General features: G+C 45.5%; 2 protein-coding genes across 8 annotated transcripts; one reads left to right on the plus strand and one right to left on the minus strand.

Annotated features, from left to right (window-relative positions):
• The first annotated feature begins 61,837 nt into the window (after positions 1–61,837).
• MXI1 (MAX interactor 1, dimerization protein) lies at positions 61,838–101,728 on the plus strand. 4 transcript variants are annotated; one of them, XM_075611836.1, is made up of 7 exons: positions 61,838–62,159; positions 74,349–74,463; positions 75,231–75,302; positions 81,587–81,616; positions 91,358–91,472; positions 95,788–95,959; positions 96,957–101,728. In XM_075611836.1, exons 1-7 carry the CDS (start codon positions 61,958–61,960, stop codon positions 97,118–97,120), a joined length of 870 nt encoding a protein of 289 aa, XP_075467951.1. In that variant the 5' UTR covers positions 61,838–61,957; the 3' UTR covers positions 97,121–101,728. The 4 variants fall into 4 exon arrangements, with proteins under 4 accessions (XP_075467951.1, XP_075467952.1, XP_075467949.1 ...); XM_075611834.1 differs by lacking the exon at positions 61,838–62,159 and adding an exon at positions 72,624–73,201; XM_075611837.1 differs by lacking the exon at positions 75,231–75,302.
• Positions 101,729–108,021: 6,293 nt separating this feature from the next.
• Positions 108,022–119,784, minus strand: SMNDC1 (survival motor neuron domain containing 1). Of its 4 annotated transcripts, none has more exons than XM_075611838.1 (7): positions 119,634–119,782; positions 118,140–118,206; positions 117,517–117,636; positions 114,042–114,184; positions 113,228–113,389; positions 112,669–112,822; positions 108,022–110,848 (listed from the first exon to the last, which is right to left on the minus strand). In XM_075611838.1, exons 2-7 carry the CDS (start codon positions 118,140–118,142, stop codon positions 110,711–110,713), a joined length of 720 nt encoding a protein of 239 aa, XP_075467953.1. In that variant the 5' UTR covers positions 118,143–118,206; positions 119,634–119,782; the 3' UTR covers positions 108,022–110,710. The 4 variants fall into 4 exon arrangements, with proteins under 4 accessions (XP_075467953.1, XP_075467954.1, XP_075467955.1 ...); XM_075611839.1 differs by having other exon boundaries at positions 119,647–119,763; XM_075611840.1 differs by lacking the exon at positions 118,140–118,206 and having other exon boundaries at positions 119,634–119,784.
• Between the last annotated feature and the right edge of the window lie 24,395 nt (positions 119,785–144,179).

Below are 144,179 nucleotides of genomic sequence, written 5' to 3' on the forward strand. Positions count from 1 at the left end.
GGGATGGTGATGCTGCTTATGCAGTACTGCACAGTCTGCTGCCTGGCGAAGATAGTGTTGCTGGCTTGGCGGTATTCTTTATATTTATGTGATGCCAGAAGCAGTGGCTTCCTACTCCTTCTACTGGAGGTGGTTTGCGGTGCTGATTAATAAAGTAAAATGTAGTTGCTGGTGTAGGGGTGACTACCTACTCCTCCTTATGGAGGTGGTATGTAAGTGACTTCTCTCCCGGGTGCCCGATTCAAAGAAAGAAAGGGCCAGACCGGTGAGTAGGTGAAGATAAGTTTATTAAATGCATACAACAGCAAATAGGAAAAAAACACTTACAGTACAGCTTGGGCAGCAGCTCAGCTTCAGCTTAGACGTCCGATGGCGCTCCTCCGACCGGTGTATCCCCCGTGACCGCGTCCGATGGCGGGAACCGGAAGGGGAGGGCTTACCGGATGTCAGCAGGCTGGCTGGGTCCTTCAGGTAATGGGCTCCGGCAGGGAACTACGCGTTTCGCAATGATGCTTCGTCAGGTTCCTGCCGGATGCCCTGGGTCTTCCCTTTTTATAGGTTAAAAAAGCTGGTTGATTGATTGATTGCAATCACTTAATGCTCTATACAATTTTTGTATTAAAACAGCTTATACATCAATCGGTGGTCTTGTTTATTTTATACATTGGCTAGAATGGACTAATGGGGGAAAAAAGGTGAATGGAATGTGGATACAAAGTTTACATAGTCTTTAGAATGAGACAGATAGTTAATTTATTTTGTGCACACGTGGTTCCACTCCTTCTAATTGGATTGCCTGGTGATTGATTCTTCCACATGTGGGTGTGCTCTTTAGTACTCAGGAAAAATACATACTTTGTTATACAAGTTTCTTAAAATGGGTACTATAACAGAGTTATGTTGTACTAGAGCCTTGTACTTGAATCCCCATGTAGATATGCATATCTATATACTTATGCAGAAGATGGTTAAAGGGATGTTTGGTATAAATTATATATGATCTATAATCTAATACAGAATTTTGTCAGAGTCCATGTGTGGTGATTAGGTCACTTTATACGTCCCTTATTGATGTTTTGAACTAAAAATGCTTTATAGCGTTATAAAAGATATGGAATAGTAAAATATAAAAAATATGAATACTGATAAGAATCTATATTTAGAAATGTGTATATTTAAAAATGACAAAAATGTATAAAAATGTATAAAAATTAAATTATGTGTTTTCCGTGTTTCAAAAGCAAATGCGGATTTCACTTGTATCTTTATGGTGTATGATTTTGGGTCATTACAGACTCTGAATACCTTAGTGCTCTTTTGTGTGTTGTATCGGGGATTCGATTCCAGGGTCATAGTTCTTAGTCATTCTATATCTGTGCGTCTAGTGGGTTAGGCTATACAGATGCTAGGATTTAAATGCATGCTTTGTGGTACATTGAGAGGTAAATTGTCACAAATAATGGTGGATCTTCACAGTTGCGCCGGTACTAGTAGAAGGGGAGGGAGAAAAGAGAGGGGATTAGGTTGAAGATAGAAAGAGAGAAGAGAAATAAGATATGGAAGATAGATGGGAAAAGGGAGCGGGGAAAGAGGGGAAGGCGGAGAGGGAGGGGAGAAAAGAAAAGAAACATGATTAGTATAGTGTATCTTGGATGGGACGCAGTCTTTACTCTAGGAATGCCCCAATATCTATATCAATGTTGAGTCCTAGGGGTGCTAGCGTTTTTAATTTGTAAATCCATAGAGTTTCCTTCTTAGCTAGTTTGGTTAGTCTATCGCCTCCTCGCCAAAGGGGTGGGATCTGTTCTATGGCTCTATAGGTGAGGCCGGAGGGGTCTCCTTGGTGTTTTATTGAAAAATGTTTAGACACGCTATGGGTCATTAGCTGCCGTCGAATGTTCCCAATATGCTCTAATATGCGAACCTTTAGAGGTCGGCTGGTACGGCCGACATACTGTAGACCGCAGGGGCAGTTTAATAGATAAACTACGTGATCGCTCTTGCAGTTGATGAACTGTGTAGTTTTAAATTGTTCGCCTGTTACATTAGATGAGAAATTTATTTTATCGCTGCAGCCCTGTTTGCAAGCTTTGCAGGTGCTGCACTTAAAAAAACCTTTTGCTGTTGATAGCCAATTGCTCTCCTTCTTTGAGTTGTCTGTTCTGAACAGACTTGGTGCTAGCTTTGTTTTTATATTGTCAGCTCTTTTAAAGATGACCCTTGGTCTTTCCGGAAGGTGATTTTTAAGAGTGTCATCCCCTAGTAAAAGATGCCAGTGTTTGTTAAGTATTTGTTGAATTTTGCCCGAATCCTGGCTGTATTGGGTTAAGAATGGAGCATTGAAATCTTCTCTTTGTAGCTTGTTGGATGGTTTGAGAATGTCAGTTCTTTGCAGGAGGCCTGCCTTATTAATTGATTCTTCTAACGCGTTTTTATTGTACCCTTTATTGATAAACCTATCCCTTAGGATACCTGCTTGCTCTCTAAAGACATTATTGTCACTGCAATTGCGCCTAATTCTGCGGAATTGGCCTGGAGGTATGTTGGATAGCCACTTTCTGTGGTGGCAGCTTGTTTTTAGTAAATAGTTATTGCAATCTACTTTTTTGAAAAATGTTTTGGTTTTGAGTGTGTTATTCTCAACGTAAATAGTGAGGTCTAAGAAGTCTATTGAGATTTTGTTTGTGCAAGCTGTGAATTTTAGATTTAGTTCATTGGTGTTTATATATTCCAGAAAGCGTTTCAGATCTGCTTCGCTTCCTTTCCAGATGAAGAGGATGTCATCAATATATCTCCGCCATAGCGTTAGATCTGCGCTGAATTCGTGTGGGGACCAAATAGTGTCTTGTTCCCAGATATCCATAAAAAGATTCGCGTAGCTGGGTGCAAATTTTGTACCCATTGCTGTGCCGCATTTTTGGAGGAAATGTTTCCCGTCGAAGTTAAAAAGGTTATGTTTTAAAATAAAGGTAATGCTTTCTAAGATAAATGTTTTTTGTTCTGTGTGTATGTTTGGGTCATTGCTAAGTGTCCTATCTATAGCTGAGATGCCGTCTTCGTGATTGATTGATGTGTATAAGGATGTCACATCACATGTGCAAAGTATAAAATCTGGGCTCCATGTTACCTGTTCTATCAAATTGATAGTTTGTGTTGTGTCTCTAAGGTATGACTTCATCTCCACAACGTAAGGTTGTAAGGAGATGTCTATGTATTCCGAAAGTTTTGAAGTGAGGGAGCCTATCCCCGAGATGATTGGTCTCCCTGGGGGCGCTGTCAGGCTTTTGTGTATTTTAGGTAGGAAGTAAAAGATTGGCATCACGGGGAATTTCACATTTAGATATTGGTATTCTTTTTGATTGATAACCCCTATTGTTTTACCCTTATCGATGTGATTTAAGTATTCTGTGCAGAAGTCTTTGTGGGGATTTGTTTTTAGACTCTCATATGTTGCAGTGTCCGCGAGGATCCTGTCTGCTTCTTGTCTGTAGTTAGTGGTGTCCATAATGACTACTCCCCCCCCTTTGTCTGCCTGTTTAATCGTTATTGATTTGTCATCTTCTAGTTGTTTAAGCGCAGTTTTCTCTTTGAGTGTTAGATTGTGTTTGATTTTACTTCTGTTATCTTTAGTCAGTTTGTCAAAGTCTTCCTGTATTTTTTGATGAAACGTCTCTATATTATGGCTTTTGGCCCAGCTTGGGTAGAACTTGGATTTTTCTTTGAGGGATGTGTGTTTGAAAGTATCCTCTTCTGATATCGAGGGTAAACTGTTGTTTACGATTTCCCTACTCGGTGCATCTTTAGATAAGAAGAATTTTTTTAGTGTGAGTTGTCGTATGAATTTGTGTGCGTCTATGTAGAGGTTGAAACCACTAGCTGCAGCCGCAGGTGCGAAATTGAGGCCCTTTTTAATGAGACTACACTGCTCGGCATTTAGACTCTTTTTGCTCAGGTTAAATATATTGCTGTTGTCTATTGTGTCGCTGGTCTTTTTCTGCTGACTTCTTCCTCCCCGTTTTCCTCGTGTGGTCTTTTTCTGGCCCTTGTGTTTGGGGAGTCTTGTTCTCTCTGTCCTTCTAGGACTGATTACTCTAAATCGAGCACTAAAAACGGGAATACAAAGTATGTAAAATTTAGACACGATGAAAAACAAGCCCCCTCCAGGGAATGGGTACCAAGAGAACAAGAACACCGTAGAGAGACACACACACACCATGACAGAGACAACAAGCATCCTGACATACATGGCAAGGATGACGATAGAAAACAATACAGACAGGGACACCAACACGACGACCAATGGAAACAAAAACCACACACTTCAAAGCACAGCAACTACCATGACTATCATCACAGGGCCAGATCACCCCCCGACAACCACAGAACACGATCCCCAATAGAACATAGAGAAAATAGATACGAAAGGGAACGTAGCCCAAGGAGAGAACAAAGGTCACCACCCACACACTCTAGACATTCGGGGCCTTTTTTAGAGAACGCCCCAGGGAGGAAAGCACCCCCCCTAACAACACAGAACAGATACCAACTCCTAGAAGGACAGAGAGAACAAGACTCCCCAAACACAAGGGCCAGAAAAAGACCACACGAGGAAAACGGGGAGGAAGAAGTCAGCAGAAAAAGACCAGCGACACAATAGACAACAGCAATATATTTAACCTGAGCAAAAAGAGTCTAAATGCCGAGCAGTGTAGTCTCATTAAAAAGGGCCTCAATTTCGCACCTGCGGCTGCAGCTAGTGGTTTCAACCTCTACATAGACGCACACAAATTCATACGACAACTCACACTAAAAAAATTCTTCTTATCTAAAGATGCACCGAGTAGGGAAATCGTAAACAACAGTTTACCCTCGATATCAGAAGAGGATACTTTCAAACACACATCCCTCAAAGAAAAATCCAAGTTCTACCCAAGCTGGGCCAAAAGCCATAATATAGAGACGTTTCATCAAAAAATACAGGAAGACTTTGACAAACTGACTAAAGATAACAGAAGTAAAATCAAACACAATCTAACACTCAAAGAGAAAACTGCGCTTAAACAACTAGAAGATGACAAATCAATAACGATTAAACAGGCAGACAAAGGGGGGGGAGTAGTCATTATGGACACCACTAACTACAGACAAGAAGCAGACAGGATCCTCGCGGACACTGCAACATATGAGAGTCTAAAAACAAATCCCCACAAAGACTTCTGCACAGAATACTTAAATCACATCGATAAGGGTAAAACAATAGGGGTTATCAATCAAAAAGAATACCAATATCTAAATGTGAAATTCCCCGTGATGCCAATCTTTTACTTCCTACCTAAAATACACAAAAGCCTGACAGCGCCCCCAGGGAGACCAATCATCTCGGGGATAGGCTCCCTCACTTCAAAACTTTCGGAATACATAGACATCTCCTTACAACCTTACGTTGTGGAGATGAAGTCATACCTTAGAGACACAACACAAACTATCAATTTGATAGAACAGGTAACATGGAGCCCAGATTTTATACTTTGCACATGTGATGTGACATCCTTATACACATCAATCAATCACGAAGACGGCATCTCAGCTATAGATAGGACACTTAGCAATGACCCAAACATACACACAGAACAAAAAACATTTATCTTAGAAAGCATTACCTTTATTTTAAAACATAACCTTTTTAACTTCGACGGGAAACATTTCCTCCAAAAATGCGGCACAGCAATGGGTACAAAATTTGCACCCAGCTACGCGAATCTTTTTATGGATATCTGGGAACAAGACACTATTTGGTCCCCACACGAATTCAGCGCAGATCTAACGCTATGGCGGAGATATATTGATGACATCCTCTTCATCTGGAAAGGAAGCGAAGCAGATCTGAAACGCTTTCTGGAATATATAAACACCAATGAACTAAATCTAAAATTCACAGCTTGCACAAACAAAATCTCAATAGACTTCTTAGACCTCACTATTTATGTTGAGAATAACACACTCAAAACCAAAACATTTTTCAAAAAAGTAGATTGCAATAACTATTTACTAAAAACAAGCTGCCACCACAGAAAGTGGCTATCCAACATACCTCCAGGCCAATTCCGCAGAATTAGGCGCAATTGCAGTGACAATAATGTCTTTAGAGAGCAAGCAGGTATCCTAAGGGATAGGTTTATCAATAAAGGGTACAATAAAAACGCGTTAGAAGAATCAATTAATAAGGCAGGCCTCCTGCAAAGAACTGACATTCTCAAACCATCCAACAAGCTACAAAGAGAAGATTTCAATGCTCCATTCTTAACCCAATACAGCCAGGATTCGGGCAAAATTCAACAAATACTTAACAAACACTGGCATCTTTTACTAGGGGATGACACTCTTAAAAATCACCTTCCGGAAAGACCAAGGGTCATCTTTAAAAGAGCTGACAATATAAAAACAAAGCTAGCACCAAGTCTGTTCAGAACAGACAACTCAAAGAAGGAGAGCAATTGGCTATCAACAGCAAAAGGTTTTTTTAAGTGCAGCACCTGCAAAGCTTGCAAACAGGGCTGCAGCGATAAAATAAATTTCTCATCTAATGTAACAGGCGAACAATTTAAAACTACACAGTTCATCAACTGCAAGAGCGATCACGTAGTTTATCTATTAAACTGCCCCTGCGGTCTACAGTATGTCGGCCGTACCAGCCGACCTCTAAAGGTTCGCATATTAGAGCATATTGGGAACATTCGACGGCAGCTAATGACCCATAGCGTGTCTAAACATTTTTCAATAAAACACCAAGGAGACCCCTCCGGCCTCACCTATAGAGCCATAGAACAGATCCCACCCCTTTGGCGAGGAGGCGATAGACTAACCAAACTAGCTAAGAAGGAAACTCTATGGATTTACAAATTAAAAACGCTAGCACCCCTAGGACTCAACATTGATATAGATATTGGGGCATTCCTAGAGTAAAGACTGCGTCCCATCCAAGATACACTATACTAATCATGTTTCTTTTCTTTTCTCCCCTCCCTCTCCGCCTTCCCCTCTTTCCCCGCTCCCTTTTCCCATCTATCTTCCATATCTTATTTCTCTTCTCTCTTTCTATCTTCAACCTAATCCCCTCTCTTTTCTCCCTCCCCTTCTACTAGTACCGGCGCAACTGTGAAGATCCACCATTATTTGTGACAATTTACCTCTCAATGTACCACAAAGCATGCATTTAAATCCTAGCATCTGTATAGCCTAACCCACTAGACGCACAGATATAGAATGACTAAGAACTATGACCCTGGAATCGAATCCCCGATACAACACACAAAAGAGCACTAAGGTATTCAGAGTCTGTAATGACCCAAAATCATACACCATAAAGATACAAGTGAAATCCGCATTTGCTTTTGAAACACGGAAAACACATAATTTAATTTTTATACATTTTTATACATTTTTGTCATTTTTAAATATACACATTTCTAAATATAGATTCTTATCAGTATTCATATTTTTTATATTTTACTATTCCATATCTTTTATAACGCTATAAAGCATTTTTAGTTCAAAACATCAATAAGGGACGTATAAAGTGACCTAATCACCACACATGGACTCTGACAAAATTCTGTATTAGATTATAGATCATATATAATTTATACCAAACATCCCTTTAACCATCTTCTGCATAAGTATATAGATATGCATATCTACATGGGGATTCAAGTACAAGGCTCTAGTACAACATAACTCTGTTATAGTACCCATTTTAAGAAACTTGTATAACAAAGTATGTATTTTTCCTGAGTACTAAAGAGCACACCCACATGTGGAAGAATCAATCACCAGGCAATCCAATTAGAAGGAGTGGAACCACGTGTGCACAAAATAAATTAACTATCTGTCTCATTCTAAAGACTATGTAAACTTTGTATCCACATTCCATTCACCTTTTTTCCCCCATTAGTCCATTCTAGCCAATGTATAAAATAAACAAGACCACCGATTGATGTATAAGCTGTTTTAATACAAAAATTGTATAGAGCATTAAGTGATTGCAATCAATCAATCAACCAGCTTTTTAACCTATAAAAAGGGAAGACCCAGGGCATCCGGCAGGAACCTGACGAAGCATCATTGCGAAACGCGTAGTTCCCTGCCGGAGCCCATTACCTGAAGGACCCAGCCAGCCTGCTGACATCCGGTAAGCCCTCCCCTTCCGGTTCCCGCCATCGGACGCGGTCACGGGGGATACACCGGTCGGAGGAGCGCCATCGGACGTCTAAGCTGAAGCTGAGCTGCTGCCCAAGCTGTACTGTAAGTGTTTTTTTCCTATTTGCTGTTGTATGCATTTAATAAACTTATCTTCACCTACTCACCGGTCTGGCCCTTTCTTTCTTTGAATCGGGCACCCGGGAGAGAAGTCACTTACATACCACCTCCATAAGGAGGAGTAGGTAGTCACCCCTACACCAGCAACTACATTTTACTTTATTAATCAGCACCGCAAACCACCTCCAGTAGAAGGAGTAGGAAGCCACTGCTTCTGGCATCACATAAATATAAAGAATACCGCCAAGCCAGCAACACTATCTTCGCCAGGCAGCAGACTGTGCAGTACTGCATAAGCAGCATCACCATCCCTGCTTTACAGCAGGCTGCGCAAGAGCGCGCTAATCACCCACCCCCCCATTTTCTTTTTTTATTTTACATCCTTCAGCCCACCAACCACCACAGAATTTCACTTCTAAGAATTTTTATGAAGTAGTTTTTATTTTATTTTACTTTAGGCGGTTCCAAGCCCCAAATCCAGAATTTAAAAAATTTTATTGGAGCATTTTTTACAATTTTTACAACTTTTACCATTTTAGACAACCACAATGTTTTGTCTAGTTTAACACTAATCACGTGTCCCTCATTTTTCTCTTTTCATCCTGTGAGCAAAAGAACCCGTGCGCTGACCAACCCACCGATTCTACTGTCATTTCAAGAAGATTCCGGGCTTTATCTTCTTTCCAGGTTCAGCTGCAGAAAACAACAAGGGCAAGTATACACTACCCCTTATTTGGTTACACATTGCAAAACAGGCCAGACCACAAGCCTAATAAACAAGGGAGCGCCCCAGCCTCTATTTCTTTTTGTCACTACCTCAAGGCGACTAGAACAGCAATAGCCCCCGGCTCCAGACTCACTAACCCCTAACGGATCCCAAGGCGTCTTTGCGGCATGCAGCTCCAGCATCTCCCTGACTACCCCTGGCTCCGTCCCACGCAGCACAAAGTGGCAGCAGACACTCTCCCTGTTTCCTAGCGTGTGCCTAGCAAAAGCCTGTCCTGTTGACAGGTATCTCAGCAGCGCCTCCAATTGTAACGGCTGGACCCCCCTTGTCTGACCCACCCAATCTCATATTGGCCCGTGTGGTCTAACCGGTCCCCATTACAAGGTCGTGTGTGGTGGTGCACCTGCAAGTAACAGGACTCCTGAGTCTCCCGCTTGGTGTTATAGAGGATGGCAGCAGGACAGGCATCTGAGGTAGTGGTTACGAGTCCAACTTACTTCATGTGCAGCGCCTCCACCTCATCAGGATCTATGCTTCCGCAGGGAGATGATCCTGGTGAGGAACTCCTTCTCGGTGGTGACTGCCACTGCAGAGTAATCTCACACTCACACAGTGGGGGTGTCTTTGAACTTGGCATCTTTATTGTAGAATGGGATGTAGCAGACTGCCCCATGCAGCTGCCGGCTCTAGCCGCACATCTCTCCGTGCTGTCCCTTTGCCAGGTACGCCCTCCCGTATTGAAGTGGGATTCCCATTCTCCTAGGGAGATCACCACTGCGCCAGGTCCCTGGACACAGCGTGGCTTAGACAGACTTGATTGGTCACTCTGCTACCGCTAGTTACAGCACTAGGGTCACAAAAGTATTCCTCCAATCCCTTATGCAGGAGCATACATTTTACCAGCTGCTTCACAGAACTGCTGGCTAACACAACACTAACTGACAGTGCTGTGCCCTTTATACCTCAGAGGGCAGGCGCATCTCTGATGTCACTATCCAGGGACTCAAAGCATACAGCCACTCCCTTCCTTACACAGGGCACCACACCAGGGTCTGAGGGAAAACCTCCATAACTACTGTTGGCAGGCCTCTACTTACCAGGACTTACTGCCAACAGGGAAGATGTACGCAGTCATTATTATGCATGGCTACACTTAGATATATGGGACAAAACAAGATTAAAATATAAGTTGTCTCCGCTCCTCTCTCAGTTTATTCCCATTGCCCCCCTATATCACCTCAATTTATTCTTGTGTACTGTGCTTTTTTTGTTGTTTTTTTGTTACGTTTCCCTTTGTTTTCCCTCCTTCCCTCCTCTCCATTCATTGTTTGCTTGTTCCATGAGATGTACTCTCCTTGCCTGTGCTGGGATTGACTTTGTAGCTGCTTTATTCACGAATATATCATTAGATTCTATTTTTGACAAGTTTGTGTGCTGTGGGCCTTTTGTATATATTGTCAGTTTATTCCCATGTTTAACAATCCGAATTTACACCAGGATGCAACACAAATGCTTTTGAACAATACAGAAACAAACATATCAAAATACAGTAATGGGAGATATTCTTCAGAAAGGGAAATTATTGAAAATTCAGATCTATGTACTAAATATAATCAGAACACAGAGAACACTGTATGATGTAGAGACACAGAGCATACAGATAAGGCCCTATTAATGCACTCAAAATCTGAGGGGTAAGCTACCCTAGTAAAAAAGCAACAACACAGGAATAATCTGAACCAAACCTGTAAATAGTGTTTGAGTATACTTTATTAATGTTGGTTAAAAATGGTACCAGATTAAATGGTGAATAGAATGAACCGAATACAAATGGTGCTATTAGGGCAAATTGCCAAATAGTTGATCCAAAATAGTTGGAAAACTAAACATAAGCACTATAAATTACAGATAGCACAATGTCAATGCCTATGGTGTAAGGCAGTGAGGGCTAACTGAAATGGATGACGTCACTGGAGCACTATATAAATATATACATCCACTAGAGGCAGACCCTGACCCTCAGACCTAGTGGGTTACACGATCCTGCAGTATTGTTCTCTCCTCACAGGGTTAACATATATTGGTGTGTAGGGTACCCCTTTCCCTCATTCTATCCCTATGTATAGTTACTAACTAGCAGGGACAGGTTTTGTGGGACTCACACCACCATTGTTCCAACGATCTATGCAGGTCAGCTGTACTAATACCAATGTGTGTTACTAATGATCACCATTGCCACTGATTCACCTTCTACCCCATCATTGATGTATGGTTTACAGTGAGCTAGAGATTACACACATTGAATTTCCTCTAGTGGATGTATATATTTATATAGTGCTCCAGTGACGTCATCCATTTCAGTTAGCCCTCACTGCCTTACACCATAGGCATTGATTGTGTGCTACCTGTAATTTATAGTGCTTATGTTTAGTTTTCCAACTATTTTGGATCAACTATTTGGCAATTTGCCCTAATAGCACCATTTGTATTCGGTTCATTCTATTCACCATTTAATCTGGTACCATTTTTAACCAACATTAATAAAGTATACTCAAACACTATTTACAGGTTTGGTTCAGATTATTCCTGTGTTGTTGCTTTTTTACTAGGGTAGCTTACCCCTCAGATTTTGAGTGCATTAATAGGGCCTTATCTGTATGCTCTGTGTCTCTACATCATACAGTGTTCTCTGTGTTCTGATTAGTCTCCTTGCCCTATTGCACCAGTCTGATTCAGTGATCCTAGCGGTCACACTAGGTTGAGCGGGTGCAACCCCCCTCTATTGCCCTACTAAATATAATGCTCCGGATCTGAACTTATTCAAATATTTACAAATTAGGCACTATCTTCAAAAATGATCAAGAAATCTAGAATTCCCAGAAATGACTCATTTTGAACTTTTATGTAAAAAGGGGCGTTGTCAAAAGGGATTTATAACAAAAATATATCGAGATTAAGATTGAGCTGGAGATATGCCTGAACATGGGTATATCAGGAAGTGGGCTAGAGATTTGAACCTGGATATAGAGACGATTGGGAGGATATATGGGACAATTCTTCAAAAACATCTATATGTACGGCTAGGGAAAATCTATATAAAATCATGTTCCAGTGATATCTTACCCCCAAAAGACTAAAATAAATCTCCCCCAAAGAATCAGAATTTTGTTGGAGGGGATGTGGGCAAATCAGGGACATGGTACATATATGGTGGAATTGCCCAGCAAATAAAAAATACTGGTCCCTAATCCAAAGAATTATTGAAGAAACGATAGAAATTAAAATCCCTCTTGATCCTCTAATATATTTGCTAGCGAAACCAGCTGAGAATATTAACCACTACAAAACGTCTGATATCATATTCTAACAGCTGCCAGATGTGCAATTACGGCGGCCTGGAAGAGCCATCTGACTCCATCCAGAAGTATAGTTGAATGCAGAATAAATGAGGTGCTGTTTATGGAAAAACTTGCATCCACACAACTAAACAATTCTATAGGAGCTGGGACCCATGGTTAGGAAAATAAAGATACAAATGATGTGAAAGGTGTCCTTTCCCTGTTATCTATTTGTATATCTCGGGTTTGGGTATAATGTATGTAACACATATCCCCCCCCCCTGGGAGAAGGACTGAATTACTCTCTTAGTGTGGTGCTGAGGCATACCTACTAGTACAGAAGAGATGAGTAGCCGCAGTGGTAAGGGGCAACAGGACAGGCTTTTGGGTGGTCTCTGGGTTCTTGCTCATTGGATCAGCGCCTCCAGCTGTGATGGGATCCTAGGATGTTGGATGTCAGCTCCCTCACAGCACTTCCTACCCCTCCTGCCCAGGAACTGACACCCAGGCAGAGGTATGGTGAACAAGTAGGTTTATTGGACATGCTGCAGCAGCTCTTCATACAGCATAGTTCTTAAAGTCCAACGTCCCAGGACTTCAGGATGGTGCTTGCCCGATAGTATGGGGCCTTGAGTCTTGGTGGTCCTCAGGCCTGAGGTGGGCCAGCTCATCCACGCAATGGGAGAGGCTGACAGCCCATGCTCTCACATTGGAAGGCAGAGCAAGACTGCTCTAACTTTGCAACACCCACTCACAAGCTTCAGGAAGGGGCGGGCTCATGGATTGTACCTATCATTGATAGCCTTACACAGGCCACGAGTCACTACCTTACTTCCATCACTTACAAGTAGGCGAAAAGGGGAGTCAATGGCCCATAGATTAACCCTTGAAGGCCCTGAACTTACTAGGGACTTGCATCACAGATACACTGTGGGGGAAAGAGAGGTATTTATGGACATACCATGTTACATGTATATTATAAAGATACTGAAGAATTTTGGTACCAACCCCTTCCCTCTGCCCTCCCATCCCCCTTTTTTTGTTTTCTGTACCCCAGTTCCCCTTTTATCCATCTAACCCAAGATGTCCCCATACTCATAATGTACAATGTTGTACTATATTGTATTCATAATGTACAATGTTGTACTATATTGTATGATATGTTTATTTTCCACTGTTTTGTTTCTCTTAGTTAAAAATCTCAATACAAAATAAGTTTTATTTATATATATATATATATATATATATATATATATATATATATTTTTTTTTTTAAAACACACACACATGTAGGATATTGCGTGGTCTGCAGCTTCAAGGAGGAGGGGCCGTTCTGGAATTTGAGGTTCCAAGAGGACATGAGGAGAGGAGTGGGGGGGATAGCCTGACACTACCTGTAACTACTAGGACTTACGTGACAGGAGGCAGAAAATATAGCCCTGGACCAGCCATGGCTACATATTGTTTATACTTTAACATTTAGCAAACATTCTACATGATATTGGTATAATATTCTCTTGGTCCTTCTTGAGCCGGCCCTTTGGAACAGCCTAATGCATGGTGTGCACAGCTGCCTATAATGGTTTGTCAGCAGTACATGGAAATGGCCACAGGTCGGCGCTCCAAAACATCATGAAAAAAACCTACTACAGTACAGTACCTTCATACTTACATGTCACTAACCGCACCTGGATTTCACATGTCCTCACTGAACTTTTTTTTTTTTGGTGGTGGGCTTAATAACAAGTCATTGCAAGGAAATGTGCCTACGCCAGGAAGTGAACCCTGGTTAGAACTTTACAAGACTGATCTCCTCACCACTGCACCACTGAGTCACTATAGCAGATCGCCTACAGAACAATGGAACATATAGTTACCCTGCGCTCGGAGTGGGGGTGTATATTACGCGCTGTTTTCATTAACGCATAGAGTGCTGCAGTTATTCCAGTGCCGCAGTGATCAGGGCTTAAGGAACAATCCTCCGTAGCAGTGAATGGTTTGTTTGGGCTTTCTGACATTTTAAGAGCAGGGTTTTGAGGGGGACAGTTGATGGGGGCGCCTTCCAAACATGGGATGTCCGAGAAACCGCGCAGCATCCAATCAGGATTAGAATCACAGACTTAGGACGGATATTTTCCCTCTATCCTAAGGTCGCCTCGTTTTACACAAAGCTGAGACAGGACCACACTCCGGGAACAATGTGACAGAGAACGATCCCGCTATTGTATGTATAAAGTACAATTACTTAGGGGCGTCCTGGCTTCTGCCAGGGCTGGGTTTGGAATTTAAGATGGAAAACTCTGCACTGTTTAGTTGGATGTTTCAGCTCATATTAAATCAATACTCATCAAAAACAACAACATTAAATGAGCAGTTTCTTCTAATGTTCTTTTTGCTGCTATTATACCCCCGTTTTCTTTACAGTGTGGGGTCCAGGGGTTCTGTTGAACCTAAAACCACTATTTGTAGATCTTGAAACTCCCTGGTACCTAAGATACTTATTGGGGGAATTACTTGGTTTAAAACTCCCAAAGGGGGGAAAAAATGGCTGCCAAATCTCATAGCCCAATATGACACTTCAACATCATTGGTTGTGATTTCCTATTGGACGGTCATTTAAATCCCCTTAAAAAACAGGAAGTAACACCCGTAACTTCACCAGTAATTATCTCGTGAACCGGGCGAGCTGAAAATAGTGCTTATTTATTCTGCACAGCGCAGCTATTTCTCCTTAATCCCTTGCTCTAGCTATAAATGTAAATCTGTGTGACACCGGTGCAATCAGGCCGCGCCCCGCCGCGTTCACGTACAGGAGAGGGGGGGTTCAGGGCGATTCGGGTATAGTGTTAAAGGATCACCCAGCATCATACAATGTGGTGCTTCTGTGACCCGGGCTGGAAAAGCTGTGTAATGCGGCAGGCATACTTTTGTAGGGATCCATGTTACAGTGAATAAGAAGCAAAAAGTGACACACACTAGAGCCATTTGCATGTAATTACCCAGAATCCCTGGCTGCAGTGGGCGCATCGTATGCCGTGTGATAATGGGGTCAGCCAAAAAAAAAAACACATCTGTTTCAAAACAATTGAAATATCTGACCACCTTGTAATTCCAAGGCCCTGCGTCGTCGTGCGGCTTTTAATTTCGCCTCTTACAATTCTTCCTGACATCTCTCTGATGCTGAGGTCTCTCCTGGAAAAGGGCTCTGTGAGGCGGTATGTTCTAAGTACCTGAACAGGGGTCCCCTGGGGTTCTCAGGTTATTAAAGTTAGCAGCCACTGAATACAGTATACCAGCCGGGCGTCGCCCCCACTCTGAAGGCCAATAAAAACTTTCGACATCAGCACGGATGAATCCTGTTTTTGTTGGGTGGCTGGCGGCCATATTTGTTGTTTTTCAATTTAGTGGCAATATCTCCGAAACCAAAGGGTTCGCGGTGTATAATCTCCAGCGCCTCCCGCCGGACGCACTGATTTTGGGGATGGATTGCTGCTTTAAGTTTTCAGAAGAAAAGGCGTTAAAGACGCAAGACTTATTATTTGTTAATACCACATATATTCGCAAACCTTTCTTCACCGTGTAACTCCTACATTTCGTTATGTTGCTCTCTGGGTATCTGCTGGTGCATTTTATATTTAGAGAGGGGAAAAAACTTATGTTTCTTTCAAATGAAATTATGGTTTTTGGTTGACGCATTTACAATATGAGTCTAAGTTTAAATAAATAAAGTGTTGATTTATTTTCAGTCGTTTCAGCGCTGAAATAGATTTCTTTGAAAAAAATCCACAAAGGGGGAAATCCTAATATGGGCTGAGAACACTAATAGTCCTAATCTGGTGAGAGTCAGGGTCCTTAGGCTGAGATAACATGGGGAGAGATCAGTGTCTCTCAGCTCTGTTTGCAGAGGTTCCTGGTCCTTCTTGCTGCAGGAGGGCAGATCTGTCTCTCTCTGTCTCTCTCTGTCTCTCTCTGTCTCTCTCTGTCTCTCTCTGTCTCTCTCTGTCTCTCTCTGTCTGTCTCTCTCTCACACACACTAATTGACCGTTGGTAAACAGTCTGGAGGACTTTGGGGTTGTGTGTAATTGGGGTTTGGTCTCAGAGGGAGCAGATGGCACCCTGCCATGTTCTGTATGGCTAGCTCTGCTGTCTGCTTTAACCTTGCAGAAAAGTGCATCCTTTGTGCTCAGACAAAGCTGTGTGAATATGAAAGGAGACAGAGACTCAGGACCAGAGCTTACTGACAGCCAGATGCAGGTGAAGACAGCTGTGCCTTCTCTAATTAGTAAGGCAAGGAAGCCTCATTAACCAATACACTGCCACATACATGTTTTATTATCCACACTGAAAAGCAGTTTATTTATTGATTTCTTTTTAAAGGAAAGCAGCAAAAAATAAGAAGAAAATACTGATTTACAAACAACCACATAATAATAATATTAATAAAATAATAATAATAATACACATGCTATGGCAGGGGTGGCAACTCCAGTCCTCAAGAGCCACTAACTGGTCATGTTTGAAGAATATCCCTGCTTCAGCATAGGTGGCTCAATCATAGGCTCAGTCTTTGACTGCGCCACCTGTGCTGAAGCAGGGATATCCTGAAAACCTGACCTGTTTGGGGGTCTTGAAGGCTGGAGTCGCCCACCCCTGTTCTATAGGCATCCTCCCGGTGTGTCGCAGTTTGTCCTAGTAACTGTGGGTGTGGATGGGATGGGAGTGTGAATTCCTCCCGAGATTGTTCACCGAGTTAGAAACAAGTGTTTCATTCCGGGCAACGAGACAGGAACGTCAAACATGTCCACCTAAGTCTCTCTAAGCTGCACGGCGGCCATATGGCAACCAGAGACCCCGGTTGATCCGTCTCGGGCTTCAGTTCTCGTGTTACTCTTCCGGGGAGACGTCTCCAGTAACCTCGACTGTCGGCTTTTCCTCGTGAAACGTGACCTGACCTAAAAAGCCGTTACATATCCCACGGCCGTAAACATTATATTTCTTATTCCTTACGCTACCTTTATCTGCCTCTCGTCCGCAGAAGCCCAAGGGCAAAGCAACGTGCGGAAGCGAAGGGGTTAAGGCCTCGGACATGGTCAAAAACACCGTGCTGAGGTGCGCTGGGAGGGGGAACATTATCCCTATCAGCGCGGCTTTAGACGGCGCTTCCGCAGGCGTGCGGAGGCGTGTGGAATTTCAGCCAACCGATCAATTTTACTCTTCCCGCTGAGGGAAGCGCAGGACCGGTCACATGACTGCCAGAAGCCAATGGCAACGCCCTAGCCCCGCCTCACGTCCGCCTCCCACCCGGCACACAAGCGCGCTCGCTGACGCTCGTGCAGGGACACGGAAAAGGAGAGCATGAGCGTCAGCGCTGCCCAGCGCTCTTCATATCACCATGTCCCAGGCCTAATGCGCGATCTCCACACTTCATCTTGCTACTATATGCCCTGGTTTATTTGGGACAGGTCTGGAAAAAGGTCATGAATAACTGTACACCTCTAAAAAAAATCACCCAAACTTTACTTTTTAAATAATGATTGTGGCACATATTTACAAAGCAACTTTCAGCAATAAGCTGTGAGGGGTCTTCCTGCCCCGGAAGGGGTCTGATGGCAGCAGCCTGCCTAGTAAATATTGCCCCTCCTATATCTCCCTTATATTCCTGGCTCATGGGAACATGGCTTCATTTTTTGGGCGGTACCGGTACCGACACCAAGATATTTTAACTCTGTGTAACAATGGCCCAGAGCCTTATTTATTTATTTATTTATTTTAGAAAGGTTTCTACAATATTCATGCTCTGAAAACAGGAACGAGGGAAAGACTTCTCACAATGGGACAACAGAAGTGCCAAGTGTATATATGTAAGGAGTGGTGCCGGGCCTGTGGAGTTGTAAATAAGAAAAGTGATACCTGAGATTAGAAAAAAATATGACCCAGCGTTATGGGAAAAGATCAAAAGAGACTTGGATCAGTGGGCAGGTTACCAGATCTCATGGATCGGGAGAATGATTTCTTTAAAAATGAACATACTCCCAAGATTACTATATTTTTTCCAAACACTCCCGGTCCATGTCCCTGGCACTGATCTAAAAAACATTCAAAATAGGCTGTATCACTTTATTTGGCAGGGTAAAAGACCCAGAATCGCGAGATCGATCTTGTTAGCATCACGATCCAGAGGGGGCATGGGGGTACCGGATATATATGTAGCCCTTTTTCTGAACACCTTCCTAAGGGACTACTGGTCGCTGTATAACACCTGTGGCTCCAGGAGATCTGAGCCTCCTCTAGCTGGGAGCCTGGGGTAATATTCACACATTTACATAGCGCAGCGCCTCCACTTACCCAGGATCCCCGTGACGTGAGATTCCCCTGGGCAAGAAATACAACAACACACATGCACCGTATATATATTAACTAATACTTTACTTAAGAACATACACACATAACACAACATATATCAACAATAGCATAACAGGTGTCCCTCTACAGAGGAGACACTAATAACCAAGGCGTCTCACCAAACGCTTCCCCCAACACCGAGCGTCCCCCCCAGTGTCCTTAGGATCCCCACCCAATGTCCCGCACTCTTGCAGAGATCGTGGGTGACTGCGCAGTCACAGTTAAGCTAAGGGCCCGGTGGTGCACTTAGGAATATGTGATACCTGCCGAGCACTCCGGTGCTCGGGTCAGCAACTCTTCGCAAAGGGTCAGTTGTAGGATGACGTCCTCTGATCCCCAACCGAACTCCGGCACGTGGACCGTCAGGGCGGTCCCACTCTGGAGTAGTCTCTGCGGACCCCAACGTGGGTCCGAACCGCTTCCCAGGAACAGCAGCAGCCGCTGTGTCCCTATCTATCTAAGTGGCACTAATGTGACAGGAACCCTAACCTAGGGCCTGTCCCTGTAGTACAGCAACCTGTGGTGGCTTGGGGAACTTCTATGGGCCTGCAGGGGTTATGACCTGTCCTACTCCCCTAACTCTCCAAGTCCCCTAAGCCTCACTAACAATTAACTAGCTAACAGCGCCTGCAGCAGACACACTGCACACACAGTCAACCTGCAGACCGCAACTCACGCTGCACACACTGTACTCGGTACATGCAGCAACAACATGCAGCAACAATACATGGCACACACTGTGCTTACTTGTCAGCGCTCACAGCACTACCAGCGTGACACTGACAAGCATGCACCCTCTCACTCCTAAGGGCAGCCTCCCTAACTCGGGCCGTCCCTTATCAATTACCCCCTACCCTAATAGGGATTGGGGCCTGCCTGGGACTTGGGAATCCTTACCTGGTGCAGGAGCCACTCGCTCCCTGCACCCTTCCTTCCCCTTCCTGCTCCCAGCTCCTCTGCCTAGCGTGGTCGCTGCCCCCACGCTTCCTGTTCCTGTCTCCAAAATCCCAGCCCTCTCATTGGCTCTTAGCGTCAGGTGATTGCCCCAGAGCTCGCGGGAGTTGCCGTCCATATAGAGCCTTTCCTTATTGGTCCCGCGTTCGCGCGCTCCCCTTACGCAGGCGCGACCTTACGACCTTATCAGTGTCCTTAGCGATATTGCGCAACAACATGGCGGCACCCTGTATACCGTGCCGTCGCGGAACCTGCCATACACACGCAACGGGTTTTTTAGCACACCCTTACATAAATAAATATTATCAAGCCGCCCAACTAAAACAGGCAGTAATGTGGAACACAGACCCAGCCCTTTGTTGCTGGGTTCAAATAGAGTCCTATTATGCCAGAATGCCCTCCTTATCAGCCTGCCTCTGGAGCCTGGACAGAGGAGATAAACAATCCCATAATCTCAAACTAAAGGCTACGATACATACGATACATACGATACATACGTGGGAAGTCTCGTCTAAGTGTAAGACTAGATACGGCCTGTCCTCCTCTAGCTCCCAATTGACGCCCATCCTAAATAACCCAATATTTCCACCAGGATGCGGATCCAAGCTGTTCGACCAACTAAGTGTGAGAGGAATTGGGGCGATTGCTGACCTGTTAAGCCTGGGGAAGCTTCTGAGCTATCAAGATTTAAGGGCCAAATATAACATTAAAGAATTAGACACATTTAAGTACCTCCAAATCAGACATTTTATTCAAAAAATATGCCCACTCCCGGAATTCCCTTCTCTCACAAAGTTTGAATATCTCTGTAAAACTAAGACCCATCAAAAAGGTCTAATTTCGGAATTATACAGTGAGCTGGAGAGGTCGTCGACCCCTCCAATACATGACTATATGGTCAAATGGGCGGCAGATCTGAATATCGATATAGAAAGAGTGACGTGGGAAGAAATCTGGAAGGCAGCCTCAGAAACTTCTATATGCACCACAACAAAAGAGAATATTTATAAAATCATGTTCTTCTGGTATCTTACCCCAGCACGATTAAACCAAATCTACCCCCTGGCATCAGATCTATGTTGGAGAGGTTGTGGTAATAGAGGGGACATGGCCCACATCTGGTGGACATGTCCGGAAATTGGTCCAAGGTCCAAATTTTGATAAAAGAGGTCACTGACCTGGAACTGCCTATTGAACCACTAACCTTCCTATTGGCTAGGCCGATGCCCGGAATCGACCGGCCAACTAGGAAATTAATCTCCTTTATTCTCACTGCGGCTAGATGCGAGATTGCGGCCTCGTGGAAGAGAATAACCACACCCGCTCTAGGGACGATAAAAAAGAGAATCAGTGAGGTGATGCTCATGGAGAAGCTAACGGCTACCCTTAGACAAAACCTATTCGCATTTTAGAAGATCTGGGAGCCTTGGATTCTACTAACTAGATGAAGCTCACCGGGGTCAATCAGACAGAAACGCTGTCCCCCCAGACAGATAGAATAGAGATGTAGAAAACCATATCTCTAAAACTAGTCAATAGGAGCCCCAGCCTGCCAGGGTGGGGTACCCACCCCTCACACACACCCCCCTTTTTCTTCCACCCCCTCCCCTTATATATCACCCCCCCACCCCCCACCTTCCTTCTTTGAAGGCTCCCCCCTACTATGACAATTTAGGTTGTGTATTCTTTCCCCCCCAAAAAAAATGTAAAACTGTTCACGAATTAGGCTATGTTGATTGTATGCTGACCAATGTTGTATCAATGCCTAATAAAACTATTTGAAACAAAAAAACAAAATATGACAGTCGGAGCACAGCGGCGGCCATCGCCAGTCCTCAAGGGCCACCAACAGGTCAGGTTTTAAGGATATCCCTGCTTCAGTACAGGTGGATCAGTTAAAATGACAGCCACTGATTGAGCCACCTGTGCTGAAGCAGGGATATCCTGAAAACCTGACCTGTTAGTAGCCCTACAGGACTGGTGTTGCCTTTCCCTGATCTGTATGAATGAACTAACAGTTACTACATTAGGTGATAAAAATGAGAGAAGAATCCCACGAGTCTATTAAATAATAATTCACAGGGCACTTGTTGAATGAGGGATTTGAGGCAGTGACATGGGCTCTGTGCCTTATAATAGGGGTGCGGACAGCCGGCCGGACACAATGCTGGCCTGGGAGAAAGGGCTTTTTTTGGCTGGCAGGTTCCTGAGACAGAACAATAGGAGTTTGGAGAAGGAGGATCACTTTATAATCTGCATGAGAATTGTTCGGTCTGAGCTGTGTCGCGACCTTCTGCCCAGCGCCTCTGAATGGTGGGGGGGGGGGTGGGATCCCCCAGACGGTGCTGCTCCCACTTTCTGCATTTTTGGGCTCCGGCCATCTGCACTCACTGGGGGGTCAGTTATATGGGGTCAAAGGGTGGTTTTTTATTTATTTATAAAAATGTTTTACCAGGAAGTAATACATTGAGAGTTACCTCTCCTTTCCAAGTATGTCTTGGGAACAGAGTTATAAAAATACATGGTTACATTGATGGAAATCCAGCTATCTTATCTCCAGCAGTGAAGGGGTTACGTACTTCTCCGTAATGTCTGCGTAACCCTTTTGTGTTGTTGTTAATATTCCCCTTGATCCCTCGCCAGAGTATTCTGCAGTAACACAAAGCTCTAAGGCCTCGGCCATGTTTGCTGCTTGCTGGCGGAAGCGCGCTGACGCGCGCTCCCGCTCAACACTGAGCCCCTACAGCCGCAATTAGAGCGGCTTTCGTAGGGGCTCACCTGCGCTTCCGCGCGCTTGTGGAAGCGCAGGTCTTAGGGGAATTTAAAATTCCCCCGCTTGCCGGCGAGACAGGCCGGTTACGTGAGCGGTTCGCCCAATGAGGGCGAACCAGCTCCGTGACGTCATTGGCCCGCCCCCGGCCAGTGACACGCCCGCCCCCGGACCGCCCCCTGACGGCTGCTGAGAGCGCTTGCGGTAAGCAACCGCAAGGCCAGGGAAAGTACCCGCTTTCCCTGCGCCTCAGCGCGCCTCAGCACGCCAGCAGGGAACATGGACTCGGCCTAACATTAACACACACTGCTTCAGTAGGACTGTGAGTGCACTGAACCTAGGAGCTAACAATCTAAAAGGAAGGGAGATTTCAATAATATGATATAGTGGGGGAAGGAGATTGGCGTGTTTCTAAGTACTTGCTGTGTGTTATAGATCAGTTTGTATGATGTATACAGCGACTCTCAACTTTCTTTATACTGTATTATGTACAGATATTTGCTTGTAGTTATTAGACTTTCAGTGTGGGGGAGAATAAAAATGGCTGCTATTCCCATAGGAAACAATGGTTTTACTACCTCAACCTAATATTTGAATGTGTGTAATTTTAGATCTAATGGGTAAATGTAAACAAGTACAAATCAGAGTTCTGACTATATTTAGGCCTAGGGCTTGCAGTGCGTGGTAGAAGGGTAAAGAGATTGTACTATAGCTTAATAGTAAATGTTGAAGGCTATTATAACATTAGTGCTTCTGTGTCCAATTTTAGGAGAGCGTAATTCTCTTATATAAAGGTGAAGAAGTCTCCCCCAGAAGCCCATAAGACGTTAGTATTCTGCCTCCTGAGCTTGTCCTTTTCTTTATAATGTTTTTTTACTGTTAAAAAAAAAAAATCATGATTTTCTTAAGACCCTGCCCGGGGAGAGTCTGAGGTTACCCTGCCCCCCGACCCCAACCCCCCGGTGAGAGTCTGAGTTTACCCTGCCCCCCGGGGAGAGTCTGAGGTTAACCTGCCCCCCCCATCCCGGTGAGAGTCTGAGGTTACCCTGCCCCCCCCCCCCCTGGTGAGAGTCTGAGGTTACCCTGCCCCCCCCCCCCCCCGGTGAGAGTCTGAGTTTACCCTGCCCCCCGGCCCCAGGGAGAGTCTGAGGTTACCTTGCCCCCCCCATCGCCCCCCCGGGGAGAGTCTGAGGTAACCCTGCCCCCCCCCGGGGAGAGTCTGAGGTTACCCTGCCCCCCGGGGAGAGTCTGAGGTCACCCTGCCCCCCGGGGAGAGTCTGAGGTCACCCTGCCCCCCGGGGAGAGTCTGAGGTTACCCTGCCCCCCGGGGAGAGTCTGAGGTTACCCTGACCCCCGGGGAGAGTCTGAGGTCACCCTGCCCCCTGGGCAGGGCCGCCAGCAGAAATCATGGGGCTCAGGACAAATTAAAGGAGCAGGGCCCCGCCCAACCCATAGCGCAACTAGCACGGAAAAACACATTTTAGCGTGCAACTTTACTTAACCCCCAATACATATAAAAATACACCCCCAACCCCCAATACATATAAAAATACACCCCCAACCCCCCAATACATATACAAATACACCCCCAACCCCCAATACATATAAAAATACACCCCCAACCCCCAATACATATAAAAATACACCCCCAACCCCCAATACATATAAAAATACACCCCCAACCCCCAATACATATAAAAATACACCCCAACCCCCCAATACATATAAAAATACACCCCCAACCCCCCAATACATATAAAAATACACCCCCAACCCCCAATACATATAAAAATACACCCCCAACCCCCCAATACATATACAAATAAACCCCAACCCCCAATACATATAAAAATACACCCCAACCCCCCCAATACATATAAAATACACCCCAACTCCCCCAATATATATATAAAACTAGATGAGAGACCCGGCGTTGCCCGGGATGTAAATGCGTAATAGGTAGTATTATTTATAAATGGTGGAACAATAGGTGACTATTTGGTGGAAAGGTTGGATAATAATGTTGAAAAGAAAGATGGAAGAAAATGTAATACGATGTTGTATAAAAATGGTTTATTGTAAACACACCACAGTACAATGTATATTTTGGTGACATAAGTGATGTGAAAATGTGAGGCGTGTGTCCTGCTAGGGTGTGAGCGTGTGTGAGGCGGCAGGTGGGTGTTCAGTACGGGTGGCGCATGGGTAGTGAGTGCTGGCTGTGGGTCGGGGTCCTGCTAGGGTGTGAGGCGGCGGGTGTGTGGCGAGTGCGGGTGACAGCTGGTCAGTGATATTGTTGCGTAGGGGCAGGATGCGGCAGGTGTGTGTCGAGTGTGTGGGGTGGGTGAGAGGCGGCGGTTGTGTGTCGAGTGGCGGGTGTCTGTTGAGTGCGTGCGGCGGCTGTGTGGCGCAGGGGTGCGAGCGGTGGGCGGGTGAAAGGCAGAAGTGCGGGTGGGCGAAAGGCAGAGGCAGGAGGGCGGACGAAAGGCATTGAAGGAGGGGAGGTGAGGTCGAAGGGGTGGTGGGGGTGGTGAGGGGAGGTGAAGGGGGGCGGAGGGGAGGTGAGGAGGATGGGTGTGAGGGGGGGGATGGTGAGGGGAGGTGAAAGGGGGGCGAAGGGGAGGTGAAGGGGGGGCGGAGGGGAGGTGAAGGGGGGGCGGAGGGGAGGTGAAGGGGGGGCGGAGGGGAGGTGAAGGGGGGTCGGAGGGGGTAGGTGGGAAGGGTGGAGGTGGGGGGCTGAGGGGGAGGGGGAGGTGAAGGGGGGGTGAGGGTAGATGAAGGGGGGGTGAAGGGGGGTGGTAAGGGGTGGGGGTGGTGGGAATGGGGGGAGGTGGTGGGTAGGTGGGAAGGGGGGGGAGGTGGGAAGGGGGGGAGGTGGTGGGAAGGTGGGAAGGGGGGGAGGTGGTGGGAAGGGGGGGGAGGTGGTGGGAAGGGGGGGGAGGTGGTGGGAAGGGGGGGAGGTGGTGGTAAGGTGGGAAGGGGGGGGGAGGTGGTGGGGAGGTGGGAAGGTGGGAGGTTGTAAGGGGGGAGTGAAGGTGGGGGTGAAGGGGGGTGGGGGTGGAGGTGGGGGTGGAGGGGGCGGTGAATGTGGGGGTGGGGGTGAAGGTGGGGGTGGAGGTGAAGGTAGGGGTGGAGGGGAGGTGAACCGGGGGTGGAGGGGAGGTGAAGCGGGGGTGGAGGGGAGGTGAAGGGGGGGGGGTGGAGGAGGGGAGGTGAAGGGGGGGTGCAGGGGGGGTGAAGGGTGGGTGAAGGGGGGTGGAGGGGAGGTGAAGGGGAGGGGTGGAGGGTGGGTGAAGGGGGGTGGAGGGGAGGTGAAGGGGGGGTGGAGGGGGGGGGGGTGGAGGGGAGGTGAAGGGGGGGGGTGGAGGGGAGGTGAAGGGGGGAGGTGGAGGGGAGGTGAAGGGGGGGGGTGGAGGGGAGGGTGGAGGGAAGGTGAAGGGGGGGGGTGGAGGGGAGGTGAAGGGGGGGGGGTGGAGGGGAGGTGAAGGGGGGGGGGTGGAGGGGAGGTGAAGGGGGGGGGGTGGAGGGGAGGTGAAGGTGGGGTGGAGGGGAGGTAAGGGGGGGGGTGGAGGGGAGGTTAAGGGGGGGGGGGTGGAGGGGAGGTTAAGGGGGGGGGTGGAGGGGAGGTTAAGGGGGGGGGTGGAGGGGAGGGTGGAGGGAGGGGAGGTGGAAGGGAGGGGAAGTGGAGTGAGGGGTGGGTGAGGGGAGGTGAAGGCCGCTCACTCACCTGTCCGGCAGCTCCCACGTGGATCTGAGGCGGGAGGCATCGTGTTGTGCCCGCTCCCCCGCTGTGTCCCTGGCGCGCGCTCGCTCACTCCGCTCCCCCGCCGACTGTAGCGGCGCCGGGGGGGGGGGGGGGGGGTGGAGGGGAAGTGAGTGAGGGAAGGTGGGTGAGGGGAGGTGAAGGCCGCTCACTCACCCGTCCGGCAGCTCCCACGTGGAGGGGGGGGGGGGTGAAAGCGCGGGAAACAGGGAGAGGCGGAGCCTCCGGGACCGGTGGGGAAGAGAGCGGGAGATGTGCTGCTAACACTGTGAGCCCCGCTAATGTATGTAACACCGTGTGTGTGGGGGGGTTGTGTGTGTTTAGTGATGTGTGTGTGTGTGTGTGTGTGTGTGTGTGTGTGTGTGTGTGTGTGTGTGTGTGTGTGTGTGTGTGTGTGTGTGTGTGTAGTGATGTGTGTGTGTGTGTGTGTGTGTATAGTGATGTGTGTGTGTGTATAGTGATGTGTGTGTGTGTGTGTGTGTGTGTGTGTGTATAGTGATGTGTGTGTGTACAGTGATGTGTGTGTGTGTGTGTATAGTGATGTGTGTGTATAGTGATGTGTGTGTGTATAGTGATGTGTGTGTGTGTATAGTGATGTGTGTGTGTGTATAGTGATGTGTGTGTGTGTGTGTGTGTGTGTGTGTGTGTGTGTACAGTGATGTGTGTGTGTGTGTGTGTGTGTGTGTATAGTGGTGTGTGTGTGTGTGTGTGTGTGTGTGTGTGTGTGTGTGTGTGTGTGTGTGTGTGTGTGTGTGTGTGTGTGTGTATATAGTGATGTGTGTGTGTGTGTGTGTGTGTGTGTGTGTGTGTGTATAGTGATGTGTGTGTGTACAGTGATGTGTGTGTACAGTGATGTGTGTGTGTGTGTGTGTGTGTGTGTGTATAGTGATGTGTGTGTGTGTGTGTGTGTGTGTGTGTGTGTGTGTGTGTGTATAGTGATGTGTGTGTGTACAGTGATGTGTGTGTGTGTGTGTGTGTATAGTGATGTGTGTGTATAGTGATGTGTGTGTGTGTGTATAGTGATGTGTGTGTGTGTATAGTGATGTGTGTGTGTATAGTGATGTGTGTGTGTATAGTGATGTGTGTGTGTGTGTGTGTGTATAGTGATGTGTGTGTGTGTATAGTGATGTGTGTGTGTGTGTGTGTGTGTGTGTGTGTGTGTGTGTGTGTGTGTGTGTGTGTGTGTGTGTGTGTGTGTGTGTGTGTGTGTGTGTGTGTGTGTGCGCGCCCTTCACTCCGCCTCAGGCCAATGAGAGGTGTGCGGGGGCGGGCGGCCCAAGGGAGCAATCTCATTGGCCTGGCCCAAGGTCCAATGAGATTGCCGCAAGGGACACGGGGAAGGGCACAGGGAGACACATACAGACCCGGACAGATAGAACACTTTCAGAAATATATAGTAGATACACCCCCAATACATATATAAAATACACCCCAAATACATATAAAAATAAGACTTACCTTGGGGATGATCTCAGGTCAGGCCGGTGGCTGCAGAGGGGGGGGGCGGAGCTGCGGGAGGCTGTGACTGTGGGGGCTGGCGGTGCTGCTGGGGGGGGGGGTGGCGGGGGCCTGGCAGTGCTGCGGAGAGGGGCGGTGGCCCGGCCGCTGTTGGTGCTGTGGAAGGGGGGCGGTGGCGGGGGGCTGGCGGCTGGCAGTGCTGCAGGGGGGGGGGGCGGTGTCTGACAGTGCACTCAGGCATTTAACACCTTGTCAGACATCCAACACGTGTTATCTAGCTCAATACATTAATAAAGGGATTTTTTTAGCGCACGTTACAGTTTGAAAAAGGACTTGAGAAGCATCCATATGTTGACAGACGCATAAGAAGTGATCACAAAAATTATTTTATTTATTTATAAAATGTTTTACCTGGAAGTAATACATTGAGAGTTACCTCTCGTTGAAGTGAGCAGGGTATACATTATATACAAGACATTGCAAGCACAGTTAGAGATAATATATATTATAGGCGTATATAACAGTTACAGACCAGATTAAAATGTGAGACAGCTTTAGTTTTGAAAGAGCTTAGACTGGTGGCGGCTGTGGGAGTCTCCGGTAGATTGTTCCAGTTTTAGGCCATAGATTTGGGCATTAGAATCCGTTCTCTCCCAGACAGGAGTTACAATTCCCCCGGGCTCTTTTTTAGTTGTGTGTGTGTGTGCGTGTGTGTGTGTGTGTGTGTGTGTGTGTGTGTGTGTGTGTGTGTGCGTGCGTGTGCGTGTGCGTGTGTGTGTCAATCATTGCGCAACAAAAAAATATATATTTATGAAACTTTTTTATTTTCTTTAAAAAATCTTGCTTAGGTCTTCCTTTCACTCACACAACCCATGCACACGCATATACACACACATACACACACATACACAGCTCCCTGCTCTATAAACATGAAAAGCATGCGGCAGGTGCATGCACGTTCGCATAGGCACGCACGGCAGCACGCTGTATATAACAGCCCTTAGATTCCAGCTCGCTTTGTTATACTCGTTACCTTGTTAAATGGAAGCCTGTCTTATTCAATCAGAAAACCTCTTGAGTTGCAATCATGTGAAAGGAGTCGGCCTTGTAACAACTTTACTAGCATTTCTAGCAGTGCCCCGTGAGACCTTGTTTAGTTTTGCATATGTACATAATCTTTAACATTCGCTTGTGTATAAATTCATGAGTGTATATAAAGGGAAATCAGACAGGAAGCTTCAAGAATTGGTGGCCTGACACCTAGCTGTGTGTTACACAAAGGGGAAAAGGTTCAACAAAGATTGCGGAAATAGAAAAGTTCTATTAAGTAACCTTGTTTTTTTTTATTAGAATATTCTCATTTTTACTTCCAGCAAATAACGATGAATGTTTCTCTGAAAGAGAAAATACAGTTAGATTGTAAGGCAATACAATGAGAATCAGGACACACTTGGCTGGACTGTTATGTCTGTATTTCTGTTCTCTAGGTGGGAGTGTGCTCAGCCCTTTTAATTACATTTCAGAATCCTAGAGAGTTCCCTGGGTAGAGAAAGCACTTTCTAATGCCATGAAAACAAAGCCAGGCTGATAAATAGGTGTAAGATGTTATCCCCCCGCTGGAAGAAGCCCAGTGCTGAGTATGCAGTTTTCTCCTGACCTGGGGCATTGCAAAGTGTCTTTCTCCTATTCACCTGTACGTGGATAAGGGGGATTTCCCACCGCCAGATAACCTTTCTGTGACTCGATGCCAGGCGGCTTCTCCAAAAATACTGGACACAATGGTGAAAGGTGCAATGCACTCGAGACACACCCACAAACCTCTCTCCGCTCCTTGCTGTTTCCTCCTCTCATTGGCCCCACCTGCAGGCTCCTATCACCTCCTCCTGATTGGCTGCATTACCCAGCAGCAGCCAATCAGGGTGGAGGAAGCTACCCAGCCCCCAAGCAACAGCCCTGCACTCTTCCTGCTCGGGGAAATCCTGCGGCTCCCCAAGCCGGTCAGGTCACTATGTCCAGAGAGGTAATGCCCGTATACATATACATGTCCAGTATTACCTCTCATTTTTTACTGGACAGAGTGTCCAAATACAGGACAGTCCGGTTGTATACTGGACACCTGGGAACCCTGTTTACTCCTAGTGACAAATCCATGATGTTTCTTACAGGACTGCTGTGGACATTAGAAATTAGGACCAAGCAGAATTGTGGCCTACATTCTAGGCCAGGGTTGGCCAACTCCAGTCCTCAAGGGCCACCAACAGGCCAGGTATTAGGGATATCCCTGCTTCAGCACAGGTGGCTCAATCAGTGGCACAGTCAGAATGTTGGTGGGCCTTGAGGACTGGAGTTGGCCACTCCTGTTCTAGGCCATATTTACTAAGCAGTGTTATTCCATAGGACAACTTGCAGAGGTGGATGCCACCAGAGCCATCCCTCGTGGCTTCTTATTAGCTCACGTAAAACGGGGGGTTTAAACCGCCATGAAGTACCGGCGGCACCTTCTCCGGTACGTATCTCGGGGAGCAGGGGGTCTCCGGAGCTGAAATGAATGTGTTTCAGCTCCGGAGACCCTTAATTTAATGTAAATTAATTGTCCCTAATTCAATGTAAATAAATACGTTTAGTAGAAAGTGTCAGGCGCTGGACTAAGAGAAATGAAGCATTAACCCAATCTAAAAGGAAACATATACTAACATTGGAAATTACTATAGAAAATATACCTAATTAACTTAGCAACAGAAATAGGTATATACACACATATTTTACTAGAATTATAGTTAGACAATATAATAGAAGTAGGGTAAAGGTGAAGATTTGAGCTATGCTTCTGAAAAACACCTTGCGTAATCACCCAGATGGGACATTTACTTCATAAACAAATGACCACAATGATACAGCAAGCTAAATATATGCAATGTGCCCAAAAAAACACTCCTACATGGAAAACGTCGAGCATATGATCTGTACATAGCTGAGATGTGGTTTATCAGAACAGATGTACAATTGTACCAGAGAAAAAGGCTGAATCTTCTTTTTATTAAATATAAGAAAGGTGGGAGGGGGGTGGTCACAAAGTGAGATGTCCTCGTCCCCCCACCACAGCCAGTCCTGTTTGGAATGTCTGTGGTGTTCTCCTCAACTGTATTTGGCAGAATTAAGCTGTTTGGTCTTCGTAAGATGCCTCTTATTGGGGAGTCTGGGGAGAGCGGGGTGTTCACTTTCTGTCAGAAACAACCTCTTGTTAATGCTTCGTAGAGATCAGGGATCCACAAGGGCTCTCCTCATTTGCATAAATCCTGTGTGTGAGATCCACCTATAATCACATGACAGGAAGTTGACGCTTACCCGGTTAGAATTTCTATGCTATATATGTAACCCTTTTTGTGAACCGGCTGACCCACCCAATCTCACATTGGCCCCTCGTGGTCTAACCGGTCCCTTTCCCCGCAACACACCTGCTCCTAAAGGGTTACTGGTACTGAAACACACCTGCGGCTCCAGGAGATCTGAGCCTCCGCTAGCTGGGAGCCTGGGGAAACCCTTACCATTACCTGGTACAGCGCCTCCACTTACCCAGGATCCCCCGTTAGGAAAGATAGCCCTGAGTAAGAAATACCATAACACACGTAGATATAAAACAATAGCTAACACTTTACTTAATAACACATAACACAGTACATAACATCATAACATAACCGGATGCTCTATCCGCATCACCTCAGCCCAATGTCTGGTATTCCCCACCCAGTGTCCTGTGATCACCCCACACCCAATGTCCCGCAATCCTGCGAAAGGTCGTGGGTGACTGCGCAGTCACTATGTTAAGCTAGGGCCCAGTTGGTGCACTTTATAATATTGAAGATACCTTCCGAGCACTCCGATGCTCGGGACCGCAACTCTCTTCTAAAAGGGTCAGACGTCCGTCTGATCCTTTCCAGGTACTCTGCCGGTGGACCCCAACGAGGGTCCCACCGCTCCACGGGAACTGCAACCGATCACGGCAACACCAACCGCATGGGGACAGCAACCGCCGCTATCCCTATCACTGACTACTGCTAGAGTGACAGCAACCCTAACCTAGGGCCTGTCCCTGAAGAACCGCAACCTGGGATGGCTTGGGGAAAACTCCTAGGGCCTGTGGACAATAACCTGCCCCCCTTCCCCCAGCTACCCAGTCCTAACTGTAACTAACAACTAGCTATTAACTAGCTACTCCCAAAGCACCTGCAGCTGACACACCGCTCACACTGTCAGCCTGCAGGGATCCACACTTCACACACGCTGCACGCACTGCGCCCAGCACATACAGCGACACTACTCACAGGCAGCTGCAATCACACACAGCCCCTGGATCCCGCAGCAAACACACTGCTAGCACACTGTGCCTCTTTGACAGTGCCCTCAGCTCTCTCCGCTGCGACACTGCCAAACCAGCACCTTCCACACTCAAGGGTCACCTCCCTAGTTAAGGCGTCCCTCTCCAGTTACCCCCTGCCCTTTACCCGGGAATTGGGGCCTGCCTGGGAATCTAGGGAGGACCCTTACCTGATGCAGGAGCCACGCGCTCCCTGCACCCTTCCTACTCCTTCCTCTGCTCGGCCCTGACTGCTGTTGCAAAGCCCGGGAAATGTATCTCTTTTCCCGGGCTGAGCTTCCTTCAGCCCTATTGGCCACTAGGGAGCACCTGACCTCTGCCTCCCTAAGCCTCCTGGGAATTGTAGTTCCCAGGGGCTGCCTAATGCATTGGGGCCGCGTGCGCGCTTCCCTCGCGCAGGCGCGAGCCCCTAATGGCCGCCTCAACCTTCCTATCCTCTTCCCTACTCTCGCGCGATCTCTCCCTAGCCCTGGAGTCCTATCGCGCGCTGCCCGCCTCCTGCGCATGCGCGAACCTACGCGCAATGGCGGCGCACTCTCTCCTAGCCGCCGAGCCGGTGGCAACGCGATCGCGGCCCTAGCGACGGCCCGATCGCGTCCCCGGCAACCGCAGCTCCGATCTGCTACCTGCTCTGGCCCCCACCCTCGCGAAGTGCCGGCGGGTCCGTCAAGGCCTCCGGCGGCACCCGCTACCGCACGGCACTCGCGGAGGGGGGCCAGAAAGAGAAAATTTACCTCGGGGCTACATTTATAAATGTTGGTTGGGACCTTTTATTGCAATATGCACTTATGCAATTAAAATATCATTCCCAACAAACCAATGAATTAAAAAAAAAATGTTTTTGGGCAAGCTGTTGAATGAGACCTTTTTCCATCTTAAGGATTTTATTCATTCATGCTGCGTTTAACCCTTTGGATGCTGTTTGGCAAAGCTACTGCGTCATGCGGTCTGGAACTCCAGTAGTCATACTCTACCTGCTAGTTTGTGTACGGGAGATGGAGTGTAGAACGCGATCTTACTGGGAGTGGAACTGAAGGAGGAGGTCTCATTCTCTTCTGTTCTGTAATCCGTATTTGCAAGTGCCGGAGTGGTTGTTGCATTCACAGGGTTAATCATATCTCCCACTCGGTGTCATTCAGATGAAACTGTATGTGACTGACCCAGCTGTTCCCAGCAGACTGCAATGTCCGCGGGGTGGGAGATATTTACTTGCATATTTGCTTCATGTTGTTGCCAAGTACACCATATTCCCCTAACATCGTCCAGTCTTCCCCCCCCCTCCCGCCTACACCATGTTCCCCTCACATCGTCCAGTCTCCCCCCCCCACCTACACCATGTTCCCCTCGCATCGTCCAGTCTCCCCCGTCTACACCATGTTCCCCTCACATCGTCCAGTCTCCCCCATCTACACCATGTTCCCCTCACATCGTCCAGTCTCCCCGTCTACACCATGTTCCTCTTGCATCGTCCAGTCTCCCCGCCTACACCAAGATCCCCTCACATCGTCCAGTCTCCCCCATCTACACCATGTTCCCCTCACATCGTCCAGTCTCCCCGTCTACACCATATTCCTCTTGCATCGTCCAGTCTCCCCGCCTACACCAAGATCCCCTCACATCGTCCAGTCTCCCCGCCTACACCATGTTCCCCTCACATCGTCCAGTCTCCCCGTCTACACCATGTTCCCCTCACATCGTCCAGTCTCCCCCCATCTACACCATGTTCCCCTCACATCGTCCAGTCTCCCCATCTACACAAAGATCCCCTCACTTCGTCCAGTCTCCCCCCGTCTACACCATGTTCCCCTCACATCGTCCAGTCTCCCCCCATCTACACCATGTTCCCCTCACATCGTCCAGTCTCCCCCATCTACACCATGTTCCCCTCACATCGTCCAGTCTCCCCGTCTACACCATGTTCCTCTTGCATCGTCCAGTCTCCCCGCCTACACCAAGATCCCCTCACATCGTCCAGTCTCCCCCATCTACACCATGTTCCCCTCACATCGTCCAGTCTCCCCGTCTACACCATGTTCCTCTTGCATCGTCCAGTCTCCCCGCCTACACCAAGATCCCCTCACATCGTCCAGTCTCCCCGCCTACACCATGTTCCCCTCACATCGTCCAGTCTCCCCGTCTACACCATGTTCCCCTCACATCGTCCAGTCTCCCCCCATCTACACCATGTTCCCCTCACATCGTCCAGTCTCCCCATCTACACAAAGATCCCCTCACTTCGTCCAGTCTCCCCCCGTCTACACCATGTTCCCCTCACATCGTCCAGTCTCCCCCCATCTACACCATGTTCCCCTCACATCGTCCAGTCTCCCCCCGTCTACACCAAGATCCCCTCACATCGTCCAGTCTCCCCCATCTACACCATGTTCCCCTTGGAATGTCCAGTCTCCCCCGTCTACACCAAGATCCCCTCACATCGTCCAGTCTCCCCGTCTACACCATGTTTCCCTCACATCGTCCAGTCTCCCCCCATCTACACCATGTTCCCCTCATATCGTCCAGTCTCCCCCCATCTACACCATGTTTCCCTCACATCGTCCAGTCTCCCCCGTCTACACCATGTTCCCCTCACATCGTCCAGTCTCCCCCCGTCTACACCATGTTCCCCTCACATCGTCCAGTCTCCCCCCGTCTACACCATGTTCCCCTCGCATCGTCCAGTCTCCCCCCGTCTACACCATGTTCCCCTCACATCGTCCAGTCTCCCCCCATCTACACCATGTTCCCCTCACATCGTCCAGTCTCCCCCCATCTACACCATGTTCCCCTCACATCGTCCAGTCTCCTCGTCTACACCATGTTCCCCTCACATCGTCCAGTCTCCCCCCATCTACACCATGTTCCCCTCACATCGTCCAGTCTCCCCGTCTACACCATGTTCCCCTCACATCGTCCAGTCTCCCCATCTACACCATGTTCCCCTCACATCGTCCAGTCTCCCCGCCTACACCATGTTCCCCTCACATCGTCCAGTCTCCCCCCGTCTACACCATGTTCCCCTCACATCGTCCAGTCTCCCCCCGTCTACACCATGTTCCCCTCACATCGTCCAGTCTCCCTCCGTCTACACCATGTTCCCCTAGCATCGTCCAGTCTCCCCCCATCTACACCATGTTCCCCTCACATCGTCCAGTCTCCCCCCGTCTACACCATGATCCCCTCACATCGTCCAGTCTCCCCCCATCTACACCATGTTCCCCTCACATCGTCCAGTCTCCCCCCGTCTACACCATGTTCCCCTCACATCGTCCAGTCTCCCCCCATCTACACCAAGATCCCCTCACATCGTCCAGTCTCCCCGTCTACACCAAGATCCCCTCACATCGTCCAGTCTCCCCCCGTCTACACCATGTTTCCCTCACATCGTCCAGTCTCCCCCCCCCCATCACCACCATGTTCCCCTCGCATCGTCCAGTCTCCCCGTCTACACCAAGATCCCCTCACATCGTCCAGTCTCCCCCGTCTACACCAAGATCCCCTCACATCGTCCAGTCTCCCCCGTCTACACCATGTTTCCCTCACATCGTCCAGTCTCCCCCCATCTACATCATGTTCCCCTTGCATCGTCCAGTCTCCCCATCTACACCAAGATCCCCTCACATCGTCCAGTCTCCCCCGTCTACACCATGTTCCCCTCACATCGTCCAGTCTCCCCCCATCTACACCAAGATCCCCTCACATCGTCCAGTCTCCCCGTCTACACCAAGATCCCCTCACATCGTCCAGTCTCCCCCCGTCTACACCATGTTTCCCTCACATCGTCCAGTCTCCCCCCCATCTACATCATGTTCCCCTTGCATCGTCCAGTCTCCCCATCTACACCAAGATCCCCTCACATCGTCCAGTCTCCCCCGTCTACACCATGTTCCCCTCGCATCGTCCAGTCTCCCCCCGTCTACACCAAGTTCCCCTCACATCGTCCAGTCTCCCCCCGTCTACACCATGTTCCCCTCGCATCGTCCAGTCTCCCCGTCAGGGATATCCTGAAAACCTTGAGGACTGGAGTTAAGAACCCCTGCCTTATGGTGCCGTTTCTGTGGTGTCTCGGTGCTTGACACAATGTGTCACTCCTGCACACTGCTGGATTTGAGTACGTTACTAGAATTCTCTCACGTTATTTTGCATGTTTGGTTTCCGGTTTTGAAGTGGAACAAGACGGAACGAATATGTTTCGGGTTCTGATGCTGTCTTAGTATTGCTATTCTTACTGTTTTCTTGGTGTCAATAAACATCGGAGTATCCTGGACAAATACTTTCCTTTTGCATTATTTTGTACGTTTTATTTAGGAGTGATAATAATAATAATATTATTATTATTATTTGCATTATTTTGTACATTTTATTTAGGAGTGATAATAATTATAATATTATTATTATTTGCATTATTTTGTACATTTCATTTAGGTGTTATCTAAGGAAATACTTTCTTTTTTCTCTTGTATGGAGCCATTCAGGACTTTTCCTCGTTATTAAATAGCATTTAATACGCGGCAATTCAAGCTCTTTTTTTTAACCCAGGATTGAAGCAGGGGGTCTCCGGAGCTGAACACCATTAATTTCACCTCTATCTGCACCCTGCAGCCAAACATGTGCTGAGATTCCCATCATGCTTGTCTTTTATGTTCCCAAAGGGAATATGCAAAGATGTGAGTCACGCTGCCCTACGCCACTCATGGGAAAATAGTTGTTGGGTATAAAACTTTCTAAGGACCCTGCATCATGGGCCACACATGGGAATTAATTCCTGTACCGTTCCCTTTGTATTAATGTGTCAAGGATGTTTTGTGTCAACTTTGCCCCGCAGGGATCCGTGAGCTATTTTAGAGAGTGGTTATAGGAGCAGTTAGGGGAGGGGTTATAGGAGCAGGTAGGGGAGGAGTTATAGGAGCAGGTAGAGGAGAAGTTATAGGAGCAGGAAGGGGAGGAGTTATATGAGCAGGTAAGGGAGGAGTTATAGGAGCAGGTAAGGGAGGAGTTATAGGGAGCAGGTGGGGGAGGAGTTATAGGAGCAGGTAGGGAAGGAGTTATAGGACCAGGTAGGGGAGGAGTAATAGGAACAGGTACGGGAGGAGTTATAGGGAGCAGTTTTATTGGAGCAGGTAGGGGTGGAGTTATAGGGAGCAGGTAGGGGAGGAGTTATAGGAGCAAGTAGGGGAGGAGTTATAGGAGCAGGTAGGGAAGGAGTTATAGGAGCAGGTAGGGGAGGGGTTATAGGAGCAGGTAGGGAAGGAATTATAGGAATAGGTGGGGGAGGAGTTATACAAGCAGGTAGGGGAGGAGTTATAGGAGCAGGTAGGGGAGGAGTTATAGGAGCAGGTGGGGGAGGAGATATAGGAGCAGGTGGGGGAGGAGTTATTCGAGCAGGTGGGGGAGGAATTATACGAGCAGGTAGGGGAGGAGTTATAGGAGCAGGTAGGGGAGGAGTTATAGGAGCAGGTGGGGGAGGAGTTATACGAGCAGGTAGGGGAGGAGTTATACGATCAGGTAGGGGAGGAGTTATAGGAGCCGGTAGGGGAGGAGTTATACGATCAGGTAGGGGAGGAGTTATAGGAGCTGGTAGGGGAGGAGTTATAGGAGCAGATAGGGAAGGAGTTATAGGAGCAGGTGGGGGAGGAGTTATAGGAGCAGGTGGGGGAGGAGTTATAGGAGCAGGTGGGGAGGAGTTATACGAGCAGGTAGGGGAGGAGTTATAGGAGCAGGTAGGGGAGGAGTTATAGGAGCAGGTAGGGGAGGAGTTATAGGAGCAGGTAGGGGAGGAGTTATAGGAGCGGGTAGGGGAGGAGTTATAGGAGCAGGTAAGGGAGGAGTTATAGGAGCAGGTAGGGGAGGAGTTATAGGAGCAGGTAGGGGAGGAGTTATAGGAGCAGGTAGGGGAGGAGTTATAGGAGCGGGTAGGGGAGGAGTTATAGGAGCAGGTAGGGGAGGAGTTATAGGAGCGGGTAGGGGAGGAGTTATAGGAGCAGGTAGGGGAGGAGTTATAGGGAGGAGTTTTACACGAGCTAAGGAATGTTAATGGTCTGTATGAAAGCCTGTATTTCTTTGCATCACTTACACATGCTGAGTTTGAGATGACATTTATCTCTCTCAGAAGATTAGTAACAGAAGAAACTCAAACATGTTTCACACATTTTCCAATGGCAGAAATTGATGTAAAACCTCATTTTTCACAGTGCAAGAGAAAAATGGCACTGTCTTGAGATTTGCAGCTGTTTTGTTGGTGCTGTGAGAATGTTTCTGTTCTGAGCTCTGCTCCAGCTAAAAGCGCAGTCTCATTATAGACATTACTCGCCAAACTTTAACCCGTTGGCTGCCAGAGCTGCTTGCAATACTTTATAGAGCAAAGAAACATTGAACCAGACAGCAGATAAGAACCACGTAGCCCCCCTAGTCAGTCCGTCCCTGCCACGTAGCCCCACAGTCGGCCCACCCCTGCCACATGGCCCGCTCCTGCCACGTAGCCCCCTAGTTGGCCCGTCCCTGCCACGTAGCTTCCCAGCCGGCCCACCCCAGCCACGTAGCCCCCCTAGTCAGACCGTCCCTGCCACGTAGCCCCCTAGTTGGCCTGTCCCTACCACGTAGTCCCCCCCCTAGTCTGCTGTGAGTCCTCAGTCTCTATCAGATCTCTTCTTTCATCTTGAGCATACTGTACTCTCTTAGTGCATTAGCCTCTACCACCTCTGTTGGGCGACTATACCATGCATCCACAACCCTTTCTGTAAAGAAGTACTCCCTCACATTTACCCTGAGCCTCCCACGCTCCAGTTTCAACGCTGAGCCTCTTTTAGCATTTCTTTTTCTGCACAAATATACTTTGCTTACCGTGTTGAAACATTGAAAGTACAGGCCGTCCAGTATCGTAGTCTCCCATGAAAGATGTATTATTGTAGTGCAACACAGGTTATGTTGGGTAAACACTGACCTGCACCGTACAAAGTGGGAAACACACACATAGTATCACGGCTCCACCGTGCAAGACTGCAAGGAAAGCTGCTAATCACGTTTTTGTACATTAGAGGCAGATTTCATATAGCGCATGTATATTCTATCTACAGATGTAGTAATGGTGATTGCACCCGCTGATAATGCAGATTAGCGCAGGATTCAATGGCAGCGATAACTCGGAATATCACGGAATATCTCACCGTAACGCGCCAGCAGGGACAATCATCTTAGCTCCAGCTGCATTTACACGTATGTACAAAGTGTAGGGTGACCAGATCTGCAGGAGTAGAAACCTGAACACATTCAAAAATTATTTATAAAACAAATGATAAATCACTTAGAAATAAATATTAGAATGGTGCTTTCCGAACAGCGCCCCCCATTTCTGCTGCATTACTGATTTATTTCAGTTTCCTAACATAACGCAAACACTCGAGTGTAAGAGCTTTAAGTCCACACAGGGAAAATGTAGATTGGGACATTTTAACGATTTTAAGAAAATTGGCGGGACACGGGAACATTTCATGAAAATCCTCGTCCTAACAAAGTGTATACATTGTGCAATGTTTTTGATGTAAAAGCTTTTATGTCTGGATTCTGAAACCACAAGCGAGATCAAACGAAAGAACAAATGCTCCCGGATTACTTTTGCATGTCTTTTTTTCTTTCTTGTCTCTCTCTCTCTCGAGTAGATTTCAGGGTTCACCCTGAACCCCTCTCTCGTGTTGGATGACACGTCGGAATTCAGCCATGTCCTCTGACCTACATTTGGCCAGGGGCAGCGATGCATTGTAATAGTGTGTGATACAGGCAGTGTTGAGGGGATGTAACCCCTTCAGTGTCTGAGGAGTCTGCAATGGATTGAGTTTCCATGCAGTATAAGGGCAGCACTGCATCGCTCTTAACGCCTTCACTGCCAGGGGCTTTTGGAATGACCTGTTTGTGTTGCAGGTCCTGTTTCGGCTTTAAGTGTATTGATATTGGAATAGATGGCACGAAATACTCAAGCAGCCGAACACTGGGCAGAAGCTCTTTGCACATTATATTTGTTTTACATTATTACACTGTATGTAGGGATTAAAGGCCCCAAAAATTGATTCTTTTTTCAAACCGAACAATTTTATTTAAAGCAGCAATTACCTCAAAATCCTATGTGAATCGGGGAGTTCCCCAGAGCTCGTGCGTGGTCCCCTAACATCTGGAGGCACCCAAGTTCCCCCGATATTTCCAAACTTTTGGTACCGGCTTTGACACAAAAACCACAAATAAGACCGTCGGACTACAAACATGGCTGCCTGGCCTGGACCCTGCCGCCATTTTGTGTTCAGTTGGCACATATTTTGGCTGGAGCGGGGAGACTAGGGTGCTCCGGCCTCTTGAGATCACGGAGGACCCTCCGGTTCAGGTAAAATGAAAGAGTAAGAGAAACGAGCTCCGTGAAGCTGTAAGATTGTAAATGAAACAGCGATCGTACCCCTGAATGTGCGATGGACACGTTGTTAACAGTCTGTTTGACAAACAGCACAAGCTCCCGTCGTTTCTATTTATTGTGGTGATCTTGTCCACACCCCAATACTGTTCCTTTATGTCACTGTGTGTACCATACTCCATCAGGGTGACCCAGAATGTCAGAGGTCCCCTTGTAACAAGGACAGCTTTTCTTTCACCCCCTTGTTCTAAGTCCCCTGTTGACATTGCGGTATGTGTGGGGAGCAGTGTAAACGTGTCACAATGTATTCTGTAAACACAGCTTGCATTCTTCTACCCAGCGATACACAGTGACCAGCAACAGCACTGCATGTGGCACAGCAGGGTCAAGGGTCAGCATCTCTTAGATCCCCACGATTCATGGGGTCAAAACAGTATTACTTGTTCTGAACAGTGGCCGAAAATTAATCTTTTTAATGCCAGCAATATAAATGATGTTTTTATACTGACCACTACTGTATCCTGACCACTATTGTATACTGACGACTACTGTGTACTGACCTTTACTGTATAGTGACCACTGCTGTTTACTGACCACTACTGTATACTGACCTTTACTGTATACTGACCACTACTGTATACTGACCTTTACTGTATACTGACCACTTACTGGATACTGACCTTTACTGTATACTGACCACTTACTGGATACTGACCACTTATTGGATACTGACCACTTATTGGATACTGACCACTTACTGGATACTGACCACTTGCTGGATACTGATCTTTACTGTATACTGACCACTTAGGTTATACTGACCATTACTGGATACTGACCAGCATGTGACAGATGTTTTTTTTTTTTTTTTTAACCATCTTCTCTTGCAGTGGTGTAAGGGAACTTTATTAGGGAGAAAATAGGAAAATGGTACATTTGCAAGCTTAGGGAAAGGGAGTCTCACAAACAAAAAAGGGAGATTTGGCCAACATAATGTCAGGATATAAAATAATAGAGGACGGAGCGCCATGGTGTTTCACTGACAGACACCACGATCATTTCACCCAGAAAAAGGTTTGTCCAATGTAAGTCAATAGATAGGAGTTTTCCAATGGTTCCCAAGTCATACCGGTCCCTATTTACTAAGCAGTGCTATGCTATAAGACACTTTATAGCTTATTTAGTTGAATGGGCCATAAAATGTCTTTCAGTACAGGAAGCTGTTTTCCAGATTACCACTGTTGTGTATTATATGTGGCCCTCAATATCTACTGGATTGTTACATGTATTATATACTGGGTGTATCACCTTGTCCAGCATGCCAATGTTTCCCATTCTAAACAGCACGCCAGTAATTTCCAGGAGATATATTCCCACATACATGCATGCTCATCCCTCTGGCAGCAAAAGGTTAAACACATTACCCCAGACACATTGGCCAGACATACCACAGAGCGGTAACATTGTGTTAAGAAGCTGTTCCAATGCCATATATTTGTTTCGTGTTTTTATTCTAATGGCACAGTTTCGGGATGACATGTACTGCCTTTAGGACTGTAAATCCGACAGCCAGGGGATGTAGTGGGCGGGTCACAATGTCCTCAGCTGGAACAAGAAGTTCTGATTAGTACGTCAGGATGTGGGGATGTGGACAGCTCAGTGTCCCCCTTCCTGAGTCCTCTCTCTTTGAAGTTTCAGATGCAGAATTCAATGCTTTAAAGCCCCATCTCCATGTATAGACATTTATCTTTATGCTTCTTTTCTTTAACCCCTATTGTACTGCACTGCAGAACACGTTGGCACATAAATACAAATAATAATAATAATATAGTATGCTGTGAAAAAAATATATTATCTGCTAACTATATTCTAGCTGATAATGATTGAGGCCGGTCTGTGTTCACCTATTACTGTACCCTCGTTCTGTACCTATTCTACAACTTGAGCAGGTACTGTATTTATTTTGTACATATTTAGCAGGTACTGTACCTATTGTACGTATTTAGCAGGTACTGTACCTATTGTACGTATTGAGCAGGTACTGTACCTATTGTACGTATTGAGCAGGTACTGTACCTTTTGTACGTATTGTGCAGGTACTGTACCTATTGTACGTATTGAGCAGGTACTGTACCTATTGTATGTATTTAGCCGGTGCTGTACCTATTGTACGTGTTTCTGTTCCTGTGTGAGCCACTGAGAGATGTCTGTCTCCCATTATATGAATCACTGAACCTTCTGCTAATTACAGCAGCTTGAAGATCAATGACTGATACGTTCAATGATCGGCGTGTTATAGAAAATGTATCACCGCCTCTATTTTATGTATATATTATTATATATGTAGCCAGATCCCCTGTTGGTGCGGGGGCGTACGCGAGCCGAGCGCCTCTCTCTTGTATGCGTCCGGTTGCCGGGGACGCGAGCGGGCCGGTTGCTGGGGACACGATCGGGCCGTTGCTAGGGCCGCGGACCAGTGCGCCGCCATTGCCAGGAGCGTTGCGCATGCGCAGGAGCCAGATTGCGCGGGAGGCCCACAGAGAGCTCGCGCATGCGCAGTGCAGGCCTGTCAGCCCCCAGGGTGCACAGGGGCCGAGCCACATGACCCCAGGGAGCCAATAGGGCTTCAGCATCTCCCTGCAGAGGGATTGATACAATTTCGCGGGCTTGCAGCACGTTTGGCAGTTGGTGACCGGAGCAGCTAGGGGAAGGAGGTAGGGTGCAGGAGTCAGTGACTCCCTGCACTAGGCCAGCAGTCCCCTAGGCCCCAGATAGCCCTGAGTCACTGTAGCCGAGTGTTGTAGGGACAGGCCCTAGGTTAGGGACCCTGCCCCATTAGGTATTTGTTCGTTAGGGACACAGCGGACGCTGCGTTTCCTGCTGAGAGACTTGGGTTCAAGTCTCTGTCATTAAAGAGATCTGGACTATCTTCAGGGTGGGATTGGCCATGACGGATCACCACGCGGGAGTATCCAGGATATCGTGTAGGAGCTCGTCTGATCCTTTGCGAAGCCCGTTGCAGGCCTGAGCACTGGAGTGCTCGGCAGGTAATCCTTAACATCAAGTGCACCAACAAATCCTATTACCAGACATAGTGGCTGCGCAGTCACACACATGTATATGACATTGTGTGGGGTTACGGGACACGGGGTGGGATCATCCGGTGGAAGGTTTGGGTGAAGTGTTAGCGTCCGCTGTGGCGCGTGAATTGTTGACGTCCGCCGTGATGCAAGATAGTGTTAGCGTCCTGCGAGACGCCGTAGTTAGTGTCTCCTCTAGGGAGGGACACCTATGGATGTTATATGCACGTACGTTTCTATGCTCACAAGTAAAGTCATTGATTGTTTACATACGTTGTGCTGGTTATTTATATGTGTCCTGCGAGGACCAATTCCTGCTCTGCTAGGAACCATCGCAGGTGGAGGCGCTGCATCGAGTACAGGGTTACTCTTAATATAATTGCCCCAGATTCCCTGTGGCGGAAGCTCAGCCCTCCTGTGAGCCTAAGGCCTCGGTCCCGCTGCGCTCGGTGGCGCGGGCGGCCACACGCGAGTTCCCCACCAGCAGGGGAATCCTGCGGAGCCGGTCCCGGTCCCCCCTGGCTGCACAGCTTACTACACGCTGTGGCGCGTCAGCCGCTATGGGATACAAGAGAATGGTGTTCCCTAGCGTTGACGCGTCACCAGGTGTGGCTGTGAGCCAATGGGGAGGGGAGGCTTCGGGAGGAGGAGAGGCTTCAGGAGCGGGGAGGAGTGTGGGGGGAAAGCAGCGTGAGTGCCTGTCTGTGTGTGTGTCTGAGTGCGTGAGTGCCTGTCTGTGTGTGTGTATGTGTGTGTGTGTGTGTGCCTGTCTGTGTGTCTGAGTGCGTGCGTGCCTGTCTGTGTGTGTATGTGTGTGCGTGAGTGCCTGCCTCTGTCTGTGTGTGTGTGTTGCTTTACTTACCCGAGCCTTGGAGGGAGGGGGGGAGAGTAGCGGGTCCCTCCGCTCAAGCCACGCCCCCCCCTCCCGCTCAAACTTCCCACTCCCGCCCACCTCCCGCTCCCTACAGACCGCATATCGCGGTCTGTGTATGTCAGCGCCCCGCCTGTCTGCAGTGAGGGCGCGCTGACTCTGGGAGCGGGGCCTTAGCCTAACAGGTAAAGCACCACACCTGGTAACACTGTATGTTCTCCGCACCCCCATTATAGGCGATTGGGTGGGGTGGAATACCCGTTACATATACAAATACATCCAAACATACAAGTGTTTCCATGCTACAGGATCTTTGCAAATAATACATTGCGTGTTCATAGGACCGGCTCAGTCGCTTGTAAACTCTTCTACAGTATCCCGCACGGGAAGAGGAAAACAAGAGGGTAACCTATTTTTCGTGTGCCTAATTTTGAAGGCTCTGTATTGTGAAAATGTTGCTAACTGCCCTGAAATTAGGAGTACAAAGCAGAGCCAGAGTTATATAAAATAGTAGTGTAAAGAGATATATTGTGTTGTCTTAACCCTGTGCACTGTGATGAGATGAACATTCCAGGCTACAGGACCATGTGATTGCATAGTGATCGATCACATGACCCCAGATCTGCCCCTGTCTGTGGGAGTGGGTGAGAAAGTTTCCCTCTTCAATTCCTAGTGTGATTTCCCCAGGACATGCGTGAAAACGAGAGGTAACTCCCAATGTATTACTTCCTGGTAAAACATTTTATAAATACATTTCCCCTGGGCACGAGCAAAAAAAACATGACATTGGGCTTAGGAACATCATAAAGCCATCATAGTGATGGGACGTGAAACTTTCCCTAAATGTTACACATGGGGGAGGGGGAAGTAGTTTGATACATTTTAATTGAACAAACAAATAGTTGATATGTTACAAGTATTCAAACATCTCAGGGTTGTTCATCAGGTATGGCCAGGTATGGATAGGTATAGCCAGGTATGGATAGTTATGGACAGGTATGGATAGTTATGGACAGGTATGGATAGTTATGGCCAGATATGGATAGTTATGGACAGGTATTGATAGTTATGGACAGGTATGGATAGGTATGGATAGTTATGGATAGTTATGGCCAGGTATGGATAGTTATGGACAGGTATTGATAGTTATGGACAGGTATGGATAGGTATAGCCAGTTATGGATAGTTATGGCCAGGTATGGATAGTTATGGACAGGTATGGATAGTTATGGACAGGTATGGATAGTTATGGACAGGTATGCCCAGTTATGGACAGGTATGGATAGTTATGGACAGGTATGGACAAGTAAGGATAGCTATGGCCACACCTGATGAAGAACCCTAAGAGGCTTGAAAGCTTGTAATATATCAACTATTTGTTGGTCCAATAAAAGGTATCACCACCTACTCACTCTCCCGTCTTTGTTATTTGATTACATGGAAGAAAGAACCAACACGATTACCCACCATTCTTTGCCTCAATGCCAGAAGGCACTTAAGGGGTTAAAGGACACATCCCACATAGCAGGTAAAACAATGTTTTAAGGATCTTATTAATGTAAAGATTCAATCACCACTAAACTATCTATTCTTACTTATTTGTACCTTGTGTTAAATTAATATGTTTCCCCGGGGTCTGCTGAATTCAAACCTATCCTTTGACTAATGACAGCTTCCTATTTACTTTGCAAACAAAGAGCAAAATGAATAGATCATTTATCTGTGGCTATGAAAATCTCGAGCACTGTCTCATCACCCAAAGACTTTAGAAAAAATTGTAATGAATGTTTACCGTGAAAAGCTTAGGAAAGAATTTCAAAATACTTATACTTGTCTGAAAACAATGTGCCAATCAGCTCCAGTAAACCTATCCACTTTGGTCCCAGAAGGTTCTGCTCCTTTAAATGTAACTCTCCAAAGCTTGCTTTATAATTAATATATCCCTCTGGCAGGGAAGGGGTTATCCTCCTTTTACGTTCTGCCCCTTTATTCGAGAACTTGCTCGGGGGGGGAAACCCATCCCTTCTCTTGAAAATGTTTTCTTTCCATGTAGTGAATCCACGCTGCTTTGTGCAGACAGTAGTGTTTTCAGTGTATGATTCTGGAGTTGATGGCTGAGACAATAGGATGCACTGTTTGCTGACATGAGGTCAGAGCACACCCCGCGCTTCAGGTTTATAATATAATAATTGTTTGTTCTTGTGTAGCGCTGCTAGTTTTATGTAGCACTTTACAGAGACATTTTGCAGACACAGTCCCTGCCCCGTGGCGGTTACAATCTATGTTTTTGGTGCCTGAGGCACAGGGAGATAGAGTGACTTGCCCAAGGAGCCGCAGGAATTGAACCAGGTTCCCCTGCTTCAAACTCAGTGTCAGTCAGTGTCTTTACTCTGAGCCGCTCCTTGTCTCTTTCAATGTTCATGTAATAACAAAGCAGGGAGAGGGTGGTATGTATGATTTACAAAGAGGGTATGATACCTTTTATTGGATCAACACGTAGTTGAAATGTTACAAGTTTTCCAACCTCTCAGGGTAGGACCCGATGCAGGTGCCCGAGAGGTTGGAAAGCCTGTAACATATCAACTACTTGTTGATCCAATAAAAGGTATCATCCCCCTAATCCCTCTCCCTCCTCTGTTACTACATGGAAGAAAGGACCAACACAGCGAGCCACCGTTTTTGCTGTCAATGCTCAATATAGTGATTCCCAACCTGGTGCTCCTTGATGCAGTCTCAGGGGTTCCTCCTATGGACCACAGACACCCCCCTCCCCCACCCCCTGGTGGTGGGTTTTTTTGGTATGTATTTTGTACGGTGGATTGAGTGGGGTAATTGATAGAAGGTAGGGGCGAGTGAGAGAAGGGAGGGGGGCGGGAGTGAGTGAGGAAAAGTGGGAGTAAGAGTGAGACTCAGGGGATATATAATGTGAGGTGGGAGGGGGGAGAGTTAGTGAGACGGATGGGAGAGAAATACATGGGTAGAGGGTGGGAAATAGAGGTGGCTCGTGAGGTGTGACATTTTGTGACTGACCCCTGTCAAACCTATTATGTGTCAGCCAGATAGGGGTTCCCCGAGATTTTTCCAAATACTTCAAGGGTTCCTCCAAACAAAAAGGTTGGAAATCACTGGCTCAATAAGTGAATGTGCATATTGATGATTTGAGACGATTCCGAGATGGGGAACAGGTATACACAGACCAATGCAGGCTTTTCCAAACTGACTTATCCACAGAGGCCATTTGTGAAATAAGAAACATGAATGGCAGGGAGTACAATAAACAGCAGAATTGTTCTCTTCTGTGGGTGTTTACTGTATTTTTGTAGTATTTCTACCTTACCCTGAGGCTTGTTTGCCTTGTGAAAAAGGTTCCTCTCCCCTCCTGGGCTCATCCCCTAAAGGTTTCAGGCTTCAGCCAATAAAAGGAGACGAATAACACTGGGACCTTCAGCTGCACAGAAAATATACACCGAGAGCCGGAAGAAAATGAACGATGAAACTCTCTTGATGGTGGGCTTTATTGCAGTATTTTTTCATTGTTGTTGCATAGATGAGGCATTTATCCAGAAAAATGCAACTACATTTATCAATCGTTAAGGGCCATTAGTTTAGTTATGGATAATGGCTATCGTGCTTCCAGCAACAGGCCCCTCAGAGCACCTTTGTCTTTCTCCTGTCCCAGTTGGCTCAGAGCTTCCCAACGTGTCAGCTGAGGAGGAGGAGGAGCAGGAGGACAGAGGGGGCTATTTACTGAGTGAATTCTTGAGCAGAGAACTAGTGTTTGATCCAATTTCCATAAGATGTAAGAAACATCTGGTGCAGATTGTGAGAAGCCAAACTTTACACCAGCTGCGAAAGGGTTAACTTTGAGATTAGAGGGTGAAGAAGTGACACAGTATGATACATCTCATGATGGCCCATATTTACTGCACCCCCCTGCCGGCTGCCTCCTTCTCTGCGCGCCCCCCCCTCTTACCTCGGTTCCGGCGTCATGGCGTCACGTTGCCATGGCATATGACAGGCTCGCCAACAATTGCTACATACAAATGGACACATTTCAATTGCTGCAATCTGTCAATGTTTGGTAGGGGAACCTCACGGCAAGTGACCCTTCCAAAGGAGGCACAATAATAACACGTACAATTTACTACATGCCAAGATCATATCAATAAAATATGTGTATTTGGGGGTTTATTTGTATATACTTATTTACACACACAATAGAATTGGTATTAAATCCCCCATAACAGCTGATCATTAGCAGATAAATCGTCAATGTCAGCTGCTTTAATTAGTTGAAGCTTCAGCCACTGGCAGAAATAGGTACAATAGGGAGAAGGAGCGGCTCAGTGAGTAAAGACACAGACACTCAACCTGGTTCAATTCCCGGTGTCAGCTCCTTGTGACCTTCAGCAAATCACTTTATCTCCCTGTGCCTCAGGCACCAAAAACATAGATTGTAAGATAATTTCAGGTACTGTCTGTAACAATCCCATGTGCTGTGTGCTATACTGTAATTGTGATGTGTTTTGAGCCCCATTAGGAGAAAAGTTATATGTTATGAAATAAAGTTAATATTATGAATAGGTCCAGCTGAATTTAATAGTTACGCTTGGAAGGTATGGAGTTAGGCCTTGCTAAAGTGTGGCATGTAAACACCTCCCTAACCCCTACTGTATTCACTCCCCAAATGACAAGATACCCCGCATAGGGCAACATTTAAAACATACGAGATGAAATTTATGCTATGCACATTTTGCTCATAGCCGCACTTTAAAATGGATTCAAAGCTGGACCACTGTCCCTCAATACTGCAATTAGTAGAATGACGATTATCTGAGGGGCCTCAGGAGATGGTTAAACCATTTCACCAATGTGGTCCATCGCGTTCTGATACAGGTCGGCCTTTAAGAGGTATAAAACCACAGAAAAGATTGTAGATGTTATATGTTATATATATACTCATACAGTGCTATTCACTGTATGAGTATATATATATATATATATATATATATATATATATATATATATATATATATGTATATTGAACACCTTTCTTGTCACCTTCCCTGCATTATACGCTTCAAAAAAATACACATTTGTTTTGCGGGGGAAATACCCGGACTACAAGCTACACGTTTGTAAATTATTTAGTTGGTGGACTTTTATTCCATCGTCATTTCCCCATAAAATCTGCCCGGCTTTAAATATTTCTCCTCGTTTTCCTGGGTGAATGTGCTAGAAATCCCGGGCAGACAGATGGCAGGCACAATTATCAGCAGCAGAACAGGTTTGGTCTTCAAATAGGGCAGGGGTAGGAGTGACAGCAGGTGAAATGTGGGAAAGGGGGATTATGATTGGCTTATCCTGGGAAGAAAAGGAACAGGTGCAACAAGGGCTTGTGGTTCAAAGAAATACATTTCCCTGATAACTATAGATCCTGAAATGAACACATTAACCCCCTCCGTGCCAGAGGTGGTAAAGCATCAACTTATGTACTGGGGAAGGGACTTACCATACCGACTGTGTGGCTGGACCAATCACCACCCTATGTGACATTCCCCCCCAAAACCTTAATGGAAAGCGCTTTCTGGGCCATATTCCAACCTGAGGCATACTCCATCCTGATGTATACTCCATCCTACAATGAGCAGCCACCTTACCTTTTTGTTTCAACATTGTCTCTCATTCCCTCTCGAGTGTAAGCTCTCAGGATCAGGGCCTCATTACCTTCTGTGCATGTTTGTCCTCACCTGTATGTAACTGTTTGTGTAATATACATACCTCTGTACCTCCCATTGTACTGCGCAGCGGAATATGCTGGCGCTTTACAAAGAAACGGTAATAATAATACTGGTTAAGACGTCGGTCTTTACACCCGACTGGACCCATATGAGGAGGGCGGATTGACCCAGTTCTAGTATTCTTTGCCTCTTATCCAAACCCTTCTGGATGATGTAGCGCTTTCATTCTATTGTATAAAGAGATCTGGAAAAAACTGAACTGGATCTACCTGTCCCGCTGGCTGCGGGTTTACTTGGCAAACCTACGGCAGGATTATTCCTATACAAGTAGAAATGCTGACTTGATTTGAAATACAGGATATAAATCACATACCACTTCAAAGGCTAGTACTTTAACCACAAGACAACTCCTGGTTACCGTGTTTGATACACAGCACACGGTGTGCCTGCACGCAGTACTCCATGTTCCCTAAGAGAAGTTATTGTACACGGCATGATTTCAAGTTATCGCAAACCCATTAAAGCCCTGCTCTCATTTTATAAAGGCTTCCACAATATTTATGCTCTAATACAGCTCTAATAAAGGGGGGCTGAACTCCAGTCCTCAAGACCACCCCCCCCAAAAGGTCAGGTTTTTAGGATATCCCTACTTCAGGACAGGTGGCTCAATCAGCCCCTGCTTCAGCACCTGTGGCTCAATCAGTCCCTGCTTCAGCACAGGTGGCTCAATCAGAGGCTCAGTCTTCCATTGAGCCACCTGTGCTGAAGCTGAGATATCCTTAAAACCTGACCTGGTGGCGGTACTTGAGTACTGGAGTCGAGCCCCCCTCCCCTAAAACACAAAGGACACGTTTAGGAATAAAAAGTAGTGGTACTGGGTTTTTAAATAAAAAAGGTAACGCTTATTATGATCACTCGTTGGAGCCCATAATCATTATCATACTCAGGTATCATTATGTTTGAATTTCCACGAAGGAAACCTCTTGGAAAATGTTTGTGCAACGTTGTAGTTCTAACAAGGAAAGGATTCCTAGAAACGCGTCGTACTTTTTAATCAACTCCTCACTAGTTATCCCAGCCTCAGCACGCTTAACCCCCCCCCCCCCCCCCACGTGGCACAGCTCTGCATACTGTATATATATCAACAAGTTTGCTTTCATAAACTGCCATCTTTTATTTATTTCCATACCCAAATATCTAAAAATGGGAAGCCAGTGCGGCTGAAGTTCTGCATCACAATGAGAAAGGCGGGTGTCACTGTGCAAAGTGTAGCCCAAAAAAGAGTGAAATGTCACAATACTAAATTCATGTCTTTTTCAAAAGAGAGTAGGGGAAATGATGACATCACCCGTCGCCGCTGGCGAAAGTTGTAATTTGCTTTCCGGCGACGTCGCGGGCGACCAGGTCTTTGATTGGTTCACATGTGGCGACAGCCTCTGAAAAATCAAATTTGACCGGCTTCAGAAATTCACGCCGCCGGCGTTGCTCCCGTCGCATCGCGCTTACTATAAGCGCATGCGACGGCGGCAATACATTTGTTTTGCCGCGACGTTGCGTTGCCGGCACTATAAGCGCAGCTGACATTTCTTTGGTCTTGTGCCAAATGTTTAACCTATTTGCTGCCAAAATTTATTATTTCATTTATATCGTGCCAACAGTGTACGTAGCGCTCTGCAAAATTACAACACGGTAAATACAGTGCAAATACTAAGCATAAGCGCGATAGATAAATGACAACATAAGGCAAAGGGGGACCCTGTCCCAAAGAGCTTGCAATTTAAGTGTGATGTTGGCTATCTTACAGACACATTAGGAGTAAAAGTGCAATCAGGACGGTCAAACGCATCAATGCATCGCTGAACCGTCTGGTAGCTCAGGGGTTAATGTGACATATCCATGTAACATATTGTAACTCCCTGATTCTAATATCTGTTCTTTAAAATGAATATACAGCATCTTAATATTGTATTTATACATACATACTCCTGATACAGCGGTTTAAAGTCAAAGTTCCCCCCTGTATCATGTCCTAATCCCTCCCGCGCTATTACTGGCTAACTATTACACACGTCCCCAGGATGTTTGCACCACCTCTCTGCAGGGGACACAAACAAGCATTATTAAAATGATTCTGCATACTCATAGTGATATTCACACCCTGAATTGTGCAGTCTTTGCAACACATGTTGGAGTTGCAAATTGAATAAAAGCATTTTAACATACCTAGTGCCAGCAGCTACAGGGATCTCTGCCAGCAAAGATGTCACTTATTGTTATTTGAGAATGGTTCATCTGGACTTTTGTAACTGAAAGCAGAGTTTAGACTCTTTAAAGTTTCACCCTGCCCCAAAAATAAATTCCTAAATAAAAATATTGATATATTTCCCCCCCCCCCTCCCTACAAACTGCCTTCAACTTGCTTGTTTGATCCTATTTTAATACCTCCTTGTGAGTAACTTTCTCTTGTAAAGGACATATAAATGTAATTTTGTAGAAATTGCAGCATCCGTCAATGGTGATCACTGCGATTTTAGATGTAAGCCGTAACTCAACTTATACCGCAGCGTGTGTATATACCCACGTATTCTGGGATAATGCAATGTTCTATACTAGCTTGCCAACTGGGCCTAAATTTGGCATGAATTATATTATGAAACAAATGTTACAAATGATAGAGAATATGTTACACATGATTGAGGCTTTTACAGAGAAATATCTTTCATAGAGACACTGGATTTTAAATCTGAAGCTGCTATTTGGGAGAGACTCTGTTTAGTGATCAGAACTAAGTCCCACCGCAGAACACACAGTAACTACTACTTCTTCAAACCACACAACACCCGTGGCAACTAATAATAGGTACACTTTAGTTCCTCTGTCAAAGTGTGATATAGGAATTTACAGCAAGTGAACGCCCTTTTGAAGGTACCAAACCATGCAGTATATATAATATGCAAAAATCAGTTTACACTTGTATTACTGGATTTATTTGTATGCACTAATATACACTATGTTCAGAACAAAACGGGACGTTTTATTTTTCGTCATATCTTGCAGAAAAATAACACATTTTTATGAAAATGTGAGCAATTATAGGTCTCACAGGAAATTATTACCTTTAAGAATTATTCGATAATCTAATAACTATTCTTTGGAATTGGTGACGCGTGATGACCTCATCAAGTGCATAGTTACAACATGGTGTTTAGCGACGAAGATAAGCGCATTATAAAGTGCTGGAGACAGAGCAAGAATTATGGTCCAAAGCGCTTAGATAAAATGTTTCCTGATAAAGGATGTCGCTAGGAGGACTGAAAAACCTCATTCGTAAAACAATGTATTTTTCAAGAGTGGGAGCAACTGGATCAGCGCGATATCGATGCAATCAGACAGTGGCGTCCTCGTCTTCGGGCGCGCATTTCAGCAGAAGGAGGACATTTTGGACACTTTGCAATCAAACTTTTTAGTAATCTTAGTGTTTCCGATTAGATTACAACAAATTCAACACATTTACGAGCAACGAAGGAAAAACTCCTATTTCTCGTTTAATGAACACGAACCTCCCGCAGTGTATCTGGTACTTGTTAACATAATATAGTGACATCAATTTGGTTAACATCAGTTGATTATCTACATTGTGCTTCTTATACACTGTAGTGTTAAGCTACATAACAGACCTCCAATTGTGCACATTTTCATGGGGATTGAGCGAGTGTGTATATAAAATATATGATGATAATATTCCTACAACACACATCATTTATCAGTCATTGATCTTCAAGATGCTATAACAGGGTCTTAAACTTTAATAAGGGGCAGGCAGAGGGAGCGCTCATAGATAGGCAGAGGGAGCGCTCATAGATGGGCAGAAATAGGTACAACTGGTACATCTGGTTTTAATAGGTACAGGACATAAAAAATAGGTACAGTACCTGCCAAATAGGTACAGTTGGTTAGTATGGTTCTTTACACAGACCTTATTCATGCTGCGTGCTTGTAATTTAGATCCTTACAGATTTTACGTGTGGGTCAAAATAAACAGAATGTATTTTCAGAAAGGGATTTCGAGCTTATGGAAATAAAGTCTGGGTCCCACGCATTGCAAGGGGATAAGGTGGGAGGGCTGTTTATAAGTGTAACCATGCTGTAAAATGGTTGCAGTCATCTCTCCTGCTGACAGTAAGGCCTGGTAAGTTATGGGCATGCCAGCAGTAATCATGGAGGTTTGCCCTCACACCCTGGTGAGGTGCCCTATGTATGGATGGGAGTGGTCACAGGCTCTGACTCCCTGGTTGGTGATGTCAGAATTGTGTCAGCCCCCAGAGGATACATAAGGCACAGCACTGATCAAAAGTTAGTTGTTAGCGGAGGAGTTGCCAAGCGATTAGGAGGAGAAGGAGTAGTTTGCAAAGTGGTTATGTTATAGTAGCTGAATAAGGAGACTGTGACCAGGGACCTGGCACAGAATAGATATCCCTGTGGGGATAGGGAATCCCTAATCAAGGAGGACAATACCTTTCAAAGGGAAGTACGGTGAACAATGGAGGGCTAAATACACCCCATTGTGGAGGGCAGCTGGCCCACCGTACCAATAAAGATGACTCTGATAAAAGAAACCCTCGTGTGTAAGTGTGGAGTGATTACACAGGGGGCTGCACCACAGAGGAGTTCCTCACCAGGACCATCCACAAGCTCACGCTGGGATCCTGATGAGGTGGAGGCGCTGCCTCAGCTGCCTGTCTGGGTTGGCAACTCCCCACACACCATCATGCGGGGGACTCAGGAGTCCTGTAGCCAACAGGTGCACCACCAGACACTACACCGTAATGGGGACTGGTTAGACCACAGGGGCCAATATGAGATTGGGTGGGTCAGGCCAGGTCAGAAAACCCGTTACATTTTGGAGGCGCTGCTGAGATATGTCGATCTGTCAACAGGACAGGCTTTTGCTAGGCACACTGGGAAACAGGGAGAAGTGTCTGCTGCCACTTTGTGCTGCGTTGGGACGGACCTAGGGGCAACCGGGGGGCTGATGGCGTATGTCAGTTCACAGGAACGACCTAGGGGCCTGAAAGGAGTTGGGGGTTTGGAGCCAGGCTATAGCTGTCCTAGTCACTGTGAGGTAGTGCTAGTTGGTAGGATGCCAGAAGGGATAGCCTGTTAACATGGTCAGGAATCCTGGAGAGGGTCTGCGCTAGGCTAACCAAGACAGGTAGACGCCCCAGTACTGCATGGAAGCCCCAGAGTACTCTAGCCCATTCCAGACCTCCTACCGTAGGGAGCACAGACTGGGAGGAAGGAGATACAGCAGACACCGAGAGAGTGAGCCTAGCCTGAGGTAGTGCATACATGAGTCCAGCCTACATTAGGTACACATGGTGGTGCATCAGAGAAATCTTTATTGTACCGGTGTGGTGGCTGCCCCGCAGAGAGGAGCCCCATGTACGATAACTGCTACGAGAGAATGTCGACCGCAAGAATGGAGGATCCGCGCGGTGCGGATAGTCCAAAATGGCGACCGGAGGTTGATGGGGAAAGCACACGTGGCGTGCGCCCCACTGAAGAGCAAGCTGTTGCTGACCTGTCTTTTACAAGCCTGCTCTGGAGTGGAGTGAAAGCTGTGGCCGCACCGTTTTGGTCCTGTCTAGGACAACGAGGCGCCACCCTGGAGGATTGTGTTGAGGACATTGCAATTGTGGCTGATGGAAAGGACTTACAAAATGGCGGCTCCCGCTTCCCTGGGAGACCGCGTGGGCCGATGTCGGACTATTCTGCAAATACACCAGTTGCAAAGAATTGGCCCGAAGTGGCGCCAACAGGAGAACCCAGCCCGCAAGGGGGGTATGGCGCGAAAGCTGCGGACGCGCCTTCATGGACAGTGACTCACCCAGCCCCTGTGCTGAGTCAACCACTTAGTCTGTGGGACCCTCCCCTAATATCAACCAGGGGGAGTGGTTTCCAACTATGCCCCGTGGGTATGAATCCCGCGGGCCCAGGAGCTGGTGCGCTGATGGCCCCATTACCAGAAGTAGTTCCGGCAGCTGAAATTGTGTGCAAGAAAGAAGGATACTTTGCACGCAAAGCAGCTGAAAGGAAGCGATTGGAGTTGGCAGCAAAAGAGGAACCCCACCCTGTTGGGGAAAAGCGCGCAAGATCCGTGACCGCGCCCTCTAGGACTGAAAGAGATGCGGCCTTAATTCAAGGACATCCTATCCCATTGTGGGACCCGCCCATAATCGCTACCACTGGGGGCGGATTCCAATTGTGTCAGATGAGGGCGGAGCTAAACCAAGGAGTGGCTGATCACCCAACCCCTGTTGGTCACTCACACGGAACCAGCTTCCAGGACAGACCAGTGTTACGAGTGGCTCCCACTAAGACCATGGCCTGCTCCCCAGAAGTAAACCGGATGGTTTCGACTCAGCCCTACGCAGTACCCTGCGGGGTACTGGTGATCCGTGTTGGGGGCGCGGAGACAGTAGTGGGCCTCTGCCTGCAATGCCGACTGCCCGGCGGCGCCATGGGCACGGCGGCGCGCTGTCCCCAGTGTGGCACCCAATATCTGTGGCCAATGCCCACTTTCGTGCCCATTCAGAACAATGACCCAGGGGGGAATACGGCTATGCTGTCCGCCGAGTCCCCCGGTGCACTATGGACCAAGGGTGCGGATCTCGAGGAATGTGACGTGGTCGGACCAGCAACCGACAGAGAGAAAAGAAGGCGGTCGCCGCGCTCGGCGACCCCGAGTACCCTAAGTGCGGATCCCTCGGACGAGGGACCCAAAGAACCAACAAGTACCCTGGTCTGGCCGGTGGCGGTGTCCGGTGGAGGGAATGGGAACAAAAGGCCACTTACCGGAAGTGACAGTGGACGGAGTCGGGTGTCCCCGGTAGAGCCGAAACCGGAGAGGCGGAGCCCAGCTGTTCTCGGGACCGGCGGGTCCAGTGGCAACGGGCGATCCACGCCCAACCTGCGGACTGGTAAGGATAGCCCTTGTCCTGGCCAGGCTCCGATGCCATCGCTCGAGGAGGAGAGGCCGTGCCAGGCCAGAACGGCGCACGTGGGCGTAGAGGGACTTCCGGACCTGATTGTGGAGGAAGAGATCCCGCATGGGGGTCCATCCCAAGATGGCGACGCTTCCGACTCCAGTGATGACGTCGTTTCCGGTAGAGGCGGCGGAACCAGCGGAAGCAGAGGACACGCGTCTCAGCGATCGGGTGGCTCCCGATCGATTAAGAAGAACCGGAGTACGCGGAGACCGGAGAAGGGTGAGACGCAGTCGGCGATACCACTGTCCAGTGGTATGGGACAATCCAAGGAAGGCGAACGGGTCGGAACCCCGCGGCTTCCGACTGCCTATCCCTATGCCCAACCCCACGCCCTAGCTAATGCCCCTGTCCCAGTCACCTGTTCCCGGGGATCATCATCCAGTTTGGGGGTGTCGGAAGGATCTTTGGGGGTTGGTGAGAACTGGACTGGGGAAAGACTGAGCAGCTTTGATTCCGGGGAGGGCTCCAGGGGAGGAGGACAATTGGGACAGGTATCTAAGTCCCGGTGGGTGCCTAAAGAGGCGGATATACCTTCTGGGGAGGCCCCAAAGCATGAGAGGTGGTCCAGGCCCCGTTCTGTAGGGACTTCCGGGGTATGCTCCTGGGGAGGTACAGAAGAAGGAGACTCTCAAGAGTGGGACGAGAAGCCTAGGGAGACCCTTGGTGGGCGCCCTTATTTGAGGGGTACGTGGGCTGGATGGACCGCATGCGGTTTTTGTTACAAAAAGATGACATTGTAGATTACTGGTGGGCTAGAGGGGAGTTCACGCCCGCCGAGAGGAAAAAGGAGATGCAATATCGGTGGCTCATGATAGACAGAAATGAAATAGAACCCATGGGCCCTGGCATATTGTCCGACCCCGTAGATCCGGATGAGCCCCTATCATGGGTATTACCAGGGAGAGCAGGGAGCGCCAACCTAACTAGGAGTAGTAGGGCTGAAAGGGCGATCATCGCAAAATACAAGTACTCCCATGGGTTGGAGTACCCGTATGTTCCTGAACCCCTCATGGAGGAGATTGAGGAGAATAGGGATAGGTGGTTAAGGGAGACCATAGAGGAGTACATGGTCAACAAAGGGGGTGCCATTACTGGTAGTAAGGCAGAAGAAAGGATCGAGCACCTGATAAGGGTTTGGAGTATTGGGAGAAGTGTATACAAACACAGGGTAGTATACAGGCCTGAGAGGGGGTTGCCGCGTAGCTACCATGTAACTGTTCTGGACATGGGGGGTCGGGAGGTAAAGAAACCTGATCCACGGCACTACTATTAGGAGGTACTGAGTAGCATTACGCGGGCTCGTGGCTGCTGGTTAGGGCGTGCTTGGCGCGATGTGAACTGTTTTGTTATAATTACGAATCTCATGTATGATGTTTTGATAATTATGTGTGTTCAATTTTACAGTGCTTCCTGACGAAAGGTACTGCAAATTTAGGTCCCAGCCGGGGACGGTGGGATTCACCAGGGGGAGAATGTAACCATGCTGTAAAATGGTTGCAGTCATCTCTCCTGCTGACAGTAAGGCCTGGTAAGTTATGGGCATGCCAGCAGTAATCATGGAGGTTTGCCCTCACACCCTGGTGAGGTGCCCTATGTATGGATGGGAGTGGTCACAGGCTTTGACTCCCTGGTTGGTGATGTCAGAATTGTGTCAGCCCCCAGAGGATACATAAGGCACAGCACTGATCAAAAGTTAGTTGTTAGCGGAGGAGTTGCCAAGTGATTAGGAGGAGAAGGAGTAGTTTGCAAAGTGGTTATGTTATAGTAGCTGAATAAGGAGACTGTGACCAGGGACCTGGCACAGAATAGATATCCCTGTGGGGATAGGGAATCCCTAATCAAGGAGGACAATATCTTTCAAAGGGAAGTACGGTGAACAATGGAGGGCTAAATACACCCCATTGTGGAGGGCAGCTGGCCCACCGTACCAATAAAGATGACTCTGATAAAAGAAACCCTCGTGTGTAAGTGTGGAGTGATTACACAGGGGACTGCACCACAGAGGAGTTCCTCACCAGGACCATCCACAAGCTCACGCTGGGATCCTGATGAGGTGGAGGCGCTGCACTGGATCTAGGTAGGACTCAGCACACTACCTCAGCTGCCTGTCTGGGTTGGCAACTCCCCACACACCATCATGCGGGAGACTCAGGAGTCCTGTAGCCAACACGTGCACCACCAGACACTACACCGTAATGGGGACTGGTTAGACCACAGGGGCCAATATGAGATTGGTGGGGTCAGGCCAGGTCAGAAAACCCGTTACATAAGTATTTATGTCTCCATATCTCCGCTGCTGCAGAACGTTTCAACCTGATAGTGCGGCACTAACCAGGGCAATATCTGAATCGGTCACATCGGCAAATGAGGCCAGAAATGGTTTTGCTGATGGAAACACATGGATGTGACAGCCCTGACTTAATAAAACCCTGGTACAAAAGGGCCATGATTAGTTTTCATTGTGATAAGCTGTGTAAGTGTTTAACCCAGCGGCGGGCATCTCCATTCCTCAAGAGCCACTAACAGGTCAGGTTTTCAGGATATCTCTGTTTCAGCACAGGTGGTGTAGTCAAAGACTGAGCCACTGATTGAGCCACCTGTGCTGAGGCAGGGATGTCCTTAAAACCTGACCTGTTGGTGACCCAAGGTCTTCCTGAGCAGGAGAACCCAATGTTCCAGATTCCTAAACAGCTGTACATGTAAAACAAGCACTTATTCTAAAATGTCAAGGTTCGACTTAGCAAGAATGACATATTTGTGTCAGAGCCATTGGGTCAAATTCATTAAACATTTGCAATCTTTACTTGAGGGGAACATGCAGCATAGACTATTATCAGCTATCAGTGTCAGAGAAATTGTTATGCAAAATTACTGTTTGCAGGGCCTATTAAATATGGCCACCAAATAAAGCAGGGGCGCACAAACTTTTTTTTGCTGCGCCCCGTGCCTGCTCTCCTTCTTGGTGCGCACCCCCCACCTCCTTACCTCGCACAGCGTCAAATGGGGTCGTGTGACGTCACGTTACCGGGGCGTTATCCGCGGCGTCATTTGACGTCACACTACCGTGGCAACCGCGACGTCACATAACCCCGCAGCGTCCTTTGACGCCGCGTTGCCATGGTAACGCGTCCTGGAGCCGGCTGAACCTCGGTAAGTAGTGGTTGCAAAGGCCTCACGCCGTTTCAGAGCGCGGGACCTCTGCAACTGCCAGCGCCCCCCCCCCCCCAAAAAAAAATCTAGCGACCCCCAGTTTGCGCACCGCTGAATTAAAGTGTTGTAATTACGACACCCCCGATCACTGCAGCTTTGCAATCACTCGCTGCAACATCCTTAGCTAATTTTTCTTGATTCCTTGAGACCCTTCTCTCCCAGAGAGGGACCAGCAACGTAAGGGTTATTGTGAATTTAAAACCAAAATTGCCAGTAGATGTGTTTGATACAAAGCAAATAGAACCTTTTTAACCCTTTCACTGCAGGTGTAGCATAACGAATTGTAAGCAGTCGAAGATTGAGCCACCTATGCTGAAGCAGGGATATCCTGAAAACCTGACCTGTTGGTGGCCCTTGAGGACTGGAGTTAGCCGCCCCCGGGTTAACCCCTCGCAGTTCTCTTTTTATCCCTCCCCATAGTAATCATAGTAACTTGATGTATATGTATATAACACTTCTCTCCCACTAAGGGTTACAAGAAATAGAAGGGAAATATTTACAGCTATAAACAAAACCAAAAACGAGATAATATTAACAAATATACTAATGGTGGTCACACTAAACGTGGAAATAAACGGAAGTAGCCGTGTTAGTCTACATGCAAGAGTGCAAAATAAATATGCCTGGTTGGGTGGGGTGCGTGATACTGGTGGCGGGTCACCTTGCCCCCCAGCCAAAAATGTGCCCCCCAACCTCTGATTAGGCGATAACTTTTTTTATTTGGACTAACAATTGATATCAATTTTTATTCCAAATGAATCCTGAGGTACTCATGTATTTAACACTAAACTTACCAATATGTGTTACGTGACAGTGTTTTCAGGGAGAGAAGGGGGTACAGGGCTGAATGGGACTTTGTGTAACCAAACAACCCCATTCCCTTCCACATGGTACAGAAGGTGTTGCATGGCTGAGTGCTTTGGCTGCATCGTCTCCACTATGGGTTGCTAGGTGTGACAGCAGCTGATCCAACCTCCCTGGTCACTTCAATAGGCGGCTAAAGCCAGGATTGAGTCAGCCTCCTACACTCTCCCCATGCTGCAAAAAGCTAGTGCAAGAAGAAGCAGCAGCAGAAGAGGGAGGGGAGAAAGAGGAGAGAGTGGGATAGAGAGGTGAGAGAAGAGAGAGGTGAGAGGAGAGAGAGAGGGGGAAGGGGAGGAGAGAGAGAGGGGGAAGGGGAGGAGAGAGGGGGGAGAGAGGAGAGAAAGGAGGGGAGAGAAAGGAGGGAGAGGGGAGAAAGAGGTGAGAGAAGAGAGGGAAGAGGAGAGAAAGGAGAAGAGGGAGAGGAGGAGACGGTGAGGGAGAGAGGGAAGGAGAGAGATAGGGGGCAGATGGGAGAGAGAGGGGAGGAGAGAAAGGAGGGAGAGGGGGGAGAGAGGAGGGAGGGGAGAAGGAGGGAGAGGGGAGGAGAGCCGGCAGCGCTGGGACCTGCGCGGAATCCGAGCTCTCCTCACTATACAATCCCCTGCAGCAGAGGGGGACACAGAGACCCCCACATCACACCCCAAATAACCATGCTAAGGCGAGGCTGGCCCAGGAAGGAGCTTATGGGCACATGCTCTGAGCACCCTCAGGAAGAGATGCCCAGGTGCCCCTTCACTGACATCCTGAATACAGGGGATCCCATGGAGCACCTCAATACTTTCCTGCAGAATGTGCACGTGCTGCTGGAGGCTGCCAGCTACCTGGAGAGGGCAGACAAGCAGGACAAGAAGAGTAAGTGCTGGGGACAGGGGGACCTCAGGGCGAACAAAGGCAGGGGACACTTATCCTGCACACTGGGGGCAGTCTGCACAAGGGGCTGGCCAGCAAACCGGTGCAAACTTTCATCCATCAAATACCTAAGGAAAATGAATGCTGTAAAAGTTATTATATATATAAATATTTACACAAAGAGCAGATGTGAGTCCCAAGGCTGCCCAGCTATTGTTACCCAAGACATGCCAAGCAGGCAGGATCAGGCTGTGATCAGTGAAATCACATATGCATTGATCATACATGTGTGGGTGAGAAGACATTGTAACAAAATAAGTCTGTGAGTTTGGAAATAAATAAAATAACTCACCCTTTTGCAGAAGAGATGGAAATTATTATTTGCTTTAACAAAGATAGATGCTGGGAGCCACTTAAAATCAGGCTTCATGGGTATTATTAATATGTGATATTATTACTGAAGCTGTGTGGGTATTATTAATGTGATTATTACTGAAGCTGTGTGGGTATTATTAATGTGATTATTACTGAAGCTGTGTGGATATTATTAATATGTGATATTATTACTGAAGCTGTGTGGGTATTGTTAATATGTGATATTATTACTGAAGCTATGTGGGAATTATTAATGTGATATTATTACTGAAGCTGTGTGGGTATTATTAATGAGATATTATTACTGAAGCTGTGTGGGTAGTATTAATGTGATATTATTACTGAAGCTGTGTGGGTATTATTAATGTGATATTATTACTGAAGCTGTGTGGGTAGTATTAATGTGATATTATTACTGAAGCTGTGTGGGTATTATTAATGTGATATTATTACTGAAGCTGTGTGGGTATTGTTAATATGTGATATTATTACTGAAGTTGTGTGGGTATTATTAATGTGATATTATTACTGAAGCTGTGTGGGTATTATTAATGTGATATTATTACTGAAGTTGTGTGGGTATTATTAATGTGATATTATTACTGAAGCTGTGTGGGTATTATTAATGTGATATTATTACTGAAGCTGTGTGGGTATTATTTATGTGATATTATTACTGAAGCTGTGTGGGTATTATTAATGTGATATTATTACTGAAGCTGTGTGGGTATTATTTATGTGATATTATTACTGAAGCTGTGTGGGTGAGGGGGTCTGAATGAAGCCTGTGAGTTTGCACTGAGAATGTAAAATGGTCCTTTGTAGGACTTTTCTGGTAACTGCCTTTTGTTTAACAAAGAGATTAGTCATTTGTGTGAGAAGCTGGCCACACTGAGCTGCTAATGCCAGACAGGGCTAGTAGCAGCATAATATGTTTATGAGCATTAAATCAGAATGGGGAGGCTGGCCTTTAAAATGCACGTGTGATTCGGGAGGAGAAAACAATGAGTCTGTGAGTTAACTCCATTAGTTTAGCATGGGGGGTGAGCCACATATCCTGGGGCTATTACTTAGTCTGCTGCCACCTGCACAGGGACCCAGCCTCATATCACATGATAGGGACTCTGCTCAACAAATGCAAGAGAAGAACTAGAATATGCTAAGACCTGAACACATGTGTAAAGGGGAAACCCTACAGTACATGCAACAAAGACTGGTCAGAGCTCTATAGCAGGACCAGTCTTGGCTATTGTTTGATGGCAGAGACAGGGTCTGATAAGGGCAGCAGCATCCCATAGCACTCGAGCCCATGCATTAAATTAACAGATTTATCTGGTCTCATCCCACAGAATTACGAAGACTTTCTGCAAGTTTATCTGACTTTAATACAGCAATTATTTGAATACTTGGGATATATTATATGTATCAATCTCTTCAATGCTGGCTGGGTTTCAAACTAAACTTAAAGCTAAATAGAAGTTTGTTGGTGTTGAAGGGTGATGATAAAATAATAAAACACATTTATTTTGTGCTGCAATATCATTAGTATTTTTATTTTATGGTGATTTGAGAATCATAAAATATAGATATTGTCTTCCTGTGATAGAATAATCTGACCCTTTAATTTCTTAACCCTGTGGGTGCCAGACCCTCTGATGAAGACTCCTTATATGCAGTTTTGATAAAACATTCTGTAATATACTTTGATATGTCATATGCTTGTTTACATGCAGCCCCCCAGACACTTTGTTTTATGAATCTGGGGGTTGATGATTTGAACCCACCATGCTTATTGTAAGTACAGAATCACAGATTCATTAGAGGGGACTTAGTAACGGTGTTAAAGGTTTTATTGAGTACAGTAATGTGTGTTGCAGAACAATGTGAGAATCCCAGGTCTGCAGCTAAATCTACATCCCTGTGATTTACAGATAATTACCCCAAACAAGCCGCAGACAGGGAAATAAACAGAGGTGGGGTAAATATGCAACACAGCTAACAAACAAAATACTCATCTCTCTGTCTATACTGTATATGCCAATCAGACAGGGTTAGCAAGATCTGGTGTGTGTGTGTGTGTGTGTGTGTGTCTATACCTTGATTTAACGTTTCTGCTAAGCACTACTACTTTTTAAGTTAATAAACCACACTTTTTTTTTTGTTACTGAAAGCAGATTGTACTACTGTGAATTATAGTGCACAATATATGTATCTGGTGGGCTGTGCGTATATCCTTGTGCTATTAAAGTGTGTGCTATCATTACTGGATGAGTACTGTATGTGGGGGATGGGACAGCGCAGTGGAAGGAAAGTTGGATAAAGGCTGTATTCTTGTATTTACCATTTACAGGCATCTTCCTCCTGACCCCACTAATGAGTCAGATCTTGTGCTTGCTAATACGGTCTAATCTAGTTAGGTATTTTTAGAAGGGGTCTTGCATCTGCTGTTGCAAAAACACTGAGTTTTATATATGAAAGTGCAGTGTCATAGCAAAATACAATACAGAGAAATCACTCAGCGATGCAACATCTTGTCTGCTGTTGTTAATTGCATTTCAATGCTCAAGGTATGATGGAACGAGGAGGTACAGCATTTTTGCAATTTGTAAACCCAGAGCACCACTACTTTTTAATTTAAAAAAGTAACATTCAACTTACTTTTCAGAGGGGAAAAAAGGTATTTATTTGTATGTACTGTATGTAAATCTTTATTTGTACAGCATTGTCCATTTACATAGCATTCACAGCCGTTATAGATGCAACAAATAACATGGGATGTAATACATAATGGGAACAGGTGCTTCAAACACAGAAGTACACATTAGGAAAAGAAGCTTACACTCTAAGGGATATGTAGAATGAACATGCAGAGACAGTAGGGGGGAACATGCAGAGACAGTAGGGGGGAACATGCAGAGACAGTAGGGGGAACATGCAGAGACAGTAGGGGGAACATGCAGAGACAGTAGGGGGAACATGCAGAGACAGTAGGGGGAACATGCAGAGACAGTAGGGGGGAACATGCAGAGACAGTAGGGGGAACATGCAGAGACAGTAGGGGGAACATGCAGAGACAGTAGGGGGGAACATGCAGAGACAGTAGGGGGAACATGCAGAGACAGTAGGGGGGAACATGCAGTGACAGTAGGGGGAACATGCAGAGACAGTAGGGGGAACATGCAGAGACAGTAGGGGTAACATGCAGAGACAGTAGGGGGGAACATGCAGAGACAGTAGGGGGAACATGCAGAGACAGTAGGGGGAACATGCAGAGACAGTAGGGGGAACATGCAGAGACAGTAGGGGGGAACATGCAGAGACAGTAGGGGGAACATGCAGAGACAGTAGGGGGAACATGCAGAGACAGTAGGGGGAACATGCAGAGACAGTAGGGGGGAACATGCAGAGACAGTAGGGGGGAACATGCAGAGACAGTAGGGGGGAACATGCAGAGACAGTAGGGGGAACATGCAGAGACAGTAGGGGGGAACATGCAGAGACATTAGGGGGTTTTATTATACAAGCTCTTATTCCCGGAACATAAATCTTGTGCAATCTCTTCTGTGAGGTCAAAAGGACGTTTATCGGGTGTAGAATTTATTGAATTAAAGCAGCCGTCCCACCTTGCTCCCCTTTTTTTACATGTAAAGGAAGCACGCAGTCTCCGGAGCGGAAGCATGTTATTTTCAGCTCCCGGGGACCACCCGACTGCAGAGACACATGCCCTGGGGTCGCCAGTACCTTGAGGGTTTAACTCGTTGTGTCACAAGGGCCAAGGGAGATTTAAATCTCCATTTGTTTTCCTTTGGAGGAGACTGCAGCTGGCAAGTACCACGGAAATCAGGGTGTCCCCAGAGCTGAAATGAACACAGGTCTCAGCTCTGGAGACCCCCTGCTTCCAATACATGTAAAAGAAAAAAACAGGCAAAACTTATCCTTTAAAGTACCGCAGTACCCCTGCTTTTTAACACCGCTGTTTACTTTAACGCCTTTGGCAGTGAAAGGGGTTAATGCCAGGGGTGGCCAATTCCAGTTCTCAAGGGCCACCAACAGGGCAGGTTTTCAGGATAGCCCTGCTTCAGTACAGGTGGTGCAGTCGAAGACTGAACCACTGATTGAGCCATTGTGCAGAAGCAGGGATATCCTGAAAACATGACCTGTTGGTGGCCCTTGAGGCCCGGAGTTGCCCACCCCTGGGTTAATGTGTTACATGTGCAGTTGGCAGCAGTTCATGTGACCCTGCAGAGCTCAGGTGCATTGAGCTGCTGCAGGGGAGCATCACCTGACCTGCACTTCCTCCTCCCAGGACCAGACACATGGTTTCCACATGGAGACAAACTCCTCTCTCCCCATTGGGTGCTACCAGGAGGGCAGGCGTGGCCTCTGCTCCTCATGCACCAATCAGCAGAGCACTGGCCGTTGCTGAGCCGGGGTCTGGGGGGTGTGTCCTGGCTGCAGGGCCTGTGGTTTCTGGGAGATGGAGTCCGAAATGATGTCATTGCTTCTCCTTAAAGCAACAGCATTTGTTTAAGCAAAAAAAGGCTCAGCCGTTAACTCCTAGGCTGGTATCAAAGGGGTTCATTCGAGGTAGAAGGGTTAATTAGTCAAGGTATTATAAATAGGTGGTGCCCATTTCTTATTATATATAGTTAGGGTACATTATTTAATTACGCTTTATATCCTAATAATTTGAATATATATCCACATAGATACATGCAACTCTAATTTATATATATATAAAATAAAACGGAAATAGCTGTGTTAGTCCAGTTGCGATAGTGCAGAATAAATGAGTTTTTTTATTTGGACTAACAATTTATGTCATATAATTTTCAGCCCTTGTCTCCCCACTGCTGGATGAAGCCTCCCCAATGATCTCTCAGGTCCTGCGGTTACAGTCTCTCTTCTCCACGTTGCACCAACACATTTTCTGATCCCATCCTCCCATCTTACTTTTGTTCGTCATCTTGGACTTTTAATCTTCCTTGGAATCCAGTCGAGTTCCATCTTTGTCCAACGTTGGTCATTTGTTCCTGCGATGTGTCCGTCCCGCCGCCATTTTGCTTTCTTCCCCCGTGTGATGATGTCATGGACTTTTGCTTGGTTTCTAACCCATTCGTCCATTTTTCTGTCTCTTCGGGTAATACCCAGCATGCATCTCTCCATTCTTCGGGTAATACCCAGCATGCATCTCCTCCATACTTCTTTGCGTTGTCTGAAGCTTCTGAATTATCTTCGCATTTAGGGTCCAGGTTTCACATCCCTATGTGAGCACGGGCAGCATACACTGGTTGAAAACTTTCCTCTTGAGGCACCGGGAAAGGTTCCCTTGAAATATTGTCTTGTTTCTTCCAAGTGCGCATTATCCATTCTTTCTACTATTAATTTGATTCAAAAGGCTATATACTGTATATATATATATAAATACATACATACATACCACAAACAGGATATTGAGGGCACTCACGTTACTTTACTTCAATCGCCTTGGTGTTCCACAATGCAGGAATGATTTGAATAAAATTGTAGAATGAAGAGGGCACTTCAGGAATTCTTGCAAGTGATAAAGGTAGATTGTACATTGTTGACCGAAATACCGATGTAAAAATAAAATATATATATATTTCTTGACTTGCAAGAAGTCCTGAGCAGTGCCCTATTCATTCTACAATTACATCTGTATATAGATAATCTTTCTACATTGATACAGGCACCACCTTTAAGCAGAAGGTTACAGAACAGACATTACACGACAGGTGAATCATAACACGTAAGTAACCTACAATCGCTTTGACACGTTCCCCTGATTTATGCCTCAGAGAAGCTGGTGTGCAAAGGGCGTAACATACACGTAACATGCAGGCTTACAGTATTAGATGTGTATATAACAGTATGGGTGTATATCTGTGCATAGCAATGTGTCTGTGTAGATCTGTGGGTGTTAGTTGTACATGTGAGTATGCATATACAAATCTGTACATATCAATGTATATATTACTATGTTTACAGATGTGCATGTACATATATACACATTTATATACATTATATATACAGATATACACACATATAGTTACATCCTGTGCTGCCCCAGCGTGGCAGGGAAAGAGTTACATTCTGTGCTGCCCCAGCGTGGCAGGGAAAGAGTTACATCCTGTGCTGCCCCAGCGTGGCAGGGAAAGAGTTACATCCTGTGCTGCCCCAGCGTGGCAGGGAAAGAGTTACATTCTGAGCTGCCCCAGCGTGGCAGGGAAAGAGTTACATTCTGAGCTGCCCCAGCGTGGCAGGGAAAGAGTTACATGCTGTGCTGCCCCAGCGTGGCAGGGAAAGAGTTACATGCTGTGCTGCCCCAGCGTGGCAGGGAAAGGGTTACATGCTGTGCTGCCCCAGCGTGGCAGGGAAAGAGTTACATGCTGTGCTGCCCCAGCGTGGCAGGGAAAGGGTTACATTCTGTGCTGCCCCAGCGTGGCAGGGAAAGAGTTACATTCTGAGCTGCCCCAGCGTGGCAGGGAAAGGGTTACATTCTGTGCTGCCCCAGCGTGGCAGGGAAAGAGTTACATTCTGTGCTGCCCCAGCGTGGCAGGGAAAGAGTTACATTCTGAGCTGCCCCAGCGTGGCAGGGAAAGAGTTACATTCTGTGCTGCCCCAGCGTGGCAGGGAAAGAGTTACATGCTGTGCTGCCCCAGCGTGGCAGGGAGAAAGAGTTACATTCTGTGCTGCCCCAGCGTGGCAGGGAAAGAGTTACATTCTGTGCTGCCCTCGCGTGGCAGGGAAAGAGTTACATTCTGTGCTGCCCTCGCGTGGCAGGGAAAGAGTTACATGCTGTGCTGCCCCAGCGTGGCAGGGAAAGGGTTACATTCTGTGCTGCCCCAGCGTGACAGGGAAAGGGTTATATTCTGTGCTGTCCCAGCGTGGCAGGGAAAGAGTTACATTCTGGGCTGCCCCAGCGTGGCAGGGAAAGAGTTACATTCTGGGCTGCCCCAGCGTGGCAGGGAAAGAGTTACATTCTCTGCTGCCCAGCGTGGCAGGGAAAGAGTTACATTCTGTGCTGCCCAGTGTGGCAGGGAAAGAGTTACATTCTCTGCTGCCCAGCATGGCAGGGAAAGAGTTACATGCTGTGCTGCCCCAGTGTGGCAGGAAAAGAGTTACATGCTTTGCTGCCCCAGCGTGGCAGGGAAAGCGTTACATTCTGAGTTGCCCCAGCGTGGCAGGGAAAGAGTTACATGCTGTGCTGCCCCAGCGTGGCAGGGAAAGAGTTACATTCTGTGCTGCCCCAGCGTGGCAGGGAAAGAGTTACATTCTCTGCTGCCCAGCATGGCAGGGAAAGAGTTACATGCTGTGCTGCCCCAGTGTGGCAGGGAAAGAGTTACATGCTTTGCTGCCCCAGCGTGGCAGGGAAAGCGTTACATTCTGAGTTGCCCCAGCGTGGCAGGGAAAGAGTTACATGCTGTGCTGCCCCAGCGTGGCAGGGAAAGAGTTACATTCTGTGCTGCCCCAGCGTGGCAGGGAAAGAGTTACATTCTCTGCTGCCCAGCGTGGCAGGGAAAGAGTTACATTCTGTGCTGCCCAGTGTGGCAGGGAAAGAGTTACATTCTCTGCTGCCCAGCATGGCAGGGAAAGAGTTACATGCTGTGCTGCCCCAGTGTGGCAGGGAAAGAGTTACATGCTTTGCTGCCCCAGCGTGGCAGGGAAAGAGTTACATGCTGTGCTGCAAAATACAAGTGCTTTTTATTTACAGTACTACTACTTGTATATTTACAGCCCCACAGTCCCACTACTTGTATATTTACAGTCCCACTACTTGTATATTTACAGTCCCACGGAACCACTACTTGTATATTTACAGTCCCACGGAACCACTACTTGTATATTTACAGTCCCACTACTTGTATATTTACAGTCCCACGGAACCACTACTTGTATATTTACAGTCCCACGGAACCACTACTTGTATATTTACAGTCCCACTACTTGTATATTTACAGTCCCACTACTTGTATATTTACAGTCCCACGGAACCACTACTTGTATATTTACAGTCCCACAGAACCACTACTTGTATATTTACAGTCCCACAGAACCACTACTTGTATATTTACAGTCCCACAGTCCCACTACTTGTATATTTACAGTCCCACAGTCCCACTACTTGTATATTTACAGTCCCACAGAACCACTACTTGTATATTTACAGTCCCACAGTCCCACTACTTGTATATTTACAGTCCCACAGTCCCACTACTTGTATATTTACAGTCCCACGGAACCACTACTTGTATATTTACAGTCCCACTACTTGTATATTTACAGTCCCACTACTTGTATATTTACAGTCCCACAGTCCCACTACTTGTATATTTACAGTCCCACTACTTGTATATTTACAGTCCCACTACTTGTATATTTACAGTCCCACAGTCCCACTACTTGTATATTTACAGTCCCACGGAACCACTACTTGTATATTTACAGTCCCACTACTTGTATATTTACAGTCCCACTACTTGTATATTTACAGTCCCACTACTTGTATATTTACAGTCCCACTACTTGTATATTTACAGTCCCACGGAACCACTACTTGTATATTTACAGTCCCACGGAACCACTACTTGTATATTTACAGTCCCACGGAACCACTATTTGTATATTTACAGTCCCACAGAACCACAACTTCTATATTTACAGTCCCACAGTCCCACTACTTGTATATTTACAGTCCCACAGAACCACAACTTGTATATTTACAGTCCCACTACTTGTATATTTACAGTCCCACAGAACCACTACTTGAATATTTACAAGACCACAGAACCACAACGTCTATATTTACAGTCCCACAGAACCACTACTTGTATATTTACAGCCCCACAGAACCACAACTTCTATATTTACAGCCCCACAGAACCACAACTTGTATATTTACAGTCCCACTACTTGTATATTTACAGTCCCACAGAACCACAACTTGTATATTTACAGTCCCACAGAACCACTACTTGTATATTTACAGTCCCACAGAACCACTACTTGTATATTTACAGTCCCACAGAACCACAACTTGTATATTTACAGTCCCACAGTAACACAACTTGTATATTTACCGTCCCACAGAACCACTATTTGTATATTTACAGTTCCACAGTCCCACTGCTAGTATATTTACAGTCCCATAGAACTACTACTTTTATATTTACAGTCCCACAACTTGTATATTTACAGTCCCACAGAACCACTATTTGTATATTTACAGTCCCACAGTCCCACTGCTTGTATATTTACAGTCCCACAGAACTACTACTTGTATATTTACAGTCCCACAGTACCACTACTTGTATATTTACAGTTCCACAGTCCCACTACTTGTATATTTACAGTCCCACAACTTGTATATTTACAGTCCCACAGTCCCACTACTTGTATATTTACAGTCCCACATAACCACAACTTGTATATTTACAGTCCCACAGTCCCACTACTTGTATATTTACAGTCCCACATAACCACAACTTGTATATTTACAGTCCCACAGAACTACTACTTGTATATTTACAGTCCCACAAAACTACTACTTGTATATTTACAGTCCCACAGAACTACTACTTGTATATTTACAGTCCCACTACTTGTATATTTACAGTCCCACAGAACTACTACTTGTATATTTACAGTCCCATTGCTTGTATATTTACAGTCCCACAGAACTACTGCTTGTATATTTACAGTCCCACAGAACTACTGCTTGTATATTTACAGTCCCACAGAACCACTACTTGTATATTTACAGTCCCACAGAACCACTACTTGTATATTTACAGTCCCACTGCTTGTATATTTACAGTCCCACAGAACCACTACTTGTATATTTACAGCCCCGTTTCCTTGCCAAAGTGAGTGATGATTTTTTTTTTAGTAAACCTTTTCCTAGCGTAAATATTGCACTTCCCAACCCCCCCCACCCCCCCCCCCCCCCCCCGTGTCTTGCCCACAAGCAAAGCGTTGCAGGCCCCTCTGGCAGTGGAGGGGTTACAAGGACAGGGCGCACTGCAGATAGGTGGAAAAACTACATTTCCCAGCAGCCTTTGGGACTGGGCTCAGTCCTGCCCTCTCTATCTGCAGCAAGAGGTAAACAAAGTGACACAGTGTATCAGCCCAGGCTGGGTTTCTGCCCCACCGGCCCTCACCTGCTTGGGTTTTTTTTTTTTACCCCATAGAAAAACTACTCCCAAATATTTAACCCCTAAAAGTAACTAATTTCCCCCTTTTTTTTTTAATGCACTAAGAAATACATAACCGCCCCATGCAGCTAACCCCCAGCGGGCGGCTATATACTGAGCTGCAGAACTTATTATATTCTCAGTCCAATCTCTTTTTTGCAAGGAGGATTTTTATTCATTCCGCCGAAGCGTGCAGATTCATATATATTATATATATATATATGTTCATGGTTTATTTATTTTTTCTGTTTTTGCACAAATCTCTAAAGAAAACAGCCCAGAAAAAGCCAGGCGGCTCTTGGTTTTCTGGGTGTGTGTTTGTGTGTATATACATATATATATATATACACTATTTTTCTGGGATTGAAAGAGAAAAGCACATTATGGAACGTGTGCAGATGTTGAACATCCAGCGGTTGTTGGATGCGGCGGAGTATTTGGAGAGGAGAGAACGAGGTAACTGAGGCAAATTGTGTGTTTTGTGATGCAGATATTTTGTGAGCTTGTTGTATTTTTATATACATTTGGGATTCATTTGTAATTTTTTATTTGTATTAGTCTGATTTGCATCAATATTTACTGTGTATATGACAATAAGCTTCCTGCAGAATGTTTTCACAAATGCAGCAGAAAATACAGAGATTGGGGTAATTGTAACTTAACCCCTTTGATGCTGGTGGGGCCTGTAACGTATGTCTGCAATGGTGCCGGTTCATTGGCAGTGTAAGGGTTAAGGTATTTCTTACCCCCTTGTAATTGGGTAACATTATAATTGTATTTTTAATGGTATTATTATCTGGAAGGTTTCTTTGCAGACGGCTGGAAATAAGCAGCCCGGAGGTGGCTGCATTGATGCATCTGAATTCTGCATGTGAATTGCTTTGAAATAAATAGTCCTCGGAAAACTAGAAATAAAATAGAATTCAAAATAAGTTTTGAGTTTTTTTTTTTATACTGGTTATGTTTTTGCTGTTGTCATATGTGCTGTATATGCTTTTATTTATTTTTTAATGGTCACAATAATAATGAACATTTTGTAACAATAACAATCGTAATGAAATCCTGACATTTCATAAGCAGAAACAAAATACATTAACCCCTCGCTGCAATACGTTGGCTGACCTACCCGTCAACAAAGGAGATAAAAAATAATATATATATTTTAAATATTGGGATTATTATCCACTTTCAAACATCAACATTATTGATGGTTCGTTATAATTGTATTTTATGTTTATTAAAGAATGATATGCAAGCCCCTGCATTCCCCCTACAGCAGTGAAGTGGTTAACGCAGGGGTGGGCATCTCCAGTCCTCAAGGACCACCAACAGACCAGGTTTTCAGGATATCACTGCTTCAGCACAGGTGGCTCAGTCTTGCTTGCTTTCAGTCTTTGACTGAGCCACTGATTGAGTCACCTGTGCTGAAGCAGGGATATCGTGAAAACCTGACCTGTTGGCCCTTGAGGACTGGAGTTACCCACCCCATGTTTAACGAGTACATGCCGGTTTGGGGGTGCATGTACCCTGGTGTGAGCTGGTATCTGGCGTGGTCAGGCTGCTGTGTTCGGTTCTCACCTCCTCCCCTGTGTGTCTCCTGCAGAATGTGAACATGGCTACGCTTCTACATTCCCTTCTCCCGCGAGCCCGGACCTGCGGGCACTCAAGCAGAGCCGCATAAAGAACAAGAGGTGCAGCCTGAACCCCATCAGTAACAGGTAACCCACTCACCCGGCTGTGTGACCCCAAAAGTGACAGTCCCTATTGGGACCTAATGACCATGATTTAATTAATAGATTATAAAGTCACCCATCCTAATAGATTGTAAAGCACCATCCTAATATCTTATAAGGGTACCCATCCTAATAGATTATAAAGCACCATCCTAATATCTTATAAGGGTACCCATCCTAATAGATTGTAAAGGCAAACATCCTAATAGATTATATAGGCACCATCCTAATAGATTATAAAGGCACCCATCCTAATAGATTATAAAGGCACCCATCCTAATAGATTATAATGGCACCCATCCTAATAGATTATATAGGCACCATCCTAATAGATTATAAATGCAAACATCCTAATATCTTATAAGGGCACCATCCTAATAGATTATAAAGGCACCCATCCTAATAGATTATAAAGGCACCCATCCTAATAGATTATAAAGGCACCCATCCTAATAGATTATAATGGCACCCATCCTAATAGATTATATAGGACCCCATCCTAATAGATTATATAGGACCCCATCCTAATAGATTATATAGGACCCCATCCTAATAGATTATAATGGCACCCATCCTAATAGATTATATAGGACCCCATCCTAATAGATTATATAGGACCCCATCCTAATAGATTATATAGGACCCCATCATAATAGATTATATAGGACCCCATCCTAGGAGGACAGGGGTTTGTTTAATAGATTACATAGACCTGATTAAAGCAGATTTTTTTTTTTTTAAACCCTAACTAGCCCGATGGGCAGAAAAAGTCGTGAGGACAGCCTGCGCCGGCAGTCAATAGGAAGTAGCAAAACAAAACAATTGTGAGTGGGATTAATGCTTTAAATACCATTTGTTAACAAAAGAACCTTGTCACGAAAGTTTTTTTTTTAAAATAATATTTACCGGATCAGTCCCTCCGAGGACCACGGTGAAGTAATAGCAGGGACACGTTATTTAGGGTTAATGATTCAGCAGGCTGGCAGGGGGGAAAACGCGCTCATATTTTTTAAAGTGTTCTTACAAAAACCTTCAATTGTACAGTGGTTTTTACAACCTTGTATCTTCCCTTATCCTGCTCTCTCTGCTCACTGGTGCTCAGACAAGAGGTGGCCATTAATCATTCTGATTTCCCTTATCATTGGGTTAAAGAAAATGGACGCTTCCTCGCCCCTCCTATTCCGTGTCAGGAAAGCAGAGGAATGCGGATCCGAGGATATACTCCGCGTTCCTGCGCTATACGGAAAATGGTACATTTGGGACCGTAGTCGTTCGTATTGCTCGTTACTGCAGAGTCCACGCTGACTGCTATTTGTGTTTTTACACGTATTCTAAGAGATCGATTCTTTCCAAGAGGTTTTTATTTATAAAATCTGGTGCGTCGTTCAGGAGAAATAAGCGTTTGAAATATTACATGTCCGGGATCTTTAAAATGGAGCTCTCCCAAGAGCCCAGTGCAGTCTAAAAGTTACTACCAGAAACTAGAGATGAAGAAAATCATGCTTTTCAGAACATGCTCAGGGGTATTATACTAACATTGTATTCGGTAAACTATAGGGTTCTTGGGGGAGGGGGGGGATGATGCTTTAATAGTCAGTGGGATCCGAAATGGAGATGCATCCTGGTGGTAGAGAGGCTGAACAAGTCCCGGTAGCACTGCAAGGGTTAAAGAAAAGGCTAGTTCTGTATGAACTGAATTGGGATTATTTTAACACCCTGCATCCAGAAATGTGCATCTGATTGTTCCTGGGGGGGGGGGGGTCTGTGTCCCCCGTATTTGGGGGCTGGTGGCTCGCGCCCCCCCCCCCCGCAGTGAGATAGGGGGAGGATTTCCTGCCCTTTGGTTTGTTCTAAGATTCCGAGGTATTTGAAGTGTCATATACCGCGATGAGGCCACGGCAACAAGCCACGCGCGGACAAGCCACGCGCAGACAAGACAAGCTCTTTTATATTATTATTTTTAGAGGCTTCTTTTAAAAAATGTAAGTGTCATGTTTCTGGGATCCCATAAGAGACACCCCGGAGCTAGTTTATTTCACTACCCAGTGTGCTTTTACATCTGAACTTTTTTCCCAGCGGTTTCCTGTTATAAAGAAACATCGCTTAAGTAGCAATTTGCCCCCATATGATGATGATTATTATTTTTAACCTTTCTGCTAAAATAAATGACAAATATGGCCGCGGGGTCACCAAGGGAAAGTCGCGACGCCCTCTCCTGATGACATGGCAATTTTCTATCCCTCCCCCCCAATGTTTTGAGCAGCGCGAACTGATCACTGCATCGGTGGGATCCTCGCTGCGTTACGTAACCGCTGATCATTATTACATTTTAGGGCTTGACCCCGCTGCCTAGTACAGCGTCCACTGTGGCGGACGCTGCACGGACGAGAACCCTCCCCTCAATGGCTCCGGGCCCGCTGAGGGGGGGCCGCAGCGCTGAGGCGAGAGCGGCTCCTGCTCTCAATAGAATTGAGAGCAGGACTCGCGTCGAGCGATTAGGCACGCCCCCCGGCGGTTCAGCCAATGAGGGCGAACCTGCAGGGTGATGTCATGGCCGCGCCCCCGTCACTCCCCCGCCACGCCCCCCCCCCGCCCCCCCGGTCTCTCTTCCTGTAGCTCCCTGCAGACCAGGTAATCGGCTGCACGCGCCGCCAATCTCGCGGGCGCGCGTTGCAGCGGAGGTACCGGGGCCTTAGCCTTACACACCACACTCTGCCTCTTTGGCAGCGAAATGGGTTAGCACCGTTTTCGTGTGCACAGACGGGGAGCGGAGTCTGACTGCGGCTTTATCTCCGGGATTCACCAACATGCATTTCCTGACATAATATCACAGGGTCTCGGGCTGCCTGGCACCGGGTCTCTCAGGGATCTGGGCACCGGGTCTCTCAGGGATCTGGGCACCGGGTCTCTCAGGGATCTGGGCACCGGGTCTCTCAGGGATCTGGGCACCGGGTCTCAGGCCGCCGAGTACCGGGTCTCAGGCCGCCGAGTACCGGATCTCGGGTCGCTGAGTACCAGGTCACCATGCACCGGATCTCGGGCAGCCTGGCACCGGGTCTCAAGCCGTCGAGTACCGGGTCTCAAGCCGTCGAGTACCGGGTCTCAGGCCGCCGAGTACCGGGTCTCAAGCCGTCGAGTACCGGGTCTCAAGCCGTCGAGTACCGGGTCTCAGGCCGCCGAGTACCGGGTCTCGGGTCACCGTGCACCGGATCTCGGGCTGCCTGGCACCGGGTCTCAGGCTGCCGGGCACCGGGTCTCGGGCAGCCTGGCACCAGATCTCGGGCAGCCTGGCACCGGATCTCGGGCAGCCTGGCACCGGATCTCGGGCAGCCTGGCACCGGATCTCGGGCAGCCTGGCACCGGATCTCGGGCAACCTGGCACCGGATCTCGGGCAGCCTGGCACTGGATCTCGGGCAGCCTGGCGCCGGATCTCGGGCAGCCTGGCACCGAATTTCCGGCAGCCTGGCACCGGATCTCGGGCAGCCTGGCACCGGATCTCGGGCAGCCTGGCACCGGATCTCGGGCAGCCTGGCACCAGATCTCGGGCTGCCTGGCACCAGATCTCGGGCTGCCTGGCACTGGGTCACAGGCCACCGAATCTTGGGCTGCCGGACACTGGATCTTTGGCCGCCGGCCACGGAGACCTGGCAGTACAGTTTACCTCATTAACCTCTTCGCTACCAAAAGGGCCTGCAAGGCACTGCAGCAGTGCTTTGCTCATCCTCTGGCTGCTAAGTGGTTGAGAGACTATCCCTATAGGCAGTGTTCGACAAACCTATACATTTACACAAATATTTACATAAATATTGGCCCAAGCAGCACACGTTTGGTACTAGGTGGCGAGTAGATTTTTTTGTGTGGCGAGTAGATTTTTTGGTGATTTGTCAACCACTGCTTATAGGGGTAATAATGCTGCAGCGATTCCAAAGGTGGAGTGATTTGGGATGAAACCTGAAGTTGTTATAAACGGCAGCCATATTTAGAAAGACCCGTAAAAATTATTTCACATCAGTATTTCACTGGGAGCGAGAACACCTCGCGTATTGGACAGTAAAATATACCGTTAAAATAAACAGGAACCATTACGCCTGACATAATACTTATAGGGGTCCCATGTCCAAATTGGACATGAAGCAAAAGGAGACCCTGTGTGCTTATTTGCATGTCATTACCCAGAATCCCTAGCTGCATGCTAAGAGATAATGGGGAAGGGCAGTGATGCCGACCTGCCTGAGACGTGTGACTGTGCTCACACGTGGGATTTCTGTTTGCTGTACGGTGTACGGTGCAGGGTTTGTGTCACTTTTTTACCCACTATAACTTATTTAATGTGTGGTTCAAACCTATCCCAGTCTCGCACTGATGTGACCCAAAAGTTTGAAAAGCTGTCCGTGAGCAGGTTACTGGCTCTACACTTCTGTAACCCAGGCTGTGTAATGCGGCTGGCTGTGAAAAGCTGTGTAAAGCGGCAGGCACACGCTTATGAGGGGGTCCATGTTAAAGTGGACAAGAAGCAAAAGGTGACACTGTGTGCTCATTTGCATGCCATTACCCAGAATCCCTGGCTGCAGTGGAAGGGCTGTATGCTGGGAGATAATGGTGAAGGGCGGGGATGCAGACCTGCCTCAGACATGTGAATGTGCTCACGTGTGGGATCTGTATTTGCTAAAAAAAGAGAAAATTCGCGCCAAAAAAGTTTTTTGCCTACTATTCAAGGTATGGCTTCAGTCCTTTCCACAGAATGATTCCGCTGCCTGAGTCTTTCAGAGGTTATTCACCAACCTCTGTATGAGTATGGGTAGAAAAGGGGAAATGTCCTCGGGCGCGTCACTCTGCTCCCAGCTCCACGACGTATGTTACGTGAAAAATAGAAGAGAAAGGGGAGGGCCACAATAAAAAACAACTCCAAGTTATACACACTTCTTATTTTTAGAGTGGGAAGGGAGGGGTGGTAGGGGAAAACAGGGGAAGAATGATATTGAACACACTTTTAGGGTAGAGACACACTCACATGGAATTTCTAATATCATGAGCTGGTATTCTCGCCTCAGCATGTAATGACATAGGTTGTAGATGAGGAAGTGCCCTATGGTATCTTCCTTGACAAAAAATAAAAGGGAAAAACAAAATAGTGTAATACAATTGAATTAGACAATGGGTGCATGAGATTTAAAACTTACAAGCGACCGATATTTTCAAGCATAGAAAGGAGATGTCGCCGGGCTCCACAGTATATCCCTCTCTGGGTTGCAGTGTTGCTTCTCGGCTGATCCCTGCTGGCAGAAGGTCTTTGTATCTGTATATGGGGATAATTCTGGCTGCATGAATTATCCCCATATACAGATACAAAGACCTTCTGCCAGCAGGGATCAGCCGAGAAGCAACACTGCAACCCAGAGAGGGATATACTGTGGAGCCCGGCGACATCTCCTTTCTATGCTTGAAAATATCGGTCGCTTGTAAGTTTTAAATCTCATGCACCCATTGTCTAATTCAATTGTATTACACTATTTTGTTTTTCCCTTTTATTTTTTGTCAAGGAAGATACCATAGGGCACTTCCTCATCTACAACCTATGTCATTACATGCTGAGGCGAGAATACCAGCTCATGATATTAGAAATTCCATGTGAGTGTGTCTCTACCCTAAAAGTGTGTTCAATATCATTCTTCCCCTGTTTTCCCCTACCACCCCTCCCTTCCCACTCTAAAAATAAGAAGTGTGTATAACTTGGAGTTGTTTTTTATTGTGGCCCTCCCCTTTCTCTTCTATTTTTCACGTAACATACGTCATGGAGCTGGGAGCAGAGTGACGCGCCCGAGGACATTTCCCCTTTTCTATCTGTATTTGCTGACTTGAGGCAGCCGCCTCGCCTTTGGCGGGGAGATAGGTAATGAATGGTCTCCTGGCTTTTGTCCCCAGCAGCCCGCCCCTCACTGACCGTTGGTATAAGACAGGAACTCGGCGCACTGCATGTCGGGATGTCAGTGGACAAAATAACCTTCCCACCCTTAAACAGTGGCCCTGACAAAACGTGGCGTGTCACGTCCTACCCCTTCGCTGGTTACAGTTTATTCCGTGTCTTTATATGAGCCTTACACCATCGAGTAGGATTGCCTTTAAAAAGTAACCCTTTACTGCCCGATTGATGCACAAGGCATTGCACGATGTTAGCTGTGTCAGAGCTTTGCGCTGATCGGATAATAGGGGGAAAACCTCTGGCTTTTTTCCCTTCAAAGACTTTGTTACGGCCTTAAAAATGGCACATTTCCGGAGTTGGGTAAATGTTTCAATTCAGTGCTTGTCCCTGTGAGTTCTCTGTGCAAATACACTTAACCCTTTTACTGCCAGGGACACTTTCTCCCATTGCAGAGGAAAGGGTTATAGGGGCAGACTATGTATGATTAAATGACTGGCTGTTACTTTAAAGAGTTATTGAATCTATATAAGGAAACCAATTACACGGGTTTAAACTTCTTCTATTTTTTTTTTTTTTTAGTGTACCGCCCCTTTAAAGCATCTGCCCCCAAACAATTAATATATCTTTTAAATGAAACTGTCCTGTCCCCACCAAGTTCCTGTTATTTCTTCTGTATTTGAGTGTTGTAACCTTGAGTGAACTCCCGGGGTTAGCGCTTTGTGCTGAGCGCGATGTGTCCCGGATCCTATTTCAGAGCACTGACGCCTTGTAGACGTTTCTTAACCCCTCTGCTGCCAAGGCAATATGTTTCTGGCCTTTGGCTGCGAGGGGGTTAACGGCCGTTCCAAAAACAACGTTTAATGAAACATTACACCGCGTTTTGGTGCATCCGCAGTCCTCTGTGCGTGTGAAACGCTCGATAGGAAACGGCCACTATTACTGTGCGGGGGAAATGTGGGACAGCTTCAAACCCCTAATAACCTCTAATAAAACAGGCAGGAGAAACGGCGCTTTTAATACTGAAATGTTTTTTCTGCAACATGTGTGTGTGTGTGTGTGTGTGTATATTAGTCCTTTAAAAAGGATTTATGACGTGTGTCCCCCATACGTGCGAGTGAGGTGTTGCGGAGTATTTTATGTGTTATATAAAAGTGCCAACGTTCTGTTTTTTTATTTATTTTTTTCAGGTGTACGCACAATGAACTTGAAAAAAATCGGTAAGTGATATTACTGTTTGTTTATGCTTCAAAAACCGGCAATTGGGCACAGAGTCGTGTACTGCCTGTCATAGGGTCTCGGACCGCCGGGCACCGGGTCACAGGCCCTCTGGGCACTGGGTCTCGGGCTGCCTGGCACAGTGTCACGGGCCGCCGGACACCAGGGCTCGGGCTGCCAGGCACCGGATCTTGGGCTGCCGGGCACCGGCTCTCAGGGTGCCGGGCACTGGGTCCCAGGCCGCTGGGCACTGAGTCTCAGACCGCTGGCCACCAGAGTACAATTTACCTCATTAACCTCTCCGCTACCAAAAGGACCTGCAAGGCACTGCAGCAGTGCGCTGCTCATCCTCTGGCTGCTTAGTGGTTGAGAGACTATCCCTATATGGGTGATAATGCTGCAGCGATTCCAAAGGTGGAGTGATTTGGGATGAAACCTGAAGTCGTTATAAACGGCAGCCATATTTAGAAAGACCCGGAAAAATTATTTCACATCAGTATTTCACTGGAAGGGAAACCACCTCACGTATTGAACAGTAAAATATACCATTAGAATAAACAGGAACCATTACGCCTTCGCGGCTGTGCAATGTGGTAGAGGTTAAAGGGTTAAGGCCGTTTCAAAAGAGGAAAAATACTTTTTGAAGGTGTATATTTGAGGATTACTGGCTGGTCAGTCAGGCCTGTCTCTGCTTCATTATCTGCCCAGAAGAGCTGAGTCAGGCACAAAGAATTAGCAACCTCACTTACAAAAATAGTACATTCCTGCATTGCCTTCCTGACATCAGGGGGCTGCTCAGAGCGGGACCCCCAGTGGTCTCGTGCCAGGCCTCCTTCCTCTGTGCTGTGGGAATGCAGGGGTCTGCACTGTATGGGTTACGGGTTCTTGAGTGGGAGTCTGTCCTCTGCAGTGATTGATTGAGTTAAATGTCTTTGTTTTCCCAGTGGGTTAATAATCAGAGTGTCTGTGTCCCTACTGCAGGCTGTTAGATTGTACGTGTATGTATGCAGTGTCTAGACACACACACACACACACACACACACACACACACACACACACACACACACACACACACACACACACACACACACACACACACACACACACACACACACACACACACACACACACACACACACACTGCAGTGTTCTTTGTCTTTAACTATTTAGTGATTTTTTTCAAATCAAAAGTGTGTGTGTGTGTGTGTGTATGGGTGTATGGTGAATAGAGGGTGAAAATAAATGAAAGTGCAGTTTGTAATAGACATTTAGTATTACACATATAAGTTGCTGAATGTAATTAGAATATAGTAATACATGAACAAGGGTTCCGTTAGTAATCGGTATAACATAGTAAAAACTAGGAATATATAAATGTATGATACAAGGGTACAGTATGTAATAGTTTTGTATTACATTATTACAGGGCTCAGTGTGTAATAGGAATATGACATTACATAAGTACAAGTAAAACAGGACTATGAGGCTCTACGTATCGGCTGCAGACCTCACAGTTTAACATGCACTTCCCTTATTAACTCTAATTGCCCAAGGCTTTGTGTTGTGGCCTTGCTTGCATTCGAATCAGTACAGGGATTGGTTGCACAGAGCGAGTCGAGATGTACAGAACTTCTACTCGCGTTCGCTAGCCTTGGCGGTATTTGCCTATTTTCCCCCCTGCGCAATCTGAGTTCCTCCTCCACTCACGGCGCTACGGTGACGTAACGATCAGTGGCAAGCACGTGATCGTGACTTTTTGGAGGGGGCGTGAACATGTGGTACTCCCTGCCCTCAGGCAATTGAGGGGTCATTTATACTGAGCAGATAGGATTAACAAGTGTCTTACAGCCAATGTACTTGGGTTGGACATAGAACGTACTCTGGGAGGGGACGGACGCTCTGTGTGTGTGTGTGTGTATGTGTGTGGAGGGGGCCACAACGACGCAGAATGCTGTGTGTGTGTGTGTAGGGGGGCACAACGACGCAGAATGTATTCTGGGAGGGGGACGGACGCTCTGTGTGTGTGTGTGTGTGTGTGTGTGGAGGGGGTACAACGACGCAGGATGCACTCTTGGAGGGGACGGACGCTCTGTGTGTGTGTGTGTGTGTGTGTGTGTGTGTGTGTGTGTGTGTGTAGGGGGGCACAACGACGCAGAAGGTGTGTGTGTGTGGAGGGGGATACAACGACACAGAATGTACTCTGGGAGGGGGACGGACGCTCTGTGTGTGTGTGTGTGTGGAGGGGGATACAACGACACAGAATGTACTCCGGGAGGGGGCAGACGCTCTGTGTGTGTCAGGAAGGGAAAATGCCTACCAGGGATATATGGGAGGGAATAAGGATCAGGAGAGGAAACGATTGAGTGCCTAAAGAGACACCTCACTGAGAGGAATGCAATCTTAATTTCCAAAGAAACCAAAGCGGAACGATATTTTTTGCTTGTAAACATGATTACATTTGCTTTAGGAAGACAAATTGTTGATTTTTTTTTTTAACACAACCTAAAGGTGTCACATATTTGTAAAAAAAAAAAATGTCAGTTATCCAGATTTACCTACATGAAGAATGCCATTTTGCTCCCAGGGAAGGACTGTATCTTTAAATCCCAGGGGAGGGCTGTATCTTTAAATCCCAGGGGAGGGCTGTATCTTTAAATCCCAGGGGAGGGCTGTATCTTTAAATCCCAGGGGAGGGTTGTATCTTTAAATCCCAGGGGAGGGCTGTATCTTTAAATCCCAGGGGAGGGCTGTATCTTTAAATCCCAGGCGAGGGCTGTATCTTTAAATCCCAGGGGAGGGCTGTATCTTTAAATCCCAGGGGAGGGCTGTATCTTTAAATCCCAGGGGAGGGCTGTATCTTTAAATCCCAGGGGAGGGCTGTATCTTTAAATCCCAGTGTGTGCCACATGTAGCCTACAAATTGCCAGTGGGAAAGCTCTGATATAGACCATTAGGAAAGGGCTCTAATCTCACTGGGACTATAAAACCCAGATAACAGTGTGGATCTGAGGTCCCTCACCTCTGACAAACAGCTGCAGTATTAGCTGCAATCAGTGTTAATAACTTAAAGGGCTGTGCATGTGCCTGGCTCAGTGTGTCACAGCAGATCACCTTTGTGCATGTCGGGACAGGCCTGCACAATGCAGGGCCTCATTCAATGACGTTCTAGGCATCAGCACGTTTATTGGTAAAGCGCCAGCATATTCCGCAGAGCGGTACAATGGGAGGTGCAGAGATTTGTATGTTACATAAACAGAATGACATGCAAGTAAAGTCAGACAAGCGCAAAGAGCTACAGAACGTCACGCGGGCCCTGATCCTGAGAGCTTACACTCTAGAGGGAATAAGGGACAATCTTGAAACAGAAGGTAAAGTGGCTGCTCATTGTGGGATGGAATATACATCAGGATGGAGTATTGTCTACCCGCACAGCTGCTCCCATTAAGGTTTAGGGGTGTGGTTATTAGCGTGGTGTTTGGTCCAGCCACACTTCCCGTGGCCTCGATACACAGCGATTTTATTCTTATAATAGTATTTTCACCCTAACCCCCTGTTTTTCAACCAGGGTTCCTAGGAAGCCTTGGGTTCCCCGGGCAGCCCTAAAGGGGTCCCTGAAATTTTTTGGTCATTTAAAAATTGTATTAAGTACAGAAGAATTTACAATGCATCTGATCTCAGACGCGCTATAAGAGAGGGTTGGGGTTTCTTACAATGCATCTGATCTCAGACGCGCTATTAGAGAGGGTTGGGGTTCCTTATAATGCATCTGACCTCAGACGCGCTATTAGAGAGGGTTGGGGTTCCTTACAATGCATCTGATCTCAGACGCGCTATTAGAGAGGGTTGGGGTTCCTTACAATGAATCTGATCTCAGACGCGCTATTAGAGAGGGTTGGGGTTTCTTACAATGCATCTGATCTCAGACGCGCTATTAGAGAGGGTTGGGGTTCCTTACAATGCATCTGACCTCAGACGCGCTATTAGAGAGGGTTGGGGTTCCTTACAATGCATCTGATCTCAGACGCGCTATTAGAGAGGGTTGGGGTTCCTTACAATGCATCTGATCTCAGACGCGCTATAAGAGAGGGTTGGGGTTTCTTACAATGCATCTGATCTCAGACGCGCTATTAGAGAGGGTTGGGGTTCCTTACAATGCATCTGACCTCAGACGCGCTATTAGAGAGGGTTGGGGTTCCTTACAATGCATCTGATCTCAGACGCGCTATTAGAGAGGGTTGGGGTTCCTTACAATGCATCTGATCTCAGACGCGCTATTAGAGAGGGTTGGGGTTTCTTACAATGCATCTGATCTCAGACGCGCTATTAGAGAGGGTTGGGGATCCTTACAATGCATCTGATCTCAGACACTCTATTAGAGAGGATTGGGGTTCCTTACAATGCATCTGATCTCAGACGCGCTATTAGAGAGGGTTGGGGATCCTTAGAATTTCACATAGGGTTCCGTAACAAAATAAAAGATTGGAAACCACTGCCCTGGCCAGTTGTTCAGCTCATTAACATATACATTGTACTATGGGCAAACTTGTTACAGTTTAAGGTGCACCTGCAAATATCCAGGTATATTCAGGTTGCAACATTGAAAACACGTTACCTTCCACCACAGAGCAGGCAACCCAGACTCAAAGGGCAGTTAGGGGCTTACAGGGGAAGAAAAAAAGTCGCTGTGTAATTATTCTAAAACAGATATAGATATAGATATATATAATGCTTACAGTCTGAAACCTATGGGAAATTTCCAACAGAGGGAGGTGCATTACATGTTCCTTCCTCGATACTAAAAAGAAGTTTACATCTTATATTAGTGGAGAGAATATTCCTGTCAAGGGATTTATCAACTGCCAAACTTCACATGTAATATACATGTTGTCATGCAGTTGCGGCCTACAATATGTACAATATGTAGGCCGCACAACACACCCCCCTTGCGTCCCTTTGGAGCATAGGAGAAACGGTGAATGGTATTACCAATCACTATGTCTGCGTCCATAGACACTGTAGCCATGCGGAGGCGCGCGGAGGCTGAGGGAAAGTGGGTGCTTTCCCTGGCCTTGGTACGCGCGCCGTCCAGGGGCGTGTCTATGGGCAGGCCAGTGACGTCACGGAGCTGAGGGCGAACCACTCACGTGACCACCCTATCGCGCGAAAAATCAGTTTTGACTGATTTCATGCGCATCGCGCGCCCACTCCTGCTTCCGCCCGCACGCTGTATAGACGCGATCACTGCCTTTAGGCAGTCTGATCGCTCGGCGTCCGCGCGGTCTGCCCCTGTATGGGCGCAGCCTAAGTATCTAAACACTTTCTCCATTGCCATGAGGCCTTAAAATAAAACTGAGGGCCTTAAAATAATGGGACTATAAGTTATTTCTCCCTCAGTACTGTACTGGCAGGTGACAGGTGGATCAGCTATAGAGGATTCCCAGAGGGTGAAGCATTGGAATACAGAGAGGCCGTGTGCTTCATATTTGCCACAAATCTGTTGATAATCTAGTCTCTGTGTGAAGAACTGGTGTTGATGTGCCCTACATTGGGCCACGGTCCCCCACAGGACTCTTTCTTGTTGCCGAATTCATCTTGGAGGAGTGTGTCTGATATTGTTGTCAGTCGGATCAAACAAATGACACAAAAACATGATATTTTTTCAACATTTATTTATCCACAAATGATTCAACATTCAATATCCATGTGTGAAAAAATATGTGACCCTTTAGATTCATTTCCTGGTGGCGCCGTTCACTTAATGTAACCATGTATTTGTCAACATAACTCTCAATGTATTCCCTCCTGGTAAAATATTTTATAAATAAAATTCAACTGCACGTTTCCTGTTTCTGCTGCTCACTCTCTCACATTGGGTTTGAGGAATTTTGGCCCATTCCTCCTTCCAGAACTGCTTCAGCTCATGACCCACTTTCGGTTCAGCTCACGGACGGATTGGCCTGACATTCTCCTCTATAATCTTCTAATACAATGCAGAATTCAGGGTTATTATTGTGTCAATGCTGGCAAGCCGTCTGAGTCCTGGGGCAGCACAGCAGTCCCAAACCATCACACTCCCACCACCATGCTTGACGGTTGGGATGAGGTTCTTCTCTTCAAACTCAGTGTTTGGTTTTCGCCAAACTAATTTTTCACAATTCTACCTTTGACTCGTCCCACAGAGAACATTTTCCAGAAGACTTGTGGATCCTCTATGTGCTCTTTGGCGAACTTCAGATGGCAGCAATGTTCTTTTTAGAGAGCAGTGGTTTCCTCCTGGCTATGGCCGCACGTATAGTGCCCGCGACGGGTGACGTCACCCGTCGCCGCTAGCGAAAGTTACTTTTCGCTTTGCGGCAGCATCGCGGGCGTACTGGCATTTGATTTGTTCAGGGGTTGTCACATGAGGCGACTGCCCTTGAAAAATCAAATATTGCCAGCTTCCAAAGTTCGCTCCGTCGCTCCGTCGCATTGTCGCCGTCGTGCTTACTATAAGCGCACGTGGCAGCAATGTATTTGTTTTTGGGCGTCGTCGCGGGCACTATACGCATTGCCTATCCTTCCATGAACACCATTCTTGTTCAGTCTTTTTCTGATAGTTGAGTCATGAACACTCACATTAGCCAAGGCGAGAGTGGCCTGCAGATCCATGGATGGTACTCTGGGGTTCTTTGTGTCTTCCTGGATGATTTGCCGGTTTGTTCTTGGAGAGATTTTGGTAGGGCGACCACTCCTGGGTAGAGTGACTGTGGTCTTGAACTTTCTCCATTTGTAGTTCTGTCTGACAGTGGATTGTTGGAGCCTCAAATCCTTACAAATGGTTTTGTAACCCTTTCTAGACTGGTAAACACCAATAACTGCATTTCCTCAGAAATTTATTTTGATCATGGCATGATGTGTTTCCACACACCTGTATGGCGAAGACCCAACTCACAAAGTTTCTGATCTTTATATAGATTGGGTCATCCCAAACTTACCCCTGAAGATCTACCTAATTATTTAAACACTTGATTCTAATTATCCCCTTTAATTTAGCTGATAAAAACTGGGATTCACTTACTTTTGCACATACCCAGATTCTTAATTACATTGTCTAATTCATACATCATTTTCTTTCAAAAGACATGGAATTGGTTAATACAAACCCTATTGGATATTTAAGAAAAGACTGGTTTTGATTCAACAAGGTTATCATGGAAAAACTATGGCATTTCAATAATTATCTTTGGGGATCACAAACCTTTAGTTTAAATTAAGTTAAAAGTGATTATACAATTATTAGTATACTACACTAGGATTATAAAACATTGTGTTATCTCTCTCCCCACGGTAGAAGTGAAAATGTCAAGTGTGGGGTGTGCAAGACCTAGTGTAGACATTGTACAGACTGCTCCCCTAACGAGGCTGCTGCTCCTACGAGTTGCGCTGTTTGATCTGAGTTGAAACAGGCGCCACAGGATAAGATGTTATCGTGGCTCTGAAGAGGGTCTCCTGTACATTAGAGGACGCTGCATGGTCTTTCAGGCAGGATGTGGTGGCTGCGGTAGGATTTTTGATCACTTCCTTACTCACTCTTACAGAAGTGTTACTGATACAGCGGGGACAGCGAGGCCGTATCTGTATACAGCTGCAGCCAGATAATACCCACACCGAAGAACTCACTCCAGGTTTATTTACAGAGAGGAAAGCCACAAATGCAACACAATAATCACAGTCTGTTCAAGGCTGGAAATGAACGACGGTTTGTTTCTCCAATGTTACAAGAGATTTACAAATTAGTTAACATATTTGCTGCCAGAGTGGCCCACAATGCATTTCAGCGGCACAACCCTCCATATAAAAATATCCATTTTAGCCAATAAATGGCATGCGCATGACTTCTAAACACTGAGCTATATACAGGCATACCCCGGTTTAAGGACACTCACTTTAAGAACACTCGCGAGTAAGTACATCTCGCCCAATAGGCAGACGGCAGCTCACGCATGCGCCTGTCAGCACGTCCTGAACAGTAATACCGGCTCCCTACCTGTACTGAAGGTGTGCGCAAGCGGGGAGACTATAGAGCCAGTTACAAATGCGTTATTTACATCAGTTATGCACGTATATGACGATTGCAGAACAGTACATGCATCGATAAGTGGGAAAAAGGTAGTGCTTCACTTTAACTACATTTTCGCTTTACATACATGCTCCGGTCCCATTGCGTACGTTAATGTGGGGTATGCCTGTAAGCCGATATTTCTGCTGCGGAATAAAGGACAAGATTTATAAAAGTTCATTTTTCTTTCCTTTTACATCGAAAAATCAGAGACTTCATCTACTAAAATGATATTGCAATGGGTTTAGCAGCCATACTGTCCCTGGAGAGATGTTGTAAATTAATTGCTAGTTTTTATACTTTTTAATATATCAACGACATCTAATCATCCAAACGTTCATAGAGAGATCTGCACATGTAATAGTTTGTATCGAACTCTACCCAAGTAATTAAGCATTTGTTTGTAGCAGTGCTTGTAAAGGGTTAACAAGAATGCCTTTTTATATGCGCTGTGTGACCATGGCCTGGGTCTCACCGCGGCCTGGGTCTGACCATGGCTTGTTCCTGGGTCTGACCGTGGCCTGGGACTGACCATGGCCTGGGACTGACCATGGCTTGTGTCTGGGTCTGACCGTGGCCTGGGTCTGACCGCGGCCTGGGACTGACCATGGACTGGGTCTGACCGCGGCCTGGGACTGACCATGGACTGGGTCTGACTGTGACCTGGGACTGGCCGCGGCCTGGGACTGACCATGGCTTGGGACTGACCAGGGCCTGCGTCTGGCCGCGGTCTGGGACTGACCATGGTTGTTTGATGAGCGGGGTCCGAAGCATCAATCATAGGCTGAAGGAAACGGCTCGTGTCTTATACACATCTACTTAATGAGGAGTAACGCTGGGTTTCTCAGCATTGGTACTTTCTGTGCTGTGATATCCACAATGAATACACTGATAAGAAAATGTAGCATTCATATACAGGAGATTTCAGTATATATCACCGAAGTTGCTCATGTAATTCAGAGTTTCAGTAGTTGTATTTGTTCTGATACCTTTTGTAGGGGAGCAATATTATGGGTTTTTCATAGATTAAACTATAGTGTACACAACTTTCCAAACCTCAAAGGTCTCTTCTTCAACTGTACTGGAGGTGTACATTCAACTTTATTGGTTCTAAAGATCATTGCACTCAGTGGAGGATGGGGACAATACTTTTTTTTTTAATTTTTAAACTGCAACAAATTTTCAATAACCCCTGTTATTCTCTTATTATATATTTAATGTGAGTCCCCTCAAATATGAATAAATAATTACACCCCTGCTTTCCCAGCACCCCGTCTCTTCGTCCCTGATAAATCCATGCTTTGTGATGGGTTGAAGGAGATGGTGGGTAGTTGAAAAAGAGAGGAATGTGGACACTGGAACTATGCAGCAGCAGTAGTAGATCGTAAGCTCTTCAGGACAGGGGTTGTGTCTATTATTCTTTGCGTACAGAGCTGTGCCATTGCTTTTACACACCCTTACTGCCGGAGGGGCTTGCGACGCATTGCACCAATGGGGTTGATGAATGAATCATAAATATAACAAATAATCATTAAAAGCAACTTCTCGGCATGGTTTGTTATGATGCTGGGGGCTTTTTCCGAGGTAAGAAGGTAGAATGCAGATACAATGTATACCTGATGTTTCTTTCCCCTCTTGTCTCCAGGCGAGCCCACCTGCGCTTGTGTTTAGAACGCTTAAAAGACCTTATACCACTAGGACCAGACTGCCCCCGGCACACCACTCTAGGACTGCTTAATAAAGCCAAATCACAGATCAAGGTAAAGACAGCAGGCATCTGTCAAGTGTTGCTGATTATCAGTGGGTCTCACTGACTTATAGGGGCAATACATCCTAAATCCAAAGTGAATGAATTCTAATGACAGGTTTAAGGGGTCTGTCTCATCTGGGTGATTGATGTCTCTTGTCCCCCTAAGAAATTAAACTGGCCAACTACTGTATATGGGGTTGCAGCTTTAAAGGGGCAATTACTACTTGGACCAAAGGGAACTAATGATGTCGGAGTGTTCTATGGGTTAAATCTGGGTGATTGGCAGAGTTTTCTTTTATACAAATCAAACAAGTGTAATTATTTATTTCCATACTTACCAAATGCTTCGAAGTATATTATTATTATTATTATTATTATTATTATTATTATGTATACAGTCTTCACCTGATCTCTTGTGATAAGACTGTTTTTTGTGTGTGCAGGGGAATTGTCTTTCTCTCTTCATGTTGTGCATGTTAACGATGACAACATAATTCATTTAAAGAGTAAGGGGAGAGAACAATAATTACCAGATGACATTCTAATTAAATGGACACCGAGAAAATAGAAATAGACTCATTTTTACACACGAACCCCAAAAAAGTGCAAATATTTACTTTAGGTTGAATTTAATTTTTCTAAGGAAGCTTAATTGATAATGGACTGTCCCTTTTAAACCCGCAGTGTCCCCCTCTCCCCCTTTTTTCTTTACCTCAATGGTTTCCAGTGGGTCCCTGGAGCTGAAATGTATATGTTGTAGCTTCGGGGAGCCTCTTGTTCCCAAGATACTTACATGTAGGTGCCAGCGCTACCTTTACTGGTATTTAAATTCCAAACGTCATGCGGGCCAATAGAAAGCCGTGTCACGGTGTGCTCATTTGCATGTCATTTTCCCAGAATCCCTTGCTGCATTGGAAGCACTGTGTGCTGGGTGATGAGAGAGAGAGAGAGAGTGATGAGAGAGAGAGAGAGAGAGAGAATGAATCTCTGCAGTCCTCTTTCTCCTTATGTGAGCTAAGGAATCTCTCCTGTGTCTCACATGAGGCATTATACAGAGCTCTCATTAGTTCAGGTGGATTCTAGTTAATTCAGTGGCTGCAATCAACTATTCTCAAAGCTCTGAGGCTGCTTTATTTAAACAGGGATAAGTCCCTGTTACAAACACATAAAGGGGAGAAGCTTCAGACATAATAGTAACATTTTGGAAAGGGAGTCCCTCCGAAGAGCTTACAATCTAATTGGTTGGTAGGAAGGACGTATAGAGACTGTAGGGGGACATTCTGGTAAGTGTGTTTGCAAGGGGCCAGGGTTTATGTATATGGTGTAAAACCAACACTCATAGAGCTACTCATGCTTCCTTAAGCAGGTGTGTTTTGAGTTGGGGCTTAAAGGTTGATAGAGAGGGTGCTTGTCGTATGTTGAGAGGAATGGCATTCCAGAGGTGTAGGGCAGTCAGTGAGAAAGGTTTAAGGCGGGAGAGGGCTTTAGATACAAAAGGGGTAGAGAGAAGACATCCTTGAGCAGAACGCAAGAGTCTGGATGGTGTACAGCGAGAAATTGGGGCTAAGATGTAAGGAGGGGCAGAAGAGTGTAAAGCTTTAAAAAAGAGGAGGAGAATTGGGTGTCATTCGGGATTTGATAGACTCCAGGAGAGGGATTTCGGCAGGGGAGACGCTAAGACAGATTTAGGAAAGAGTAAAGTGATTCTGGCAGTAGCATTTAGGTTAGATTGTAGGGGAGACAGGTGAGAGGCAGGAAGGCCTGACAGCCAAGACGGGAGAGAATGAGGACCTGAGTCAGTTTTTGCAGTCGAGCAACAGAGGAAAGGGAGTATCTTTGTAATACTGCGGAGGGTTTTGGCTACCTTTTGAATGTGAGAGGAGAATGCGAGAGAGGCGTCGAGTGTGACCCCTAGGCAGTGTCCTTGGGCTACTGGGTGAATGATAGTACTTTCAACAGTAATGTGGAAGGAGGTAGTAGGGCCAGGTTTGGGAGAAAGTATGAGGAGTTCTGTTTTAGCCATGTTAAGTTTAAGTCGGCGGAGGGCTATCCCGGATGATATAGCAGAGAAACATTCAGAAACTTTAATCTGTACAGCAGTTGTAAGGTCAGGGGTTGAAAAGTAAATTTGTGTGTCATCAGCATAGAGGTGATATTTGAACCCAAGAGATGTGATTGGGTCACCTCGAGAGAGTGTGTAAAGAGAAAAGAGAATGTGAAGGACAGAGCCCTGGGGTACCCCCACAGAGAGATTGATAGAGGAGCCGGTGTTAGCAAAAGAGACACTGAAAGTACGATAGGAGAGGTAAGAGGAGATCCAGGATAGAGCTTTGTTACAAATACCAAGAGTATGGAGAATGTGAAGGAGAAGTGGGTGGTCCACAGTATCAAACGCTAAAAAGAGGTCAAGTAATATGAGCAGAGTGTAATAGCCTCTGTCTTTGGCAGCATGGAGGTCATTTGTTATTTTAGTGAGGGTTGATTCAGTGGAGTGAGCAGTGCGGAAGCCAGATTGTAGAGGGTCTAGGAGAGAGTAGGTGTTGAGAAAGTGAAGCAAGCGAGAAAATACAAGACGTTCAAGGAGTTTAGAGGCAAAGGGCAGTAGGGAGACAGGACGATAGCTAGAAAGACAGGTAGGGTCAAGCTTGCTGTTTCCGAGTAATGGTATGACTGTTACATGTTTGAAGGAAGAGGGAAAGGTACCAGAGTAGAGGGAGGAGTTAAAAATGTGTGTGAGCGTAGGGATTATAGTTGGAGCAAGTTGTTTTAGGAGAAGGGAGGGAATGGACAGGTGGTAGAGGGAGAAGAGTAGATCAGCAATGACACATCCTCCTCTGTGACGGCAGAAAAAGAGTCAAGGAAGGCAGGAGGACAGTTAGAAAGAGGATGGGAGGAGGATACAGATGGGATGTCCTGATGTATGGATTCCAACGTTTCCTTGAAATAGTCTGCACAGTCCTGAGGTGAGATGGAGGAAGAAGAACAGGCAGCCGAGGGTGGTCTGAGTAGGGAGTCAGAGACAGAGAAGAGTCAGCGTGAATTCGACGTGTGTGTTGATTAGTGAGGAAAAGTAGGTTTGTTTAGCCTGAGAGAGGGCAGAGTTGAAACAGGATAGCATACATTTGTAGTGAAGGAAGTCTGCGAGAGTGTGAGATTTCCTCCAAAGGCGTTCAGAGGAACGAGTGGAGGAACGCAGCATGCGCATGTGGAATTTCCCCAGGGTCTGGGGTTAGAAGGGCGAGAATGGCATAGAGAAAGCGGGGCATGTAGATCAAGAGAGGAGGACAGGGCAAAGTTGTAGTTCCTGACCAGGTTGTCAGGGTCTGGAGCAGAGCTGAGAGAGGAGAGGGAGGAGCATAAAGTGGAATCAAAAGCTGGTAGGTTAATAGAGCGCAAGTCACTGCAGTAGCGAGGTGTAGATGGAAGGGGAGAAGGGGATAAGCGAGATAGAGGAGATGAGGTTATGGCAGAGAGAGGAGAGGGGGAAATGGAGAAGTCAGAGAGAGAAAAGTTTTTAGTGAAAACCAGATCTAGGTAGTGGCCATCCTGGCTGCAGTCCACTGTTGAAGGCAAACAGAAGAAGTTAGAGAGAGGAAGCGGGAAGCCCAATGGAGAGAGGGGTCATCGATGTGGCAGTTGAAGTCCCCAAGGAGAGGAACAGGGGAGTCTGAGGAGAGAAAGAAAGAGAGCCAGGATTCAAAGTGAGAAAGACAGGGTGAGTAGAGGTAGGAGGGCGATAGATGACCGTCACGTGGACAGGGAGAGGAGAGAAAATCTGGACAGTGTGAGCCTCAAAGGAAGGAAAAGCAAGAGAGGGAGGAATAGGAAGGGTTCGGTAGCGGCAGATAGAGGAGAGCAGGAGCCCCACGCCTCCACCCCTGCCATCAGGGCGCGGAGTGTGGGAGAAAGAAAGGCCACCATAGGAGAGGGCAGCTTCCAGAGCAGAGTCAGACAAGTCCCAGTTATAGCAAAGAGGATCAGAGAGCGAGAGAAAAAGATCTCATGGACAGAGAGGAACTTGTTAGAAAGGGAGCGAGCATTCCAAAGGGCACAGGAGAATGGGAGGGAGGGTGGCCGGGGGTGGGTAATGAGGTTAGAGAGGTTGACACCAGGAGTAGTAGACGTTGCATGTGGGAGGCGAGGACGAGCACGTACAGAAATAAGGCAGGGACCAGGATTGGGAGAGATATCCCTGAAGCAATGAGGAGAAGCATGGATACAAAGAGAATGTGAGGAGGATTTGTATGGGTGTGTTATGTGATATGATATGAAGCGGGCGATTTCTGCAGCGAGGTCTCATTACTGTCCCATCCTTTTCCCTGCAGAGACTCGAAGACTCGTCTCGGAAGGGTCAGCACCAGCTGGAAATCCTGGAGCGCGAGCAGCGCTTCCTGAAGAGAAGACTGGAGCAGCTCCAGAGCCCCCCGGACTCCGAACGAATAAGAACGGACAGCGTCGGGTCAAACGTTTCCTCCGATAGATCGGACTCGGAGCGGGGTACGAGCGGCATGCTGTATATAAAGGGACCGCCTGCCTGTATAATAATGCTATAGACCTGTATACTACATATAAAGCGGCAGAGGAATGACAACATTTCAGGGTGCCATTTTGTGTTCCCCTCCCCCCTCTTTTTGCCATTTTGTGTTCCCCTCCCCCCTCTTTTTGCCATTTTGTGTTCCCCTCCCCCCTCTTTTTGCCTGATTCACTTATCAGTTCACAGTTTGCACCCACATTTACAATTACTATTATTATTATATATTTTTTCACTTTACTCAATTAGTGTGGCCCTGTGATCACTCCCCAATCCTCCCTTTGTTTTCTAAGTGCTGAGGAATTACCAGAAATGGGATTTTTCTTTGTAAATTCAAGTTGCTGACTTTTTCAGATCTGGAAAAGGCCATTTTTGTGGAACACTATTTTATATCTGTATCAAAAAGCAGCTACATGAAATGGTGCAATAAACGTGTCTTTAGTAGCTCAACGTTTCGGCTTCCCAATGGGGCTATTGGAAAGCGGAAACGTTGAGCAAGTACATTTTTATTAAGATTTTCAACAATAAAATGGGATTTGGGTACAAAAAGGAGGGGGGGAGGAGTAACCATCGTACACACAGTTTTTATACATCAACAATCACATTCCAAATCATGTAATATTGCCAATTTTAGAAATACCAGTCTTAGTCCCCCTGGGGCCTTTTGCTCTTGTTTTTCGACCCTTCCATATAGTAGTTTAGTTCGTTAGCAGAAGCACCCGCTCCATTCGTAATCTAGAAAATCTCCTTGGGGTGCTGGTAATGGTGTCCTTTTCCTGCACATGCTTTAGCTTCATCTAACTAAGAAACTTAGTGTGAAATGTATCAGCCGTGATGAACAAGTCTCTTTTATCTGATTCGTCCAGAGGACAGTGCAGTGACTGGATGTGCATGATGATTCTGGTGCTGTTTCTAGAGCGGCCTTTGAGGACAGTGTGTTCACGTTCTTTCTCTCCCCCGCAGAGGAGATCGAGGTGGACGTGGAAAGCACAGAATTCTCCCACTTGGAAGTGGACAGTGCCAGCACTACCAGCATCAGCGACCTGGATGACCACAGCAGCATGCAGAGTCTGGGCAGCGACGAGGGTTACTCCAGCGCCAGCGTGAAGCTGGCCTTCACCTCGTAGGGCGCAGCGAGGCCCAAGCCCAATAAGTCAGGGCAATGGGTTTTACTTGCTGTTGGTGACCATGGATGGTCCATGAATAGTTGACAGCTATGTTAAACCTTTTCTCCCCGGAGTCTCAACTCGTGACAGGAGTTAGGTTACCATTGGGGATTTCCAAAGACTTTCACCCAACCCATGTCCTTCGTTGTCAGAAGTCCACATGCACAGTACATTCCCAGATGATAATCCAACTCCTGCAGTGTTGTGGGTTCATATGAGCAAGGGGGTTCCCTGATGATACTAACGTTCTACACCATTTGAAGTTCTAAAGCAGAAGATATTCCTTGATGGTGACTTAACTCCTGCAGTATTGATAGTTCATGCGCTCAGGTAAATACCTGATGGTAACATAACTTATTTGGTGTGTTCTTGCCTTACCATAGCATCTAACGTGTCTGAAACTTATGTTTTGAGCTGCCACAAAAGGGCATCAAAAATGACACCCGTTAGGTTGGTTATTGAAGTGTTTCGGACGTTCGTGTTCTGGGTCTTTTTCCTGAATGCTCCTTTTTGGGAGCACCCCACGTTCCCCCGTGCCACGTGGAATTGTTCCGAAGGCCGGTAGATTGACCTGCAATACACACCCGGGCTGTTAACACGCTAGCACAAGTCATGTCACCGTGGCCAGCCCAGCATTTCGCAGCACTGCTAATAGTGCGCCTGCGTTCCGAGGAGCCGCAGGAATTTCTAACCTTCTCCTCAAAGATTTGGGATCTTCTATCCAAGGTCTTATAAAGACTATGTCCTGCGACCTTTAAGGCAATCAATCGTCAGCACTGTGCGTGAAGTACAACCCAACAGCTTTACATTACCACACAACGCCTTGTAATTATGGAACATGCCTGCTGGTCCTGAAATGCGATTTCCCAGTGTCTGGGAATACCGTGCTTTTGGTGAATGGCTCCTTTTGGTTAACCTCTTTTTTTTTTTGGGCAGGGGCCTTCATAATACGCATAGCGCTGCAGGCCTCTCTGGCAGCGATGGGGTTACTATAGCACTCAGAAAAATAATTTTGCAGTTAAAATTCACAGCATTGTGCATTTTGTTTTCCAGTGTATAAGGGAAATCAGACTTTCATCAATGCGCAAATTTTAATGACTACTCAGAGACTAATCAGCCATTTTTAAAATGGGTAAAGGCCTCTAAATGAATAGACAGGTATCCGCTCGGGGTATAAAAAATGCAAGTGATGGATCGCTGTAAAAGTTGGAGAATAGCCGTATCACTAAAAGAAAAGTTGCCATTTTAAAATGGTGTTGAAAGGGTGTTGCCTAAAGTTTCAGTTCTACAAACTCGGATATATCTCTATTTCTCTCTCTCACCAAAATTCAAAGGTGACATTAATTCCTCAACATTCAAGGCTCCATTGGGAGCCGAAAAGTTGAGGAATAAATGTAACTTTTGGAGTGCCTGTCCTGTTTTCTTCTATCACATGTGCTGCCTGCGGTTTGCACGCTACCACCACCTGTAAATCGACATCTATGTGAGTGCCTGGTTTTCTGGACATATATATATATATATATATATATATGACACATACACATCTATTTTTATTATTATTATTTTTTACCGTACACATTGATTTGAACTTTTTTACCTTTTTAATGTGGTTTTATTGCAGTTTTTCTGCTTTTTGAGTTTGCCCGGATCACGGCAGGGTCAGGATAAGCCCTTAATGAGTGCAGAATGGCTGGATTCTATGGCTCCTCACCCTGGATTTTGGCGAACAATCAGGTGACAAATTCCACCAAATTCTCCATGCTGAACGCTCCCCTCATAATTATTTGGGTACTAAAAATACTGCAGCAATTTAATAAGCGATCAAAAAACAAATCAGACTGACAGCTCTTTTAAAAAGACATGACAAATATATATATATTTTTATTAATCATTGGCATATTTAACTATATTAGTAACAAAGTAAAGATCAATGTGTGTGTGTGTATATGATTTTATATATATATATATACATATATATATATATATAAACACATACACGCCATCAGTGGCCAACTCTCCGACTGGGCCACCTGTGCTGAAGCAGGGATATCCTGGAAACATGACCTGTTGGTGGCCCTTGAGGACTTGAGTTGGCCACTCCTGGTGTAGACAAAGTAAGTGGGATTGTGTCTTTAAGACAAGTAAATGTAAAACTTTGTAAGTTGTGTGATGTCACACTGCTGTGTTGTGCAGTGTATCTCCTCGAGCAGCGAGAATATACCCCCGACAGCATCTCACAGGTAATCACACCCAGCCCTACAACTAACTCACAAGTCCACCGGCTTTTGTTATTAGTTTCACATAGCATTTGCTGCTTTCACTCTAAAAATACAGTTGAAGTGTCTTGGGAAAACCTGCCACGTATGCGTGAGTGGCTGTAACCACTTTGCTGCCAGAGAGGCTACCTCTTGCGTTGAGAAGGGGTTAACCAGTGCAGTTCTGTTGTGGCACTGAAGAGGTTAACATGAAATGCAATTTTAAGTTCTCTTTTGTGAACACACGGGGACTCTGTATCCAGCAGCAGCTGCTACACACCAGGAAGGGACTATTCTGTGTTCGACATTGTTTTACGTTTCATAAGTTCGATGCATAAAAAGGGGGAGGGGGGCTGCGAGCTCACGCATTTTAAGTGAAACTTCTTTCTGTTGTGTCACTTAAATTGTAATTTTTCTCTCAAAAGTCTTTCATTCAATCAAAAAAATAAATCAATTTCAGTGACAAAACATTTAGAACGTGCGTGCTCGCCACACACACCATTTTTTTTGGTTGTTGGATGGGTCACCAATGGGTTAATAGTTCAGCCCGACATGACTAATCCTGATTACTCTTTGTGGTGTGTGTATATGTATGTGTGTGTACGCACGCACGTTACTTGTAGGATAGTGCAGCTTACAGAGGCTGAAGTACAGTGCCTGACAGCAGGGGCTGTTGGGACTTGTACTCATTGGGGCCTTCCCTACTGATTGCCTTTGGATGCTTGACATCCACACCCGAACTACAGCAGGCAGCCAACAAACTACAATGACGTCACTTCCAGGTCTGCACATGCGCAGTCACTCACTTCCGTTATTATTTTCGGGGCTATTCTGAGTTATTTCCCTATCAGATTTTTGTGGATGTCAGTACCAGCAAAGAAGTTCACTTCAAAAACATTAATAATCCCATTATAATGATTATCAAGTAAAACGTAAGTTCCTTATTGCTTTACATAACCGCGCCTCAACTTGATTCAAAGCAAAATAACTTTAAAGCAACAATGACCCATATATAATTTTTGTTTTCCTGAATCGGGAGGGTTTTCAAAAGTGTGCCCCCCGACCTTAACGGCCGCTGGGGAGTTTTAACCACCAGCCACGAGTATTTTCCCTAGTGGAAACAAAGTAGGCGTTGGGGTCACCCTCACCTTGGCAGCCAATAGAAAGACACCGTGTGATTGGGAGATGAATGTCGCATCCTGATAGGTTAACTTCACCAAACCTACATTGCCAAACTCGGGGGGCGAGCACCGCATTGCATAGCACATGTGGGGTATGGTTGGCCCCTCGGCTAATGAAGGACGTATAACATCCCTACATGTGCTAACGTAAGCTCTTCTGTGTTAGTGATTCTGCGCACGGCTGCTGGTTTCTCCGTGCTGCAGGAAGACTCTATACTCGCCGTTTCCTCCGGTATTGGAATATAACCTCGGTGAAGTGATATTGGTGCTAATCTGCACAAATGTTTCATGAATACTATTGCTTCCTTTAACATGCTATTCTTATTTTGCACTTTTAGTTATTTCCATATACTGTATGTTCTTATACATAATGGTGCATTCACCTTCTCAGCTTCTTTAACTTTTATTCGAGTGAAGAGGGGGTAACATCATTAGCTTTGCATTCGCAGCTTCTCTGCTATTCAATACGGGCCTTAATTGTTCTTTCACTCCAATGTCCATTGTTTGGGATTCCAAACCCGTAATCTGCTGGCCGCCCCATGAAACCGGCTCAGAGACCCATCCTACGTGGGCTGGTTGTGTGGGTTCGAGTTAGAGGGCAGTTTTACACTGGGGGTGTATGGGAATTATTATATAATGCAGTTAGAATGTCCCATCTTCCTAAACAAGCAGTGCCACTTCCCTATGTAATACTGGGTGTGGTATTGGTCAAAGTCTCCCAGCTGCAAAACTGGTACAAAAACAACACTAGCAATGTTATCGGAGGACGATCTCTCCACTAAAAGCCGTGGGATTTGATGCGTTGTTAAAGTTGTATGTTCACCCTATTTTCAGCCTTTTACTGAATAAACCACCTTTTAAGTTAAAAAAAAAAATATGTAAGGCTAATTTGTGCTGCCCTGAAATTTCTCCTCATGGTTAACGAGCACCTGTGTATATGCCTATTAACGAGCACCTGTGTGTATACATCTGCAGCGACTGAACCAGTGAAGCTAAATATTAATAACGGAGAGAAGTGATTTCTCGAGTGAGCAGCCATCATGAATGTAACCAGGATGGGTTTAGTGCTTTCAATTAACCTCTTTTCTTCCAGAGGGGTGTTGCTGACCCCACTGACATTGAAGGTTTTTTTTTTTTTTTAAATCGCCTTTATTTTTATCTCCCCTCTGTCATTTAACCTTTTGGCAGGTGTGTGGTTTCCCACCTCCCCCCTCCCCCCCATTTAGAATCCCTTGTTTTTGTATCTCTTCGTTAATTTAACTTGCTCTATTACTAAAAAAAAAAAAAAATGCTTTATAGAAATTCCTAAATTATTGCTGACTTTGTTGGGTTGGTTTTTTTTTTTCAGTCTTGTATTTTTTTGTGTGTGTATTCAATCGCCTGAAGCAAAACCAATGCAAATGAAAAATAAAAATATCCTTATTTAGCAACCGTGTTTGTGCTGATAAATTGCCTGCTGTTGTCTCATGACAACACTAATATCCTGAAAACCTGACCTGTTGGTTGCCCTTGAGAACTAGAGTTGGCCACCCCTGCACTAATGGAAGTGGGATGATACAAAGAATATGCAGTACAACTGTTTTTTATTTACAAACCTACACTTGCATATCATTTTATAAGAAAATTCTACATTTCAGAAGTGCACTCCCTCTTTTTACTAGAAAATATATATAATATACCAGAGCTCATCCACGGACCCCCTGGTTCAGGAACGGAGAGCCGGCTGGCTACCTGCCAGCGACCACAGGCAAAGGCTCGCACGTCATCGGGGCATGGGATCCTGACTCTACTGGTAGCCCAAGACTACCGGGCCCAAACTCAACGAATTGGAACCTGCCGCACTGAACACGCCTCTTCCACCAGTCAGCTCGGCAAATAGAAGTACTTACCTGGGAAGGTGCCGCAGGTACCGTATGGAGGTTTCAATCCCTTGCGTTGCCCCGGCCAATGGAAAGCTGCAGCGGATGACGCGGGAGATTTAGACCTTTTTGTTTCTGTGGAGGGGACTATACCAGTGACAAGCCCCAGCCCTTTTTGATTTCCTTTTTTTGGCAGTGCTCTACTTTTTTCCTATTCTCCTGTACCAGTGACAGCTCTTCCCTGGTAAGTATCTCAGGAAGCAGGTGGGCTCCAGGGCTGAAATTACTACGGCTCAGCTCTGGAGACCCCCTGCGTCCCATCTAGTGTATGTAACACAAAAATTGGGTTAAAAAAAAAAGAAGATGAAACTGCTATTAACTCGTATAATGTTTGTGTCTTTCAAGTGGTGGTCCTTTAACTTGTATAACAAGTATTGCTCCTTTAAAAAATATACAATTCTAGCGTTAACATTCTCAAGCTTCTGATAAATACCATTGCAACCTGTGCTTCGTTTTAACCTTTAAATATTCCTCCTTGATATTCCAAACGCTTATATCTCCTGAACGAAGCGTCCGATTATAAAAATCGCTTTGGAAAGGACAAGAAGAGATCTTTAAGTAAATAAAACATAAATGGGAGCTTGCCGAGTCCTGTTAAACGCACACCTCAGCAATGTATCTAATAACTCCACTTCGTTTGCATGGGTTAGACAAACTGAGCAATGACATGGAGCAGGAACAGGAAATGTTGCTGTGTGTATCCTGACATTCATTAGCATGTGGACTCCTAACAGCTCTACTGGAAGCAGTTCAATGCTTCCACTACTATTTCAGCAAAGAGGAAACTTCCTCACATTACCCTCCACCACTTCTGAGTCTTTGCTCTAACATTTCTCCACCTGTAAAAAATGCTTCCCATGGTGTGAGTTTGTTTTCTTTCCCGATGAGATGAATAGTCTCGTACAAAACTCCCAAAGAGTAGAAAGGGTTACAAAACAAGGCAGGGAATGTGAAGGGGGGAACCCTTAAATTAATCCAGTGCACATTTTGTAGCCAGGGGGCTAGTAAATAACCCCACTTATCAATACACCACACTGTCATACTGGGGCTGATTTCCTTCACTACAAATTGGTTCTGTCCTGCTTTAAAGCAGCAATACCACTTTCCAACTTTTTTCCCCCCCCTTTACTATTTTTATATGTAAAGCACGTGGCGATGTGTAATTCTACATTCTGACCTTAGTTGGGAATCGTTTGATGCTCCTGTTATACATCTGTAAAGAAAAATCCTGATTGTGTGCCTAATATAATGGCAGCCTTTCAATTTCAATCAATCCTTCTGTTAGTGTTAACTCAGTACCTACAATGTATCCTAATACAAAGGTAACATCTATTGTTACAGTTTGCAGCTCAAACTGCTAGGAACATTGGCAACAACATCACAAACAGGAAAGTGTTGCAAAGATCTTGCATTGCTGGGGAGGTGGACTACAACCTGCTATAGAAATCAAAAGATGCTTTAAAATTCATTAAAAAAAATAGCATTAAGAGTTGAATAAAAACAAAAAAATCAGTCACTATTATCCAATACTTCAGAACAGATTAAAAAAAATAAAAAAAACCCCCATAAGATTTCACGTTTTGCTGCTTTAACTCTACTCTTATTTGCAAACAGGGATATTTCACCTATTATACACAGGCATAAATCCAACCCACACCACCTCTTCTGTCTTTACCATCCGTCTTCGACCTCCTGCCACATCATGCTCCTCTCCTTCCATTACACTCCAAGACTGACGATTATTTCAAATGCATGGTGAAAGCAATCCCCACAGAAATCCCCGTCCCTTCCACATCCCTCCTTCATAAACCCCCATCTGTCTTTGTCTCCTCTCCAGTTACAGAGGAAGAAGTATCTCTCCTACGGCTCTTCTTAACCTCCGCCACATGCAGCCTCCGCCACATGCAGCTATTGTTAAGAATAGGTCTAACAATAGCTTGTTTAAAAAGAGATGGAAAAGTACCAGAACAAAGAGATGAGTTAAAGATGTTAGTGGGGACAGGGATCCTGGTAGGAGCGAGAGGTTGCAGGAGATGGGAGGAAGTTGGCCCTATATAACTAAAATGATAAATACTTTATATACTGCTCATGCCTTTTAACCCTTACAGTGCCCCATGATGTAACTACTTCATGGATGTTTTGCTCATTTTCTGGGGGAGAAGATCGCGTTCAACGCACTCCGGCCAGAAGGACACCCCCAATTTGTTTAGCATCTGCCACGGGTGCAGAATTCAGAGAAAACCAAGTAAATGCCAAGTACCGGTATTACTGCTTAATATTTCTATTTCATTGTAAAATAATAATATTTTGCATGTGATGTCATCCGCTCAGTTACTAGAAAATAATTATCTTAAAACATTCTTTTTTTTAATTCTAAGTCTGCCACAAGATTTGTGCGACGCTGCAGGGAATTTTTTTCCCTTCAAAATACATGTTGGGCTTGTAAAAGTTCCACATTTTAAATATTAAACACCCAGTTCTACTTAGATGAAAAACAGAAAAGTGCTAAAACAAGGTCATGTTTTGAAGCTGGAGGGTGAAAAGCTCAGCAGAAATATAAGACAGTACTTATTCATGGAAATGGTGGTGGATTCATGGAAGTGTCCCAGCAGAGGTGATAGAAGCCTAGTGATAGATACTGTAGGGCAGTGTGTTTTAAAAAAAAAAAATCATTTTTGGTTGAGGAACTCTATAATCATATTGTGAAATTCTGTGGAACCCCAACCCCCTCCTCTAATAGCGCGTCTGAGATCAGATGCATTGTAATGCTACGCTTATAGCGACAGCGACGGTCGCTGGAAAAATCAAAGAGATGACTTCCAGCGATCGCGACCAAGCCGTCGCTCCGCACTTACTATAAGCGCACGCGACAGAGGCAATGCATTTGTTTTGACGCAACGTCGCTGTCACTATAAGTGCAGCCTAAGGAACCCCAACCCTCTCTAATAGCGCGCCTGAGATCAGATGCATTGTAAGGAACCCCAACCCTCTCTAATAGCGCGTCTGAGATCAGATGCATTGTACATTCTTTTGTATTTTGTTACATTTTCAAAGTACCTGAAAATTGCAGGGAACGCTTTCGGGGTGCCGGGGAACCCGTTGAAAAACACTGCCGTAGGGGAAATAAAAAACGTGTGTGATAAATATAAGACTGGTAAATATTAAAGGAAGTCAAGGAACAAATAGGGTGTGAGGTTTTAGAGTAAATATAGAAGTGGGCAGGGTGGTTCTGATCTGCCACACACAATTATGGCTTAACAATTAGGGAGGTCAGCGTTTCCGGCAGATCATTTTGACAAAATCCATCCCACACACTAAAAACCACATGTGGATTGCATACTTAAAAATCTGAGCGGATTTAACAAAGGTAGTGCACCCTAGTCTGATAAGTGGTGGTAAATGGGAAAACAAAGGCTCCCAAGCCAAGTGTTCTACTGGCATTGAAAGATGGAAACAAATACAGTAAGTGCATTAAAATGCTACAAATTGTAATATCCAATGACAACTGGTATATTGCAGAGGTGCATACCTCTCAAGCATTGTACTGCCAATCTAGTGAAAGTCCAACATATATACAATAATGCTTCTATTGGCATTGAGGTCTGAATAATCCAAACCCAAGTCTTTGGAATTGGTGACGGCGTGATGACCTAATCACGTGCATAGTTAAACATGGTGTTTAGCGAAGATAAGCGCATTTTAAAGTGCGTGAGACAGCGCAAGAATTATGGTCCAAAGCGCTTACTTAAAAATGTTTCCTGATAAAGGATGGTCGCTAGGAGGACTGAAAAACCTCATTCGTAAAAACTTATCGCTCAGGAGTGGGAGCAGCGTTCTCGTCTTCGGGCACGTAATAGGACATTTTAAAACACATACTTTATAGTAATCTTAGTGTTTCTGATTAGATTACAACACTAACGCATTTAAGAGTAACAAAGGGAAAAACGCCCATTTCTCGTTTAATGGACACAAACCTCCCGCAGCGTATCTGGTACTTGTTGACATAATACACTATCAATGTAGTTGATTGGATGCGCGTGTATACACTTTCCATTTTGTCTAATATTTGTATATAACATTGCTCAGAACTTTTGTGTTTGAGAAATACGGTTATAAAAGGTTTAGTTTTTCAGAGTAATCCGATGACTCACATTATTATTTTTAATGCATACTAGGCCTTGAGGCTTGCGAAGGACATCAAATGTGGCTTAACACCGGCATTATTGCATAATCAAATAAGACCTCACAGCTGATTTTTCTTTTTGCTCAACACATTATTATGAGCTTAGCCCAAATCCTTGGTTTAAAACCTTACGTTGTGGGTTATTTTGAGCTTTGCAATGTTCAGCTAATGAAAAAATCAACTATTTTAGTCTGTGCTTTGGTTAATAAGTAGATTCATGTTTGGTATCATGAGTAAATCATCAAAACACATCCACCTCCATGGTTGAACAAACTATTTGAGGAAGAAAACAAGCTGATAGATCCGAAATGAGAAGTTACATTGTAGAACTACAGTGAGATCCTTCAATTTCAGAATTCTACTGCATTCAAAGCGGTTAACAAGCGCCTTGCATTGGGACACAGCTGCATTTTGACATATACACCAGGGGTGGCCAACTCCAGTCCTCAAGGGCCACCAACAGGTCAGGTTTTAGGATATCCCTGCTTCAGCACAGGAGGTGCAGTCTTCAACTGGGCTACGATTGAGCCACCTGTGCTGAATCAGGGATATCCTGAAAACCGGACCCGTTGGGGGCCCTTAAGGACTGGAGTTGGCCGTCCCTGGCTTACACCATCTGCTACCAGAGTTCAAGCTTCTTCACATAATTTGCTTTTGTTTTTTTAACTCAACTTCATGGAAAGTATCTGGCAGCCCTCTGTAATTCCCCCCCCCCCCCCCCAAAGCTTCCTAAAACAGCCACGATAATTGTGACTTTGAAACAGTTGCAGAAGACTTCATTCAGTTAGATACCTATAACCAAATAACAAAAAGCAGTATATAAATCGTATAGAACGGGGGATTTATCATTAAGCTTTTTTCATTTATTATTCTAGCATGAAAAATTCAGAGCTCAAACAATGGAACTAAATACTGGTGGCCTTACTTTTACTTTCTACCCCAACGGAAATGGCTAGCTGGGATACCTTTTAATAGCGGGAGTGCATGTGCAGCTTGTCCGTGACTACAACCCTGGTATCTGCAACCCTTTCGGAGGTCCTGGTCCACTGATTCACTGCCAGTGATAAAAAGGAAAACAGGCTGCAGACCAGAGTTGCCCGACCTTAATTTGAAGAGGCTCTCGGGTTCACAACCAAAGTCAACCACAGTTTGAGAGCCATGACTTTAGGCCCCTTAATGCAGGAATAGTGGGCACCGAACTTGCATTACACACTGCAACTTTTATTCATTGCACGGTATTACAAAACAGACAAACTTTCACCCCTTTGTGTAACTTCCTGTATGTTTCCCGGTGTCCTGTCCACGTCTAGACACATCCTGTGCATGGATTTTTAAAACATTTTATTTCATAAAAAGTTAAACAAATTCACACGTCATACATAAAAAAATAATAATAATGCTGCTTCCAACATTTTGAAGTCAGTATCTGCCCTGTGAAATTATCGCCAGAGGGATTGAATTTAGGTGTAACATGGCATCTAAGACAAATGCTGTCTGTCTCTGCATCGTTTGTACAGTACAATATGTACTTTATTTGTATTCTCACAGAGTAGGCATGGCAGGAGTTTGGTTACCACCGACATAACAGCAAATATCTAATGTTCTAAATCAGGGTGTTATATTAGCCAATCGCAAAGCTCAATTTACCTATACCCACGTTGAAAAGGTGTAATTTGCATGGCTCCTGTAACACTGACACCCCAGCTCATATGTACAGTCAGATGCTGAAAATTCCCTCCTCGCACCCAATTCACAAGGAGTTATAGCTATCTTTTACTTTCAAACAGGTCTGCCCTCCTTTCACTGCTACAGGGTCTGGAACAAGTCCCTTCTGGTAGCAAAAGGGTTAAACAGAGGCTCTGTTTTAAGAAAAAAAAACAAAAAAAGGTGACATGTACACCTCGTTTATGAAAGTCAGAATATTTCAGCTTCACTTTATTCTTCCGCCTTCAATAGATTGTGCATAGAAAAGCCTATGATCACGCACTGTACAAAGGCAGAGGATGCACAAGCCTGTTAACGTACAATAACCAAATCCCTGATATGCCGGAAGGTAAACTAAAATACAGGAAGATGGGGCAATGCCTTCATTACTAAAGATGCCCTAGAACTGAAGTAGGAAACAAATGCAGGTCTATTTATGCACAAATTATTACAAATGTGGGCTGCACTAAAAGGGGAGAGGGTCAGTTTCACCAAGAAGAGAACTTGTTCATGGAAAAAAGGGCTAAAGAAAAAAAGGCCAGCGCACAATCTTTGACCGCCACACATATGTACAAAAATGATATCTACATGTCACATGGGACTATCCATTCCATATTTTTTCTCTTCCTCTCACTAAGACACAGTTACAGTTGACAAATTACAGCTGTATATGAGGAGCAGGTATTTGAGAACAGAATGTAACACATTGGCAGTTATTCACTAAACTGCAATCAGCAGGTTCACGGGAAATAGTACAGCTACTCCGTCCAGTAAATAGCCCCCACAGTTGGTAAAGAACAAAGGTAAAACTTGCAATGTAGAACGTGGCTTCTATTTTATCCTGCATTATGTGCCTCTGCCACTAAAGGACAATATCCTAAAACAACTTAAAAAAAAAAAAGACATGATCGTGTTTTCTTACACTATGAAAAATGCCATATTCTAAATTGAACACTGATGGCCTCTCCAAGGCAGGAGTGTCGCAAGACAGAGAAACTCTATAAAACGTATCTGTTGTCCCCAATCCCACACTAAATGTGGCAAATTGATATGTCCTACCACTGACACCATTAATTGGGTTCAAGCAAAAGTTATTTGTTAACGTTGCTGTGAATGAAACAGAACCACAAAGTCTTTTCTTTAAAGACATCTTTGGATCCAAGGCCTAAGAAAATGTATCACAACTTGCAAAGTTTTATTTTCTAGGACAATATAGTTGCTAGAAATGTACCTCCCCACCTGTGTTTTCCTAAACTCGAGCTTCTGGCAACTATAGAAATGTTGCACATATAACGGCACTAGAACCATTTCCAGCTGCTTCTGACATTTCTTCTGCGTAAAGACACTTGGTACTCAAAGGCCCAGATCCACAAAGTTCTGGTAAGTCCCTTATTGTGGCTTAGACTAATGGTGCATCTTCAGGAGACAGTAACATAACAATGTTTTTGCCCATAAGCCGCATTGAATTCACAATAACAGACATTAGTGACGATACTATTGCATATTCACAAAAGTCTGTATACGTTAACATGGGAACTTTATGTTATACCTAAACTTGACGTTATACCCATCCAGGCACCGACATCGGACTCTTTCAGTGTCTGCACTGGTGTTATGCCACATTTAAGCATAATTTAAATATAATAGCGTTATTTCACTGCACTATGTCCCTCTCCACTTCAGTAAAAGCCCTATTTCGAGGTCTGGTTAGGAGTAACGCAATGTTACAATAACATGATGATGTGAAGCCTGTGCCAATGAGATGTAGTTTGGATGTTGTTTTTGCATATAATTAGCTTCAAGGGCACCATGTTAACTTGGGGGGGGGGGACTTCACGGCCGTTTCTGTTTTGGGGAACGTCATGTTAGGAGCTAAACTGAGCTTTGTGGATCTAACCCAAAGTGTGTCCGTGTATCGCACAAGTCCCCCACCATCATACAGCGACACCAAGATTTTCCTCCCTTATGGACACAAAATCCCCCAAAGCTTCAGTCTGCAGCACGAAACAGTTTGTATGATATGGGGGTGGCAAAATATAAAATAAATCTACAAAATACGGAGAGTAAGACACAGGTTTGCGCACGCTAAACAAGTCGTGTGACGGCAAAACAGACGAAAACTGCATGTTGGTTCTGAAGAAAAGATCCATTCTTTATACCGTCCCCAGGCTTTAAGTCAAACAATGATGACAGAGCCTTGCTATTCCTCATATGACAGCAAATAATTTAGTTTTAGAAAAATAGAATGATAAAAAGTAAAACGTAGAGCCCTGCAGAGATGAGATCCATGTCTCCCACGCCCTGGGTTATTACTGGGGCATCAGATGCCGGACGTTGTATTTAGAAGTGTCTTGATACTGTGTCATGGGCTTGTCTGCTATTCCACATGTCCCCACTCCGACCTTGCCCGTGACACTCTCGGGAGAGGCAAAAATACTTCTCTTTACCTAAACAAAACAGGAAAGGGGGATTTGTTAATATTTTTGCAGACGTTCATGGTTCAGTATACCTCTGAAAATGTTTCAGAAAAATACAACAAAATAAAGAGCCCTAAAAAATATTCATCATATGTCTTAATTTCCACTGTGAAATATTACAGGGGCGAGATAAAGTCTGTGAACCAATTAGGATTGTCACATATTTCAAACCTAAAATGTTAATAGATCTTAATCTAAGTCCTAATAATAGATAAAGATAACCTGATCAAATAAATGACACAAAAACATGACTTTTCTGATTTCTGATACAATGCAGAATTCATGGTTGTGTCAATGCTGACAAGCCGTCCAGGTCTTGATGCAGCAAAGCAGCTCCAAACCATCACACTCCCACCATGCTTGACGGTTGGGATGAGGTTCTTCTGTTCGAACGTAGGGTTTGGTTTTCGCCAAACATAACATTTCTCATCGAGGCCAAAAAGTTCTACCTTTGACTCGTCTGGTCAGAGAACATTTTCCAGAAGTCTTGTGGATCATCTGTGTGTTCTTTGGCGAACTTCAGACGGCAGCAATGTTCTTTTTAGAGAGCAGTGGTTTCCTCCTGGCTATTCTTCCATGAACACCATTCTTGTTCAGTCTTTTTCTGATAGTTGAGCCACGAACACTCACATTAGCCAAGGCGAGAGTGGCCTGCAGATCCTTGGATGTTACTCTCGGGTTCTTTGTGACTTCCTGGATCATTTGCCGGTTTCTTGGAGAGATTTTGGTAGAACGGCTGCTCCTGGGTAGAACTTTCATGTGGTCTTGATCTTTCTCCATTTGTAGACCATGTGTCTGACAGTGGATTGGTGGAGCCCCAAATCCTTAGAAATAGTTTTGTAACCCTTTTTTTTTTTTTTTAGACTGATGAGCATCAATAACGGGTTTTCTAAAGTCCTCAGAGATTTCTTTTGATCGTTACATGAGGTTACCACACGCCTGCATGGTGAAGACCAAACTCACAAAGTTTCTGATCTTTATATAGGGTGGGGCCTCCAAAACTCACATGACCTTACCTTATTATTTAAAATACCCGATTCTAATTGTCCCCTTTAATTTAGCTGATAAAACCAGGATTTCACTTACTTTCGCACATACCACGATTCTTAATTACTCATTGTTTGTCTAACACATACATCATTTTATTTCAAAAGACATGGAATTGGTTAATATAATCACTATTGGATATTAAAGAAGACTGGCTTTGATTCAAGAAGGTTATCATGGAAAAACTATGGAATTTTCAAAATGATCATTGGGGTTCACTTTGACTTTCAGTGCCCCTGGTACTTGCTGACATATTTAGGGATCTCCCATCTAACTTTGTGCACCCACATATACCACTTAACTGTGGTCAGTTAGGTGACATCCTTGCGTAAAGTGTTTTAAAAGCGGTGTACAATCACAGCAAGTTATGCAAATATCTTTAAAAATAATACAGATCAAATAACAGATTAAACATTTTGAAAAGGATCAAAGAACTAATTTCATATATCCTAGTTCCTCCATGGCACAGTGCATGACATTGAGCCTGCTGATTAGGAGAGGCCTAATCATCAGTAGAGGGACGTGGAAGAGAAAAAGGGTCTTGTTCTAGTTAACAATTGCAAAACAGAAGGAGACAACTGGGGTTTATATTTATATTTAATTTTTTTCATAGAACTTTTCACCATGGTCATGCAAAGAATGACAGTATTTATATTACATAGAAATCACTGCATAATACAGGTTTAAATTAAAAAAAAAAAAAAAAAGAGAGACGTTTTGAAAGGGCGTGATAATGTGCTTACCTGGCCTTTCTTGTTTTTTGAGTAAGCTTTGTTGTTAAACTGCTGCCATTTGGATTTCTGGTCTTCCCTCTCTTGCTCCAGTTCTTTAATCCTCAAAGCCTTCTTTAGAGCCTTCTTCTTTTTATATTCTCGCTGGTGGGCAATCATTTCTTTCCTACCAAAACATAAGAGTGTACTGTTAGCGTGCTGAAAGGATCGCCCCCGTGAGGTGTTTGCACAGACGCCGCTGTTCTATAGAACTGGACACCAATTAGATAACATTACAGAATCTCCATTCACTGCAAGGGAATCCTTTTCAATAATAAAAAGAAAAAGGGAGTCTAGCACTTTTCACGTGAATATATAATATTGCAAAGAACACTTGCAAAGAACACACACACACACACACACACACACACACACACACACACGAAAGAGAGGTTGACAAGCTCCAGCCAGGAGCATACGTTTAATAATGATGGGTTGAAGAACATATTTTGCCATGGAGAAAAGAGTACAGAACAAACATCTTGTTTGTATTACAGTGACTGGTCTAGAACTAAGACAAAAGGAGACTCACTTTGACATGGGAAGACTCCCGCTGTCCTCCTTGGCCTTCCTCCCCTCCTCAACAGGCTTGAGGTTGAGCATGGAAGTGACTTCTGCGTTTCCGTAGCCGCTAAACGTGATGGCCGCGGTCCCATTCTCCTCGTCTATCTCCTCGATCTCAGCCTCGTACCACCTGTAAAGATATCATGGCTGTAAGCATGTGAGTAAAGGCCTGGTACACAATCACGGAAAAAAACAAACTGATGTTTACATACAGCAAAACAGGGGCACAGTTACCTCTACGGTTTAGTAAAGTTAGTACCAATTAAAAACAGTTTACAAATGGAATTATTTTTATATTGCAGAGTAGAAGCTAAAAACAAACCCCTATTTTATGCTGGCGTTAGACCTACAAGATAATGTGCAGTGTAACATAACATAACTAATTGCTCAGACATCATACTACATATAGCCTTGCTCTATTGTCCATGGGTTTTATTTGCACTGAACACGACAGTTATTACAAAACAAGAGCCAATATCCAAAGTTTGTCCCTCTTCCTGCTCAACGTAACCAATTATAGGAAATATTTTACAGCATTCTGTGCATTTATGGCTCTACTTGTTCTCTATATGAACTGCCGTGTAAGAATAATATTGGGTTAAGTAGGTTAGTAAAATCAGTGTCTTCAGTTCGTTAATTTAACAGATTCGTAAGCTAAATCACCAAGTTGCCATACTGTTTAAGATCAAAAAGCTGCCAGACTGTTGCTGAATCATGAATAATCTTACCATCATATGGAATTATTTCAGGTTAGTTATAAAAGTTTTGTGCTCTAGACTTACTGTCCGTCGTCACTCCAAACTGACATACACCTGTCTCCAATTTCCCAGGAATGGCTGCTAGTAGCAGATGTGGCGTTATCTGCATTTTCAGGCGTTTCAGAAGGTTGCGAGGAAAGAAGGTCCTTGGTTAATTCTATAACTTCCTGTAAAAAAAAAAAAAAATAGGGATGGGGAAAATATACGTTGTGCAAATCTGTCATTTCTTTAAGGTGAACTCAAAAAGAGCACGCTCTCTCGCTGTGAAGAGTAACACAGGCATTCAATGCCGATTATGTAACAGCGCAAGAGTGAGCGAACACCTGACAGAGCATCACACGGAGCTGCACCTTACCTGACGGCTACAGAAAAGCAACTCAACAAATAAACTTTTCCAACAAAGTCATGCGCACAAAAAAAACCGCCTATGTTACAATATTTTTTCATGAAAATGTCTGTGTTAGCAATCCATTAAGTATACCATTTGGCCTACATATAAAAATCTATGGAATCTCGTCCCTTCTAGAGAAACTTAGCGTTAGAATTTCAAAGTACAAATGGCCACCAAATGTTGTGGGTCCCCCAAGAGGAAGCTCCAATGTCATCGGGAAGAGCGACATTGTATTTTCCTATCGGAGGACTGTTTAAATGTCCAGGCAGTAACACCGGCAACTAATCGGGTATGTATCCTGGAAACCGCGGGTCCTAGGAGTTAAAAAATAGTGCGGGTCAACTCCACAGGGCCCACTGGCTATCTCGAGAGAGAGGAGATATCTCTATTTAAAAATCAATACTGAAATTCGGCAATATTACTTTTTTAATACCCTACAAATACCCAAGATTTGTAGTATCCTAAGAGCAAATATAAATGTTATTTTCATCTGGAAAATGTATTTACACAATCACTGCCCCATTCTCCCCCCACAGAATTCAAGCAGAAAGCCGAGGTATATACTAATTTCATCCAAAAATCCCAATCAATATATGTTTAATGGGTTCCTAGCGGCACGGCTACATCTTCCTACGTATTTTTTTTTCTTTCTCAACAGGAAATCAGCACAATCTAAAAAATGTGACTTGGGCTCACACGTTCCCCAAAAATAAACGCAGTCCAAAGTTTTCATAAGCGAATTGGTGCTGGAGAAGAGTGATTTGCTGTAGTCTGGGAAACCTTTCGTTTAATCGACAAGTTATTTGTATGTGAAAAAACGTATACAAACCTCACAGGTCTCTTCATGGTTATTTCAATCTCTTGGCATGTGAAGGAGACCCGTGGAGGTTTATCTCTAAGTCTACACAATAAGCATCTATAAAGATCTCTCCTCTCCCCCCCCCCAAAAAACCACATTCTTTTTATCTTAAAAGTTCCAGTGGGGTGCAAAGTCCAATCCTGCTGCTCCCAGCTTCAGGGACACCCCCCCCCCCCCCAAACTGCTGTAAAAATGTACTTTCAATTATTTGTAGCATCTTGCAAAAGAACAAAATGTTAACAAACGGCACCAGCAAAACTTGAACAAGTATATATAAAGTGTACATGCGACCAAACGGTGTCAGTGTTCAATACTACCAGAAAGTCCTTGGTAAAATACAATATCAGGTAAGTCCAACAAACGATGACTCCAAATGGTGATCAATCCACAATCCAGGGGGTACTGCATATGTGAAAAGAAAAAACAGAACAAATATAGTGCAAAACTGTGTAAATAACGGACAGGTAGTCCAAGAAGAAGGGGATGGTCAAACCCCAGAGGAAAAAACTTGTGCAAGATAGTGAGTAAAACAAAAGGTACATTTAATAAACAATATAACACATTAAAAACAGCCCCTCTCCTCATGATGGCAAACGACAATTAGAATCCTACTTACTGGACCCAAGTAGGATATGCGCATAGAATATCTCATTTAACAGGACAATCGCATCCCGCTGTCACCAGCTACTCTCGGGGTCCTAGCGTTGCGCCCCCCAGACCTGCTGGGGCGTAAGGAACCTCCGACTCGCTGATGGTCGTTCCGGCTGGCTTCCCTCTACTTGGTGTACAGCTCCCGATCTCCCGGATGTCCGCAAGCCTCTCTCACGAGAGGCGATGGTATCTGCGGCTTGTATCCGGGTATGACGTCACGTCACGGGAGGTCCCAGGTTTGTCAGGAGAGTGTGCACGTTATTGCTACTCTGTTTGGCACACACATGGGAGTAGGGCAAACTCCACCCTACGCGTTTCACGGATCCTTCCGCTTTGTCAGTGAAACGCGTAGGGTGGAGTTTGCCCTACTCCCACGTGTGTGCCAAACAGGGTAGTAATAACGTGCACTCTCTCCTGACAAACCTGGGACCTCCCGTGACGTGACCTCGGAGGTTCCTTACGCCCCAGCAGGTCTAGGGGGCGCAACGCTAGGACTCCGAGAGAAGCTGGTGACAGCGGGATGCGATTGTCCTGTTAAATGAGATATTCTATTCGCATATCCTACTTGGGTCCAGCAAGTAGGATTCTAATTGTCGTTTGCCATCATGAGGAGAGGAGCTGTTTTTAATGTGTTATATTGTTTATTAAATGTACCTTTTGTTTTACTCACTATCTTGCACAAGTTTTTTCCTCTGGGGTTTGACCATCCCCTTCTTCTTGGACTACCTGTCCATTATTTACACAGTGTTGCACTATATTTGTTCTGTTTTTTCTTTTCACATATGCAGTACCCCCTGGATTGATCACCATTTGGAGTCATCGTTTGTTGGACTTACCTGATATTGTATTTTACCAAGGACTTTCTGGTAGTATTGAACACTGACACCGTTTGGTCGCATATACACACATACATACATATATATATATACATATATACATACATATATATATATATATGTATATATATATGTGTTATTCAAGTTTTACTGGTGCCGTTTGGTAACATTTTGTTCTACAGTACTGTATCTGGGTAGTCAGAGTTACCTATGTTTGGCAGCCGGTAGATTACACTATAACAATTACATTTAAGTGATTTATTGTTTATCTTTATGCACTAATATATATATATAGTTCTATTATTATTTTGATTAGCGCAGCACACACACACCCTTTTTTTCGTACCCCCTTTTTTATCTTGCAAAAGAAACTACAACTATGGCAGCTGAGGTTACCGATAAAGTCATGAAGTGTGGAGATTACCTCCCGGTATTCATTTAGCGGCAACTGGGGGAGTACCTGAATATGGGAGCAGTGCACTTCACAGGTGGCCAATTCCAATCCACAAGGGCGAACAACATGTCAGGTTTTCAGCATATCCCTGCTTCAGCACAGGTGGTGCAGTCAAAGACAGACACTTGCGCTGAAGTAGATATCCTGAAAACCTGACATGTTGGTGGCCCTTGAGTGGAGTTGGTCACCCCTGCACAAAGGTATGAACCCTGCCGCAAAAAACCCCCAGCATAAATTGCTGCTTTAAAGATACCACAACCTCTAACAAATATAGCCAATTCTAAGCATCATGCATTCAAAAGACTCACCTGCAAATCTTTTTTTAATTTCAGTAAATCCTCATTTTCTCCATTGGCTGTTAAGGCCGCCTCCACTTGCTGAAGTTGGGCTTTGTAACTCGCCAGCTGTTTTGCAAGATCTTCTGCCATCTACAAGAAACCAGCAACTAATCAATGAGAACAGGTCCAATCCAAAAACTGCTGAACTGACACTGCTTACAAATATATTTGTTTTCAATATGTGGGCCAATTAATTTACCGGTAGTTCAGTGGTTTCCAACCTTTTTGGTTAAGGAACCCTATATTTATATTGTGAAATTCTGTGGAACCCCAACCCTCTCTAATGCCTGAGATCAGATGCATTGTACAGAACCCAACCGCCTCTAATAGTATTTCTGAGATCAGATGCCCCATAAGGCACCCCAACCCAATCTAATAGTGCATCTGAGATCAGATGCATTGTAAAAAGCCTTCTGTATTTGGTAACATTTTCAAATGTAGGGAACCATTTATGGATGGCCACGGAACCCAAGGGTCCCTAAGAACCCTGGTCTAAAAACACAGATCTAGTTGCTCAATGTCAGTTACATACTTGAAAACTACTGTAATGTTATTGTGCGTTTCTGAAATATTTGATTTACAAAACAGCTTACCATAATACATCGAGACTTGAATCCCGTGTCTAAGGAAGGAGCGGCTCAGTGAGGGAAGGCACCGACTCTGAAAATAATGACACTGAGTTTGAAGCAGGGGAGCCTGGTTCAAATCCCGGTGTCGCCTCCTTGTGACTTTACGCAAATCACTATCTCCCTGTGCCCCAAGCACCAAAAACAGATTGTAAGCTCATCTAGGCAGGGACTGTGTCTGTAAAAATCCTACGTACCATGCTGCTTACCACACACTATATTGTAATTGTGAAGTGCTTGGAGTCCCATCGGGAGAAAAGTGCTATATAAAATAAAGTTGTTATTATGAAGTATAACACAAAGAACCAATACAATGGGCACACTCATGAACTGATATCTGTTTTATTAAAGCAGAATAAAAATGTATTTATAAATTAGGAAATATGCTTAATTTTCAGACTTTTACCCTTTGCAATCAGATCAAAACCCATTCACCGGGTTACACTAACTTCGGGTACGGGTTATCGCAGACATAAACCGATATTGCCCGTATTGGAGGTTAGCAAATTTTCCCCATGGCTTTGAAGCCATCTTTCCCTTTCTTGAGGGAAGATTTCAGCTCCATCTATTAGAGACAGGAGAGCCCAGCAGTATCTGTTGACGCCATCCTACAGAAAAAGATCCTGTACAGCTTCAATCTTGTTTTGCAACAGATCGGTTGTGTTTCCTTTAGGAGGGGAAATAATGTATTTACATGAGATATAAAACCTGCCCTGACTGAATCAATATGCTACAGTTACAACACTAACCAGGGGCAAGGAAAATATGCACAGAACTAAGGTAGACCCCAGGGAGAAGTGAGGAGTCATTAAGGTCCTAACTGTGGCATATAACCAGAATATTGCTAAATCAAGGAAAGGAAAACATGTCCCTTTAGCCAGGGCAGTTGCAGTGGGGGGAAAGGGATAGCAGCCCACACCAGCAGAGGGAGGAGAGGTCCATAGCTAGGAGCTGAGGGGGGATAGCAGACCCATAACCGGGGCAGAGGGGGGGGGGGGGCAGAGGGAGGGGGGGGGGGCAGAGGGGGGGGGGCAGAGGGGGGGGGGCAGAGGGAGGGGGGGGGGGCAGAGGGAGGGGGGGGGGCAGAGGGGGGGGCAGAGGGAGGGGGGGGGGCAGCATAATCAGAGGCAGAGGGAGGGAAGAAGGCAGAGAGAGGGGGCATAACCAGGGGCAGAGGGGGGCAGAGGGAGGAGGGGGGCAGAGGGAGGAGGGGGGCAGAGGGAGGAGGGGGGCAGAGGGCTATAACCCGGAGCACAGGGGCAATAAGACCCAGAGAATGGTCAAATACAGGGGCGGGGTTAGTCCAGGGGAGGGCTAGGCCCTACTGAGGTCATAAACTCCGGTTGGAGAAGAGACTAGGCCTCAAATCGTGGCGGGGCCGGGCCCTCCCGTTGTCCTTCCCCACTCCCAATCAGTATCAGCGGTACACGGGCCGATTACCCCGGCCTCCTCCCTTCTCACCGTGCCCGCTCTCCGTGTCTCAGCCTCCGCCGCTCTCCGTGTCTGAGATTCCGCCGCTCTCCGTGTCTCAGATTCCGCCGCTCTCAGGGTCCCGGCCGCCTCAGATTCTCCTCGCGAGATTTCCTGCTCTCGCGTGAGCCAGAGATGGAGCTCGCAGCAACCGCGCGGTGATGACGTAGTATAGGGTGGAGTAGGAGGTGGTTGTCATGGTGACAAGGCCTGGTCTGCTTCCCAGAGCACTGCAGGCCTGGATTTGTTACCATGACAACCACCTCCTACAGTTTACACTGGAGCAGCCATATGAATAACTTAGTGGCCCCCAGTATATACAGTACACAGTATATACACCTATAACACATTATCTGTTATCAGCCATCACATACACAATCAGGATCTCCCTCACATCATCAACTTGCCAGGACAGTAACCAATGGAAAGTGTGGTTTCTGGGCTAAAAAATGGCATTCCCTCCGCTCAGGGATATGAGACCAATGATACATTAAAGCAGAGAGGCTGGCTGTAAATCAGCCAGAAAAAAATCCCATACGTGGATGATACGCCGATCGATACGTTGAGAGCTGTGTGTACTGGGAACTTTGTATTGATCCAATTACTAGTGTAAGGTGGAGTAAGAGGAATTCCGGGGATTTCAATGGAAAGGGGGATTTTTGCGGATGCCATGTGTATATTGTCAATGCTGTAGCTCTGCAAAACTTCTACTTCCTAGTGATGCAGCCATTGATATTCTTCTTAGTGACAACCCAACACAAGCCGCCAGGTATATTCGTGGCAGTGGGGAGCAGCAGAAAAATTGAGGCGTATAGGAGTATAAAGTAAAAATATATAGAATGTCTCGTTATCGGCCAAAAAAAAACATTTTATACTCAGAACATCTTTCAACTAGAGATGTCAGAACATACACGTTACAAATATAAAAAAAACCCGCTTGTCACAAGTAATTCATCCTATATAGGTAGTCCTTGTTGTCCAAGGTTTCACTTTGGAACGAATGGCATATGCAACGCTTTACAATGCAACCCTATGGGCCGTTTTTCGACTCCTGAATGCGTTATCGAACGCTCACTGCCACTGATTAACATGGGACTCACTTTATAATGGTTTCACTATCCAACGCTACTTCCAGAACGGATTCTGTTGGATAACCAAGGACTGCCTGTAGATGTTTTCTGATTGGGTTAAACTAGGATCCAGACACAAGGGGGAGTGCCATCAACATTGAAAAGGAAAATGTTTATTTTAAAGATCCAAGCGGTACTTTAAAAACAAAAAATAATAGTTTTGGTTTTAATATATGCAGCCTTTGATTGCCTTTATGGAAAACGAATTACCTAAGCTGCCGATTAATTTGTTCTCCCGTGATCGATCAGCAAAGATCCTGCTTCCCAGGGCTCACTAAATGGCTGCCTTTCAGTTTCAATCAATCCTTCAGTCAGTGTAACTCAGCAGCTACAATATATTCTTATATTACTATGATAACATTATTTATTGTTACAGTTTGCAGCTCAAACTGCTGGGAATATTGGCAACAAATGATCACAAACAGGAAAGTGCTGCAAAGATCTTGCACTGCTGGGGAGGTTTGCTAAATAAAGCCTGCTATAGAAATCAGACGATGCTCAGTATATTAAACCTTATCAAAAATGATAGTAAGAGTTTAATTACAAAAAAATTGAGTAAGTATTATCTAATACTGTACTACAGAACTGATTTAAAAAAAAAACACAAGTGGGATATTGCATAGATTGCTCCTTTATGGTGTTATCTTGCCTTACCTTGATTTTTGCTGCTTGAATTATAAATATTGTTTTTTTTTTTTTTTTTTTTTGTAATATATCAAGATTTCAAAATAAAAAAAAAGTACAGATGTCATCTTCCAAGGGCCAGAATTTGTGATATTTATGTGTTCGTCGCCAAAAAAAAAAAGGGTATGCTTGGATTTCCTCTTTAATGGACAACTACAGTTCTGCCTTCTATCAGTGAGACTATTAAAGTCTATGAGACACTGATGTTAAAACTCAATGAGACTGACTCCAAAATCAGTGGGACCCACAAGAAATAGTGAGGTGACAGGTGACAGGTCTGTGTATCTGTGGGTCATGTTCTTCTTTCACTAGATATTTGGTACTTCTGCAAAATGAAATGTGGAACTCAGGATGTTTTCTTTAATTACAACCCTGAGACAATGGGACTACAGTTTAAACATTGTATGAAGTTTATGAGACCTGACGTGGATGCATTAAGCATGTCAGCATGTCATAACATTGTTTAATTCGTAAAAACTATACTGGGAATTTTTCAGTGTTTCTTTCCAAAACATTAAAACCTTTGTGAAACTGGGAAAAAAATAAATAAATGGAAAAACCCATTGGAAACATTTTCTTTTTCATATGTACACGTGTTACATGCACTTGCAGGTATTTGTACACACATAGCATTGTTCACTACTTATAAATTAAATGATTGATTCAATGTTTATTTGTACTACAGCAACGTGCTTGTGACTGGACCAAGCTGCAGGGCATTACAATGTGTAAGGAAACAAATCTTGAGTGGATTGATAAATGGGTGTAAATTAGTAAAAACTGAATTACTTTAATAAAAAATTGGTAATTTATTGGTGAAAATCTACAAAACCCTGAAAATCCAGAACAGTGAGTCTTGTCATTAGGAGCCAGTCTCAGTGGCGTGTTACATGAGGGGCCTTATAGCTTTAATGAAGACTCACTGACAACAATCTGCAATTTGTCATTAAAATGTTATTTTTTTTGGTCCCAAATGTCACTGATTTTGGTTAGTGGGGGTTGATATCTCTAATACTGATTTTTTTTCTGTCTTTAAACCTTTGCAAACTACACACAGAGATGTCAGCCACCAATGATTGAAATCAGTCAGATTTGGAGGTTCTGGGCCCCCAAAAATGGCAATTTAAAAGAGACTATTGAATTCTATGAGACACGCTTGTGCTAAAGATCAGTGAGGTTGAGGGAGACTCCGAAAATCCTAGGCCTGTACACACTCTGTCCATGTGGTGGCAGTAATAAAGCACTGAATTGAAAATCTCCCAAATGTTAGGTAATTAGTACATCTTGTGTGGATATTATTGTCACAAATCTGAACGTCACATTTCTGCATATAAATACCCAGTGCTTGATTGACATACAGACTCGCCTCTCCTGAAACACAGGCTTTCATATTTATTTATGGACTTTCCTTTACAGCGCTCTCAATTTTCAATCTACTGAATAATTTGTGATGAAGATACATTATTCTTATTTATTTTTTTAACTGACAGTGTACACAGCAAGTACCCTTAGTACATCATGGGTATGGATAAGATACAGAAGGGTAGTATTTTTTTTTAAAGAAATATAAAATTTTTTTTTAATATTTTGACGTGGAGATAGATTGTGGTATACTCCAAAAATCTAAAAAATACAATTAGCTTGTTGCTTTAATTTAATGTCTTAAATGCATTGAACGAGCAACCCAACAATATCCAATGTGTGTATGTGTTTTAAATAATTAAGTTCTGTAGTATTAGATAATACTTACAACCTCATTTTTATTTTAAAATTCTACTCTTAATGCCATTTTTAATGAGTTTTAAATCCAGCACAATTCCCATTGTATTGAAGAAGCACCTCCGCTCTCAGGTGAATCCGCGTACATTTCAGAGTGAGTGCTGTGAAGGAAAGGAGTGAGTGCTGTGAAGGAAAGGAGTGAGTACTGTGAAGGAAAGGAGTGAACCTTCTCTGTAGCAGTGGCAGGATTTTTTAATTAGACACAATGGAGTTAATTTCCCTTCCTGATAGAGTCAATAATGTATCGAGGTCTTTGCTCCCAGTTTGGGACGAGGTACGCCAGCTTGCGATTTGGGGAGTGCTTACTCATGGAGACGCAGAGTTTGATACATCTCATTACAATCAATGTTATATATAACTCCCCAAATCGCAAACGGACACATTTGGCCCCAAACTTGGAGAGAACACCTTGATACTTCTTAATCTTGCATTTGCATTGAAACAATCCGCCTGGTCTGAGGTGGTGTCAACTTTTCTGTCTGAAAATCTGCATCAAAAGTAAAAAAAACATTTTTTTTACACTTGACGCAAACGCCAGCAGAACACGGTGCATCTCACCCAATAGCTTCCCCTGTACTGGTTGTAAAACACAAACAGAATTGGTGCAACCTCCATGGTGCAATATTTATTTAAAAAGGCAATAAAAAGATGCAATCACAAACAAAAATGATAACAACGCTCATAAGCGTGCGACGAGGAACCACCTCCACCCCTAGGCCCCACATGGGCGGCATTACCGACCCAGCCTTTGTCTTCAAGCAGCAACACTGGGAAAAAAAATTCTTGTTGCATTATATATCTACTCAAAAAAACAAGTTTGCATATATTTATTAGATTTAGTTTTTAAGTGTTTTGTATGTTCATATTGAGATATATACTTTTGTATATATATATATATATATATATACTAGCTGAGAGACCCGGCGTTGCCCGGGATGTAAATGCGTAATAGGTAGTATTATTTATAAATCGTGGAACAATAGGTGACTGTTTGTTGTAAAGGTTGGATAATAATATTGAAAAGAAAGATGGAAGAAAATGTAATACGATGTTGTATAAAAATGGTTTATTGTAACCACACCACAGTACAATGTATATTTTGGTGCCATAAGTGATGTAAAAATCTGAGTCGTGTGTCCTGCTAGGGTGTGAGGCGGCGGGTGGCGCGTGGGTTGTGAGTGCTGTGTGCGAGTGGGGGTCCTGCTAGGGTGTGAGGCGGCGGGTGGTGCGTGGGTTGTGAGTGCTGTCTGTGAGTGGGGGTCCTGCTAGGGTGTGAGGCGGCGGGTGGCGCGTGGGTTGTGAGTGCTGTCTGTGAGTGGGGGTCCTGCAAGGGTGTGAGGCGGCGGCTGGCGCGTGGGTTGTGAGTGCTGTCTGTGAGTGGGGGGTCCTGCTAGGGTGTGAGGCGGTGGGTCAGTGATGTCGGTGCGTAGGGGCGGGAGGCAGCAGGTGTGTGTGGCGGCAGGTATGTGTCGAGTGTGGCGGGTGTCTGTTGAGTGCGTGCAGCGGCTGTGAGGCGGTGGGTGAAAGGCAGAGGCGGCCGGAGTAAGGGCGGGTGAAAGGCAGAGGCGGGGTGGGGAGGCGGTAAGGCGGGCATGAAGGCGAAGGGCGGCGGGAAGGGGAGGAGGGGGTGGAGGAGGGGGGCAAGGGGTGGAGGAGGGGGGCAAGGGGTGGAGGAGGGGGGCAAGGGGTGGAGGAGGGGGGAAGGGTTAGAGGAGGGGGGGAAGGGTTAGAGGAGGGGGGGGAAGGGTTAGAGGAGGGGGGGAAGGGTTAGAGGAGGGGGGGGGAAGGGTTAGAGGAGGGGGGGAAGGGTTAGAGGAGGGGGGGAAGGGTTACAGGAGGGGGGGAAGGGTTAGAGGAGGGGGGGGGGAAGGGTTAGAGGAGGGGGGGGAAGGGTTAGAGGAGGGGGTGGAAGTGTGGGAGGGGGTGGGAGGGGAAAGGGGAAAAAGAGGTGGAGGGGGGGGGGAAGAGGAGCGTATATACAATTTCATTGTTTATATTGAGTTATAAACAGTTATACAAAATATATTTATAAACAATATGCAGTTATATACGGTTATAAACACTTGTTTTGTGCACTGGCTTGAAGCACACTTTCTTTGAACTTATACCTACCCGAATCTTCACTTGGGTATTCCTTGGATTGCCTAAATGTTCCTCTTTATTATTGTGCTTTACTGGTTGGAAAAGGCTTTCTGTTTCTGAGGGATAAAACTGCAGCCCACCACATGCTTTTCCCTTGGGGCATCCTGTGATAGACAAAAGCCTCCCAACTGTGCAACTGTGTGGGTAGGGGCTAATAATACACTTTGGCAAATAGCACTACCCCATAATTACAGTCACTGCTGGGCCTGCAATAACCACCCTTCACAGACAGTGTAATCCCCTTTTCTTTGGAACTCAAACCTCTCCTTGTTATTAAGGTCTCCGTTTCCTGCCCCGCGGTTTAACTCCTCGCTTTACTCTGCAATGGATGGAGTTTGTGTGGTTTTGGTTGTGTGCTATGTAATGCTTTGCAGGTTCCTCCTGTGCTGAATTGTTGAACGCTATATCAATGAGGTGCTTTTCTTGTTCAGTTTCTACCCTTGCGAATTCCGATTTTTAGATATAAGACATACATAGCTGATGAGAAGCAGCGGCTGAGGTGCTTGTGTATTATAAATGTCACACACCCAAATAGCTAATCTAGCAACAATACAATATAATAGCAACCAAATAACAAGAAATGCCGTGCCCTGGAGAAGAGGAGTCCACTACTTTTCAGAATCGCATCCACATTATAGGATTTTCAGGCACGCCAAAAAACATAAGAACGCGCGTGTGCACCTTAATCAGGTCATCGCAACTCACAACCAAAAAAGGAATTGTGCAATATAGAAAATACTGATAGAAATCTCCCCCAACAAAGGCAAAGCAGCAATTCTCCTTACTCGTATCCACCCCAGTTTTATTTTAAAACAGAATTAGAACTGGGGTGTCCTCCTGAATTGAACCGTGATAGAGAGCACCCTGTTCCCAGGACAGTTACCCTGCAAGTTACCTGTGTTTCTGCTCCCATTCGATAAATCAAAATGGATGCCCAAATAAATTGACCTCTGTGCCACAGGCCACTGGGAAGCCGTCACGTCATTGGAGGGATGATGTGGCGGCTTTCTATTGGATGACATCTTTGAATATCCAGATAGTATACTGGCAACTATAACAGAAAATAGCGTAGGAGCCAGAGGATCCCCCAACGGGACACAGTGGCAGTTCCAATCTGATGGGCCCAAAGGGTCTAAGATTGTAAAAAAAAAAATAATATTCAAAATGAGGGGGAAGAGTGGGATGTTATACTCAGAGCAAGTCTCAACAGGTCCAAGAGATCCTTGCTGAAGATCCATAACGTTTTGGACAATATTCTCAATTGAAAGTTCATTATGATATTAAGGGTTTTTAAACTGTGGTGTCTCACGGTGTGCCAGCGCAGGGCCGCCAACAGAAATCGTGGGGCCCAGGACAAACATTTTAAGCAGGACTCTCCCCCCCCCCATGTCGGCGGTATTGCAAGCCGCCCCCCCATTTTACACCTTACGAGCCCCATCTCTCCCCCCCATCTTCCCATATATTTCTCTCCCTTCCGTCTCACCCCCTCTCCCTCTCACTCTCCTACCTCACATGTTTTTCTCTCCCCTGCGTCTCACTCTTACTCCCTATTTTCCTCACTCACCCCCTCTCCCTCTGTCAATTACACCACGCTCACTCATTCCCTCCCCCTCACACAATTCCCCCCACAAGATATATACCAAAAAACTTCCCACCCCCAAATACATACAAAAAAAATCCCCACCCCCAAATACATACAGCCTCCTTCACCCCCCCAAATACATAAAAAAAACACCTACCCAATACATATAAAAAAAGACTCCGCCCTCCCCCCCCCCCCATTACATATTAAAAAAACCCCCACAATACATATAAAAAAAAGACTTACTTTGTGGATGATTGGGCTCGACCTCTGGCCAGGCCCAGCTGCCGGTGATCTCACGGCCAGACCCCTCATGATCTCACGGCCAGGCCTCTCACCTCAACAGCAGCCTGCATGCCTCTGTCCCACGCCGAGTTTCCAACAGGCCTCCCTCTCATGCCGTTGCACGGCGGAAGCAGAGAGCGTTGACGTCAGAGTGCTTCCGGTGCGCTGATGTCAGAGAGGCCCGTCGCCGTGGGACAGAGGGATAGAGCCATGGAGGCTGCTGCTAATGGAGAGCCAGGGCCCAGCCGCGAGAGGACCGCCAGACGGGCCTGGCCAGAGGTCTGCCCAACTTGAAGCGCCTGCCGGCCAGGCCCCCCGACTTACTGGGCCCAGGATGCCAACCCTGGCAGACCCACCCTGTTGGCGGCCCTGTACCAGAGCATTCATCCAGGAGACCTTCGCAACAATAGCTGCAGATACCTTGTTGTGTTTGGAAGGCATAAGCATTCTCAAGGACATTCTAATGTCATTACTAGGATTTATTTAACAACCCAAACCAAAAATATAATTATCTCCAGAACTGCGAGGAATATTCTCTAGCTCTCAATTTAGCTTTTTTTTTTACTTTAGTGCAGGGGCGGCCAACTCCAGTCCTCTGGGGCCACCGAGAGGTCATTCAGGAAATCCCTGCTTCAGCACAGGTGGCTCAATCAGTAGCTAAGTCACCAACTTCATCACCTGTGCTGAAGCAGGGATATCCTGAAACCTGACCTGTTGCAATTTTTTTTGCACTGATTCTGCACCTTTCACTGATCTATTATACGAACGAATAGATTCCCAGGAGAACCGGCCAAGCACAGGTCTTTGTCATACATTTTTCATATCCTGCTCTGACTAAGACTGAGAGATGAGTCACCGTGACATGTTATCTCTATATTCTCCCAACCTCTGCGGCCAGCTCCTAACAAACCAAGAACTGCATAAAAAAAGGAACGGAAACTATTTCATTTTCTGCCGCTGATTTAATCTTTAACCCTCAGGGTGGAGGGGCAGGGGTGGGGGGCAACTCCAGTCCTCAAGGGCTACCAACAGGCCAGGTATTAGGGATAGCACTGCTTCAGCTCAGCCACCTGGAGTTGGCCACCCCCTGCTGTAATCCTATTACACATTAAATTGCAACAGCTCAAAGGTTATTTTTCTTCGCTTTCTTCCACTTCCTTTGAAAGCAGGGCTGCCTGCAAACTGGTTATTTCTAATATATATATATATATATATATATATATATATATATATATATATATATATATATATATGTATATATGTATACATGTATGTATGTATGTATGTATGTAAGTATGTATATATGTATGTATGTATATATGTATGTATGTATATATGTATGTATGTATGTATATATATGTATGTATGTATGTATATATGTATGTAAGTATGTATATATGTATGTAAGTATGTAAGTATGTATATATGTATGTAAGTATATATATATATGTATGTAAGTATGTATATATGTATGTATGTATGTATGTAAGTATGTAAGTATATATATATGTATGTAAGTATATATATGTATGTAAGTATGTATGTATGTATGTATGTATGTATGTATATATGTATGTATGTATGTATACACACACACACACACACACACACACACACACACGCACACTTTACATCCCTTCGCTGTCAGAGCATAGTAATGTGTTACTGTTTGCCTTTCTGGCAAAGCAGGGACTAGATAACAATACTTGTTCCCCCTGTACAAATTTTTTTGACCCCCCTTTTTGTTACCTATATGGTAAGCAGGGGGTCCCCATAGCTGAACCCGCTATTTGCAGCCCTGGGATCCGCTTGTCCCTGCGATACGTTGCAGCTTTATTTTGGCCCATGTGACTTAAAAGATATATAATATAAAAATATATATATATATCTTTCAGAATGAGGCAGAAAAAAATGATACTTATATTTGAATTTATCTTCAGTTCCTTCAGCAGCAAACAGAGTAGGTTCTAATGATTAGAGACGAGCGGAACTGTCTAAATCCGTTCCCCAGAATTCCCCGGGCTTGCCCTTCAAAATCCGTTCTACCAGATAAAGTCCGTCTGCAGGTTGGGTATTACCCAATTCCAGCAGATTAACCTGAATCCGCCATTGGATACAATCTGGTTGGATGTATAAAACTCTGCACTCAGATTCCATATTGAATCCGAAATCCACACTGTGGATTGTTAAAAATCTGTTCCCTCTCCCCTTTCCCCCCTCTCCCTCCCTTACCCTCTCTCTTCGTTCCCCCCCACCCATCTCTACCCCTCTCCCACCCATCTCTCCCCCTCTCTCCCCCCTCAGATTTAATTTTAGGGCGGATTAATAACAATTCGACCGTGGATTATTAATCCGCCACGTGGATTGTCAGTGATAGAAATAAAAATCCGGAAAAGGCAGATTGGCCTTTTTGAGACTGGTCCGCGGGTGAAACCGTCCGATCCGAGGCAGATCCCAATCAGCCAAAAAATGTCGTCCATCTCTACTAATGATGCAGGCACAGGAAGCACAATAACAGGTATACGTGAGACACATACAGTTCATCGCAAGGTGAGGGTTGTGCAGAGCACAGAGGGAATATATTTATATACGTTCATAATTTCCTATTTACAAGCGCTGTTTGTCAGTGGCAGATGTCAGCATAACGTTCTCAGGGGACTCGTGTTGGGAGCTTCAAGGTACATCTGCTGCCTTCCAGTCACTGCTCTGTGCACACTGAGGCTGGGCCATGGTGCCCCAGACCGTGCGGAGGCTGTGAAGTGACCGGCCTGAAGCGGGTGCTTTCCCTGGCCATGGTGGACGGTCCGTGGGGGGCGTTCCTAGGGACGTGCCTAGGGGCGTCATGGAGCTGGTTCGCCCTCATTGGGCGAACCGCTCACGTGACCGGCCTGTCGCGCCAAGAATCAATTTAAACTGATTTCTTGCGCAACGCCCGCCCCCTCCCTCTTCCGCGCCTCCGCACCATGACCTCAGCCTTACTTAGTAAGAGCTGGAAGATAAGCTAATAACTCAATGCTACCGACAGGGACTGGTTCTTTATCATTGCTTCTAAGCACTATATTGTAGACAGAGTACAAGGGTTTCTTTACAAAAGGGATCTTATCCATGATACTTTATTTCGAAGAAAACAATGACTACAGCAAGTTGTTTAAAGTTATTTCTGACCTGCTTTTTCCCCATGCCTGTGCAAACAGGGGACTGTCCCAGGCAAACCAGCAAATAATATACCTTTAGGTCAGCCAGGCGGAGAAGACATCTCTAAAAGGGATGTCCATGATACCTGTCAAAACAAGAGCAGTAAAGCCAAATACACAAGCACTTTTTTCCACTGCAGAATGTAAGCATTTGGGGGGATATTCACTAAGCATTGCTATTCTATAACATACCTTCTGGCTAGAGAAGACACCTCACCGCCCACTTAACTGAGTGCCTTATGGCGCAGTACCGTCTAAGGAACTAAATTAAGAACCAGTGATAATGCCGGGATATTGAACCAAATTATCAATGAAAGCAAGTCCTCTGTCTGTAACAGCGATTACAGAACAAGGACCTTTGGGTAAGACAACTCCTGTTACCCGCTGCATGCCTCTGTTATATGGAGGTATAGTTAAACGTGATGAATTGGGCATATTGTTAACCCTTTCACTGGCAGAGGGCACTAGCAGGATATTGAAGAGGCAGGGGCCCAGCATGGGGTCGTAGGCTCCTTAAGGGCTGCAACGTCTTGATTGACGAGAGCTGGGAGAGGGGGGATCGGCTAACCCCCCTCCCCCTTCCCACACGGAGTGGGAAGGCTGCTTGTCCCCTCCCATGCAGGGGGAGGGGGGAGAGGGTATATAGAGTGGGGCCCCAGGGGAGAGAGACAGAGCTAACGGAATTCCCACCCACCCATCCCCAATGTTTGGCTATTGTATTAAACTGTTGGAATGTTATATTAACATGATTTGTATCACACAGGAGCAGTTTATCTCCTCGTCACAGCGGAGCTGCCGCGCCAGCCAAGCTCAGGAGACGGAGAAAGGGCGAGGACTTTAGGGTCTGTCCCTCAGCTGGAGCCCCTAGAACAGCGCGGCAGGCTGGAGGCGCCGGCTTTAGGGCCGGGCCGGCCTATGCCCAATCAACGCTGGTAAAAGGCTGGGCGCCATCTTTAGGGCTGGGCCTAAGCTGACCCTAGGGGCGGGAGGGGGAGGGAAGCAGCCCAACATCGGCTGAATGAGGATCTCCCCCTCCCATCTTACAGTGCTTTTGGGCGGGGGCAGGGAGCGGGCCAATTGCTGGCTGTCTGGGCAAGGATCTCCCCCCCATTTTGCATGGAGCATACTTGGCTGGCGGGCAGGCTGGTAGGATTTTAACAGCGGATGTTAAAATAAAGCTGTGACCTTTTCTTCCAACATGGTGTGGTCTCCATTATTGGGTTTAGCGTCACAAAGGAGGGGCGGCGCATAAAGCCTTTATATGCCATAACACTTGCTTTCATGCTTTTGACAGGCTTTCCAATAGCAGCGCGTGTGTACGAATCAATAAAGCAGCGGAGTAAAGTATTTTCTTTAGAGGAAAGGACAAGGCATCATGCAGTGACACTGAAAGGTCACTGAATACAAGGAACGGTCACCCAGCAGAGGTGGCCACTACTATAAAACACTGTAAAGAAAGCTTGAGATTGGCACAAGCCGATCCTTTTGGGGTTTATAAGGCAGGATATAATATTTAGGTCAGGGAGGATCTGTTGTTTAAGTAGGGGAAAGAGACAGACTAGGTCAGCCTGGTCCTTTATCTGCCAGCAGTCTCTATAGTTCTATGACCCCGGCTCCAGACCTCTGTACTGTGATTACTTACAGTATCTCCCATACCTCTGCCTGCATCTGGAGACAGACTCACCCCAAATAAGTGGAATATATGAAATAGGAAACGCTCTGGAGGGGTCAGTAATGTTATCTCAGACTGCCGGATACAGCCACTTCACCCTCTGTGGGATTTTTTATGCACAAACGAGCTGATAGGAGCAGATAATTAGGTGTCATTTGCATGTTGAGCAGTTGATATAAAGGAACATGCTATATTAATTTATAGTGTTGTGTTAGCTATGCATTGAGCTTATTACACCCCTTTCATACCAGCGGGGCCTACAACACATTGATGGGGGTATGGGCACAAGGAAACTCCATTGTAGGCACCAAGGTTTTTATAGTTACTTTCTCTCAAATATAAAGGCTCGCGGCAGAATGTTGTATTTAGGGAAGAGCAGACGGCAGCTTTAACAGGGTAGTTATTAGAAGTGAGAAAACTCCAACTGGTTATTATAAGAAACACTTTGAAAATCCCCTGCATGATGCAAGTCACTTCCTTTTACTGCATTCAGTAATGAAACCATGACTGATATTACTGTACATCAGGGGAAGCCACAGCAATTGAGATTAGTACAATCTTAGCAGTCCTTAGATCCAGTATATTTAGAACATTTCTGTCTTCTATTAATTATTGCATGCACATTAGTTTTTTTGTAGCAATCTTGTTGCAGAGATCAATCTGATTGAATACAGTGACAACTCCCAATATGTAGATCAGAATAACTTCAATAAAATGTTATCTCAACTATTATTCTACAATAAGGGCTAAACTTGAAGCTAGAAGTTTATATATATATATATATATATATATATATATATATATATATATATATATATATATACCTGTATTTACTAAAACTGTTTTGAAGCTGCAAATGTAACCTCATTAGCAGAGCCATACGGCACTCACATGATGAGCGTGATCAGGATCTTAGCAGTATAGTAATTAAATACCTATTATCTGTTTGGTTCCACCAAAATGCCGAGGGAATTCCCTTGAATAAAACGAATTTCAGGAAACGTATTAAGAGCTCAGGTCAGGTTTTTTTTTTTGTGCAAACGCCTGTTTTTACATCCTCTTCGTGTCCCCAACATGTTTTACTATCAGTGGCTGACTTCAAATGTTGCCGACCACAGGCACTTACCTTTTTGCTGCTCGGGCCGCCTCCTTTGTGCTGCCCTCCTCCTTCTGCAGCGTCGCGTGATGACACGTTTCCATGACAATGCGACACCATGGATATCCTATTGTTATGGCAACGCGTTGTCATGTGACGTTGCAGGGTCATTTGATGCCGCGATGCTACAGAAGGATTAATGCGGCGCGAAGGAGAAGGTTAGAGATCGTTACAGAGGCCCCATGCTCTCCCCCGGCAATCAGTGGAGAAGAGAGCAGGGCCTCTGTATATGGGGAAAAAAAGAGAAAAAACAGAAAATCAACAAAATTTGGCCACCGTAAGCCCAGGCCTATCGGGCCTAATGGGAAATCCGCCACTTATTATGACTGAATAGGGTATAACATGTGTTCTTCCAGAATAATCTATAGCTTCTGTCTATCTGGCATGATGATCACATCTCCTTATCTTTAATATAAGGAGCTCAAGCTATTCTCAGAAGCGGTTTCATCATCCTCAAATCTCATGGAAAACAGCTAAGCATAGAATCCTTTACAGATAGCCCAAGACAACTGTATGTCATAAAACCTAACTACTGTATATGTTTTAGCCACACCTCTTTACTTAAAATAGTTTTCCTATGTAACGATATCTTCAGGAGAATCTCTGCTTGTCAGAACGAATCATGTATACCATATGTTTTTACTCCAATCATTCCAAATTGAATTACAGTTGAATACTCCGAAAGGTTATCTAACACAATCCAATCCTTTTTGTTTGTTTTTTTCATTTTTATAATATAGGATGGAAGGAGGTGAACTCCATTAAATTCAGCTCCATGGACCTCATTGCTCCCGGAGATATTTACCTCCGTAGCGGGTGCCGGTAGCCACGCCAGGGTTTACTATATGGCCACTTTTTAAAGCTCACAGGCCCTGCGGGCCAATAGGAAGCCGTGATGTCATCTGGTTTGGCTTTCTATTGGCCCATGTGACGAGGAAGCTGAAGACTGCAGGAGATACCCTTTGTTTTTCTGACATTTTCTGGCGTCTTAGTGCTTATACATCACAGTTTATACATCACAACGCACAGCAGCCTAGCACAGCGGAAATTCGTTGTCTCCAAAATGGCAATGTGAGGTTGGTGCTATTATGATTAGTAAGAATTACTGAGTGCTGTGAACAATCACAGACACTAGGGAATTATGCACATCTGCAACAAACACTTTGCATGAGATGACAGATGCAAAGATTAGCTCTGAATTCTTATCTGCGGACTTTGTAGAGAGGATCTCATTTCTAGACCTAATTGTTATGATTACAGTATTACACAATTATCCATGTAAAGTATTCCATGTCCAAACTCTTCCCTGCATCCCTGAGAACCTTAATGAGATTTCATCCCAAGTGCAAATGTATTGGAAGCTGAAAACGCTACACTCATTACCCCAAATCCTTTTCCGAACCCATGGCTGGATATTGCATGTGTTAAAATAAGATGCAGAAAACAAAGCCATGGGATATTGTACAAAAAAAACAGAAACCTGATGTCTTGCTGAGAGTTATTTTCATGTCATGTGAGTTTTAATTATGAAATGCCGAAAATAACTTTGGATTCAGCTACAAAGACCCCTCGGTCATTCCCTCTCCTGAGAGAGTCCCTGTGTAATGAGATCGTAATGTTTCCTGATTAACCATTCATTTAGATTGGAAACAAGCATGCCCATCATTTCCGTTTGCAGTGATGGAATTGAACATGTATGATGGTTTTTAAGTGTTTCTTCTGTTCTCATTGTGACTGGGAGTCTTGTTGCCCTGAACCCCATAACGCAGAGGTCCCCAAACACCAGTCCTCATTGACCTCTAACAGTGCAGGATTTAAGGATAGCCTCTCACTAGCACAGGTGGCCCAATCATTCTGACTGAACCACCTGTGCTCTAGCAGGGATATCTGTAAAACCTGCACTGTTAGTGCTCCTTGAGGACTGGAGTTGGGGAGCTCTGCTTAACTTACCCAGCAAAGTCTGTTTACCAAGGGTTTCTTAAAAAAAGACAAACATGTCCGTGGTCCTGACTACTAGAACCAACGTGCAAAATAAAATAAATCAGACAAGTATTATATATTCCTATTATTTATTTTAAAAATATTTTACCAGGAAGTAATACATTGAGAGTTACCTCTCGTTTTCAAGTATGTCCTGGGCACAGAGTTAAGACAAATAATACATGGTTACAAATACAGTTACATATACATTATATACAAGACATAGCATGCACAGTTAAAGAAAATATATATTATGGGCGTATGAAACAGTTACAGACCAGATTAAAATGTGAGACAGCCTTAGATTTGAAAGAACTTAAACTGGTGGTGGATGTGAGAGTCTCTGGTAGGTTGTTCCAGTTTTGGGGTGCACGGTAAGAGAAGGAGGAACGGCCGGATACTTTGTTGAGCCTTGGGACCATGAACAGTCTTTTGGAGTCTGATCTCAGGTGATAGGTGCTGCAGGTAGAGGTGAGGAGCTTGTTCAGGTAGCTGGGTAGCTTGCCCATAAAGAATTTAAAGGCAAGACAGGAAAGGTGAACTTTGCGCCTAGACTCGAGTGATGACCAATCTAGTTCTTTGAGCATTTCGCAGTGATGTGTGTTGTAGTTGCATTGGAGAACAAAACGACAAATTGAATTGTAGAGGGTGTCAAGTTTGCCAAGGTGGGTTTGAGGTGCCGAGCCATATACTATGTCTCCATAGTCAATAATTGGCATTAGCATCTGCTGTGCGATACGCTTTCTGACCAGGAGATTTAGGGGAGGATTTGTTCCTGTAAAGTACCCCTAGTTTGGCATAGGTCTTGGTTGTCAGGGTATCAATGTGCATCCCGAGTGTTAAGTGGGAGTCAAACCATAAGCCCAGGTATTTAAAACTAGTGACAGGGGTTAGGGTGGTGTTAGCGTTGGTTCTAATCTGGAGCTCAGTCGCTGGAAGCTTTAAAAATTTAGTCTTGGTCCCAAATACCATTGTTACAGTCCTGTCAGTGTTGAAAAACAGTTTGTTTTGGGAAATCCAGTTTTCGAGTCTCAAAAAGTCAGACCGAAGTATGTGTTGAAGGTCAGAGAGGCTATGGCTGTGTGCATATAGAATTGTGTCATCTGCATACATGTGTATTGAGGCTTCCTTACAAGCTGTGGGAAGATCATTAATGAACACCGAGAAGAGTAGGGGCCCCAGAACAGAGCCTTGCGGGACACCACAGGTGATATCCAGGGGGTTGGAGTAGAGCCTGAGATGACACATGTTGGGATCTACCTGATAGGTAGGACTGAAACCAGTTTAAAGCATGTTTCCCTATTCCAGAGCTCTGGAGTTTGTTAAGCAGGATAGCATGATCAACTGTATCAAAAGCCATTGCAAAATCTAGGAATACTGCACCAGTGAGTTGTCCCCGTTCCATTCCACACTGGATTTCATTGCAAACTTTTTGCAAGGTAGTTACGGTGGAGTGTTTGGGACGAAAGCCAGATTGGAATTGGCTAGGAAAATTTGTCTTGGTGTAGTAATCGCTTAATTGGGAGTGGACACATTTTTCCATGACTTTGGATAGAATTGGGAGAAGTGAGATTGGCCTGAAGTTTGAGACAGTGTTTTTGTCCCCACTTTTGAAGATTGGGACAACTCTGGCAGTTTTCCAGGTCTTAGGGATATGGCCTGCAGACAGGATAGAGTTGACTATGGAAGCAATTGGTTTGGCAATGGCTGCAGCTACCAAGTCGTAGGAACCTAGATTGTAGTAAGTCGGGTCCGCATTGGCTGCTTAGTTTTAGTTTGAGGAGCGCTTGTGTAATTTCCTCTTCAGATACTGGGCCAATTTGAAAATTGTGGGCAGTGTTGGGAAGGGGTGTGGCTATGTGGGCACTCCCAGGATGAGATTCAGGTTTGTTGTTTGGGCTGCGTGTCGCTAATAAGTTAGTGGCACACCCCACAAAGTAATCATTGAATGCATTTGCAATGTCAGTGGGGTTTGTCAGAGTAATATCCCCCTTAGTGATATTACTTGGTTGTTGATGGTTAGAAGGCTGGAATATATTGTTGATAACCTTCCAGAAGTTAGCTGGGTTTGATGTATTTTGGTGGAGATTGTCAGAGTAGTATTGTGCTTTTGCGGGCCTTGTTTGCCTTGTACACATGTTCCGCAGGCATCTGTAGTGATTGAGATCCTTGGTAGTGCCAGTTACTTTGTAGCTTTTCCACAAGGTATCCCTGAGCTGGTAGAGTGCAATAAGGTCAGTTGTAACCCATGGAAGGTGGGCCCCCGTACCCTTATTTTGCGTAGTGGAGCATGGGTATCGCAGAGTTTTAAGAACTCGGATTGGAAATAGTCGAGCGCAGAATCAGGGTCGGGAATTAAATCGATTCTGTGCCATGGGTAGTTGGTAAGGTCATCCAGAAACTGTTGTGGGTTAAAGTTTTTAAATGTTCTAGTGAGGAGAACTTTAGGGCTTGAATGGGGCGGTTTAATTTTCCTTGCACAGTACACTATTGCATGGTCACTAAAAATATCAGGAAGGATGCCAGAGGATTGGATTCTGCTGGGGTTTGAGTAAAGAATCCAGTCTAGCAAGGAATGGTTGTGCGATTTCAGGTTTATCCATGTGGGTTGGGAAATGAGTTGCGATAGGTTAAGTGACTTGAGTTGTATCTGGATTTTGTGGTTTTTAGGGTCAAGCCAATTGAAGTTGAAATACCCAAGAACTAGCAGCTCACTCTTCTCATTCAGAGAGGAAATGGAGCCAAGAAACTGGGTGATATCAGTCAGGGATTGTAGAGGGGTTTTAGGGGGGCGGTAGATGCCAGCGAGCAAGATGGGCTTACAAAAGGGGAGGCAGATTTTGCCAACTAGAATTTCAAAAGAGGGTGGGCTTGGGGGGCAATTTAACAGTGTAAATTGTAAGGTGTCTGCAATATAAAATAACACCCCTCCTCCTCTCTTTGACCTATCTCTCCCTTAATGGCGATATTTGCATCAGGGGTTTTAGGGGTTAGCCATGTTTCTGTAAGAATGATGGCTTTGGGTTTATGCAAAAGACACCATGCCCTTAGTTCGTCCAGTTTGGGCAGCAGGCTCCGAATATTTAAATGGGCGACAGATAGCCCTTTTTGGAATTGAAAGGTGGAATTCTCAGGGGCATGGGACAGAGTTGAAATGGGAGGACGTGTGTTAGGTTCAATATCACCTGCTAAAGAAAGTAATAGTATGAGTAGACATTTGGGTAGTTGTTTGCAAGTTGTAAATTTGTGTATATAATGTGTTTAACTTTTACTATTTCAGTGTTAACCAAGGTACTTTTTAAGGAAGCTAATTACATTAATAAGCTGTTTAAAAAAAGGTCTCAACAACTTTTTAACCCGCTTCGTAGCAATGTTCTCTGAAGTCACATTTTGTGGCATTGTACAACTTCTGTATATTTAATCTTATACAGCATCTCCTCTTACGCTTGTAATTAAATACTCTGTTTGAAAAAGTCTTTATGCGATCAGAGCTGTGGGTTGTTAACTTCCCAGCATTTCAATCCCAAATGTGAATTATTAGTGCGAGGATGGGAGTCAGAAGTAAATTCAATAATATAATGATCTTAATTTGATAATTTACCCAATTATAGTCAGAAAGATGTTATTGTAATCTGTCTTCTCATGCGTAATATTTTATCTAACGCTTACATAAAGGCAAATATATGACATAAGACCCATGTTTGTTGTAAGACAGTGATCCATTGAGGATAATAGCAGTGTTTATAAATGGTCTCTTTGTAATGTAACCCATGATATGCTTAAAAATAATATTAATGTGTCTCTCTTCGGAAAATGCGTTGAAATTAAATAGATATTACTTTTAGTGAGATGGGGAAAGGAATGGTGAGAGCCTGTGAGCAGCCAACAATTTGTAAAGCATTTTCTTGCATTTTTAGGGACATTTTAAAATGAAAATAAGAAAGTTAAGATAAAAAAATCTGAAAACAGCTCTCGGGAGGTGGAAATTAAAGATGGCCACTCATGCTGACTGCTCGAGCCTAGCCTTTTCTACGTTTTATAGCATCGGCTGGTTTAAGTTATTTAAGTAGGCTCAATGACACGATACAGCTTGGTACAGAGTGAGAGATTTCTAATGTCATAAAGTTTGATCCTGGTTCTTGGAAGTCAGAGTAATTAAAGTTTTTTAGACGTCCCGCGTGACAGAACGTGGAGACGCAGAGCCAGCGTGAGACAACTCGCAGGAGGTGCGGATCTGCCAGATTTATAGAACTAATAGGTGGCTCCTAAAAAAGATAACAACTCCCTGAAAGGTCGGGGTATCTGATGCAAGATCTTTATTCCCACACAAAGCACTGGCTGCGATTTTACCACCTACCTCTTTCTCATAATAGCCGGGCTGAAATAGTCTAGGAACAAAAGAATAGGTGCAATTAGCAAACACAGGAGGCCTGGTCCCACTGAACTATACAGCATGTCCCATTTAATAATAACTTTATTTCATATAGCACCTCTCTCATTGGGACTCAAAGCGCTTTACAATTACAGTATACTGCACAGTACACAGCACATAGGATTAAAGACACAATGCCTGCCCCGATGAGCTTACAATCTATGTTGTTGGTGCCTGAGGCACAGGGAGATAGTGACTTGCCCAAGGTCACGAGGATCTGAGCACTGGGATTTGAAGCAGACTCCACTGTTTCACACTCAGTCATTGTTATCAGAGTCTTTACTCACTGAGCCGCTCCTTCAGCCTCTGACTGACGTGTGTTTGGTGTTTGCTTCGGTATTGTCTCTTCGTTACAAATACTTGGAATAATTTTGGGGGGAGTGTTGCTGGCCTGTTGAGTGGGTATTGGGGAGCGGTGCGGGTGCTGTCATCCTGTCGTGCTTGGGAGAGGTTCACCACGTTGCACTCCATCCCGGGTCACAGAGGGAGGCCCGTCTGGACTGGCCCCTTACTCTGCCAGGCCACACCTAGCCACCGGGCCAGGGGCCCTTGTCCCCCCTCTCTCCTCTCCAGTCAGTGACCCCTTCCAAAGCTGAGTGCAAATTATTGTTTAGATTCTTCCCCCTCTATTGGTGGAACTTAGAGGTCCTTATCCCCGCGCATCATATCACGTAACTGTGCAAAAGGAATAGTGAGATGGAGGGGTCACCTCTGTGGCATTCATAGAGTCTGGCAAAGGACCGCGTTACAATGTATCCTGATACTTGCTTCTTCCTATAACTCACACAAGCTTTCTCTATCTTGTGATGAAAGCAAACAGAAGGAGGTGGGAGATATCTGTCAAAACTTCCCTCTCCTTCTGCTCTTTTACAAATACATTATTCTGTAACAACATTGAAATGAAGTTACCAAATGTCCTGGTTTACCGATGACAGTCCCAGTTTGCGCAGGTCTGCAGAGAAGCATAAAATAGATTGAGTAACTATGAATGCCATTAAAAGCTCGTTAAAGTCTGTAAAACTAAAAAAAAAAAACAGTAGTCTTGAGTATTCTTTTACTCTATCTCCATATATTGGGGACTCAAGGAAACATGTCCCATTTGAGCCTTCCAAGTAGATTTACAATGACAATACTCACCCATCTCAATCTTACGCTAGTATAGAATTATAATAAAAGTTTGAGGCTTCCTTGTCACCTAGTCAAAGTTGGATGTGTGTATGTATGTATATCTTTATTTATATAGTGCCATCTATGTACATGGCGCTTCACAGCAGTAATACACGTGACATAATAATATAACACATAATGGGAATAAGCGCTTGAGACATAAAAGTAACAATAGGAAAAGGAGTCCCTGCCCCGAAGAGCTTACAATCTAAGTGGTTGGTAGGAAGAACGTACACAGACAGTAGGAGCGTGTTCTGGTAAGTGTGTCTGCAAGGGGGGGAGGTCGATGTATGAGGTGTATAGTATCAGCCACAGAGCTTTCCATATGCTTTGTTACATAGCTGTGTTTTAAGATGGGTCTTAAAGGTGGATAGAGAGGGCACTAGTTGGATATTGAGGGGAAGGGCCTTCCAGAGGTGTGGGGCAGACAGTGAGAGAGGGTTTAGGTTAGGAGAGGGTTTTAGATACAAAAGGAGTAGACAGAAGACATCCTTGAGCAGAACGCAAGAGTCAGGAATAGTGTTTTACCAGGTCCTAAATTTCCCGAAAACCGGGTAACGGGTACCCGGGCAAAATAAACCATTGTGCCCGGCCGGGTACCCGGTTACTTGGACGGCACTTACCTACAGGGTGAGGAGATCGCTGCTGAGGGTGAGGAGGACGGTGGCGACACCTGTGAGCAGCAGCAGCAGCAGGCCAATAGGAAAGTTCCAGCTCTGGTGACATGGTTCCCCGGTTCCCCGGTTCCCACTGGCTTCAGCTGTGTGCTGTATTCCTGCTGCTCCCGCCGGCGGAACACGGATTTCTGCTGTCACACAGATGTCACCGCGCTCTTCCTCACCACTTTCTGTCGCTGGCTGCAGGTAAGTGTTGAAGTATTTTCAGCTACTCTGAAATTACTCGGCTACCCGGTGCCGGTGCCGGTTCCGACCCGGTGCTGGTCCCAGCCTCTTGCTGCCGGATCCGGGTAATTTCCGGGTAGCTGAAAAAGTGCCGGGTACAGGGTAATTTCCGGATACTCAGTACATCACTAGTCAGGAAGGTGTATAGCGAGAAATTAGGGCTGAGATATAAGGAGGGGCAGAGGAGGGTAAAGCCTTAAAAGTGAGGAGGAGAATTGAGTGTGTAATACAGGATTTGATCGGAAGCCAGGAGACGGATTTCAGCAGGGGAGACGCTGAGACAGATTTATGAAAGAGTAGAGGGATTCTGGCAGCAGCGTTAAGAATAGATTGTAGGGGAGACAGGTGAGAGGCAGGAAGGCCGGACTGTAGATTGTTACAATAGTCGAGACGGGAGAGAATCTTGACCTGTATTAGAGTTTTAGCAGTACAGCAACAGAGGAAAGGACGTATCTTCGCAATGTTATGGAGGAAAAAACAACAGGTTTTAGCTACACGTGAATGTGAGAGGAGAATGTGAGGGAGGATTCAGTTTTTTTGGGAGGAGTCAAATGTGAGGCAGCGTGCTTGTGATACTGGGTGTTTGCTCGTACTGCCAACAGTAATGTAGAAGGAGGCAGTAGGACCAGGTTTGGGAGGAAATACGAGGAGCTCCGTCTTTGACATGTTAAGTTGAAGTCGGCGGGGGGGCCATCCAGGATGATATAGCAGAGACACATTCAGAGACTTTGGTCTGTACAGCAGTGTAAGGTCGGGGGTTGAAAGGTTTGTGTGTCATCAGCATAGAGGTGATATTTGTACCCAAAAGATGTGATAAGGTTATCTAGAGCAGCGGTACGCAAACTGGGGGGGGGGGCATTTCTAGGGGGGCGCGGGCGGTTACAGAGGCCCTTTCGCTCTTCCCCACGGCATTTAAATTAAATGCCGGGGGAGGCCTCTGTAACTAACTTTCCTGCTCTCTGCCGGGTCTTCAGCGACACATCACCATGGCAATGCGGAGTCTAATGACGCCGCAGGGTCATGTGATGTCATGCGTCGCCATGGCAATGCACGTAAAACGTGATGTGACATGAACTGCGACGTCATTTGATGCCGAGTCATTGGAGAGGGGGGCACGAACGCTGCGGCTCCGGGGCAGGGGGGCGCAGCTCAAGACGTTTGCGCACCCCCTGACCTAGAGAGTTTGTAAAGAGAAAAGAGAAGAGATCCCAGGACAGACAAGTTCTAGTAACAAAGTAACAGTTCTAATTTATGTTAGAATTTAAGCTTTCATGAATTCAGTCATTCTTCATATGTTGGCAATAAAACAGAAAGAGTGATGCTGTAGGTGGGTAACCCCTCCTTGCCCGGCAGTGTTATTTTGGTAGAAATGCTCTGTGTGGTTGGGTTACCTTTCTCGGGGTGCTGGCATCCGTGCAGGCTGGAGTACCAAGCGATGATGGAATGAAGGGCGCCGGGAATTTTATTTAGACAAACAGTTCTTTATTTATTATTGCAGGCAGTCATACTTATTCCCTGGGGTTTCAGGCAGCACTCCAGGGAGGCACATGGCTTGTTACCTTTCCATACATTTTGGGTGGATAAACGGCAATCCCTTGCATGTGGGCATCAGGTTTGCTAGCAGCCTAACGAAAAAGGAGGTACCCCTTCTAACAGATACTGTAGGATGGGAAAATAGAACCCAAATAGCATGCAGACACAGATCTAATGTATTGAATGATAACAGTAGGAACTCATGGGTGCATAGATATGCAATGAGGACAAGGAGTACGTTGGAGTAAAGCCCTTGAGACAAAATGTATTGTAATTGGGTAAAGTAAAATAATTTTAATGAGCAAAAAACTAAAATTGGTAGGGGCACGACATTAAATATTAAAAATACAGCATATCTAGTGTAGATGTAGGTACCATCCACTACTAATGGAGGCTGTTAGTAACAATGGAGATTAGTATCCACTGTGTTGAGACCACCAGAGGGCTAGTGATATTGGTCCATGACATTAATATAAAGGACCAATGGTAGACAATGTCTGGTGAGAGAAGTGCTATCACATAAACAGAGTATATTTAGGCAGACACATAGTGTCAATTATAAGCTGGCAAATAATTGATGTCTGGTCTTTCAAAATGAGAGGTTTGGCCCGTCCCAAATTCAGCGTCCGGCTGCTGCGGGCTTCTCCCCATCAAGTGCGCACTGGAAGCTGGGGCTGCGGCCTGCTTCTCCCCCTCCGGTGCGCGCCAGAAAATGGTGAAAATGGGCCCGCAGGGAAGTCGGCCAGCTTCCGCACGCGGACTGGCGTAGCACCGGAGGTCTGACTGAGACCATCCCTCCCTCAAAGATAAGGTGTGTGTTTTTTTATTGTATTTTGTGTGTGTGTGTCTGTGGGGGGTAATTATATTTTGTGAGTGTAGTTTATCAAGTGCTCCGGCAT

Source organism: Ascaphus truei, chromosome 8, assembly GCF_040206685.1.
Source record: "Ascaphus truei isolate aAscTru1 chromosome 8, aAscTru1.hap1, whole genome shotgun sequence".
Classification (NCBI taxonomy): Eukaryota; Metazoa; Chordata; class Amphibia; order Anura; family Ascaphidae; genus Ascaphus; species Ascaphus truei.

Coding starts and splice junctions, on each gene's coding strand:
- MXI1 (XM_075611834.1), top strand. CDS start 72,829: ATGCAGCTAACCCCCAGCGGGCGGCTATATACTGAGCTGCAGAACTTA. Junction 74,464..75,230: donor CTGAACCCCATCAGTAACAG/GTAACCCACTCA, acceptor AACCCTAACTAG/CCCGATGGGCAGAAAAAGTC. Junction 75,303..81,586: donor AGTAGCAAAACAAAACAATT/GTGAGTGGGATT, acceptor TATTTTTTTCAG/GTGTACGCACAATGAACTTG.
- SMNDC1 (XM_075611838.1), bottom strand. Junction 113,390..114,041: donor GTTTGGAGTGACGACGGACA/GTAAGTCTAGAG, acceptor ATATCTTTACAG/GTGGTACGAGGCTGAGATCG. Junction 112,823..113,227: donor GGGAGTCTTCCCATGTCAAA/GTGAGTCTCCTT, acceptor ATGTTTTGGTAG/GAAAGAAATGATTGCCCACC.